This window comes from Sphaerodactylus townsendi, linkage group LG03 (assembly GCF_021028975.2).
Source record: "Sphaerodactylus townsendi isolate TG3544 linkage group LG03, MPM_Stown_v2.3, whole genome shotgun sequence".
NCBI classification, from domain to species: domain Eukaryota; kingdom Metazoa; phylum Chordata; class Lepidosauria; order Squamata; family Sphaerodactylidae; genus Sphaerodactylus; species Sphaerodactylus townsendi.
Genome location: NC_059427.1, coordinates 132,598,933 through 132,710,739, shown reverse-complemented (window position 1 = coordinate 132,710,739; position 111,807 = coordinate 132,598,933). Strand labels below are relative to the sequence as shown.

At 41.0% G+C, this 111,807-nt stretch overlaps 2 protein-coding genes and 1 long non-coding RNA gene across 4 annotated transcripts; 2 read left to right on the top strand and 1 right to left on the bottom strand.

The window, feature by feature from the left end:
* Positions 1–2,500: 2,500 nt before the first annotated feature.
* Positions 2,501–6,843, bottom strand: LOC125429624. The gene is made up of 4 exons (XR_007244015.1): positions 6,633–6,843; positions 3,302–3,382; positions 3,032–3,121; positions 2,501–2,695 (listed from the first exon to the last, which is right to left on the bottom strand). It is a non-coding gene; the product is annotated as an uncharacterized LOC125429624 (long non-coding RNA).
* A 194-nt stretch (positions 6,844–7,037) lies between these two features.
* KPNA2 (karyopherin subunit alpha 2) lies at positions 7,038–15,690 on the top strand. Of its 2 annotated transcripts, none has more exons than XM_048490900.1 (11): positions 7,038–7,168; positions 7,943–8,056; positions 8,139–8,276; positions 8,691–8,779; positions 10,687–10,955; positions 11,290–11,384; positions 11,481–11,744; positions 12,594–12,827; positions 14,163–14,345; positions 14,709–14,858; positions 15,230–15,690. In XM_048490900.1, exons 2-11 carry the CDS (start codon positions 7,979–7,981, stop codon positions 15,260–15,262), a joined length of 1,533 nt encoding a protein of 510 aa, XP_048346857.1. In that variant the 5' UTR covers positions 7,038–7,168; positions 7,943–7,978; the 3' UTR covers positions 15,263–15,690. The 2 variants fall into 2 exon arrangements, with proteins under 2 accessions (XP_048346857.1, XP_048346856.1); XM_048490899.1 differs by having other exon boundaries at positions 15,173–15,690.
* Positions 15,691–32,636: 16,946 nt separating this feature from the next.
* On the top strand, positions 32,637–108,205 carry SMURF2 (SMAD specific E3 ubiquitin protein ligase 2). Its single transcript, XM_048488630.1, has 19 exons — positions 32,637–32,974; positions 68,231–68,269; positions 70,926–71,034; positions 75,522–75,655; positions 75,904–75,969; positions 78,993–79,077; positions 79,947–80,030; positions 81,213–81,415; positions 82,547–82,631; positions 84,566–84,724; positions 94,496–94,700; positions 95,774–95,877; positions 97,964–98,078; positions 99,075–99,253; positions 99,998–100,135; positions 100,337–100,457; positions 101,569–101,770; positions 102,470–102,545; positions 104,410–108,205. The coding sequence occupies exons 1-19, from the start codon at positions 32,923–32,925 to the stop codon at positions 104,507–104,509; spliced, it is 2,256 nt and encodes a 751-aa protein (XP_048344587.1). The 5' UTR covers positions 32,637–32,922; the 3' UTR covers positions 104,510–108,205.
* Positions 108,206–111,807: the final 3,602 nt, after the last annotated feature.

Sequence of the window (111,807 nt, the reverse complement as noted above, 5' to 3'; positions counted from 1 at the left end):
CACAGGTTTAATCATCCTTGACATGTAATACTCTTTCTTCTTTCTCATTTGGTCTATTTCTCTGAAATAGGTTATACTCCTCAATTATTACATTCCAATCGTGAGACTCATTCACCCAGGTTTTAGTGTTGCCTATTATTTTATATTTACTTTGCTGTGTTATGAGTTCAAGTTCATCTTGTTTATTTCCCATGCTCTGTGTATTAAGGGGAGGGCAGCCAGATGCCATCTGCATTTTTAATGGGTTCTGTTTTATGAATATCGATGTTTTAAATTATGTTTTAGTGTAGTTTAGGGTGGTATATAAAATTAATAAAATAAAATAAATAATGTAGAGATATCTAAGACCATGGGTCATTCCCTCTGGCTGCTTAGTTAAGGTCCCCCCCGTTGGATTCTTGAACTATTTGCTCAGTTCTCTCTATAACATTTGGACTAATATCTCCAGCACTTGAACTCCTGCCCTTAAGAATACTATCTCCTTCCCTCATATAACTCAGTTTAAGCCCTCCTGATCAGGTTTGTGAGCCTCATAGCAAAAATGTTGTTGCCAACTGCCATGAGGTGAGATACAACCCATCATTTGCCAGAGGTCCATCTTTACTAAACCACAAACCATAGTCCAATAAGCCAAAACCTTCTTGGTGGCACCATGTGCAAAGCCAGTTCTTCACCTCCAGTATTTTCTCCTTCCCTGGGCCATGTTTTTCAACTGAGAGGTGAGGGGAAATGACAACCTGTGTATCAAGGCCCTTCAGCTTCCTACCTAGAACAGCATTTATTTATTTTCAGACTTATATACCGCCCTACTCCCTGAAAGCTGTGTTATGCTGTGTCATTGGTTCCCACATGATCCCCACATGGTCTTTTCAGCCACTGTATTACTTCATGGATTTTCACTCCAGGGAGACAGCACACCTCTTAAGATATTCTGTCAGTCCTGCAAATCACTGCTTCTGCTCTCCTCAGCAGGAAGTCGCCAACTACCACCACACATCTGTTCTGGGGATTTGCAGGGGCCATTCCATGTGCTGAGTCTTCCAAGGTTACCTGCACATTTTCTGAGAACTGATTCTGGTGTTGAATTTTCTGCTTCTTGTTAACACTAATAAGAGGAGAACTTGAAATCGATTTTGTGGCTTTAAGCTCACTGAATAATCCCTGGTCCTTCTACCTCTGTCACACTCTTCCAAATGTCTACCCCCTGTGTTAGGGAACTCCCTTCCTCTTCCCCTGTCTATTCCTCATCCAGGACAGTATGCTCCACTTTGTCCAAGAAATCCTCATGCTTCCTAATGTTCTGAAGAGTAGACACTGACATCTCAGACTGCTGGACCCTCTCATCCAAGAGAGCAACTGACTTGCACTTGCAGCAGGTGTAGCTCTGGAAAAAAATATACCACAGCTGTTGCAGGTGACTGCAGAACCTCCCTCACCATCCCTATTCAGCAGTCCTAAATAGGGTACTTTTCGGGAGTGTACTGGGCCCCTCCCAAAAAAGTCTCCCACTGAACTCCCCACAAATGCCTGTTGGGCTTGCCTGTTAGCCAAGTTTCTGTTTGGTGAGCTTCCATGAGTGGGGTTATAGCTATATAAAGAACTAGTGGCTGGAACGTCTGCCCCCAGCCAAGTCTCTTACTCACCTTTTACTCTTTTCTGAGAGACTGATTCTTATTGATAAAACTGGCTGACAGAACCCAATCTCAAAAGAGCCTGGTGGCAGTAGTGACTCACTAAAAGCCCTGTCCCTCAAAAGCCTCAGGGCCCCATGACCCCCCAAAAGAGAAAAAACCCACAAACCCTCCAAAAAACAAACAGTCAAATATTTAAGGATGCTCCTCCCAAACACAGCTCACTTTTTGCTCTTCTTGGCTTACCTTCTGCTTTCCTCCGCTGGTTCTCAGAGACCATCCTGCCAAGAAGTTAAGCCCTAATAAAACTGGGCTAAATTAATTTGTGTTAAAAGTGGTGGGTGGGCATAAGAACATACCAGTAAGTAGACACTCATGCTAACAAGTACTGTAAGAAAAATAAGAGTCTCAGTGAGAAAGGTGGACAGTAAATTAAGTAAATTACTTCAAAGCATTGAAAAACACCATTTCTGTAAGATTAATGTTTTCAAAATCCTTATGCATACAGCCATAAACTCCCTAGGGGAAAATTGTACTGTAAATAAGTCAGATTTCCTGTGATTAATTAATAGTTCATAGCAGTATAGTTTTGATTTTTTTTCACTGCAACTAAAATTATTGTGGCTTGCAATTTACAAATGGCCGAGCAGAGGAGTCCAGTTTTGATTTCATAAGGCCTGCCTCGCATTATACCTTGACGGCAAATTTTGCCTAGTCACATTTTCCACCTTTCTTGCTTAGCTAGGTGAAATCAGCTCTGATTGATTAAATCCAAGTCACCCCCAGAGGCCAGAACTTATAACAAATGAAGTGTGTAACTCCCCACCCCCTCTCCATCACCACAGAGAAAACACCATAATCCTGATTTAAAAGTAAACATATTTTATTAACCAAGGAAACAATGTAAGCTCAAAACACGATCAATATAAAACAATTTTCATTAAAAAGTATTTACAAGATTATTTACAGAATGTTGTGCTGGTCCAACCACTCCCTGCCCCTCCTTGGAGGTCGCCATCCGCCCCATGGCTCCATGGTCTCCAGACTTCTGTGGATAGTGTTTACTATGTGTTTGGAAGTGAGAAAACCAGTGGTCAGAGCTCTATACATGTGTGAACATACACGCATGTTTTTCATCAGATATACTCACTAGAAAAATAACAGTGTGCCTGAAAGGCAGTCAGCATTTCCTGAGGCTCTGTTTGAGGGAGAGGGGAAGGAGCACACTGTAGATATTGCCATGGGGATAGTGTCACAATGGCTATGTATGAGGTACCTCTTACTTCTTATTGGGATTGGGGAATGTTGTGTGTGTGTGTGTGGGGGGGGGTGAATAGCATAAATAATTTCATTGGATAACCAAGACCACAGATCTGCTGAGTACCACCAGGTATATTCACCTGCAACAAGCAGGCGTGTCTCCATCATCTCTATGGAGTGCTGGAGGTTGTCCAGCCTCTGTGCTATATCCAACTGACTGGCAGGAGGCCCTGTTGCATAGACAGAAAAGGCAGCACTGGGCACATGTTGGTGTTGTGTCACTAAAGAAGTCAGCTATGTGACTTTCACCCCAAAGCAGGATAGTCAGTGCTGACCTGGGAAATGGAAGGCTGTAGTTTCTGTTACCATTCTGTTACCATTTTGTGTCCTCTCCCATCTGGTGTACTCACTTTCAGAGGAAAGGCCCTCCATCCTGGTGTGCTCCAAGGTTTCCAGCCATTCTATCAACTCCTCCAGCTGTGCAGGAGAGCCTGTTCCAGGGAGAGAAAAGGCAAATTGAGACTGGGAATGGTAGCCATGAAGGAGCTAGAAAAAATTCTGAAGTGTAAGGATGTGCCACTGGCAACCATGATCAAGTTAATTCATACCACAGAATTATCATAACAGAAGAAGACCCAACTTGAAATATACTGACTCAATCAAGGAAGCCACAATCCTCAGTCTGCAAGACCTGAGCAAGGCTGTTAACAATGGGACATTCTGGAGGACAATAATTCATAGGGACACCATAAGTTGGAAGTGACTTGATGGTGTTAGAAACGTGGGTCCAAAGACCCTCAAAATAATCTGGACAAAGTTGGTGAAGCAGGTAACAAAGCTTTTATTGGTTCACGGTCTTGCAAGATCGGGTGTCCACCCAGTAGTAGGCACACCCTTCCTTTGTTCTACAACAGTTTATAATACTTTTTCAGGACCACCCAATCCCTCCCTCACTTCTCCATTGGCTAGGAGATGAGGGCCATAGCCTATTACAATTCATCTAGGCATACTATGTCATATACCAGGTGGTATCTCCTCCAATTAATACATCTCTATATGGTCATTTCCTGTAATTAATATTTGGTTCTTAGTTGTCAACCCTATACAAGTTGAAGTGTCTTCATGATATATATCCATGCACCTTGCCACGTCTTTGGTTCCTTTATCTTACTGTGAAGACAATTCATCATATTTTTACCCCCCTTCATCCAAAGGCCTTCTACCTTGGCACAGGATCTTAGCTGCCTATAAGCGGGTACCTCTTGGCACAAGAACCTAGGTCTTCCTGACCCACTCCCCTGCTTTGAAGACACTATCCCAAGCTTGCTAGGGGCCCTCTTATCAGCAGGTGTCTGTTTGGCACAAGAACTCATGGGGTTCTATTACTGTTTATGACTATTGAAACCAGGCTCTCAGAAGCATCTTAGAAAAGACTTTAGCTAGAGGCCCTTAAGAAGCTTCCTGAATGGAGTTTTCTGCTTAATAGCACCTACTGATTAGGGACTAGAGAAGCAAGCTGTTTTAGCTATTTTACACTTTAAACTGAGAGAATAACATTTATAGCAGGATTCATTACACATGAAGCATTAGGATACATATATTGAACATGAGTGATTAACATATTCTTTAAGTTTCATTATTTAGCTACAATGTAAAAGCATTCAAATATACAAACATGATTATAAACTACATCACCACATCACCTATTATTCCCCTCTAACCCTTGACCTTTCTTCTTCTGCAAGTTCATTTTAAAGCAGGTGTGCTTTTAATTGGGATATGATAAGAAATACACAAGTCAAATGGAATATACTAAGCATCATACTCCCATCTCTCTTTGAATTCCATCCAACTTAACAGGCTTTATTCAAGTGTAGATACTATACATGGACTTTATATTCAGAGTTCACCTACTAAATCTTGTGATTCTGTGAAGGGTATATTCTTTGTGACTTCTAAATCCAATATTTGTGCACTAAATATGTTTATGTGTGTAGATAACTCAATATAATCTTACACCTTATGAAAACACCTAAAGCTACCTTCTTTTATAACTTATAAGGCAATCATTGTCATTGTCCCGTGTATACTTTATAAAAGTAACACCTCTTTGGCATATGTAAAAGCAACATTTTCATCTATCACAATGGTACCTAACACACACAAGGTTGGATACATCTGTTGATTCACAGTCTTCCTTAGGATTCCTGTATACATGATGTGGAGAAATTGTATTTTTTACTTTAATTTTCTCCCAACTTGTTAGCTGCTGCTTCAGCTAAAGGTCACACCCCAGCTGTAGATTATTTCCTTTGCAATAAGGACTTTAACAATCTCTTTCAAACATTTGCACCTGATAGTAACAATGTCTTTACACGAAGCTGACTTTGCTAATTAGCGTGAGAGTAGGATTGGTCTGTTTATGACCAGTAATGTTGTATAATTGCCCTTCAACACTCTCACTATCTATCTTTACTTTCATTCTTATTACTCGCTATTCATCTGAGCATATCCTTGTTTTCCTGCCTGTTATCTTAGGTATTTTGAAGCTGTTAAACTCTGCCAGCCAGTTTTATTAGCAATGCTTTTTGTCTCACTCTTTGCTTGCTGCTTGCTTTAGAAGCTATGCTACCAATGTTTTATGCTGTTGTTTTAAGCTTTATCCTGTTTTTTTCCTGTTATCTTGTTAATTGAGTATAGGTTGTACTCAATAAACATTAAAAAAATTATTCAACGCTTTTGCCTCTGAGTTTTTATGTGCATCCCAACTCCTGACCCACATTATGAGAAGTGGCTAGTCAGCACTTTTTCAACACATGAGTTACAGAAAAGAGATCCTGAATGCTCCCTACAAGAATACTTAATATATTTTGAACAGGAACCACTTGCTGCCTCTGAAGAAATGGGCTCTACTCCACAAAACCTTATCCTGGAATAAAAATGTAATAGTCTTTAAGGTGTCACAAGACTCCTATTTATTTCTACTGCAACAGACTAGCATATCTCTGGCATCAATGTATTTTTCTCTCAAGTGTCTCTGATACTACCTTAAAGCAGAGTAAACCTGATTGGATGGAAGACCACTAAGTACCCTCTTGTGAGAATATTCAGGCAAATATAAGTATATACATTTAATAAATTAATATAGTAGGACATGTCAATATTCTCATTCAGTTTCTTTGGCAAGTGCTGGTGTGGAAAGAATTTTTAGTATTGTGGGTAGTCTATGGATTAATAAATGTAACAGATGAAATGTTCAGGTCATGAAGAAGTGAACTTTTAGAAGCAAAAGTTGAATTTTTGAAACAAAAAATAAAATACAAGATGAAATGTAGATTGTTGTGAATAAACTTCACACACACACACCTCTCTGACATGGACAGTCCAGGCTAGCTTGATCCAGTCAGATCTTATACCTGGGTTGTGACATGGAGGCAGGCAAAGGCAAACCACTTTGAACATCTCCTGCCTTGAAAACGCCAGCAGGGGTCACCATAAGTAAGATGTGACAGTAAAATGTGTGTGTATGTACACTTTTTTTAAAAAATCAAGTATGGACAGTATTTTGCTAAAATCATCTGGCAATCCTATGGACTTGGACAGTGTTTTAGTCATAAAGTTGCAATTCTCATCTTCAGCTTTGAATGCCATAGAAAAGGAAGTAACATTAAGAAATTAAAACTGCAACCCTAAACAGTTACACCGTTCTAAGCCAACTGGGTCTGGAAAGGTGTAACTCACCAATGGAGTTTCTTAAACACTCAACAGTTCGCCATGATTCACTAATAGGCGGTGTCCAGATGAGTGCACCACAAATTATCGAAGCCAGAGTTTAAATCCCATAATCATTTATAAGAGAAACAGCAACTACCAATCCTGGAATAACACTCTAATATAAAAAAAATGCAACCTCGAATGACAACTTTCTAAGGGATGCTGGGACATGTAGTTTTGCGACATTAGCCACCCAGCGGGCGCAGTGCATGATAGGCTCTAAGGCCGCGCCGCGCCGGACGTTAAAGCAGAACAGTCGCGAGATTCGAACATCCTTACGTCACTATCCCTCCACCGAGAGCGCGAGGCTGGAGCTTACTTTTTTCAAACTGGCCAATGGAGAGTTTGCTTTGACTCGAATTCACCAATGAGGGAGCGAAGGAGGTCGAAATTTAAATCGCGCCTCGAGGCGTGGACTAGTTCAAGAGTAGAAGTGTTGTGTGTAGCGGCGGCGGCGGCGTGGTTGCTGGTAAGAAGGGAGGCAACGGAGTGTGCTCTGTCCGGTGAGTAATTGCTGAAAGTGGGATGAGCGGAGGGAACTGGGAAAGTCTGGTGGGAAAGAAAAAATAACAACATAAAAGGGTTTTTGGGGGAGAAACAACGCAAATAAGGCAGCACTTAATGAAATGCAGGGTTGTTATTTTTAAAACGGGTTTTATTGCTTATGCCTTCCGCAAATCGTCTGGAGAAGCGACTTTGCTTGAGAATTTGGAGGGTGTTCATGCACGCCGTTGAGCTCCTTTAGAAAGCTGGCGAGGTAGACTAAATGCTTGGTGGGCTGATTTCTTCGCTTCCTGGCTACCAGGAAGCTATTATGGTTTACAAAAAAATTCCGGGAAGTGAAACTGGTGCGTGGGTGGTTTGGGTTTAAATCAGTGGGGAGTACGGAGTTCTTAACCGTAACCGGAGGAATGCCGTGAACTCGATTCGTTCCATTGTTAAAGCGGCAGTGATGGTCTTATTAGCTATTGCAGTCGGCTTTCTTTCGCTCGAGAACATACACGGTTAGTTGGTCGTCGAAAAGATAGTCAGAGCTTTTGATATATTAATGCATTTGGTAATCTCTTCAAAGAATTAAAGAAAGCAGTCTGGAATGAGATGATTTTTAATCCCAGAGTGATTATTGTTACACAAGGGGATTCACTGAATGAAATGTACTATCACCATTCTTAAAATAAGCCTTTAAAAGCTACCTTGATCTGCTTTATAAGTGTATGTTTCTGAGAAGTTGTAATCTTGAGTTAATACACAAAATTAATATTCTTTTTAACTTTTAGAAAAGATTTGTGAGTATCCTTCTGTAATCGACCACAATGTCTGCCAACGAGAACATGAGTGGAACTCCTGCTGCCCGTTTGAACAGATTCAAGAATAAGGGGAAGGACTCTACGGTGAGTAGATGGCCAGCTGAGGACAGTCCACAGCTTTCCTTGTTGTTGAAGATCAGTTTTAGAATGCTTTTGTCTTCCTCAGGAAATGAGGCGACGGAGGATGGAAGTCAGCGTAGAGCTGAGGAAAGCCAAAAAAGATGACCAACTGCTTAAAAGAAGGAATGTTGGCACTTTCCCTGATGAGGCCACTTCACCTCTGCAGGAAAACCGGAGCAATCAGGTAGCTGTCAGTATTGGTGGCGGTTTCTTTTCCCAGGGTTTTGTTTATGTAGTAGTAAGGCAATAGTTGGATACTCTCATGAATATGACAAAGTGAGCTCTAACTCACACAAACATTAAAGTGTTACTGTGTGGATATCACTTTAGCATGCTTGCTACTCCTGTACAGTGTCTGGACAGGAGCAGCAAAACTTGGCCTAAATTTCCACTTGAGGAAGAAATGAAGAGTATTCTCTTTAATGGAACTTTTGAAGAGTGTGGAAATAATTCTAATATTACTGCTGTGAGGAGAGCCATAATTCCAAGGGTTGTTAATGCACAAGTATTGTAGCTGTGACACTGTAGCTCAGTAGCTACTCTGAGCAGAATATTTGTTCTCAAAAATTTGATACCTCTGTCTCCGATTCTCTTGCAGGTCACTGCCCACTGGTCTGTTGAAGAAATTGTCAAAGGCATTTACAGTAATAATACAGAACTCCAATTGCAGGCTACCCAGGCTGCCAGGTAATAACGTGAGCCAAGGACTATTCCTTACAACTTAAGTATGACAACTAATAGCTAAGGTCAAGTGCTTCCCCAGGGGTGTTAAATATGCGGCCCAGGGACCTGATGTGGTCCCGTGAGGGGGCTTATCAGGTCTGTAAGCCAGCTGAGACAACCTCCACACTCCCTCTTGCTCCTGATCTGGCCTGGCAAGCTTGTGCTTGTCAGGCCAGATGAGGAGCAAGCAAGTGGGGAGGGGGGGGTTGCCTCAGCTAGCTTGCAGGCCTAATAAGCTCTCTCCAAGTTGCCACCTCACCCCACTATGGTTTCACCAGTCTGGGACCGCTCCTCCCCCCCCCCCCACTTCTGTTCTGGGGCCAGCCAACGCAGCCACCCCAGGGCCTGGCCAAGTCACATTTGTGTCACACCCAGCCCTTGTAACAACTGAGTTTGACACCCCTGGCTTAGACAGTGATAATGTTTGAGGCTTCCTTTACTGCAGCTTATGCATTAATGCTAAATTCTGTTACTGCATGTCTCAGAAAAGAATGAAACTTTTCTTTTTCCAACAGGCTTAATTTGTTATCTAAACATTTGGCCACCTGCCATGCCAAGTCCTAAACACTAAGTAACTTGTGCATTGGGGTACCTAAAATGTAACTGAAATGATAAAGCCTTACTTTTGTATAACACAAACCTAAGTGTGCTTTGAAAGATCACTGTCTAAACTTGTGCTTGCTGGCTGTCCTGAGTAGGCCACAATAGGACTGAACAATAAATATTTGAAGGTACTACTAGAGCATAAAGATCCCCTGAACTAGAGGACTGTTGCAGGCAAGCATCTGATGCTTCCGCAGTCTGGATTGGCACAAACAAATATGAAAAAGATACTGAGGGAGTGTCTACATTCTCATTAAGTAATTGGAACCTAGAATATCTGAACAAATATGTATTCAGTCACCTCATTTTAAGCAGTAGAAAGCTTCAGTCTTGTGAAAGTTTTGATTTTCTAGTGTTCATACTTTATTAAACGTCAGCAAGGAAGACAAGGTTCCTTCCGCATTACCCCTTAATAATAATGGTCTAGTGGCCCCTTCAGATTTTCATATTATCGAAGGGTCTTCATGGGAAGAATCAGCTGGGTGTTGTGGGTTTTCTAGGCTGTGTGGTCATGGTCTGGTAGTTTTTGTTCCTGAAATTTCACCTGCATCTGTGGCTGGCATCTTTAGAGGCATGTCAAGGTAAGGTCTGTTTCTCCATGGCACATCTTGCAGTGACATGCCTCTGAAGATGCCAGCCACAGATGCAAGCAAAATGTTAGGATCAAAAACTACTTGTCCACTCAGTCTGGAAAACCCACAACAGTCAGAGGAATTGCTATCCTCTCATTTTCAGTGAGGCTGTAAGACTTTCCATGTTTACATATGCTGAATATTGCACTTTTAATTCTTCAGTTCACTTTAGTGATAAGTTTGTGAGTGAATTTTGCCATTTCACATAGTAAAATCCCGTTGCAAAGTGCTTCAAATGTGGGTTTTAACTGTATTGTTTGCTGTGCGTTAAACAATTTATTCTAAAGCCCTGATATTCTATTAAATTTTTTTGCTTATTTGGCCTTTTGGGTTTGCAGGGAGAAATACTGTTAAAGACTTCACTTTGTTCTAATATGGGGTCCATCTGTCCCATTCATGCCTTCATACATATGCTTGGGGGTTGTAATTTCAGTCAGTCTGTCTTTCTCAGTGAGACTCATGGCAGATTACAACATTAAGAACAACATAACAAACTGTAGTACAATGTGCAATACTGTAATGTAATTTGCCTTAAAATTCCACACATTAGAACACCAGTCTATCTAAAATTTCCCTTTTAACTATTCTATTTTACAAGCCTTTAAGTAAGTAAATATTGTCTGTTATTGCTTATAGGAAACTGTTGTCCAGAGAGAAACAGCCCCCCATTGACCAGATAATCCAAGCTGGCTTGCTTCCAAAGCTTGTGTCCTTCTTGGGAAGAGTGGACTGTAGCCCTATTCAGTTTGAATCTGCTTGGGCCCTGACCAACATTGCCTCCGGCACATCTGATCAGACAAAAGCTGTGGTAGATGGTGGAGCAATACCTGCCTTCATTTCCCTGTTGGCTTCTCCCTACACTCACATCAGTGAACAAGCTGTGTGGGCTCTGGGAAACATTGCGGGTAAGCTAATGCAAGTGCACTATTGGCCTCTTACTGCAGATGCAAGGAGAAAATAACGCAATAATATTGTCAAAGTGTGCTGTCATCCTGTAGATACCCACTCTCTGTGACTTGGCTTCCCATCTGGAAGGACTATCATAGTACTTGCCACATTCCCCAGCTGATTCCCACTGGAAACAAATCAGATATCGGATTGGTGAAAAATCCTCAGTATGGGGTGGGGGAAGGGTTGTTTCTTTGGAAATTGCACTGTTTCTGCAGTGTTTGAATTGAGCTTAAGTCCTGTAGCGGCCAGACTGGGGAAGGAATTGATGAATTGACGATCTTATTTTAGGTGATGGTTCCTCCTACCGAGACTTGGTAATTAAATATGGGTCACTGGATCCACTGTTGGCGCTGCTTGCTGTTCCTGATCTCTCTTCTATACCTGTAAGTATCTGAGCATTGCTAAGATCACCAGACTACAAACTTTCATGTAATAAGCTATGGTGTAAATTCCTAAATTAATTTTTCGATCACTTGCAGCTTGGCTACTTGCGCAATATAACCTGGACCATATCAAACCTGTGTCGTAACAAGAACCCTGCACCACCACTAGATGCTGTTGAGCAGATCCTTCCTACATTGGTTCGGCTACTGCATCACCATGACCCAGAAGTTCTGGCAGATACGTGCTGGGCTGTTTCTTATTTGACTGACGGTTCAAACGACAGAATTGAAATGGTGGTAAAAACAGGACTGGTTCCACAGCTGGTGAAACTTCTAGGACGTGGAGAAATCCCAATAATGGTAAGATCATTATAAACTGACTGTGTATTGTTAATGTTTGATGAGAACTATTAGAAGTCTTGGCTTTTGTTTAAACATCACCATCTTTATTTTGTTCTTAGATAGTAGCGTGCTTTAAGTTCAGCAGCAGTACTTTGTGTTTGGCCTTTGTTAATATAGCTCTGATGATATGATCTGTCATGGACAGATGTAAGCCTCCTTTTTAATACAGAAGTGCCAAACCTGTCCCCTGCATTCATAAGTGACTGGTATGAACTGTGCCATTAGTTCTAGTATTGTCCAAGGGTTCGAGTCTGTTGTACTTTGACACTCGCCCTAGGTACAAGGAATGTAGATGGGAAAAGAGCAGTTGTATAATCCTAGCAGCTTGCTTTTAAGATCCATGAAGGGAGGAATCACCAAAAGCTGAAATCTCCCTGTAGTGTCATCTCTGAAGGTTCTCATGGTATTCTGTGCATTGATTAGCTTGTCACAGTATTGCTAGTTTGCAGTTGCATTGACACAGGCTCAGGAGTTTAGAAGCTAACTGTATGCTTAATATTCATGACTGAAACACCCTATTTTTCTTCCTTAGGTAAGTCAGTGCCATTCTGGGTTCCTTGATAGAATATGAGTTTAAACTTGTTGCCAACATGTGGGCAATTTATAGGGGTCTAAACATTTGGATACTTTGTCATAGGTAACTGGGTGTGGTGACAAGTTGTCGTGTAATTCTTCAGTGGTACCAAGTTCACTTATACATCTACAAAAATGCTGCAAAGGTTTATTAAATGCTAACTGTATTGAATCAATTAAATGTCTTGGTGGTTGCTTTGAGCTAAATAACGTCTCTCTCCCAAACTCTTCCAGACACCCTCCTTAAGAGCTATAGGAAACATTGTAACTGGTACTGATGAACAGACTCAGATTGTAATAAATTCTGGTGCACTTGCTGCGTTTCCTGGCCTTCTGACTCATCACAAAACAAACATCCAGAAAGAAGCAGCATGGACTGTGTCGAACATCACAGCTGGTCGCCAGGACCAAATCCAGATGGTTGTGGATAATGGACTTATCCCACATCTCATTGGTATACTGAAAAAGGTACTACTAACCAAAAATCCAACAGATGTTTTTCCATGCCGCTTCCTCCTATCAAACTTGATTGCATGCAGTCAAAAGTTACCAGTTTTATGTCTAGTATGTGTGCATTTGGGATGCTGCTAATAAAATCCCCTTGTTGAATCTGACAAAACTTATTTATTGGATTTAATACCTCACCTTCCTCAGTCAAAGCCGAGCTCAGGGCATCTAATGTATATACTTTAAAATACAGTCATAAAATCACATCACTAATTTAGCAATTTAAAACATTCCAAACAACAAACAATGGGAATTTAACAGTCTTAGTGCAGTAAACTTTCATTCATCCAGAGAAGGAACAGAACCAGATGCTGGCTTGGATCCCAGTAATTTTCTTCCAGTGCAAGGGATGTGTGTGACATTTGCCAGTTTCCTATAGCACCATTTCAAAGGGCATTTAGGAGTACAGGGGAGTATGTCCTTATTCCACTAATGAGTTATTTTGATTAGCAGAGATCTGTGAAATCCAATACAGATTTAGGCTATGGAAAACTATAGATTTGGGGGAAAGTATGCAATCTTAAGCCAAAACATCACTCCTAAGAAATATGAAACTTTTTGCATTAATGAGTATATGAAATAGAACTCATAGTATCTTTTACTGAAATGACAATGTAAACATAGTTGCTAGTTAGCACCTTCAAATATAGGAGGTTTTTTTTTGTTAACAGACAATACTAATAACAGTATTATGTACGTGCAAAGAGCTTGGAGTATTTAGGCTCAGAAATACTGGACAGGGATGGCAGATCTCTTGCATATAAACTCACAAGAGAGTTTTGGAACAAAAAATTTCAAGTATTTACTAATGGGATCTGAATTTGGTGAGTCAAGGAAGTTAAAATCATCTTTTTCCCTCCCCTTAACAGGTATGTTGTGAGGTAGATGAGGCAGAGGGAGTTCTGAGAGAACTGTGACTAGCCTAAGCTCACAGGGTTCATGTGGAGGAGTGGCTACCAATCTTGATCCTCCTTGATCTGAGATTGCAAATGCCTTAGCAGGCCAGGTCCTCAGGGGGAGCAGCAGAAGGCCATTGCTTTCACATCCTGCATGTGAGCTCCCAAAGGCACCTGGTGGGTCACTGCGAGTAGCAGAGTGCTGGACTAGATGGACTCTGGTCTGGTCCAGCAGGCTCGTTCTTATGAGTTGAAAATCAAATCTGGTTCTAATAAAGCACTGTCAGTTCCACTGGAATTCACAAGCACTTCCTCAGATGTTGTTTTCTCCAAATCAGGTGTCAAGTGTTTCTAAACTTTCCCATGCCATCTTCATAATCCTCTTTCTGTATTCAAACAGGGTGACTTCAAATCACAGAAGGAAGCTGTATGGGCTGTGACCAACTACACAAGTGGTGGAACAATTGGCCAGATCATATACCTTGTTCAGGCTGGTGTGCTTGAGCCGTTGTTAAATCTTTTGGTGGTTAAAGATGGCAAAACTGTGCTGGTCATTCTGGATGCCATCACTAACATTTTTATGGTAAGTCAGTAGAAGGACAAACTATAGGTGTTCCAATTCTAAATGATCAGTAGCAAATGCATCTTCCACATTCTTCTATTACAGCTGTTTAATCTGTCTTGAATTACAGCTTCTGGATAACAAGGGAACTTGGTATAACATCATACATATAGGAATATTTTCTGTGGATTTCAACATCTTTAAATTTTCAAAGCCCTGCTTACATTTTAAGCACATTGTTTGCTGCTTTCTTGGCAGCAAGTTCCAATAACGGGAGAAGGATCATAGACTGATTAAGGCTTAAGCTACTGTTTGCTTCTGAATGTATTTCCTGACACCCCCTCGTCAACCATAATATGAGTGCTGTTAATATTTTCACCATAGGCATCTGAGAAAATCAATGAAACTGAAAAGCTCTGCATCATGATTGAGGAGTGTGGTGGCCTGGACAGAATTGAAGCTTTGCAGTCTCATGAAAATGAAGATGTGTATAAAGCTGCTGCAAATCTGATTGAGAAGTATTTCTCATCAGAGGTAAGTAAACCAATACTCAAATGGTACCCATGTGCTCTACATTCAGTGGGTGGAAGCTTGGCAGCCTGCTAGCCATTCAGCTAGCCAAAGGTCATGCTGATGTAATATGTCTTCTCAACCCCTTGTTGATACATGCAGCAATATTTGGCTAATAGGAATGGAATGCTTGGCTGCCCCTTAAATGTTGGTCAGATGGCAGCTTACAGTTCAGTGGGATAGACTTGTTGCTAACTGTTAATTAGAAGTGTCTTGATTGCTACACCAGATTGTACAGCTGTAGTATTGGAGTAAGAATTTTAAGCTGCTCTTTGCAGGAAGAAGAGGATGGAAACATTGTCCCAGAGTCTAGTTCTGATGCTTATGCTTTCCAGATTCAAGATGGTACTGACACCTTCAATTTTTAAATGGTCTACGACAGATGAACAACCTCTACTCTGATCTTACTTCTTCCACTAATCTTGTGTACTGCCTTTTTAAATGTGAAGTAGCACTTTGTTACATCTGAAACTACTTGAAATGTTCACCGTACGGAGCTTCCTTTACCAACTGTTTGTCCTTTATATAAATGTATATTCTCTACCTCTTTCTGAATAACCTGTCGAAGGATTTTCTTGTGTTCTTCATATTGTGTTCGGGAGACTGGAAAAGCATGTAAGTCTCAATCTCCTGATGGTTGCCCACTCAACCCTTCATGCTGGTTTGTAGAATTGAAGTGGGCAGAGCAACATTTTGGCAAAATCTCCCTGAGAGCTTAGTCTGCTTTGGAGAGGACCCTTCAGCCTCTTTCATGAAAGTGTTTTAAAAATTGGAATAAAAATTGTGTATAACTCAACCTTTCTTGTCAAAACTTTTTCCCCTTGTGCATGGAGCTGAAATGAAACTTCATAAGAACTTCAAATTTCCAACTGTGAATAGGGTAATTAATAATCTAGACAAATCTTTGTAGTTGTCTGCCAGCGTTTGCTTGCTTTATATTTTTCAGAGGTGAAAAGAAGCAGTGTGTTTCTATTACCCATCTTCTCCCTAACTGAGAGCAGCAGTGGCGTAGTGGTTAAGAGCAGGTGTAGTCTAATCTGGAGGAACCGGGTTTGATTCCCTGTTCTGCCGCTTCAATTGTGGAGGCTTATCTGGAGAATTCAGATTAGCTTGTGCACTCCAACACACGCCAGCTAGGTGACCTTGGGCTAGTCACAGTTCTTCTGAGCTCTCTCAGCCCCACCTACCTCACAGAGTGTTTGTTGGGGGGGGGGAGAAAGAAGTTTGTCAGCCCCTCTGTGTCTCCTTACATGAAAGAAAGGGGGGATATAAATCCAACTCTTCTAACTGGCTTTCTGCAGGGAGGTCTAACTTGTTTACAGACTGGGTTTAGGGTTGTCATTGCTGAGCCTGCAGGCCTATCTACTAAGTTTTTATCATGTTACAATTGAGCACGTTAAAAACCTAAGCCACAACAATTTAAATTACCTGGATTTGGTGTTTCTGGTCTTCACGCTTGTGAATTTTTCAACTGGCATCTTTTAAGAGCAGCAGGATGTACTGACCACAGTGGGTGGCAATGTTTTTATGTTCGTTCTGTGACACGAGTTATATCAGTGTTTAGCTCTTCTCACCTGTTACAAAAGACTGGGACAGAAATCAGTTTCCACATGGAGTTGGATGCAAACATTATGACTCATGTTGCCCTTATTTATATTGAAAGCAAGAAATATGTGCTAGATATGAACTCATTCTGTTTGTACTTTCACTCATTATTCCTGTTTGTAGTAGGGAGTTAGAATGTGGAAGTTGTAGCAAGAAGAGAAATTGGTATAGTCCTGCTTTTCTTAATTTGAAGTAGCTCTGAAAAGGTGGTGGCAACACTTGCACAGGGAAAGGGGTAAAAATGCATTCCATCAGCAACTTCCAGTCATAGTTCATAGTATCCAACCGTATGTATTTTCATCAAGTACAGTCATTATGCAAGAGTGGACAAAGATGGGGGCAAGGGCTGAATTGCCTACTTTGAACCACACAGGAACCTCTTTCGATAAAGCTTTTATTTTCATGGCATGCTCCCACTAAGAAAGCTTGCCTACCTAATATGCATCTGCTAAAAGCAGTCCAAAGTCTGGCCCTGTTGCAAAATACTATCTGCTCTATTTTAAACCCAAAGTCTGAATTGAACAAGTTAACATTAATTGCATAGTTTGTCCAAATAAATTCTGATCATTTGGAAACTAAAAAATCTGCAAGGGTCATGTATCTGTGGGTAAGTTCAGACAGGTTTTTCCTATCCTTGCCAATAACAGCTAATGCAGAGAATGGGCACCCTAAGGGTTGGTAGGATAGGTAGAAGCACAAACTTTGAAAGCAGAAGTTCCACCCACCCAGTTGTGGCAAACCAGTAGCTATTTTTTAATCTAGTTTGCAGAACGGGTTGTTATCCCCCTCACCCCTCCCTTAAAAACCAGGCATTAAAAGGAAAGGATCTACCCTCATCCTTTCCCTCTAAGAGCTGGGTTTAAGGGAGGGTCGGAGGCCATGCTACAGATAACAACCGGTTCTGTAAACTAGATAAAAAAACAGCTTCCCTCTCCCCACCCACCCCAAAAAGCCAGGAGGGCCCTTGCCCCATCCATCCCAAAAGGCCAGCTGGGCCTTTGGGAACCCACCAGAGCCTTTCCTCTACCTCAAAAGACCAGGCGGACCCTTGGGGGTCTGGCAAAGGTTCTCCCCCATCCCAAAAGACCAGGTGGGACCTTTGGGCCCAGCAAAGGTCCTCTCTTTCTACCCCACACCCCCCAAAAGGCTAGGTGGGCCCTTGGGGATCCGACAGGCCCTGCCCATTGCCAAAAGGCCTGCTGGGCTCCCCCACCCACTCCAAAAGTCCAGGTGAGCCCAGCAGAGGCCTTCCCTATCCCCCTCCCAAACCAAAAGGCCAGCTGGACCCTTGGGGACCTGGCAGAGGTTTTCCCTCTCCCCCCCACCCCAAAAGGCCAGATGGGACTTCCCTCTTTCCCAGCAGAGGCCTTCCCTCCCCCCTGGCACCCCTTTCTATTTTGCCCACCCCTTGCCACCCCCGCCACTCCTTGCCACCTTCCCCCACCCCTTAGTGCAAAAATCATGAGGATCCATGTTTTCCAAGCATTTTTTGCATGGGGGTGCTGTGTGGTTTCCGGGCTGTATGGCTGTATTCTTGCATGTATGGCCGTGTTGCTAGAGCACGGCCATACAGCCCAGAAACCACACAGCACCTCAGTGATTCCGGCCGTGAAAGCCTTCGACAATACATTTTTTGCACCACCGTGGCGCCACGGAGCATGGGATGCGTGATTGTTGTTTTCAGACATGTGGAGAGGGGTTTGGCCTATGATTTGATGCTAATTTCGGGGTGACAGTGCCAAAATCATATGGATCCATTTTTTCCAAGCAGGTTTTTGTGCTACTGCGGCTCTACAGAGTGCAAAATATGTGATTGTTGTGTTCAGACATGTGGCCAGGGGCTTCAGCTGTGACATGCTGGTGATTTTTGGGTGACAAAGTGGAAAAATCATGAGGATCCACGAGGATCCATTTTTCAAGCAGGCTTTTGCGCCACTGTGGCACCACAAAGCATGGGATGTACGATTGTTGTGTTCAGACATATGGCTGGAGTTGTGATGTGCTGGTGATTTTGGGATAGTGCAAAAATATGAGGATATGTGTTTTTCAGGCAGGCTTTTCATTAATATTTTAAAACTCTTAACTAGTTTTGTGTACCTCTTTTATTCTTATTTAAGTATTAGCTGTATGAAATAATAAACTACCTTTCGGTGTATCTTTTTAATACTTAAAACAGTCACTAGGGCAGCAAACCGGTTGTTAAATTACTTGAATCCCACCACTGGAAGTTCGAAACCAGTTGTTAAAGTATTTGAACCCCACCACTGTACCCACCCACCATGGTTCGGTCTAGTAACTCATGGGCTACACATTCCAAATAAACATTAAGCATTGCTTTTTAAAAGAAATCAATGAAATTGCATGGGTCTTGTTCTTGGAGAAAATTTCTGCTGATGATGAATCTGTTTCTGTGGCAACCTCTATCCACCCAGGCTTGATATTACTCATATATGAGGCTTGATATTACTCATATATAATCTACGCTTGTTCATAGCATGTTGTGTTTTTTCCACCAGAGGGTGCTGTAAACTCAAAATATTGTTTTATTATCTTTATGAAAAGTAAGTAAAACTGCTCTATAAATATAAAGAAAACACTGATCCACAGGTTGTGCAAACGAGGGGACAAGGTAGTACAGGGAACAGAGGTCTTGAGGGGTTAAATGGCTGATGTGACCAAATTGGTGTTGGAAGGACATTGTACTTCTCACTTTTGATCCGGTACAGCTGACACTTGCTGGATTCAGCATTGCTTCTGGAGACTCAAGTTAGTGTAGCTGCAAAACCCTCTTTAACCTCAGGGAGGCTTGCAATTTACCCATTCCTCCTGTGGTAGTATTTTCAAGGTGGAAACTATTGGGAATTCAGAGATATTAGGACACTGTGGAGCACAATAAAGAATCCCTGAGACAATTACAATTGTTTATTTGCACAAAGAGGGTAACAAAATGTACCAGAGAAAACAGGAGGTAGGTTTCTATTTGGAGGTATTCCATTCCAGAGCTAGCAACCCAATGTGCGTGTGTGTGGGTGCGTGTGTGTGTGTGTGGATAGGGTGGAGAAAAGACAGGAAAAAATCCTATCATATAAAAGGTTAGCCATGGTGGCAACAATTCACTTCCAGCCAATCACCATGCACACATGGCTTGCCTGTCAAGGACAGAAAATAGATAAAATTTGTAAAGCATATTCTGTGGTATGGATTGCATAGTACTTGAATTGTGAATCTGATTTGGGAAGAGTTTTGGGGGTATCTCCCACAAGGACAGCACCCCTAACTCTGGATTGGGGAAGGCTCCCGTCAAAGCAGGTGGAAAGGTTTAAAGGTGTGGAATCTTGCTTTGTTCTTGGGTTCAAATACTTTGCCCAGATGCTGCAACTTTATGTTGGAACCGAAGCTCCTCTGCAAAAGGGGCCGTAGGGAGTTGGAGGATGTGTTTGCTCCACCAAAAGTGACTGTCTTGTATTCTAACTTACCTAGACCTATATTTTTATATTTATTTTCCTTAGATCTGTATTCACTAGGCATGACAGCTATTTTACATAGATGTGCTCTAGTAGTAATATGCAGTCTCTTTCCTGCTTAAGAAAGTAGACTGATTCAAATCTACCCATGCACCTAGGCTGCTCCTGTATGCTAAGAACATAACTGGAAACTCTGATTTTTGTACTTGCTCAGAGCCAGCCTTACAAGGGCACCCCAAGGCACTGGTTACAGCACTTGGGGTGCTGGCATGAAGAGGAACACACTATTATATGCAGGCATTCACACAACATGCATGTTGGAAAACACAGACCTGGGTAGGTTTGTGACAGAAGCCATCTGCGAACTTCATACTTTCTTGAAATAGGGGATAGGGGAAACGTTTAGGAAACAGTGCTCAAAAGAGCCATTGCGTACCACTGCTCTAATCACTGCACCACACTGATTCATATTGTGTGTGCCAAAGCATATGCAGTAATTATATATTGCACATTCCATATGCATTACGTGTACATTGCCATGATATTTCTTATAATTACCTTATTTTGTTCATCAGAATTGTTGTATAAAAATGATTGGGTGACAGCAAGAATGGGAAATGACGGTTCATCTAAAGTAAATGATTTTATGTTTGAGCTGCCATCTTCAAAATTCTCCTGCCTTTCCTCCCTCCTCAGTCCCATGTCACTAGCTCCTTCATCCTCTTCCCAAACACCTTCTCCTCCTCCCAGATGCCTGTATCGCCACGCAACAGTTAATGGCACAATTATGGCTGCCAGAAGTTGTGACCCTCCAATGTGGAGCAACTGATGCCTATTCCTGCTCTTCCCAAGGCAGCTGCAGATGGAACAGTGACTAATTATTTAGCAATGGGTGAAAAGGGCACGTGTACAAGAGAGTAATGGCCACATTATGCTGTTTCGTTGGTATTGGTTTTCACCTGTTCTGTGTAAGCCCCACCCCAAGCCATGTGTGCACAGCGATTGACTGGAAGTGAATTATTGCCACCATGAATAGTCTTTTATATGATAGGATTTTTCTGTCCTTCCTCCAAGGAGTTCAGAGATCATCTGTGGTCACCCTACCCACGAGTACACACGTTGGGTTGCCAAGGGAAACACCTGGACCTCAGTAGGGTATAATGCCATACAATCCACCTTCCAGTGCAGCCATTTTTTCCAGGGGAAACTGATCTCTATTGTCTGCAGATCAGTTGTAATAGTGAAAGATCATCAGGTGCCCCTGGAGACTTGTAACCTTACCCCCGTTTTATTCTGACAACAATTTTAGATGACAAATGTCATGGAAAGGGACAAGGCCACACAGGTTTTGCAACAGACAGTACATCCTTTCAGGAGATCTCTCATTCCCTATATACACCCTCTATTTTTTCCTGCCCTCCCCTTGGCCTGGAGCAGGCTAAGATCTTAACTAACTGCCACGACTCTGGTTCCAGGGCATTAGTAGAGAGGGCCCAGAGCACCCTCCTTGCCCTCTCCTGGGGGAAACCCAGGCAGCGAGAAAAAGGAAACACAAATACTATATAGTTACATAAATGGGAGAATAGTTACACAGAGGGGTAGAATTAAAACATGGACACTACAGCTATTTGGGTCAAAACTCTCATTCAAAAGAAGCCAACTGGAAAACAACAAAGCCCCTAACATGACTGCCTTACTAAGTGTGTATTTTTATCTCAGTACCTGAGCCCAATAGGCCAGACTCACCACACCATGGGTAAGGAATCAATTCCCTTCAAAAGCAGCCTTACCACCAGTCAGCAAACACCCTCCATCTCTGTCTAAGCTCTAGCTTGTCATTGTCTGGCTTCTGCTTTTTCTTTGAATATCCTCCAGCCCTATCATAAGACTTGGAGGGAGGCTGGGAACTGTAGACCTATTGGAAAACTGGAAGACAAGCTTCCTGAAACATACAGGAAACCTACCTCATTGCGCAGCTGGAGGTCTAGGATCATGGCAACAGGTTAGGTTCTTTGTGCACTTTCTGTCATGGCAAGGCTGTGTGCTTTTTTTCAGTGAGTTCTCCCCATACTTTTTATTTACACGTGAGGAGGTGCTTCGCTGTTCTCCCCAAGACTGTCATTTTTTCCAGCCCCTGCTTCGGGTCGTGAGGTTGTTTGCCATCTTCTTTTTAAAAAAGTTTTCATAATCTATCACTGCTTTTTTTTAAAAAGAAACCTCAGTGATAATCCCAAAATGCAGGATCAGTTCCACCCATGCCCCTCAGGGCAGGGGCATGGGTGGAACTGATCCTGCATGGGCAGGGAAAGTGGGGAAGAATGGAAAATCCAAAATGCATACTGGGTGCTTCACATTCCTTGTGCAGGAAGGGGTGGATCACACTTTGACTGCTTTCACAAACCACAGGGCTTCTCTGATCCACGGCGCAGTGAGTTCTGAATAGCCCAAAGGAACTGTACACTCTATGCAAAGTGCATAAATAACTTCAGAAAAAGTGACTGGCCCAAAGGTCACATAATGACCACCATAACTAAGCAGCTCTGTATTTTGTAGAGGAACTTCACATAAAGGAAAAGTCACTCTGTCTGGTTGCAGAACCTTTTCTGTCTACCTATCTCAGCTGGACTTCAAGGGAAAAGAATATTTTCTAAAAAGTCAGGAGGTTTTATGAAGAATTGCCTCCACTGGCCATTCAACAGTTCACACAGTGCCCTGAGAAAGGACAATTAAAAATATGGTGTGTGGGTTTTCTGGGAGCTTGAAAAAATGGAAGAAAAAGGGTAGAAAGAACATGTAGCTTTGCTGGTTTAACTGAATTCTCCAGTGCAACTTAAAATCTTACAGTAATCATTGATTAAAAAATAATATTTGGCCAAACAAAGAGATGCACATGCAAAAGAATGTTTGAAGGAAAGTTTAAGTATCAGTATTTTTGTTAAGGAGGAACCCTGATTTTAAGGGTACTTTCCTGGTAGCTTGCCTATGGTCTTATTAAGTGCAAACTCCATGGCCCTATCTCTTCTTGATGATAATAAAAGGTGGTTTGCCTTATTTTGTTGTCATCTACAAAATTCTGGCCAGACCTTGATTGTTTTGTGAGATATTTTCGACTTGCATAGCCTTTTCCTCAGGGCTGGATGCTCTGGTGTTAACCAGAAAACCCTGAAGAATCTGCAAGGTGTTCATCCATCATCCAAAACATTTCACCTTGACCCGCAATGCGAAGCAGATGTAAAATAGCTCTTTCATCACTGCATGGCCACACAATTTTGAGCCAAACGTTCAATTCCATTCGAAGCAATCATTCTCTTAGGCTTGTAGATTAATCAGAAGCAGTGATTTTACATTAAATTCCTCCCTCTGTTATGACTCTTCCCTTCCCCTCTTGGAGGAGGAACAATGCCTGGATCAGACTCAACAATTTTACTTTCTGAATAGACTCTCTAGGAATGGGGAGAGACTTGAATCACCACTGCATGCTGTTTCATTTCCTCTAAATGCTAGAAAAAGAACATTGTTTCAGCTCATAGAAGTTCCAAGAAGTGGATTACTGCAAAGAGGAATTTCATTCCCTAAACACAAACACAGTGTGGAATAGGTAAGGACTTTTAAAGCTTCACCCCTCAACGCTAGTGTTTATTATGAGTTGGTTAAACACAGTGATCTTCCATATGGGACCTCCAATGGCCTTCTAAAGTGTTACAGTTATTGTTTCAAGCATGGGAAAGACCTCATTGAACGAGCTGTCCATACTTCAGTCAAGGAAATACATATTCTGTACCAAGGGAATCAACACACCCCTTTTCAGAATTAAAAAAAAACCCAATAGATTTCTGCTTGCATGTTTTATTCAGAAAATATATTTCTTGTTTGCAAAATATGAAAATATTTTGCAGGGAGGAAGGTGATGTTACAAGGACAGGCCATGGGGTAACATAGGGACAGCAGGACGTGCAAGTAAAGGAACGTGTTTCAATGCCAGGAAGGAAGGATAAGTTTTGAACTTGAAACACTGTAGGCTGAATTATCAAGTCTTTCACTGAGAATTCAAGAGAACTCTGAGAAAGCAAGCCTCAGCAAGCCTATTTTTAATTGGGAAAGTGGGATATTATTTATTTTTATTATTATTATTGTTTCTTACTTGCTGAGACTCAAGGCAGATTATACATAAATTAGTTGCTGTGGAATGTGCGTTTAAAATGTTCGCCCCCGGTCATACTATGATCACATAATCACATACAAAGAAAAATTTAAAGCATAGTCAGAGGTAGATTGAGACATATTTTTACAACTATAAATGTATATTGAAAATAATATAAAACACACTTGATTCATACATGCAAGCCTGCACATGAAGGCATTTGCACAGGGTCAGCATGGAATGCCACCCCTCCCCAGTGTAGCTGAGAAAATGACAAACCACCCCCACCTTTTCTCAGGATGGCATTGCTGTGCTTAAAATTATCCTAGTTGACGAACTGCCAATGCAAATGCCCTACAAGATGGAAAAACTTCTACAGTGTTGCTTTTCTAGTTATAGTTGCTTGGATGTTTGAACTGATGTGATAGGACTTAAGATTCACAGTAGAGTCCACACATGATTTCATGATTACTGAGTGTGCAGGTCTCAGTTATTGTTTGCGCTGGATCACAAAAAGGCTCCCTTCAGCAGAGAAGCACAATTTTCGCAGATGTCATCTCTCCCATAACTAGTGCAAGGCCCCATGTTCAATCCCTGGCTCTCAGGCAACAAGCTTGGAGAAAGACTATTGGAGAACTGGTTCTTGAAAGAATAGACACCATTTGGTCTGACTTATTAGAAAACACCCCCTTCTGTCTTAAAGTAGTCTTGGTTTTGCAGGATGGGTAAAACATATTAGACAGCTGAGATCAATCAGATATGCCAGCAAAGTTTGAATTTAATTATAGGAGGGAAAGCAACAGATGGAGATAAGAAGACACTCTTACCTTGTGCAAACAGTTTTCCAAGCAAATAAATCATCCTACAAATCAAAGTTAAGAAAGGCCAGGGCTGGGCTGGTGGGGGAAGCACCCTGTCCATCCCCCCACCCCACTGCTAAAGCATATTTGTTCCCAATGGCATATTTTTCTCCCTGCACTTTGTCCAGACTAGTTTTGAAATACTTTCTGTCTGGTGTAACGAAGAACATACGTTGTACTTTAAACAAATGGGCAAGACTCAGTTTTGTGTGCTGCTGGACTCCGCTGTTTGATCAGTGAAATATAAGGGTCTTAAAGGGACCAGATTCCTTTGCTGGTGAAGCTACTTCTTTTCCTTGAGATGACACTTTATTCTGTCCAAAAGCAACTGGGAAAAGGAGAACTCCCTCTTTCCTCGTACCAACATTCTTCTTCTTCTTGATTTTTCAGATAAACGCTATGACAAATATCTTAACAAATAGTAATTTACCCAGTAACCTGTCACTCTCCTTGCACAACAGAAACAGACTTGTGCAATAATGGTCTGGCTCTAGAAGCTTAGTGTTTTATTATTTACCTTGTTTGCCATAATCTGGGTGATCATAAAGTACAATAAAAATTCTATGTCATGACAACATTTTTCATCCTTATGCTTTCTTTGTCTGTCAATGTCTTATTTGCTAAACCCACTTTTCAATTCTGCTTCTTTTCCTTCACTATGGAACTCCTTTGCTTTTGCAGTGTCAGGCACCAAACTGATGAAATGGGTTTCAAATCCCATTAGAACGGAACCCATGTTGCTGTTTGCCTAAGCTAACAACTGGAGAGAGAATAAGCATCAGCATTTACTTCCATATTCTTGAGAATGGGGGAGGGAAGGTGGCCTGGTATAACATGATCTCCAGCAGGTCTTGGAAGCTACGAAGGTTGGTACTTGGATAAGAGACCACCAAAGACTATTCTGCAGAGGTAGGCAACGGCAAACCTCCTCTACTTCTTGAAAACCCCTTCTTCTGAAACCTGATCCTGCCTTGAAAACCACTTGCTGAAGTTACCATAATTTGGTTGCAACTTAATGCATTTATGTACATATGTGATAGGAATTAACATCTCCTCTAGTTTATCAACTAGAACATAGGATTTCTTTCAAAATATTATTATTGATGAGTCCTGGAAAGATGGATAGTATTTTGTTGTATCTTTTACATTTTGAGCTTTGGGGACATTAATTAAACATGTTGCAGATTATTTTAGCAATCAGCATTACTGTTAGGCATACCTTTTTTACAATGAAAGCAACACTGAAAACTGAATCACCACACACCAGGAGTTAAGGAACAAAGTATCCCTACGTCATTCACAAATATGCCAAAGATGGACATGGAGAGATGACTAATGCCAGGAAAATCCAGTTGTATTGCAGCTGCACCCTTGGAGCCAGAGCTGAAGTCATTTCCCTTTTGGAAATGCATCATTTCCCCAAGACGCATACCTTCTTAAATGACAAGAATGTGTGTTTCTCCATGTTTTCCACTGTTCTTTTAGCAGCATTAGTTGGGTGAGGATATTATTCCCTTCTTCAGATGTGGCACTTGTTCTGCTCTTTATCTTAAGCTAATCTTGAGTGCTTTTACAAAAACATTGCTCTTTGCAGGACAGAAACAGTCTTACAACCTTCATTGCAGAACTGCTCTACCTATGAAGGACTTTGCTGCAACTTGCAGTATTGCTCTGGCTAGATTTACAAAAAGCTGCTATAACCTCAAGCATCCCCCCCCCCCCCAACAAAACCCTTAACAGTGTATTATGATGACATTTTAAAATTATCAACTCAACTGTCACCGTAAAAATGCCCTGTGGAGTTTCAGACATATGAATCTTGTCTCATGGTCTGAATGTGTGCTAAAATTCTATTCAGGCATGAGGGGGAATAGGAGAGAAAAATGTGAATCTTTGGTTGACAAGCAGTATGAAGCTCCTGGACTGGTTAGGATGGGAACAGAGAGCTTGGCCTTCTGTCCTTGCCTGATTAAAACAGCAGTACTTTTGGGAGGCTGATGTTCAGACTCCAGTTTGTCAGTTTCCATCCAACTGCCCTGAACTTTTAGAAAACACTTTCCAGGCCTTACAGTCTGTGGCCCCAACTAGCACTGACATTTAGTTGTGGAATAGGATATTGCAACAATCACATAACTCTTGATGATGTTCAAGCAGCAAGATTGACATAAGTAATTGGAAATACTGAAGACAAGTTCCCTGCAAGTTCCCTGTTTTCAAACACTCCAGCACCCTCTTCTTTCATTTCTATTTTAAAATAAAATATGACTTAAATAAATATATGTCCTTGTGCTTTCCAGTGTTAAGAGCAGTACTTCCAACAAATATTTGCACACATGAAGAATTTTTGCCTCATCTATTCTGGGACATTCAAGAGCAAAAGAACTGTTGTATGCATTTTTGTGATGCATTACTGTAATTTGCTTTCCCCCTACCTCCCCCGCCCCACCCACATCTTCATGTATTTCTTTTAGCATTTGTGAAGAATTAGCACTCTCTATGGAAGTGGTTCCCAACCATTTTTCACACACATATCCCTTGGCAATCCCTTTCCCTAAATTTGTACCTCCACATTAGCTAACCCATTGGGTAATTTTTTTCACACATGCCCAAATGATGAAGATGAAGATGAAGACTAGTCCAAGGTCACCCAGCTGGCGTGTGTGGGAGTGCACGGGCTAATCTGAATTCCCCAGATAAGCCTCCACAGCTCAGGCGGCAGAGCAGGGAATCAAACCCGGTTCCTCCAGATTAGAATGCACCTGCTCTTAACCACTATGCCACTGCTGCTCCTGGCACGTACCTCTAGGGAGGTTGGGAACCACTGCTCTATGGCAATACAACCCGTAATTTCGTAATGAGCTTTATACTTTGTTCCTTTTTCCTTACAATTATCCATATTCATGACAGCTCCCAAAGGATTCCTCAGTTTTCCCTGTCTTTTCACATTCCCTTCCCCTCCTGAGGCATGTACAAGCTCCTTCACCATCCTTTTGATGACTGAAGGATGGCTGGAAGAAACTCCATTTTGACCTTGTTGCTGTCATCCAAAAAGTGAGCTGTTGGGTGATGCAAGGCACTCCCTTCCCTCTGGGACTGTGCTCTTTACCTCATCCTGAAAGGATTTGTTGCTTGGTGATATCAGTCTAGAATCAAACACATACCATTTGACAGAATGTAATGTTAATGCTTGAAAAGATCCCAAAATCCCTTCCATAAAACAGGCAGCCTCTTTGCAAAACAACTTTGAATATCAAAATGTTCTTTATCTGTCTGTAGATGCAAAACGTAAAAAAATTTAAGGACTAATACCTGCATCAAAGGATGAAAGATAGCTGGGTCGAGTTGGAAGAACTATTAGAGGTGGACAGAAAACACTTTGCATTACCTGCCATTGAATTTCTGGTAAATTATTTTGTAGAGCAGGAAGATTACTGCTTTTTGGAAGTGTCAGAGGTTTCATCCACTATTGGTGGCATACTTCTTTCAGTTTCTTAAATTTATGCATCTGCCGCCTACCAACTCGATCCACTAGCAGCTCAAGGTAGTCTAGAGATCAGCTGTAATTCTGGGAGAACTGCAGGACTCTACCTGAAGGCTGACAACCTTAACCTCTATCCATCCAGGCACCAAAACAAATAACAGCCTTTACTTGTTCATTGTTTCAGGTCTCTTTATAAAATAGCATAGCAAATTCTGTTTGTCCAGTAGGACTTCCTGAACTCTGATGAGAGTATTTCCTTTTGTGAGAGTTCATTCACCATTTTGGATCCTTTGTCTTTAAATAATGAGAAATGGTGGTAAACTCTTCTTGAGAAGAAATTTCCAGGGGTATAAGTGTAGGCAGCCTGACCTGGGTGGCCCATGCTAGCCTGATCTCTCATCAGATCTCAGAAGCTAAGCAGAGTTGGGCCTGACTAGTGCTTGGGTGGGAGACCTCCAAGAAACACAAGGGCTGCTATGCAGAAGAGGGCCATTGCAAACCACCTGTTTGTATCTTGCATTGAAAACCCTATTGGGTTGCCATAAGTCAGCTGTGACTTGATGGCACTTTACACACACGAGAGCAGGCATGTGTGCCTTCCCATGCTGCTTTTGAAGAGATCTAGGACAGCTAGGAAGAAAGGATTATCTCATCTAGTTCCCTGTCGGGGGTAGCAGCTGGGTGAGTAGGGAGCAGGTTGGCCTCTGGTTGGCTGGGAGATTGCTACCCATCAAAATCCTCTTCCTGAGGCACTGCCTCTTTTGCTTTATTGTAGAATAGGCCTTGACCCCTTGGCATCATCATAGATAATAACTAACTGGTGTGTGAAGTCATAAGTACATAGGTAAAGTGGTGCATCCATTGTGAATCTGAACTGGCTTCTTTTAATTTGGACAAACGTGCTAAAACCAAATTGAGCCTCAAAGCAACTGGCTCTTCCTGTTCCCAGAGGAAGCTGGCTTGTGAAGAGTACTGATAGGCTGATTCTTACAGCATTCACAGAGCCACTTCCCCTCACATCCACAGTTAATTTTTAAAGTTTTCTTCAAATGCCCTTTTTTAAAAGCTGCAGAAACATGTCAGGCTCATAGAGGCAGAACATGCACTAGTTTCTTCTGCTTCCTTCTTCTAAAATTGAAATAGGTTCATAGTTTTGTCCTGTTAGCCTTGCATCTGGATTCCTAGCTAAAACGAAGGAAAAACAGTGTGAGTTTGGAGAGCTTGTTAGTGCAGTGTGGAACAATGACAGTAGCTGCTGTTATAAGAGAGGAATCAGATGTCCGTGTTTGCTTTGACAGAAACTGAGCAACAAGCAGAGCCTAGACAGTTCCTCAGAATTGGGTCAGTGCAACAAATGCCTATGATTGTGTTTCATCTGAGGAAGAGCTGTAAGCAGCTTGCAGCAAACTCTTACAACTTTTCTTGCCAAAGTTTATTTCTGTGGAAGAAAACAAAAGACTGAATGCTGGAAAGAGGAAAACAGGAGATTTCCTGCAAGATGATTAAAGATATTTGTCAGAGTTCATTTTGCATTTTATGCTGCTGAGAATGGAAGACACACAGCTAGCAGCACAAGACATCCAGATCGCTTAATTAGCTATCAGTGTATTCAGATGTCACTTTCAACCAGCATTAAACAGATATAAATGAACCTCGCTTGTTACCAAGCTGACAACGCAGCCTTCCTTCCTAATTTCTTTCCTCTCCATGTTAGAAACAAAGTCATTATTACCTATAATATTCAAATGCAGGTGCACAGGTGTCATGGGAGGATGATTTTTCATTGGAGGAAGACAATCTGTCCACACTTTGGCAGATCCTTCCTGTGAATCTGTCCTGTGGACTGTGACCTGTGAGCCCCCTGCTGTCAGACCCTGTGGTTTCTGGGACTTGCCTCTCATTGGGTGGCTAGGACAATGGGCTAACTGGAGTTTGTTGAATATTGTTTTGAGAGTGCCATCTATAGTAGCAGATTCCTACTGAGCACCCCTACACTACCCTTGACGGCTCTCCCGCCAAATCTCCAGGAGTCTTTCAACTGAAGCTGACAACTTTAGTGCACATCCTGGTTTAACATCATTTAGAAATAATGTTTGAACACAGTGTAAGTTTTGTTCAAATTCTGAAGCCCAAAGAATGCATTACATGCAAACAGGTTGTCGTGGTAGTCTGATGCTCTATTTAAAACGGGGAGGATCAGTGTCATGGACCAGCCAGGTCCATGAGTTATCAAAGACACCTCTGATGAAGAGTCAGCCAGCAGCCCTGGCTCCTATCCACAGCCAATAGCAGAAGTAGTTAAGGAAAAAGCACCTGCAGCCGGGAACTAATGCAGTGACTCCTCCAGTTAAAAGGACTAGACAGTAGGTAGTGAGAAAGATAACTGCCTGAGAAACAGGAGGGCAGTCTCAGTAGACAGAATTAGATTCAGTAAATGTGTTCACATGTTCATTCTGGCCCCAGGCTTAAGCCATCTAGTTCACTCAAAATTAACTTTAAAATCCCCTGTTGCTATAATCTGAATACATATTGTAGATTAGCTTTAATTTGCATAGGTAGTAGGGGCTTTTTAAAAAAATGAATGTGGTAAACTGTGCTGAGGACTTTTTAAATGGAAAGGTAGGAAATACATTTTAAAACGAATGAATACACAGGACAGACCTTCTGTTTTTTGCTGCTATTATGAGTAAGGATGGGGAGAAACATTTCCTTGGAGAGCTAAGGTAGCTTTGCATTCAGTTTTCTCCCTCACAAGCAACTTTTGATGTAAGAAATTAGATCCCAACTTCCAGTTTTATATATGAATGTGGCTGGTATGCATTCCTTGTTATGTCTACAAAATCAACTCCAAGATCTTAATACTGTACCGTTTTGAGGAGAGTCCTATGGCAGAGGGCTGTAGATCAAAAAGGGGGACCCTGAAAGCAAGAGCTGGGGCCTTAGTGATGGTACAGAATAGTGGAACCAAGTGAATATTGTACTGAGCCACACCACTGGCATATCTAACCACACACTGCTTGCTCCAAGGATCACACACAGAATAATCTCTAAACATCAGATGCTAAGGATTGAATCTGCAACTTTCTACATATCAATTTTGTATATTATGAATCCTTCTGCCCTGACCTGGATGGCCCAGGCTAGAATGGGCGCAGCAAAATGGCAGCCAGCCACAAACAATGATTGCCACAGTTTAATTTCAGAAACAGTGCCGATCCTTGTGTTGTGGTGACAGCTGCTGCCACGGTGGCATGTTTTAAAAATCCGTGCAGCCAATCAGAAGTTTTGCTGGGCAAAAGCCCTACCTAGCCCCACTCACTTTCTAAAAACACTTGTTGGGGATCAGAAAAGATGTTGCCAGGTGCCCTGGCACATGCAGGCACCACATTGGGGACCTCTGCTCTAACCATTGTTGAAGGCTTTCACAGGCGGATTCAACTGGTTGTGGTGGGCTTTCTGGGCTGTATGGCCGTGGTCTGGTAGATCTTGTTCCTAACGTTTTGCCTGCATCTGTGGCTGGTATCTTCCGAGGTGTATCACAGAGAGTGTATAACAGACTTCTCTCTGTGATACATCTCTGAAGATGCCAGTCACAGATGCAGGCAAAACGTTAGGAACAAGATCTACCAGACCACGGCCACACAGCCCGGAAACCCCACCACAACCAGTCTGCTCCATTTGCTGCCCAGGTTCTCCCTGTCTGGTTTATGGTGATCTTTTTGAACAGAACCCGTTCAGAGAGCACTAGTGTGCCCTCCGAACAGGAAAGTTAGCATTTTTGAAAGCGCCACCCACATGTGAATCTTTTTGCCTCGGCGGCTGTGCAGGTTCCAAAACAATAACACCATCTCTCCCATACAGTTATCTCAGCAACAACAACAAATGTTAAAAAAAGGGCTGAAACTTTAAACTTTCCGCAGATTGGACTAAATCCCATTGAATTCAGTGAATAATGCCTCAGATCAGGCCGCATGTTGGAACTGAGGCATGTTAGAGCAATAGCTATATAAGCTTAAGAAACGTGGATATGAACACAAGGGCACGTACACACTATTACAGGCTCACTTTAATATCAGGAGCATCCAGCAACCCTTGATGAGAGGGGCGTCTTCTATTGCCTTGAAGAGGCCTCCCCCCCCCCCCGGCAAGGCAAAGAAGGGTGCGAGAAAGACAGAGAAACTCATCGCAGAGACTGACGACGAGCCTCTGCAAGGGCGCCTGCTTGTTGTGCTCGCCGCCTTAGCCTCTCACAGGGGGCGGAAGGAAAGGCGGCGACGTCTCCTCCTCCTCGACGCTAGCCCGGCTTATGGCGACGCTGGGCACATCCGGGCTTTTCCTCCTTCGGCGGCCGGCGCCGACGCCGCTGCTGGTGCTCTGACCCGCATCCAGCCCGACTCCATTAGCGGCTGCTCCGCTGCCCACCCCATCCCCGTCCGGGAGGGCTGCGGGGAACGGAGCGCCGGTCTCCCGCGGGGACATGTCCAACCAAGGGGCCCGAAGGAACGGGCCCGTCAAGCTGCGCCTGACAGGTGAGGAGCGCGTCGAGGGACCCCTCCTGGCCCCCACGCGCGTGATGGGGGGACCCCACGGAAAGGGAGGCGCCGGGCGCGGCGGGGCCTTGCTCTCGGGGTGCTCTCGAACGAGACGGAAAAGAAAGAGGGAAAGCACCCCCCCCCCCTTATTTATTTATTTTTGAGGGAAACATGGACGTTGCGGTATCGGGGGAGGCGGGTGTTGAGGCGTTTGGGTCGGGGTGGCGGAGACGAAACGCTTTGGGTGGCGAGGCGCTGGAAGTTGTGGGGCAGAAAGGACTACATTTATATACGTTGATTGGCGAGGCGGGGCAGGGGGAGAGAGAGACCAGGCCCAGTTGTTGTGGCGGAGAATATAGGGTTTCTGAGCGGACTGTGGACGACTAATAAAAGAGGGAAATGGGAAGAGCCCAACTCTCGTGATCTCAGCTGGGTGGGAACAAAGTAAGCCTCCATCTGTATTTGAGATTGAACCTGTAGGCTGAAGGACTCTTGCAAAACCTTCCAGGCCTCAAGAGAAAAGTAAACTCTTCAACTCTGTTTCACCCCCCCCCCCCCGCTCTGAGATAAGGGAAAGGGGCTAGTTGCAAAGAAACCGCATGTGCACAGAAATAAATATTTCTCCTGGAACTTCAGGCGAAACGAGGAGATGATCCGAAAAGCTGCTTACAAAGAAACCCCAGCATTTCGAGCTTGAGCGTTGTGTTGGATCTGGGGCAAGTGCTTGCACAAATGCGTTGCTCTGTGAAATGTTTTGGGGTTTAAATAAATGTGTTGCATTTGGAAAAATCACATATTGTACTTCTGGGGAGCTGTGGGGAGGCAATTGAGGGCCGGTTAACCGAGCAGAGAGGTGCTACAGATAGTCTGACCTCTCCTCTCTTTGAGCGTAAACTTGAATCAGTGTCAGGCTCTTTGTACCCTTTGTTGTGATCTGTGCTGGACTCAACTTCTGTAGTGTGAAGTTATATAGTTCCTTGTGCTGTGCAGTAAAAGTATTATGTTAAGCTTTCTTGTATTATTACATGAACATTACAAACCAGGAAGACAAATAAGAATATGTGGTTAGATGCGGAAGAGAGCCACTGCAACTTCTCTCTTAACAAAAGAATGTTTACTGCCTATTTAGGTTTTAAATGGGTCGTTCTCCCAGGTTTGTAGCATTTTAGCATTAGAAGCAGTATGTAAAAACTGAAGAAAGACAAAAGCATTCTACATTGGAAAAGTTTTTAACTTTTAGGCAGATTTAAAAATCACTATTTTTGCATGTTAATTTCTGTTTCAGTATTGTCAATTTTAACTTTAAATAAGTGAACATGGCTCCTGAATTAACTGCTGCATTTTTGTAAATTCTATTTACTAGCAGGAAAGTAGCCTTAATTTTCACTTACACCAATCTTTCTAGTACATAGCATGTAGTTCTTAGGATTGTTTACGTTGGCCTGTTAAAATACAGTTGGATTGACCAAATGTGAGTGTGTTTATGGGATTCTTGTGTGGTAAACTCCAAAACAGGGTCTTAAAACAGGTGTGCTAGATTGGAATGTGGAATAGTTGTGGCTCAGTTTCTGATGCTAAGTAAGACTGAGCTGTGGTATTGCAGAGCAAAAACTTTGAAAATCTTTGAAAAAGTAGACAGTTGTTTTTATTTTGTGTTTCCCTTGTTCAATTTCTATTTATTGTTTTTGTAGGGTTTTCCTTTGACATCTTGTAATGCATCCAATCAGTGTGCTCTGATAAAAGGCAGAAAGGTGAAATAGCCTTATAATTGTCATTAGATTAGATACTAAAATTGAGTTAAATGATTGTGAAGGCTAGTTATTTTTCTGAGCAAGTTATTTTTTGGTATCAAATGTTGATTTGTGAAAAAAGAGTAACTTTGGCACTTTCGAGGACTGCTAAGATGTATTGCACTTTAACTACGAAACTGTTTGCTCAAGCATTTTAGGTTTTCTGTAGAATAAATGCTTTAAATAAAAAAAAGAATATTATTCAACTTGTTATCCTGTGCATATATGCTTGAGGGTATCCTGTACCGAAGGCAGTGAGACATCCCGATCTTATGCATGGATCATTGGAAGCAAGTGTGTTTCTTAATGTTTGCTTTAGAATACTTTAATCTCATTTACTTTGTGCTTTGATTATCTATTTTGATCTGAAACATACTTCAAGAACTGCTAAATGCTACAGTTATTTGGCGTTAAATGCAGTGTTATTTTACTATAGTGGCTAAAATGTTGGCCTAGGTGGGAGACCCAGGTTTGACTCTCCACTCTACCATGAGGTGACTTTGGACCAGTTATACACACTCTCAGCTTAATCTACCTCACGGATTGTTGTGAGGATAAAATTGGGAGGGGATAAGAACAATTTAAACTGCATTTGGGAGGAAGACAGGGTATAAATTATATTAACAAGTAAATAAATGTTCAAAAGTAGCTTATTTTCAGAATTTGTGGAACTAGTGGCCTCCTCTGCTTCGGTTTCAGCTTTTTTGAATTTGTTCTGCCATCAATTTGTAATATTTATTCCAAATTCATTATCTAATTATTTATTGGAATTGACTGTGAAAAATTGATTTAGAAACTGGATTCAATTAGCAGCATTTAGGAAAGAAAGATTACATGTTTAGATGGAAACATTGTTTTGACTGACTGGAGAAATGACAGAATAGTGTTTGGAACTGATGTGAAACTAATGTCCAACTTCCCTGCCCATCTTGAAGAGCCAGATAAAAGATTTAACCTAGGCTTGCTTTTGAAAAAAAAGTTGATTCTTCATAAAGTTGATTCATAAACGGATTCTTTTTTTAGAATGGTCAGAGAAATGGTCAAGCTGAAGTGGTTGAAACAGAGCTGGTTTAAGTTAAATCCACCTAAGACAGAGGTCCTATGCCTAAGATGGGGGGATGCGGATGGGAGTTGTCAATTGCCAACTCTTGACAGCATATAGTTAACCCTGTTACTAACGGTCTGCATGTTGGTATGATCCTTGATGCCTCCCTTTTTGTGGAGGCACAGGTAAAACACATTACTCGCTTCACTTTTCACCACCTCCACTGGGCAAGAGAATTGGCACCCTGTCTGTCCTATACTAACCTAGAGGTGCAACGCTCACCTCTAGACTTCAACTCACTCTACACAGGGCGATCATTGGGTCTGCTCTGGAAACTCCAGCTGGAACCCTGCACACATAACCTGTGCTCCGCCAACTACATTGGCTCCAGGTAGAGTGCTGAATCAGGTTCAAGGTTCTGGTGCTCACTTTTAAAGCCCTAAATTAAAGGTCTGGGACCATTGTATTTGCAGGACTGTCTTTCCCAGTAAGTTTTCTGAAGGATGCTGCATTCAGCGAATAATAAACTGCTGGCAATTCCAGGCCCAAAAAAGATCTGGCTAACTTTGATACTTGCCCTGGCTCCAACCTTGTGGAATGCTTTGTCCAGTGAGACCAGGGTCCTGTGAAACTTGATGCAGTTCTGCAGGGCTTGTAAGACAGAGCTGTTCCACCAGGCATATGGCCAAGGAAGCTACAGTTTTCTACCATCTAAAAGGCCTCCCTCTCCCCACAACCCTCCTTTTTTTCTGGTTTTTGAATGTTATACCTACAATCTGAGTTTTTAAATTGTAATATAATGTGTTTATTCTTTGTAGTATGTTGGAAGCTTCCCGAAATCTGTTAGGGGAAGGGTGGCATACAAATCAAATAAATAATAAAACCTGTACAGAAGGTGTGATTTTGGACTTTTATTGGTCAAGCTGAATTAATTAGTAAGGGCAGTTAAATCCTATGCAAAGTATGGAAGGTTACTCTTTCTTCCTGTTGTCTGACTGGAAGCTAAAGCAGACTGGTGATGGGTGTTTTTGTACTTTCCTCATCAGGCAGATCATGTGAAAAGCTGTACTGATTAGAGTATGTCTTTTAGGTTTTTTTTTTTTTAAAAAACATGACTTCCTTCAGGAGATTATACAGAATTAACTGTATGGAAATGAAAAATTGGAGGTGAGAAGATGGTAGAGAATAGAGTGCTGGACAAGATCCTGGGAAATCCAGGTTTGAATGCCTTCTGTGGAAGCTCACTGGGAGACCTTGGACGGGTCAGAAACTCTTAGTATGGCCTCAATAACAGGGTTGTTGTGAGAGAATGAAAGAGGGAAGAATGTTCCAACTGAGGAGAAAAGTGTGGTATAAATAAATGCAAATGCAGTGGATGAAAAAAATGTGAAAACCTCCCAAAGATTTGAACCTGAGTCTTTCAGATCGTGGTCTAACACTCCAACCATTGCAACTCCACTGGCTCTCCATTGAAGTATTTAGGATTGTACTTGATTATTATATCAGTTTTGTGCCATGAAATACTGTGTTGTGTAGTGGTGTGCAGTCAAGTATATCTGAGCCCCCAAAAATATTTTTTCAGTTAAATAAACATCGGATAATCTCCCTATCAGCTGGTTATTCTAATTTTTTTTAAAGTGGGAGGATTATTCAGGAAGGCCAAATAGCTACAATTAAAGGACTTGAAAGTTGTCCATTTCTTAATGTTGGAGGTTTCCAGGACAACAGGAGGGAGGACAGGGATTAGGCATTTATCTTAGACAAATAGGAGAGGTATGGGGTAGCTGTAGTACTGTTTGCCCAATCACAGCCGCTATTTTACAGGATTGTTTGGCTTCAAATGTGAAGTCCAACAGCCTTGTTCCTCCCTCCAGCAGGTTTCCCAGGGAGCAGGAGGAAGGGAGAAAAAGGCATTGGCAAATAGGGTTGTATATTAGAGGGAGCAGTTCTCCTTGCCCAATCACATGAGTTGTTTCATGACTGGTTAAAAGCACTTCTGCCCACAGAACACAATTTTCACACCTCCCTTGGCAGCCTGAAATGCCTACTGAAATCCTTTCTGCTATGCAAAGGAGCAGTAAGAAAGTTGCTTGCTATATGTGAACAGAACATATGTGGTGGTTGCTTGTTCTTAAGAATCTGTATAAATCCTTACTTTGATTTCTCATAGTCTTTAAAAAATGGAAAGAAATTCTTCTGTACCTTAGAATTTAACCTTTCTTAAGATCAAGGCAAACATTACTTCTTTAGATTAAGACCTATGTATATTTTTATTAAGAACAGTTATCAAATTCCCTACTGTTTTGCATAACAGCAGCCTCCAGAATCTTTAGCTTTGGCAGCTCCCAATATCATACAATAATATTTCTTGCCCATACCTTAATTCAGCAATAATTTGGAGCAATATATTAGCAGTGCATTCTGTGTCTGCTAACAAATCCAATACTTCATACAAAGGAAGAAATGTATACATATACCCATGCCCTTCAATAAACTTCAAGTGGCATACCTCTATACTAAATATGAATACATGTCTAAGACATGCTGGTCATTCCCTCAGTTAAAGATGACAAGTTCAAGAATTAATACTTAAGGGTGAGGTAGGTATCAGGCTACTTCATCCTAACTAATAGCTTCTAAAATTCTATTAGTAACAACACCACTGGTTCTACCTGTTTTCCTGAATATAAGACATCCCTTGAAAATAAGACGTAGTAGAGGTTTTGCTGAAGTGCGAAATATAAGGCATCCTCGAAGTAAAGAGGCGTGGCTAAGTTTTTTGTTGTCGGAGAAGCATGCCCCTGTGACTTAGACACAGAAAAAAAAATAAGAGGCGTCCCCTAGAGAAATAAGACATAGCGCATCTTTGGGAGCAAAAATTAATATAAGACACTGTCTTATTTTTGGGTAAACAAGGTAGCAGACAACTGTAGTGTGGGACTACAGTTGTATTATAATACTGGGTGATGATACTTCAGAGTATACCAGCTGTTTTTCTTCTCACTAAAGCTAATGTCAAGTGGTGAAAATACCTGTTGAACTTCTTGTTTGATAAGTTTTCTTGGTCACTGCCATCCAGTACACAAAATTAATTCTCAAGTTGTTCTCTCTTAAAATGATAAAATTGGTTCTGTCATATCTTGTTCAGTATTGGTTGGTACTAATTCTGTTAGAAATGGATTAAACAGTTTTTAATCTTAAATACTGAGTGAAAGACTAGATCAGGGTTCGCCAAACTTGCTTAATGTAACAGCGACGTAGAATAAACTTCAGATGTTTGGGAGTTGCAATATGTGAACAAATATTACACACACATTTTTATTATTACATGCTCATTTTGTGACAAATGTTTAATATAAATATTAAGAAATGCACATAAGCAATAATAATTATACATGTGTGTAATTGTTACTAATTTTATTAACATTAAATGAGGCTTCCAAAAAAAGAAAAAGAAGAAGAGATATTGCTTATGATATTTCTTTGGCTAAGATTCTAAATATCAGGTCAAAACATGAAGAAAAATATATAAATTAGAGACAGTTGCTGGCTATTCCTGCTCGTTGCAATATTGTGACTCTCCATCTTTGTTGTGAGTTGTTTAAAACCTGGCTGATAGGTTGTCAATGCTGTATGCATACAATGCTGTATGTAATGCTGCAGCGGTTTGGGCACTTCTCCCTCTAACCCCTGCACACAGACTCTTTGCTGCCCTGTCCACATTCCATGCCCCATAGCAAAGCACGACAGCACTGCTGGGTGCAAGGACACACACAGTAGGAGACAGGCCAGGAGAGTGGGAGACCCACTCCACCGACCAGCCTTTCCAGCCACGAGCCGCACATTATGTGGCAGAGATCCACATGTGGGTCAAAGGCCGCAGTTTGACCACCCTTGGATTAGATTGTGCATTAATTTCCTATTGCTTGTAAAACCTTAGCAAGTACGTCCAAGTATGACTGCTATTCCATAGCTGGGCAGTAGCGACGACAATATAGCTGGTTCAATTTTTTTTTCACTTTTGAAAGTGAAAAAATAAACTTTGTGCAAGTTTACACAAGGCAACACATTTTGTCTATTAAGGATCCCTTGGTGAGTCATAATCAACAAACATTTTTTTCCCAGGAGATCAATTTTACTGGCTATTTGTGCAACATATTACATTTTATCAGTGACTAAGACAGGGTCGGCAACCTTTAACACCCCGACCCGTTTTCTATGGAAAAGAAAACACTTGGAGCCGCAAATACTTTTTGACATAAAAAATGAAGATAACACTGTATATATTCTCATGCAGAGAGAAGTTCCCTTCTTTGGGGCCCATATTTACCCATCAAAGCAAAAGTGGGGTGGGGGTGGGGGTAAAAAGCCTGTTGATTTGTACATGATTCAAATGACCAGCAATAGAACCCCCGTTTCACACATTTCTCTTTTCTTGTATTGAAAGACACTGATTATGCCCACCCCCAAAAGAACCCCCTCAAATTCCACTTGGATGGTGGATCAAAATTGGTGCCTTTAATGGGGTTGTCAACTTCCGGGGCGGGGGCTGAACTTCTCCCCCCCCCCCGAGAAAATGTCTGCCATGGAGGGTGGACTCAACGGCCATATTCCTCACTGCGAATGACCCCCACCCTGGTCCTAAAAGCCACAGCTTCTGAGAATCTACCCCCAAATGTCCTGGGATTTGCCTGCCAGGAGTTGGCAACCCATGACAATCATGGCTGAGGATGATCCCTGCCTTCCTCCCTTCCACGATCTACAAGCTTACCCTCCACTGGCTTACTCTGAAGTAAACCTTTCAAGATCCACGTGCAAGGCTTTCCCCATGCACTCCTGCCCTTCTTGGCAATGCAGAAGCAAACAACTCCCACCCACCCCACCTCCCCATCAAACAGACCCGAAGAGTGCAATCTTTAACTCCTTTAAAACCTGACATTGTCTTTCCCACCTGGACTCAGCCAGGTTGCCATCTGCCAGGAAAGCCCCTGGAACTCAATGGGGCTGCTGGGGGGGTCTGCAACCCAAGGTGGCACTGCTGGGGTCCCCCATGTGGTCTCTCTCCCCAAGAAGGACCTGGGGGAGGAGGAAATGAGGCCCCCAAAAGCAGGGTTGACCCCTGACCCCCCATTCAAGAGGGGTGGACTGAGGTTAGGATTGCGCTGAAAATCTGCGTTCCTGCAACTTCCTCCCATTTCCTGCCCTTTGCCGCTCACCTGTTTAAGAGGATCCACCAGCGGTGCTCCGCCCCTGCCCCACACCGTCATCACCAGCATCAGCCAACCAGGCAGCTGGGATAGGGAAGCTGGAAGTAGCTTGGGATAGCCATCTCGGGCTGTGCCTCTTTAGGAATGGGGACTCTTTCCCATTAACCCTTAGGGCAACTCTCTGAAGGAGGCTGAGAGGACTCAAGCCACATGGAGCCGCAGTGCAAGGACGAAAGAGCCGCATACGGCTCTGGAGCCGCAGGTTGCAGACCCCTGGACTAAGACAATCAATAGCTGTGTGAACAAGAGTGGATAGTGGCTAATGCAAGTCAGCACCTCTTTCAATTAGGGCAGTTATTAGGACACAAACATATGTTTTGCTCAGAAACAGCCCATTCACAACTACGAAGCAAAAGCTGAGTTTATCATCTAACGTTGCTTAGTGGATTTCTAATACGTGCAGATAGACTAATGCTGTTTAGAGCATACGGTATGTTTTGGCAACAAATTGGAATGTTATCAGTGATCATACACATGCTACAGTAAAATATAATTCAGAGAAGAGTCATGGATTACATGGTTTTTTTCATTACCCCCAATGGTATTTTGTTGGTATTCTTAGTTCAGGGGTCAAAATATATGGAATGTTGTGTTTATACATTTTTCTTTTCACTTTTAACATTCATGTTAAGTCAGAGTTGAAGGTTAAATTAGCTGAATGTGACAGGTGAAACTAATGTAGTGTCGAAGGCTTTCACGGCTGGATTCAACTGGTTGTGGTGGGTTTTTCGGGCTGTGTGGCCATGGTCTGGTGGATCTTGTTCCTAACGTTTTGCTTGCATCTGTGGCTGGCATCTTCAGAGGTGTATCACAGAGGGAAGTCTGTTACGCACTGTGTCTAGTGAGAAGAGAACGTTTAGTGGGGTATATATTGTCCATGTCCCAGGGTGGGGAACCAATCAGTAAGTTCCACAACAAGTTCCACCCAAAGATGGGAAGCCCCAAGGGTATGGGTGGAAAAATGGAAACACTAAGGGGAAAATGGTATTTTCTTGTCTTTCCCCCTTTTTGTTTTCCGATGGAAAAAATTGAAAGCACTGAAGAAACCTATGAAATAACTGGCTGTTGTGTGTTTTTCAGGCTGTGTGGGCATGATTTGGTAGTTTTTGTATCTAATATCTTGCCCTCATCTATGGCTAACATGTCACGATAAGATGTATTGCTCTTTGTGGTACAGTGGGGAATCAAACCAAGAGAGAAACACATCTTACCATGACATGCCTCTGAAGATGCCAGCCATAAATGTGGGGAAATTGTTAGTAGCAAAAATTACTAACCACAGTGATATAGCCTGGCAAACACGTAACAGCCAAATCTATTAAACACATTCTCTTTTTGATTCAAGTGGGTTAGCTGTGTTGATCAGTAGCAGCAGAAAAATATTTGAGTCCAGTGGCATCTTTAAGACCAAAGAATGAAACTTTATTGATCTTAAAGGTGCCACAGGACTCAAACTTTTTTCTCCTTTTGAATTAATAAAATGCTTTTTTAAGATAAGGTTTTTGTAGAATGAAGATTGTCTTACATAAAAAAATCTACAACATTAAATAATTTCAATGTTGTGCCTCCACAACATAGTGGAGGAATGTTGTTTCCTCGAGAAGTCATCCCAGTATTTCATTCATTGTGATCGTGCTTTGTTTGTAAGGGTTGGAACCTGGCTGCAAACTAGTAGCTGACAGGAAGGAGGTGGTAAGGGGATGAGTCATCAAGCTCCAGGCGCAGAGTGTCTTACAGCTTACATATGCTAACAGCTGTGGTGAAAGTAAGGCAATGGTTTGTCATCTCACACCTTGCTAGAATGTTGCACCTAAAGGGACAGAGATTGCTAAGAGCCAAATGGCTAGACAGTAAACTCTTCCTCTTGAAGCAGAAAGGACAAAAGGACTAGGGGGCAAATCTCTTGTCTGGGTGTGTATTTGGGGATTCTTTGAATAGCTGGAAAAAGCTCTCTTCCATTTTTCTCTTCTCTGTGGATATACTGCAAGCCATGAAGGACTAAACTTTTACCAGGGGATGTCATCTTGTTCTTGTGCAAGTGACAATAGAATGAAGATGAGAAGTAAGGTAAGGCAGAACTTAAACTACTGCAACTTTAAAAAATACTTGTGTGTCTTATTTAAACCTCGTTTAGGAGAATTACTGTGTGTTTCATCTTCTCTTTGAATGCTAGAGCAGGAAATGTATTGTTTTTATTGTCAATGATGTATATTATTTCAAAGATGTAATTTGCTACTTTGTTTCCTTTAGTGGTTTCTTCTGGGTGAATGAATGGCAAACATCTTTCCTTCACATTGATTTTTTAAGGAGAGAAAATAATTATTTCATTGTGTTCCTTTAAAAGTTTCTGTTTTATGTTATCATGCCTCAGAGGTAATCAGGCATCCTATATATGTATGTACTTAAAGTTCATCACGTAAAAATGTTCTCAGTAGTATTTATGACCTATTCTGGGCAAATGTATACATAACTGAGATTGTAGCAGACTAAGATCTGAAAATCCTAGTACTGTTGGTTTTTGTTGATAAATGTTACGGAATGTTGAAGTTTTGGTGGTCTAGTTTTGGATTGAACTGATGGAGAGCATAATAGCTAATCTCATGGTGTGTGTATATTACTGAGAACATGTCACTAATTGTCCTTTGACTTTCTTGTATTGAGTACAAGTCACTGAGCTGGCTTTGATTTATAGTACCACAAATGAGTCCAGTATATCTTCATTGCCTGTACTGCAAAATTATTTCATATGACTGAAACTTTCTTTCCTTGAGGTTTTTGTTTTTGTGTCCAGTGAGGAGAGCAAGGACATATGCGGGGCAGGCCCTCATTAACTGCCTCGTGATTTTACATTTATTTCTGCAGCATTCCTCTCCATTGCATACTAACCAATGTTCAACTTGATTGTCTTTTAAAAGTATTGCAGAAATTCTTAAAGAGATTTTAAATCTTACCAGTACTGCAGACTTAAACCTAGCCACCAAAAGGTAACTGAAATGTTTAAAAAGTCTCAAGTATTGGTCAGATTTTAAAAGTTCATTAATATTCATGTTATGTGAAACTGTGTGAGCTTTGGGTGAACTGGCCCGGTTGGATCCTGGACCTGCCCTGGAGTTCTGTTTAGTTTTCATTTTGTTGCTGGTTGTTTTGTCTAATTATATATTTGTGTGTGTGTTTTTGTAGGCCATTTTTGAGTTTTCAGTAAAGAGTCAAAATGGATATAAATACTTAAATAGAGAAGAGACTCTGGATCAAGCTGGACTGGTAGATGGTAGACATAATTGTGCTAAGCAGTTTGTATTTGGGCATGGTAAAATATTTTGAGAAACATAAATATTATATGAGGCAAGAAACTGAAACTGACAGCCAAATGTTGTGTTTTCCCCACATAAACATATCATGTCCATCCTTACATAAAAGATTTGTACATTTGACAAATGAGTTCTAATAATGATTTAAACTCCCTTCCCCATATTTGTTAGCTCATAATTTAGGAATTATTAGAAGTATTCAGTTAAATAAATATAAGCCTAGTGGTTTAAAATAGTGGCTTTCCCTTTCAATGTGAGTTGAAATTATGTAGTGAATCAACAACAGCTTGCAATGCTAATGTCTCAGAGCAGTGATAATGTTGCAAGTGTCTGTTTTCATTTGGCAGTAAGACCCATCTTGTTAATCGATTGGTAGGAGTCATCCATGCTAAAATCTCTTCCCTTCCTCAGATTAGTCCAGTATAACATGCCATTGAGAAGAAAGGCAATTACGATAAGGGTTCCTTCTACTCTTGAGGAAGGGAGCTTTGTTAAGAATAAGTTACTATCCAGACTAAGCACAAACCAGTTGAATGGACATGCTGAACCAGCAAAAGTTGGGACTCAACTGTAGGACATCATAGGGAACTGAGAGCCCCCCCCCCCCTTTCCTATAGCCTGGGCTACATCCTTCATCCTGCCAATATCTGCAGAAATGCATCTTCTTTCTGAGAAGAAGAAGGAAAAGAAGAAGAGTTGGATTTATATCCCCCCCCCTTTCTCTCCTGTAAGGATACTCAAAGGGGCTAACAAACTCCTTTTCCTCCCCCCCCCTCACAACAAACACCCTGTCAGATAGGAGGGACTGAGAGAGCACCAAAGTCACGCAGCTGGCATGTGTTGGAGTTCACAGGCTAATCTGAATTCCCCAGATAAGCCTCCACAGCTCAAGCGGCAGAGCGGGGAATCAAACCTGGTTCCTCCAGATTAGAGTTCACCTGCTCTTAACCACTACGTCACTGCTGCTTAGTGGTTACAGTTGGGCTTCCAAGCATATGCTCCTCTGTACGTTCCAGGCTTTGGCTGTGGCCCTTTACTATCTCTGCTCCTGGAGTTCTCGGGAAGACTCTGGAGTTGTAGGAGATAGGCAGTTTCATTTAGGGGATTCCTGATCTAGTGGTTCCAAGGGAGCTTGAACAGGTGCCTGCTGTTAGAGAGAGGAAGCTAGTCTGCCCCAGAGCTTCTGCAGTCTTGGCCATAGTGGGGAGCATGGAGAGCTTTTTGTCTTTTGAGTAGTCTTTTTTTGCAGGTAGAAGACTAGGTATGGGCAGGCCTTGTCACTATGTTTTGTTTTTAGAATATTTAAAAGGCTCCCTTGTCCAGACCATGAAACCCAGACACGAAACCCAGATGGCATATTGTGGAGCTGAGGACAATGAAGAGGGAAGAGCGACTGTTAGAGTGCAGCTTGAGGAAATCAGACTAAACAAGAAGACTTTCTTCTCTGCAATCGTTGCATCTGCGAGTAGCTGTTTAGTGGAGTTGTTCCGAGTGTAAATGGGCTGTTTCTCTCCATTGGGAAAGTGGCGACAACGTCTTCCATGAGACCCAGCTGTGAAGCATTTGCTAGGCACTTCCAGGATAAAATTGCTAACATTTGCTGAGAGATGGACGCCAGCAGAATGAGTGGTCCCATGGAGATGTCCAGAGCACCACCTAGTCGGTTTTCCCAGGACCAGTTTCAATTATTGATACCTGAGAATGTGGTTGCTTGTTGGAATCCCGCCCATCCTTGCCCATTGTGGCTAATTAAAGCTAACTGAGGGGGGAGGGGTTGGGTCCATGTATGTCCACAAGGTGGTTAATGCCTTGCTGAGAAGCGATGCTGTCAGTTTTGAAAGAGGCTGTGATCCATCCCCAACTGAAACTGCCTTCCTTTGGACTCAGAGGCAATGTCAAATTATAGGCCAGTGGCTAATATCCCCTTTTTGGGCAAGATCCTGGATTAGGTAGTAATGGGTCAACACACTTGGAAGAAATGAATTATCTAGATTCCTGTCCATCAAGATTCAGGTGGGAGTTCATCACTGAAACTACCTTGGCTACCCTGATAGATGTCAGGGAGAGAGCCAGGGGTCATGCATCTCTGTTGGTTCTCCTTGACTTCTCAGCAGCCTTCGATACCACCGATCATGGTATCTTGCTGGACCATATGCAGCTAATGGAAGTGGGAGCCACTGTTTTACACTGGTTCTTCTACCAATGAGTGGCTGCAGAGGGTAGTTGCGGGGGATGTGAGTTCAGAACCCTGGGAGCTGTTCTGTGGAGTCCCAACTGTTTGGTGCTGTCTCCTACACTATTTAACATCTATGAAGATGCTGGGGGAAGTATCAGGAGGTTCAGTGTGGAGTGCCATCAATATGCTGATGAGACCTAGCTAATCTCTAGATTCCATCCTCATCAGGTGAGGCAGTGCAGGTGCTGGAACACTGCCTGGAGGTGGTCATGAACTGGATGGGGGTGAATGATTGAATCTGAATCCTGACAAGACGGAGGTGCTGTTTGTGCTGGGTTCTAAAGTCCAACCCATAGTGTGTCACCTTTGCCTGAACTGGGGATTTTTTGCCCCAGAAGGGTGAGAGATTTAGTGGTTCTCCTGGATATGCAGCTGTCTATGGAGCCACCGATGGTGGTGATGGGGCTACTAATATCTTCAGCTGGTTTGCCAGCTCCACCCATTTCTGGACCAAAATGACCGGGCCACAGTTGTCCAAACTCTGATAATCTTCTGGTTGGACTGCAATGCACTTAATGTGGGGCTACCCTTGAAAGCTGTCCAAAAGGTGCAGCTGGTGTACCATGGTGCATCTCGGCTTCAAACTAACACCTCAGGCCATGCGCATATTACGCCAGTACTGAAGGATCTTCCCTGGCTCCCAGTTTGCTACCATGCTCAATTTAAGGTTTTGGTTATGACCTATATCCTAAACAACCTGGGACCACGGTATTTGTGCGAGAGCCTTCTGCCGTACAGACTGGTCTAGGTTATGAGGTCATGGGGTGTCCTTTTGGCAGTCCCTTACCCTTCTGAGGTGAGGGGGGTGGGGGCTGCCCAGAGGGGTTTCTCTGTAATAGCCCCCACTTTATGGAATGCCCTCCCACTAGACGTCTGACAAGCACCAACACTATATACCTTTTGGTGCCTGGTTAAGACCATCATTTTTGCCTGGGCATTTGAATGACAGATGCCATCTACCCCCAGTCCATGGGGCTTTTTTGGCACCTGGGAGAGTTAGGGCGGGGGTGGGTATGTTCATGTATTTTTTAGTTTTAAGTATGTTTTTAGGAATTTTTATCTGTATGTGATGCTGTTTTGTTGTAATGTGGGCAGCATTTTTAGATTGTTGTAACCCACTCTGGAATGTATTTGAAGGGCAGAATAGAAATCAACTAATAAACAAACAAACAAACAAACACGACATTAAAAAAGGAACAATAAGGATTGAAATTCAGGAAAAAACCCCATAATTTAAAGACAGTCCCAGTGTATAGACCCCAGCATGTTTTGAGGGGTAACCGGGGTAAGCCCTGGTTAGTACTTGGATGAGAGACCACCAAGGAAGTCCATGGTTGTTATGCAGAAGACGGCATTGGCAAACAACATCTGTTAATCTCTTGCCATGAAAACGCTACTGGGTCTCATGGAAAAGTTGGCTGTGTCTGATTGGAACTTCCCCCAAACATCTATTAGATGCTTGTGGCTTTCCAGTGTTCTAGTGGCATCCTTGTAGTGTTTTATTTTGTCTGGCCCGCTTTATTCAGTTCAGTCAAACCTTATGATCGGTCTTTACTCTGTGCAGCCAAACTCAGAGATGAATAATAGAGGGAAGGTTCCCAGTCTGTTAATCAAACAGTCCAAGCTGTTTAATTTGGTGGGTTTTTAAAGTGTCTCTCCGAGGGAACATTGAGTAGCTTACAAAAATGCAATTTTAATGAACACATAGAAAAAAACAAAATAAAAGGGGACTGGCTCTTGGCTTGGTCAGCCTTAAATACCTGCAAGCGGGAAGGAAGATTAATGCTCAACCTGGCTGTTGTGCAGTTGGTAGAGCAGGTTGTAAAATTTAAGCCCGGCTTCATCTTTTGCATGAGAAGCAGTGGAAGCAAATTTTTTTCTTCTTATGCTCAGGCTAACCTAGCAGGAATTTGGGCATGAATTCCAAAGTGGGCCACAATCGTAATAGACTTGCCAGGTATTTGGTATTGACCTGGACAAACTGGTATTTTTACTGACTGCCTGCGGGAAAAATTGGGAAAATGTTGGGCGTCTAAATCAGGGGTTGTGAATTTGTAAGGCCTGGGTAGCATTGGCACTCTAGTGCTGGTCCAACCAGAGGAGAACATAGTTGGGCTGAGGGTAATTGCTGGAAGGTTGGCAGTGTGGCTGAACTTGCTGCAGCTGCCCTTGCTATCAAAAGTTATCTGCAAGCCCTGGAATGGAGGCTGGTGGATGAAGGGGGCATTGGGGCAGAAACATGGGCTGAATCAGTGGTGGCTGCAAAACGGCAGTTATCCAGGAGGATGTCTTTCATTGTGCTTCTGGGTCCAAGCCATTCTGCAGCCTTGGCAGTGGCTTTATTGCATCTGTGTTGTTCTGTGCTTGGGAGGTGCTTCTTCCAGCATAAACAGTGGCACTGTTTGAGCTGGGAGGAAGTGGCGTTGAGCCCAAGAACAAAGCAGCAGCCTCTGTTGCTATGTGTTTGCGGCATGCTCCTCCAAGAATAAACATCATGCTTTGCACTTGAGCTCTGAGTGTCCAGTATTTTTTTTTTAGGTATCTGATAACACTGATTCACACACATGGTCCTTGTCTTTAAACACAGATGGCAAATTGAATACCATACTATCAAACAAACCAAAACCTTTAAATACTTAGGTCTGGTCTTCCAGTCAACTGGTTATTGGAGAGCCCAAGCACAGCATGCTACAGAACCTGCTCATAAATCTTCCTCTGCGGTGTCAACATTTTACTTCACAAAAGGAGCTTCCTTTATCCTTGAAGTCTTCTATGGGAAGATTGTATCTCAGCTTTTATATGGTTCTTAGCTCTGCATGTGTAAAGAAAAGCCTTTGTTGAAAGGTAAACCCAAGAAGCATCGCCAAGGAAAATTAGCAGAAGCATAGCTTCTATGTGTTCCTATTGCAATCTCATCCTTGTTACAATTATTGCCATGCTAATGCTGAGCATTTTTACTGTATTTATTCAAGTACAAGACTTGTTCCCCCAAGTATGCCTTAATAGGGGGTCACCTTAAATTTGTATGCAAATTACTGTCATGTCCAATAATAAAAATATTTTTGTATATAACATATGTCTTATTTTTCATTCAGGGTTCTAGTCCTTTCATTTAATTTCACTTCCTTTCAGTCAATTACATATCTCTGTTGTGCCATTTTGCTCTATGAACTAAAATGGTTAATGTTACAAATTCTACTGGTACTTTAGTAACATTTGGACACAAAATAGCCTTCCCTCTTGTTTTGAAAGTTTGGTATCACAACTAAAAGACTCTGTATTCTTAGCACTTGTAGTTCATACCTGCAAAGTATGTCTCCTGCCAGTTATTTCCAGGTTGAAACTACATTGAAGCAGGTTTCTTGTGGAAAGATATGTGTGTATCTTATCAAATTTCATTAATTTTAACTGTACTATTGGATCAGGATTATGAGCTAAAATAAGTCTGAAGGCAATAGCAGCCTGATCTTAACAGTGATACAAAAACATTATCAACTTCAATTATAGCATAATGAAATCATATCAATTTGCTCCATTTTAAAACAATCTAATACTAATAACATAAGCTGCTTCAGAGCTAAAGGAGGATTTGGCTGTTTCATGCCCACATTAAATCTAGTAAATTATTTTAGTACCTTATATGCACCCCCCATGAGTCTTCTGACAAAAGAAAAGGAATGAATTAGAGCCTATAAAGGAAGCATCAATCTTTCACAAAAATTAGGCACAAATGTCTTCATAGCAGAATGGTGAAACAGGAGGCTAAAGTACCATATACTCTGAGAATCAATGCATCCAAACAGGATTTCAGAAATGGGGCTCAAAGAATGATGTTGTCCTCAGTTTACACTCAATGAGCATAAAGAGATTAATCCTAAATTACATTGAAGCAGCACAGCATGAGGTTGTGCTGGAAAGCATTAGAGGCATAGAATACCCCTGTATTGATGGAACTCTAATGGTCCCTCAGCAATCAGTCCTGTTAATACAGCCATATCATTACATATACAAAAAAGTAACATAACTCTAAATATTTTCCTCAATCAGGAAAGAGCCACTAAAGCTGGTCCCCTGCCTCTGTCAAATCTTAGTAGCCACATGATGTGGTCCTCTGAGGTAAAACAGGGAGAGAGAGAGAGAGTGATGGGAAGGGGGGGTCACCTCAGTTTCCTAAGATGGTTCAGTTAAGCATTTATTTTGAAGTGCAATAGGGTGGGACAACTAAAGAGAACCACCTTAAAGGTAGGTAGGTTGGTAGATAGAATATTCATTGCCTAGAGGGAGGTGGGAGAATTTTTCCCTTCACCCCTCCCCCCTTCTGCCCTGGAAACTTGTCAGGTGACCTTAAACGAGTGACATATTTTCAGCCTAACTTACCACTAGGATAACTTACCACTAGGATAAAGTGGAGGAGAATAATGTAAGATGCTTTGGGTCTCCAATTAAGGATAGAGGCAAGGTATAAAAGAAGCATATAAATAAAAATAAAAGGAAATTCTGCTATGCTACTTCTCTTCCAGAAATATAGAATTGATAATTAAATTCTTCTTTCCTTTTTTTTGTTAAATTGGAAGTGTAGATTCTATAAGTTGGCACAGATTAATATGGGGAAAAATGCCTACTTCTTCGGCTAGCAAACTTCTAGCTACTAATTCACCCATTGGAGATGATTTAAAATAAACTGTAGTGGTCAGTTATATATTTTAATTGGAAGCATTTTTTCTGTCATAGAATTCTGAAATGGCTATATGTTTAAGTGTAAAAGTGGATGAGATTTGATTCTTTGGTGGGAATAATGGTCGAGTACGCACAAGGCATTTGCTGCTCAATGGGGACAAATGTGCGTCACTGGAAGATTTCTTGTACTGATGGACTTCCTCAGTCCCCACTTTCACTTTCTATTCTCCCACTGTGCAGAGGACATCTTGTGGGTGTTTCTCACCATCCAATTGAGGAGGCAGGAAATAACTTTTTTCTCCTTCCTGGTTGGGGTGAGACTACCCATCTTCTCCAGTTCTTTTCTTGCCTAGCTAGGGGAGAGCAATTGTAGGTTGACTCTACTTCTCTGCATGCCTTTTTATAGGTTACTTTCCCTTTCCACTTTACCATTGATTTTATTTTGCTTCTTATTATTTAATTCTCCTGCTTCCACTCTCCTCCACCCTCTCTGATCCTCTGATCTTCTACTTCTCACCTTCATATCCATCCCTCTTTCTCTTGGGTGAGAAGTTCAGGAGAAGAGAAAGAGAGACCTCACTGGAGCCAGCTCGTAAGATGCTCTGGTTGGGAACCCGAGCATGCAGACTTCAGGCAGTGAGATCCTGCTGCCTGAGAATGATTTGGAGGTTGCCTTAACAGCTAAGGATGATGCCAACCCAGGGAGCAAGCCTTCTCAGGCTGCTCTCCTCACAGTCTCAGGAAAAGGTAGCAAGCCGGCTCTCACGGCAGGTCTGACAAAAAAGTGTGCCAAAACCTTGCACCCTGAAAAAATGGCTGCCGCTACTTCGCACACTGCTGCAACAGCCTCTGCGGACCCCAGCAATAGTTGGGCAACCATGCTTCTCCCTGAGGTGTTGGCAGATTGACCCTTGGGAGTAAGTGCTGCCAATCAGGAAGATGGTAATGTACTGGCATCTGGTTCCTTCTCTTTACTCCCTGAATTCTACTCTTTTGTTAACGATACTCTGCAGGAGCAGATCCTGCCTCTCATCCAGCAGGGTGAGTCCATAGGTGAATATGTTTGCTTTGGCATCCAATCAACAAGTACCAATATTCTCCAGATACCATCACCCTCTGTCAGAACAAGCAAATTATCGAACCTCTCCTTTGCCCAAGAACCTACTGTATGCCTTCTTACCCCTCCTAGTGATCACAAGAGCTCTCCAGAAGATTCAACAGGAGGAGGCAGAGGTGATCTTTTTATCTCTAGATTGGCCTTACAAACCAGGGTTTCCTTCTTTAGTGGAGCTTTCAGTGAAGTCCCCTTGGAAGATTCCAGTGAATCCTGACTTGTTGCAACAGTGCCCCATTTGGCACCCAGCAGGGCCCAATTTGGCACCCATGGTTTTATATCTTGGGGGTGGTGGTAGGAAGAGGAAACATATTTTTACATACAGTCAAACACATAACACATATGTGAGAGCACATAGACTCGGTGTAGGAATGTGATAGTGGATACCATCATGATCTACAGGAAGGCCTCCACAAGGTGCACATAGAATAGGTCATGAGACATTTTCATGAGGGTATGTCAACTGAAGTATGCCAGTCTCCTAGATTCTGGCCTGGGTCAACTATTTGTCCTCCTACAAGATGATGTCTGTCACAAGCTAAAATTTTTAATCTTTCATTGCCAGGTAGCTGTTTTCACCACAATCCTGCCATATGTAGCTGGTGTCCATATATCTGGACATTCTCAGAACACGGCCATACAGCCCGGAAACCACACAGCACCCCAGTGATTCCGGCTGTGAAAGCCTTCGACAGTACATTCTCATATTGTTCGCTTCCTCAAAGGGGTCATGCAGATCAGCCCTCCTACAGTCCACTGACTCTATATAGTATTTTTGCCTCTCGATAAGCCTCTTTTCATACCCCTGAGGGAGGTTCCCCTTAAATGGTTGGCTATGAAAACTCTCTTTCCTGGGGGTGACTTCAGCTAGAATACTGTTGGAATGGGGAGCCTTGTCAGCCAGAAAGATTCTATGTGTCCTCCATAAGGACAAGGTGTTGCTCAGGCTGGATCCTACCTTCTTTCACAGGAATCATGAGATCTGTATTTCATCCTTCTGCCTGCACTCCAGCAATCCCAAGGACAGAGAGCAGTATGGCACCTGCCCTGGGTGTCACCTGAAGGGGAGTGACATCTCTGCTGCAGCTGTGATGTCCATGCGCCTTGCCTCATTCCACCTGCCGTCTGGCCCCACCGTACCACTCAGCCACTGGCAGTGCCACATCCACCCCAAGTCAGGGAGAGGATCCTGCTGCCCTGAGCCAGAAAAAAGGCACATGGCCAGCCAGCAGGATGACAATTCTTGCTATAGGAGCTATTTTTCATAGATTTGCCTCTGTGAGAGAGTGTCACTCGTTAGACCTCCAGAGCACCCTCAGAATCTCTGGTGTCCTGAGTCCATCAGGAAAGTGGACTCTTCATTTCTTTAACAATGCTTAATAAAGGGCAGTTTCTACTAATATCTCATTTTTCTGGACATCTGGCCTTATCAAAATGAGTGTTTTCCTTGAAAATGTATAATTAAACTGTAAAGCAAACTGATAATGAAGCCTTGACCTCCCCCCCTTCCCACAAATCTCCTCACTCTGCAATATCACCATCATGAATAACCAAAATTAATCAAGGGCCTGTTCAAGTATTTCTCCCTGGGACTGCACTCCAGGGAGTGACCAGGAACCATTCTCATGCTTTTAGCCTTTACCCACTCTCTTTCTCCACAGGTAGAAGTTAATTACCAACAAGAAATACTGCACTTATTGTATGGTGGAATCCTCTCTGATAGAAGTAGAACAAACTTTCTTAACAGTTTATGCTCTCATTTGTGCACAAAATATGTCTGACCTCAGAGGAAAATTCAAACATTTGATCCTGTGCATCAGAATTTAGGTCAACAGATACTACTTTGAGTCTAAGATTTTTATTCTCGTAATTCCTGCCGCTTCATATTCTTTAGCCTTCACTACATATATAATATACGAAAGGCCACAGGTGTCAGAAAATATATATTGCACACACAAGTAGCACTCATTTCTTTGTCATGTTTCCTCAGTCCTATAATACTGGCTTCTCCAGCATTTCTCTTGTCATCCTACATTAAGATAACAAATATGCAATACGATGCGACGGTTATGAACATATCGGTTACAATTTAAATGTACAAAAATCAAACAAACTTTCCTGATTATTATGACCACAGACTACTATATTTTGGCCCTGAAGAACTTTGTGCTGAGATGTAGGGCAAGGGTGATCACTGGTGGTTTATGAGCCAAATAAGTCTGATATTTAAGCTGCTTCTGCTCAGTGCTCATCTCATTCGGAGACAGTGAATCATTTCCCATTTGGCAGCCTTTCTGCCTACAAAGCTGTCTTTGTGAGGCTTTTCCCTTGCTATACATTCAGTCGGCATACCTGACTTTAAGCAAAAACACCACCAATTTTCAGACTAGACTGTAGCAAAGCAGAAATTCGAGGGATCCTTAGGAGGGGATCTTGGAATGGGTGATTCCCATCAAGTGCTCAGGGAGGCAGGAACCATTTCTTCAACTTCCTATCTATCGGGTGGGAGTCACCCAGGTTCAGTTTGGTTGCTTTATGAGCTAATAAACCCAAGGACCACAAAGGAATAGAAAAGTAGTAATGACCCAAACAACTAAGTCATGGCTAGAAGCACATAATAACCGAAGGTCCCCGATCCTTAAAGCCAAAACTAATCTGCCTGTGGCATATGTAGTGAATTATTTATTAAATGATGCATCTTCCGAGATAACTTCTAAGCTTGCAATATATTCAGCTGATTTAATATCTCAAAGACGATATTAAAATGTGATTTTTGATCTATTCAGATATTTAACCACATTGATGTAATTTCTGAGGCTTAAATCATTGTGACAAATGTGAGAAGTTACTTAAACCGACTTTAACATCTGGATATAAAATAGGTCTACCGAAAGTCTGTATATATAGTTTATCTTAATTTTGTGTCTTGGGACTGTTATAGCTGTATTGTGTTTATGATACGAACATACTGTATGCAGAACTATTTATGCCTAATAAAGGTTTACTGTTTACTGTAATAACCGAAGGAGCAAAATGAGCAGTATTTGTGACTACGCTTCTTATGGAATAAGCCGTTATCAATGCTAGAACCAGGATATTGCTTGCCTTGTAGGCATGGGAGATTAATTAGTTAATGGTGTAGCTGATATCTGAGCTGGATAGTTTCTTACTTGTTAATGTAATTGTTAATAGTTTTACTCAGTTTTCAAACAGTCATAACATGGAAAAATCAGTAGTTGTACATACTTGGGAAGTTTTTTCCAGCTGATAATTACTAATATAGTCACATTTAAATGATAATCATATCCTTGAAAATGTTGTATATGCCAATATGTACCTAGGAATTATCATTATCTAATGATGTAGATTGTCCTGAAATATATTTTTCAGGCTGCAAATTTGGATAGTCTTATCTTAAAAACAATTTCATTCATTTCAAAAGGAAATATTTTAGAAGAATTTTTTGTGCTTTTCCAAATTTTCAGATTTTTCCACTGGAAAAAGTTGAACAAAAGCCTGGCTTTTGTGGGGTTTCTGGGCTGTATGGCCATGGTCTAGTAGTTTTAGCTCCTAATATTTTGTCTGCATCTATGGCTGGCATCTTCAGAGGGATGTCACAGTGAGATATGTTTATCTCTGTAGCACAGTGTGCAGTGATTGTGCCATGGAGAGAAACATATCTGACCATGAGATGCCTCTGAAGATGCCAGCCACAGATGTGGGCAAAACATTAGGAGCTAAAACTACCAGACTACAACCATACAGCCTGGAAAACCCACAACCGCCAATTGATTGTGACTGTAAAAGCCTTCAACAATAGATTGAATAAAAGTATTTGGTAAAGCTGCTTTGAAGTTCTTTGATGCAGATAAAAACTGAATATGAATATTTTAAACATATAAGTCTTCTCCTATGTCAGGGTTGAGATTTTGAGGAAGACAAGGCTTAGGAGTACCAGCCTTTTTGCCAGGCGAAGGGAAAGGAAATGCTGGAACAGCAGCAATGAGACTAAACTACATCTTCACCAAAAGCATTCCTGTCAACTCCCTAGGCACCCATGTGTTAGTCAGGACCCTTGGGTTTGGATCTCACTATGAAAATGTGTGATAAGAAGGCCAGCAGTAGATCAAACAACCACAGAACTGAAGGCACAGCCTGGACTAGAAGACTGTGTGTTCTAGGTCCCAGAACTGGTACCATCCAATCTCCAGGCTCCTGAAACAGAAGGTGCAGAGGAAGATGGCATGGTAGTTAGGATGATCTCCTGTGTAAGTCTTAAACCCATGGTTTCAGCACTCAATGTGGGGTAATTAAGATCACCCTGACTTCATCTATGACCCTCTGAATGATTCTTAGAATGAGCTTCATGGTTGGAAACGCATGAGCAAGTTGGCCAGTTGTGTGATTGTCCCATACTTTACTTAAAAAACAACAACAACAACTTGTTTACTCTCTTACTCTCTGTTTTAATGTGAGCACCAGTACCTGTGAGATACTTCACATTTAGTTTTTGCGATTGCAGACTTCATTGTTACTTTTGATGGAGAAGCTTGATATCTGGAAGAACCCTTTGAGATGGACAGTCCACCTATTTCACAAGTTCTCATAGAGGCTGTTTGCTACTTGAATTTACTCCTGTGTTCTCTTCACAGTTAGTTCTCTACATTACTTTTTGACAACCATAATATTAAGCATGAGCAGAGCTAGTGTAGTAATTATGTGAGCACCACTGAAATGTGACTTTATTATACCCTTCTGTGGATAATTCTGCTTGTTTAATTTTGGCAGAATTGAGAAAATGGGAGTGTGGTGGAAAAGGAAACTTTCTGTTTACTGTAAAACAATACTGTGGAGGAGATGTGATGTTTAAAACAGGAGGCTAAACATGGCAGTTGTAGGCATGTGTCTCTCTGCGTCTATAATCTCTTAGGAGTCTGAAGCACAGATTACAGGGGTCTGATTTGTGGTGTTGACTATAAACTCTGTGAAAGCTTTTGGCCAGCGGTTCCTCCTCTATTTTCCTACAGAAAACCTGAACTGTTGTAGTTTATTAATGTTAGAAGCTTAACAAGACAGCAGTTTTGTAAAAGAAAAATCTCATGCCTGCGATTTTGTTTCCTTGTTAAAAATGTCGTTGATTTGTTTGAGTGCTGTTAAGTGGGTAATGGATCAAGCTGCTTCGTGTCCAATAGAACCAAATTCTACTTCATTTAGACATTTGTATATGTATCCTTCATTTTAAAAAATAAAACAATTTTATGATTTATTTAAAAATAGGAGTCTTTTACATTGAACGTGACACTCAAAATAAGCATATTATACAATCCTATGCAGAGTTACTGCAGTCTCAGCCCACTGAAATGAAGGGACTTAGACTGGAGTAACTCTCCTTAGGTCTGCACTGTTAGTGCAAGTAGAAGTTCTGATTGAAAACATATCTGATTGTAGTAGTTGACTGATTTTGCATTACAGAACATTTTAAATGCTGTCATAGGTCACTTTCGCACTTGCAGAATAATGCACATTCAATCCACTTTCACAGTTGTTTACAAGTGGATTTTGCTAATGCACGGTAAAATCCAGCTTGAAAGTGAACTGAAAGTGCATGTGCAAAAGTTCCCATAGTTATTTTAAATTTCATTCTCTTTACATAATTGTGCTCCTGTGTGGGCTGAAGAACTTATGCTAATAATGGAGTCAAGATAGAATATCTTCCAGATGAGATTTATATATCATTAAAGCTATCAGTGAATGGAAAGGCATGAATTACAGTTAAGATGTGGTTTCCTTTTTATATTTAGAGTTATCTGATTTAAATTAGTGACCTCATACTAGGGCTGGTTGCTGTCTTCATGCGTGGTGCTTTATTTTACATGAAGGGCTTAAAAAAGTTTTCAAGGCCTTGCTGCCCTATGTGTTGATCTTTATCGCCTAGTTTCTATCTGGTTTTGTTGGAATTTCCTTTCTCCTTTTGGAAGCAGGAAGGCAGTTTGCATGGGAAGCTGGTTTTTCTGGGAGGCAGCTTCTGTCAGATGGCTACATGAGGGAGGAGGAGACTTTCCCTCTTCAGTGCACTTCTGCTATCTCCAGCTGTGAGCAGTCTGATAGCTTGTCTTTAAAGTTGTAAATCTTTTGTTTGTACTTATCTTAGAAAAGTGTGTATGTGATAAAGATACGGAAATGTTGAATACTATACATTATTTTTTTCTCCAGCAGTTCACTTCAAATGTGTCCCTCAGGCCCAACCACACATGTCTTTTCCAGGTCTGCACAATCCAAACAGTATTCTGAATTATTTTCTGGACAATTCAGGCTCAATTCAGATTGGGATTGCATTGGGCAGGGTAAGAGGATGTCTTCCTTTCCACCATACTGTTTTTCCAACATAAAGTGGACCAGGAGCTTCTATTTGCCCCATTGTGGGACTCCACATGCACTGATTAGGGATACGTAAGTTTCCCCAATGGGGCAAATTGTGCCCCCAATCCAGTGGTGGGATTCAGCAGGTTTGCACCACTTTGGCAGAACTGGTTGTTAAAATGCCTCTTGTAAACAACCACTCGTTAAATTATTTAAATCCCACTATCGGAACCGGTTGTTAAACTATTTGAATCCCATCACTGCCCCAGTCCATTTCAGATTCACTGTGTGTGGGGTTTAGCCCTCTTTTCCTCACACACTATAGTACTGATCCATAGTTTGTAGTTGTAAACTGAGTAGTGAATGCCATAAAATTAGTGTGCTCCCCCAAAAAACTGATGGAAGAACCACAAATTGAATAGAGCAGCAGTGTGAAGATGCCATTTTCAAGGCTGGAAAACATTTCAGTCAGTAGTAGACACTAGCATCATATTTCTAGGGCTAAATTCAGATACCACAGATAGATGATTAAGGGGTGTGTGTGTGAATAAGCATGGCTTGTTGGTGGGCTTTGCATGTACTTTGCTTCTCTTGGAGGCGGACATCTTGGTGGGTTATTTGTGGCGCCCCCTGGTGGGGTTTTCAAAGGGAGAGATGTTCAGAGGTGGTTTGCCATTGCCTGCCTCCACGTTATGCTCCCGGTAGTCCATGGTGGTCTCTCATCCAAATACTGGCTAGGGTAGACCCTGCTTAGCTTCTGAGATCTGACAAGATTAGGCTAGCCTGGACTTTCCAGGTCAGGATCTGACATACTTACCTTCTAAAAATTAATCAAATACACTGTTAAAAATGGCATTTCTTTTCAAAGAATAATGGGAATGCAGATAAATTGTATTAGTTAGAAGTATGTCCTGGAATAAAAGCTCTATTTAGTTGTAAATCAGCATGTTAAATGTTATGAGTATGCATACTTTTTAAAATGCTATCTGAAGTACAAATGGAAATACTGATTTAAATCAGTGGTTCAAAGGTGGTCTTCTCTGAGTGATGTAAATAATTTGAATCACTTATTTAAATCATTGCACTCAAATTTGTACTTCGCACAGATTCAGCCAAAGCAAAGCATGTTTATTTTCTTTGGTTTAACTGGAGAAATGTAAATGTTCTTCATTCTCCCATTTCTCTCTTTTGTTCCTAAATGGATTTTGCTGTTATCTCCATGAGAATGTTTAAAACTATCTACACTTAGTTTACTAAATTCAGAACTACTAATGGTCATGCTTGGGTAAGAGTATCTACCCTGATAGTTCCGTACTAAGTTATTCCATCTACACATGTCTTGATTGTATTGTCTTTTCAGTGCTGGGGTGCCCAGCGTGGCACAAGAGGTTGTCCTGGTATCTGCTGACATCTTTGCTGGCATCCACCAGGTGTTTTTAGAATGTGGATGGGGCCAGGGGGGCAATTACTGTTGCAACTGGCTATGCAGATTCAAATAATATTTTAGCAGCGGCAACCACCACAGTGTTGTATTTATTCTCTCATTCCTCTTTCCCAGTGTATTTTTTAATCAACCCTCTTATTCTCTGTACTTGGGCTTCTTCTCTCTCTGGGAACAAAAGCTTCATGTATAGCCGCAAATGTGTGGTTACATGGTGCTTGAACCACCCTGTGCTAGATTTCTAGCAGTACCCATGGGCTCAAAAAGGTTGGGGACCCCTGCTTTAGTGCATATGATCTCAAACATGGTAAACTGAGCACATGTGGCATGTACTGTGCTCCATGTACTCCCTGAATTTCAGTGTCTTTTATCTTGATTGTCCACATGTCAGAGCCTCCTGTACCATATTACTAACGGCTCCCTTGGCTTTTGAAACTAATCTGATGTGCAGTGTGTGGTTGTCTCTTATTAGAGGGGGGGGAAATGAACATTTTAGAGCAGGAGCGGCTGTGTGTGTTTCCCAGTATTCACAGCCGTTGTCTTGGAAGATGCTCCTAACAAATCTAATGGGTGATAATGGAAGGTGACATCAAGTTACAACTGACATTGCAACCCCTTAGAGCATAGGTGTCAAACTCGTGACCCTCCAGATGTTGTGGACTACAGTTCCCATCATCCCCTGCCAGCATCGTGCTGGCAGGGGATTATGGGAACTGTAGTCCATAACATCTGGAGGGCCACGAGTTTGACACCTGTGCTTTAGAGTTTTCAAGGCAAGAGACAGTGGTCACTAACCAGGGCTCACCCTACTTAGCTTTTGAAATCTGACAGATCGGGCTAGTCTGGGCCATCCAGGTCAGAATAGTTACATGCTTTTTACACACTTTTTATTCTGCCTTGTGTCCCAGCTTGCTTGAGCGAAAGTATTCTAAATAACAAACTTCCACTGTGTCACAGTGGAAAGTGCGTCATAATTTTAGGAATGTCTGCTATTTCAGTGTAAGCAGTTGTGTCGATACTATACAGCTGGAAAAATAAATGTATTATGAAACAAGTTCTTAAGTAAATGAACATTATCTAAAAAAATGTTGCATTTGGGAGATGCAAGATTGATCACTTCAGGTTTGCCTTATATTATTATACTGAAAGTTTTACTGACGGGTGTTTTTAGTAAGCTACAACTAACAGATCAGGAATCTTGATTCATGTTTTCTCTGGAATTGTCATATGCTCTGAAAGTCAAGTCACAAAAAAAGTAAGGGGCTATGTAGTATGCCAGCAGTTCTGCAAAAACACAGGAATTTGATTAGAAGAACTGAAAGTATCTAGAGTATTCTGTCCAAACCTATGTGTTCTGTTCTTTTCCTAACTTTGGGTTCCAAAAAACCGTCTGTAAAGGCTGATAAAATTTCACCAAATGTTTAAAGAATGATCACCGCATTTAAACTGTCATTACTGCTCTTGTATGTAAGAAATAGTATTTAAACGTTTTTTAATTTTTTTTAATTTTCCCCCTTTTGAATAGTTTCATTCCGATCAGCAGTGTAATTGGAATGCAGCCATCGTCTGGAGAAGGAAGGAGAATTTTTGGCAAGAGGTAGCAGAGCAGTTGGGACATTTACTCAGATTAAAGTATAAGTCTATTCATTATCAGTACAGCCCATATTACCAGCAATGTAGCATTGTGTTTCTACAGCTGGGACCTATTTTTAATGATCATATTCCTTGTATAATGCATACAAACAGCTGAGAACTAATCATGGAAGGGTATGTTAATGACTTTCTGTTAAAAATTATTTTAGGTATCGGAGGGATTTCCCCCCCTCCAAGTTGGGTTGTTGTATGAACTGTAAAGGTACTTTTTTTTCCTATACCACTCTTTTCTCACCTGTCCAAAAATGATATTTTCAGTAAAAAGAACACTGTCTTGGCTTTATAGGACTTCATGTTGAAGCAACTGTTTGGCTTCATAAAGTTTTCATTGTTTTTCTGTGGCAATGTCACCAGAAAGCCAGAGGATTAAAAAATGTAATCTTAGTTTTGGACAAAACTTTCTCCTAAAAAATTGCTATTTGTTGCCAGAGCATTTATTGTTTTTGGCAATAAAATAAGCAATTTTTCTTATAATAGCGTTTGTATTGCAAGTAGGGGTAAATACCATGGGAAAAAACCTAACTTTTTTTGCATCTAGATATCAAGGAGCTGGAAAATATCAGTATTTCTAGTTACCTGGGCTACTACTGGTTCTGTTTATTTCAACTAGAGATTCTGATTTTATTCAGCTTCATCCAGGGGTCTGCAACCTGCGGCTCTCCAGATGTTCATGGACTACAGTCCCCAATTAGTCATGCTGGCAGGGGCTGATGGGATTTGTAGTCCATGAACATCTGGAGAGCCGCAGGTTGCAGACCCCTAGGGGAATCTTTTAATGGGGCTTGAAGGGCATATAGCTCCAGAGGAGATGCTGTTGACTGCGCACTAAATCATCCCCATGTTTCAAGTGAATTGGATCAAGTAGTTCAATTCTGTGGGCCCCTCAACAAAGTTCTCGCAGCCATCCACCATTGTTTCCTATGAGGGGAGAGATTCCAAGCTTTCTCCAGGGCAAACAATAACCAAACACACAAGAACAAGCAAAGCAACAACTGGCCAAAAACCTCCCAGTGCAAACAGAACCAAGAAGCCCAAAGAACCAATGCAGAACCAGGGAATCCCAGCAGAAAACTCGGGGCAATGTGGCAAGCCCAACACAACCATGTCAAGCCAGGGAATCCAAGCCAAACGGATTTAACAAGGAATGCAGTTGCCAGCCCAACAAATGTCATAGCAATGTCAAACCAGAAAATTCAAGCCAACGTTGGACTCGAGAATCCAGTGCAAACCAACTTGGACAAAGAATTCAACGTTGTAACCTGCAAGACCAACAGAACTAATTTCAAAGTACACAATCCATGCCAAACCAGCCTAGCAAGCTGATACCAAGCCTTGGCAAAAAGACACTGAAACAGACTCAGGCCAAGCAGGGAAATTGGGTTAGTCTGACTGTAAGGTGCTTAAAAGGCAATCCGTTATAAGCATCAGCAATTTAAATGAAACAGTGGTAAAGATATATTTAATAGGATATTGCTTCAGAAACATTAATTCAGAACTTAATACCTGCGAGACCGTCTTACCCCATATGCCCCTATACCAGTGATGGCGAACCTATGGCACGGGTGCCAGAGGTGGCACTCAGAGCCCTCTCTGTGGGCACACGCAAACAGAGTCACCCCCCACACACACACACACATCTAGGCTTGCCTGGGCCACTGGGCTCTATTATTAGCTTTAAACCTAAGACCTAGTTTTGGGGAAGCAGTGTAGGTACTTTTCATGCAAAGTACCAAAACACGATACTTTATCTGGGAGTAAGCTCGATTGGTGGCAATGGGGCTTGCTTCTGAGTAAACCCTCCTAGGGTTGTGATTCACCCGTTGGAAGAGTTGCTTCAAAGCAAAGCCACCGACTACCACCAAGCTGGCTCCTGAGTAAGGCATGCCTTGGAGCCAACCGTTTTTCTAAACTGAAACCTCAGTATTCAGGTTAAATTGCCTTGTTGGCACTTTGCAATACATAAATGGGTTTTGGGTTGCAATTTGGGCACTCGGTCTCGAAAAGGTTCGCCATCACTGCCCTATACTTACTGGTGGTTTCCCACCCCTCAATGATGCGACTGGCCTCCACCAGGGCCAGGGTTTTTACCGCCCACGCCCCAGCCTGGTGGAACGCTCTTCCTCCAGCTATTTGGGCCCTGCAGTACCTACACGAGTTCCGCAGGGCTTGTAAAACAGAGCTGTTCCACTGATCCTTTGGGGGAGCCAGTTGCTGATTGGCTGCTCCCCTGCTTCCCCCGCTGTAACATCTTTTTATGCCATCCAGGCGACTGTGATATCTGTGTCAGCCTCCCGGCAGGAGGCAGAAAGGCTCTGGGACACCACATATAATTGAGGGTTTATCTGTATTAGATTTTAATGTATTTATCTAAATTATGTGTTGGTTTTATTGTATTAGTTTTGTTGTTTTGTTGTAAACCGCCCAGAGCCCTTCGGGGAAAGGGCGGTATACTAAATTTAAATAACAATAACAATAGCAAACAACAACAACAACAACAACAACAACAACTTTTACTGGAAACAAATAAAGATCTGCTTTAGCCACTGCTTGGGCCTTTAAGCAAAAAGGTGGTAAAATCTTTAGGGATGTGATTGCAAATGAGTTACATTCCAGATCTCCGCTTTGTTGTTACGTTTCTGCCAGATGTTAGGAGGATTATTTTATGGCCTTATTTCCCACATCATCTGCTTATAGTCATAAAGTTCAAGCATTGCTTTCCCCAGATATAGTGAAATGGCCTCCAGTTGCAATATCAGGAGTTAAATCAGGAGAGCCAGCGTGGTGTAGTTGTTAAGAGCAGGTGCACTCTAATCTGGGGAACTGGGTTTGATTCGCCACTTTGCCTTTTTAGCTGTGGAAGCTTATCTGATGAACTAGATTATCTTGTGCACTCCCAGCACATGCCAGCTGGGTGACCTTGGGCTAGTCACAGCTCTTTGGAGCTCTCTCAGCCCCACCTACCTCACAAGGTGTTTGTTGTGAGTGGGGAAGGGAAAGAAGATTGTAAGCCCCTTTGAGTCTCTTTCAGGAGAGAAAGATGGGATATAAATCCAAACTCCTCTTCTTCTTAAATCTCCCATTTCTCAAATGAAATATGGTAAGGCACCAGGACCTGATCAGATGCTTCTGGAGTTATTTAAAGTGAATGATGACTTGTGGGCCAAGATTTTGGCACCTATTTTTACTCAGATCCATTTACAAAAAAGGTGATCCATCAGATCCATGTAACTATTGTTCAGTAATTCTGCTTGTCAGTAGTAGGCATGTTATATGCTTCAAAGTTATGGCTGATTTTATTTGGAGGTCTTGCATAGACGGATCTTGCTGTCTGGCATTATCTAAGGATGCCAATTTGACAGCAGTGCTAGTAATAAGACTGGAATTGGTATTTCCTGGTTGGTGCATCTGATTCAGGTGGTAGAATAAAACAAAAGTCCAGTGACACCTTAAAGTCTAAAAACATGTATTCAGTATGGACTTCCGTGACTCACATCTCAGACATGTATAGGAAACTCCAACAACATTCTGCATAGGTGTCAAACTTGTGGCCCTCCAGATGTTATGGACTACAGTGCATGATGCTGGCAGGGGATGATGGGAACTGAAGTCCATAACATCTGGAGGGCTGCGGGTTTGACACCTGTGTGTTAAAGGAATGATTCTGGGTGAAGGGGGAGATGAGAAGCAGAGTGGGTGTGAATTCCATTCCGAGTAGTTCAAGTGTAAATTCTATGCAGAAATAACTAGGCTAGGATAAGCAGTTGCAAACATTATTGCATCAGACTACTTCTCCCTGGACTCTGAGTAAACTTTGTCACCTTGCTTATTATTTGTAGTTGCTGATTATGCTTCAGTAATGCACACAGAGAATTCATACTTGAAAGAGGATGGAATTTGCATCCCAATCAGGGTGGAATTTGCATCCCACTGAAATAAACGTTGGTAGCCTTTAAGGTATCATTGGACTTCTGTTTTATTTTGCTGTAACTGACTACCAAAGCTTCCTCTTTGCAGGCAGATTGCAGAGCCTTTCTGTTTCTCAGCAGCTGCCAACTGCTTCCCCAGCCCACGGGGGCAGACAAGAGGTGAGACCCGACAGAGAGGTGACAGATGTTTTGACTTAGTCACCAACAAGGCTTCGGGGTGAAATCGGGCACAGCAGCAGTGCAAGGAATAAGAGGAAGTTGGAACTGGAAACTCTTTGGGCAATCCAGTGCACTTGGCCAAGAATCCTGGGACAGAAGTTTCAGCTGAGCCCCTGCTTGGCTGAGGCTTTAGGACATATTTTTGGTTCTGGTGGGCTACTGTACTTGGACACAGAGGTTGTCAAAGGTGTTTTCCCCCTAGCAATCAATTGTAGCTTTTATTCAATAAATGTTATGCTTTTTTCTTCAGTATTTCAAAAAGATTTTGAAAATGGGTTAACTTTATGTAACTGGTTGACTGCTAGTTGGTTGGTGGTTTCAATTTTCTTCTAGCAAATTTTCAGACTACAATCCTTGTGAGTGAGGAGGAAAGTTTTTTTTTTTAAACCCCCCCCCCCCCCGGCCTATATGTTACATTTCACTACAAGGATGAAACCTTTTTAATTAACTTCCCTTGAACAGTTACAGTACCACAAATTTTGTCTTTAAGACAGACCTGAATATTAAAAGTATTTGATGTGATTTGTGTCAAGAGCATGAACTTGTGAACTATGATCTTAGTGGCATACACTGCCCAGCTGAACTTATTTTTAATCTGAACTGATGCCTCAGGTGTGCCAGGATCAACCCACTTTATGTTGGAACACTCTGATTCCTCCTGAGATATTGAGGTATTGGAGATTCCCACAGCTCTAGGTAAAGTGTTGGACAGTGTGCACTTGTGTAAAATTCCTGTTGGTAAGACTTTCTAGGCCGTGAACATGAGCAGAAATGCGAGGGCCATGTCTGAAATCAGGAAATGTTGCTTTCCCAGATGAAATTGCATAGTGTCTTGAGGGAGGGTAGTTTGCTGTTAGACTTGGGAAAGAAGGGGGAAATCAATACATCCAGGATAATGAAGAGGTGTTTTGAGAAGTGATTCTGAAAATCAGGACCCCTAGTATTCTAAAGACGGTTCTGCTTGTTATTTTTTAGAGTGGTTATAGAAGAAAGGGAGGTTGATGTGTACAGGTTTCAGATCTTTAGAAAAAGTGAATCCCAAAGGCTTGGTGTATGTTGTAATTTCTATAACACTGTTTGGTTAGTGAGTCTGTCTAATTATTATAGTTTGCAAAAAGAAGTTTCCTTGTAGCACTATTTATTAAAATGTTATCTAGTTGTCTTCATAGTGGTTTATTTTCATGGCTGGTGCCTATGAATGTTCTATTAAGAACTACCGGTATATAGGATTATGTCACAATGACCAGAGCATCTGACTTACAGTGATGGCATGCTTACAACAGGCTTAAGAGGCAGTACATTGTAGTGTTTAGAGTGTTGGACTAGGACAGTGGTGGCGAACCTATGGCACTCCAGATGTTCATGGACTACCAATTCCCATCAGCCCCTGCCATGAACATCTGGAGTGCCATAGGTTCGCCACCACTGTCCTAGGATGTTGGAGATCTAGGTTCAAAACACCATTCTACAATGAAAGCTTGATGGCTGAGCTTGGTCTGGTCATGCATTGTCAGCCTAACCTTCCAAGGCAGAGGGGGAATTCAAACATGGTTCTCCCAGACTCTATTTGGGTACTAACCATTACATTGCACCAACTTTGTGTAGCCACTGGGGAGAAGGAGTATTAATGAAGTAAACAACTATAAGTTCTTTTCAGTTTTTGTGCCCATGAATATTCCTACACTTTCTCATACCTGTCTTTCTCTCACCTTCCACAATTCCCTTGGCCAACAGAAACCCTCCATTCTCTCCCACTTGAGAGAGGCAGCCAAATAAAGTACATTATTCTTGAATAGCTATTGAAATATCAAGGGATATGAGGATTGACAAATCATGCTGCTAGATAATTTTCACCGTGAATAGTGTTATCTTTTCTTCTGCCGGCTATAATCATCTGCCCTATTTTACATCTTTTCATTGAGTAGAATGGATGGCTATGGAGGCTTCAATTAGCTCATTCTTCTACCTCCAGTGGAACTGAGAAAGGAGCGAATCTGAGTGAATTCCGTAGTGCCTGAAGATTTATGAGATAGTCATCTTTTTGTCCGCATTGACTGGCAGTGCTGGAAGAGAGTGGGGTGCATGGCAGAGTATTCATCTCAGAATGCTGTAGTTGATATGTTGTGCCCATTGGCCATAGCTTGTGATCTGTTTGTGGAGATTAAAAGTTAAAGAAACTCAGCTTCATGACATGTCTTCTTTTGTTCTTCTTTATAGTTCTCTGTGCAAAAAACTTGGTGAAAAAGGATTTTTTCCGTAAGTAAAGACTTCTTATACCTGCATTGTATGAAGTGTAATGTTTGATTGTCCTCTGCTGTGTTTCTTACCATAAACAAAGCACTGAGTTGGATGCTGTGATCCACTGATGCAAAGTCTGATGATCTTTCCCACATTCTCTTCCCTGCAGCAGTTCTTTCTGAAACCAGGAAAATTTATTCTTGGGGTCATGGGACTCACATGATCTAGTAAACTACACAGCTTGGGAGGATGCAGTGGGAAGGGAAGAGGCGATCAAATCACCCTTTTCTCTTTCTTCCATCAGTGGAGCTGTGCTGATTGAAGAGGCAGGATGGCCTTTTGTCCTGCAGCATCCTAATACACATACTTTTCACAAAAACCGGTCATGTAATCTTGAAAATAAACTTTCCCAGGATCAGAAAGTAGCCCCTGTGGGGAAGGGAGAGTGGGGAAGATCCATCACCTTCTGCCCAAGGGACTGTGGGATCCAATCTATTGTCAGGGAGCCCTGTTATAATAATTTGATAGTCACTGTTGACAAGGGCTCTGATCTGTGCATTTTGCTGATACTGATCTGATTGTGTTACTGCACTTATAATATAGTTTTTCTGTTGCGTCGAATTGTGCAGAATTATGATGGAAGCATTTTGTAATGAATAATTCACTTGATGTTGTGTAACTCTTGTTTACAGAATTAGAATATAGAAGAGGATCACTAATATATTATAACTGTACTTAAAATCTCATGCAACAATGAAAAGGTCTGCACATGTGTACTTCTCTGAGTGTATGTGGAGATGGATTTATCTCATCTTCCTAGTCTTCTACAGCTGATCATACTGCTTGAAAAACTGCTCTAAAGGATTGAAAGTCCCTTGGGAAATCTGCAGATATTTCTGTCCTTGTGTGTGCAGAAATACTTTTTGATCATGCCAGGGCACCTTTGCATCCAACCCTACCTTAATCACTGGCTTGTTTTTGAAACCCCTATCTCCAGAAGAGGCTCACGTCAGTACAGAAAAGCAAGGTCTGCCCTGAAGTTTGCAATAAGCAGCCCCATCCACGGCTCTCACCAGCAGCACATGGTGCTGTTAAGGCACAGGGTGGCACGGGGAGTGAAAAATAATAATAATAAAAAGCCCATCCCCAGAAAGCCCTCCTTCGGGTTTGGTGTAAGTCTGAGGGGCAGGGTGCCATGCTCCTGGCCCTAACCCCTGGGAGGAAGCTAATGTCGGCTTCACCCCTGGGAACATTCCCTCCCTCCCAACACTGGCATCTGATTAGGATGCCAGCACAGCCCTGCAGTGATCCAGACTATGGCGCTTTGCCATTGTGGAGCTGGGGAGTGGCCACATGCTGGCACATCTGTTCCTCTGCTGGGATAAGTGCCCCAGAAAGGGCAAATGAGCAGGCAGAAGACAGTGCTGCGCTCCAAACCCTTTCACCCCTCCCCCCGACGTTGATATGACTAAAGACAAAAGGCAGAGGAGTGGAAGAAAACAATAGCATTCAAAAACAACCTGAGAATTTGGTATGCATTGAAAATGGAAGTGTCATCTGGTTCAAGCAGTGTTTTCCATCTGGAGAATTCAGTGTGAAATTATTAAAATCCCCGGCTTTGGCTTTTGTGTACAAAAGCATATTGATACATACATTAATAATTACTATATGCATTCCTGAATCTTTAACCGATCTAGGCATCTCTAGATATCTTTGACATTTCTTAATCTTTGACATGTCTAGAAGCAGCAGTGGTGTAGTGGTTAAGAGCAGGTGCACTCTGATCTGGAGATCTGGGTTTGATTCCCCACTTTGCCACTTGAGCTGTGGAGGTTTATCTGGGGAATTCAGATTAACCTGTGCACTTCCAACACACGCCAGCTGGGTGAACTTGGGCTAGTCACATCTTTCTGGAGCTCTCTCAGCCCCACCTACCTCACAGGATGTTTGTTGGGGGGGGGGAGTGAAAGGAGATTGTAGACTCCCTTTGAGTCTCCTACAGGAGAGAAAGGGGGGATATAAATCCAAACTCCTCCTCCTCCTCCTCCACTTCTACTTCTACTTCTACTTCTACTACTACTACTACTACTACTACTACTACTACTACTACTACTACTACTACTACTACTACTACTACTACTACTACTAAATCTTTCAAAGAGTGCTGGGGGTGTTGATTTGGGAGCATTCTTAGTATTCGATCTGTGTAAACAATTGTAAACAGCCACGTTTCTTTTGGTATTTATGACAGCAGCCCACTTTGTCTTGAGCTTCTAATACCCAAATAAACAAACTATGAATTACATGTGTGGTAAAATCAACTATGGACCTCCTTTGTACATATAGGAAAGGGAAGTCAATCCTGTCTATTTGTTTTGAAATGCCACTTTTAAAGTAAAAGTGTTTGAGAGGTTTGATGCTTTCCGGGTTGGAGATGATCAAGGGGAAAAACAGGGAGGCAAATATGCTTTATGTACAGTTTGAGATGCATAAAGGTTTCTCAAAACAAAGCTCATAGGCTATTGTAACAGGAGTACTGTTGAGTGAGAAGAATGATAACTTGGCAGATTCAAAACTTTTGTTATGGAAAGCCAACTAGCCGCAATTAATCATGGTAAAGATATACAATGTTATGTCATGTTTACATATTATGTGTTTTCCTTACTTTCAACAGGGCTTCCTGATCCATTTGCTAAAGTTGTGGTTGATGGATCTGGCCAGTGCCATTCTACAGATACTGTGAAGAATACCCTCGATCCAAAGTGGAATCAGCATTATGACTTGTAGGTGTCAACGTGGATGATCCAAATGTAATCAGACTTTGAGCTGAGTTGTTAAGAATATTACTTTGAACTGAGAAAAGAAGTTGTTGGAACCAAGTAGTTCCTGACAAGTACTCTGAGGCTTGGTAAAGATGAAAAAGTTTATTGATTTTTATTAGCAGTTTCATTTTTTAAAACTTAGGGACTGTTAACAGTACCAATAGTGTGCTTTTCATCTGTAGCTATCAAAGTGAGTTGAGTGTTCTTAGTCATTCTTGTGATGACTGATGAATACAGGCTTGGATGAATATCTGCACTCCACCCTACTCCTCAACCTTTTTGTCTTTTCACTTTATTTCTCTGTCTTCTTTTTGCATAATATCAGTTGGGTTGTTTATAACAAATCTGAGACATTTTTGTGTTGTTTCTTATCTTTGACATTCTAGATCTGTTGCATTACTTATTAGAACTCTGATGCTGTTGGACTGCATTGCTTGTAACGCATGATCTGCCTCGAGTCTCAGCAAAACATGCAAGCTATAAATAAAATACATAAATAATTCTAGTTAAGCAATTGTATTGTAACATTTTAAAGAAAAAGAGGAGAGCTATTATTCTTGCAGCTGTTAACTTTGGAAGGTCACAGAATTTCAGTGCCTGAATAACTAGAACTATGCAGTCAGTCAGAAGTTTCCAGCTGCTACCTAAGTATTCCATAGCCAATGTTCCTTACTGCTGCTTATACAAGTAGAAAATTTTGCAACTGTTTTCTTTCAGTTGTTATTAATTATTTTAAGCCATTATTAGTATTAAAATCTTATAGGACTTTTAAAGAGAATAGGGAAAGTTTAGATGAAAAGAAAAAAAATGCAGGACCGAAGCTTTGCTTCTATTTCTGTATATAAGCAGATGTTTCCAAAAGTGGGGAAAATATTCCAAATCACATTCAGTCTTGTCTGGGGGTTGCCGTTATTAGAATTCAGTAAGTGCACTATAATCAACGGAATACATGCTTGTTGTGTCACTTCCTTCAAAGTAGAAGAGAAATCTACATGCATGTGCACTTTTAGATTAGGGCAGGGGACATGGTACTACAGAATGATAAATGGGATTATCTTCCAGTTAGCGTTTGGCTAATAAATCATGGGCTGCCTACAGACGCATTAATCCTTCAAAAATGCAAGAGATGGAAAGGCAATTGCTGTCCCTTGTCTAAAAGTATTAGATTTTTTGTTGTTGAGATGAACAATGTCCTTATTGTTCTGTCAATCTAGAAGTGCTTGTATTTCAATTCTGGTAATTAAGGGACTTCACATGAACTACTATTTGTGTAAGCTTGTAGTATTCAAAGCAGGGAGCTTTATGTTTACTTTATCCATGGGATTTAAATGTTGTAAATGTTTAGCATGAATCACACAAGTCTTTTGCTATCTGTGATATGCTGATGTTAAGTAATCCTTTTGCAGAAGGTTATAAATGCCATAGTAAAGATAGTGTGAAGTTTTCTGCCAGATGTTGGTAATTAATCTGAAAGTCTGAGATTATTTGCCGTCCTCTGCTGAAAACAGTCATATAGTGGATGCTGAAGGCGTTATGTTTGCTGTAACAATACAATATTGATTGGGAACACTTGATGACACATTAGTTATGGGAAATAACTTGTGCATCAAGGATAGTAATGTCTCAATGGCAAACTGCCCACGTCATCACCTCTGTGGCTGCTGAATTCTGGTGTTCAACGAGAGGAAGGGGCAACTGTATGGAATTCTTTGAATTGGTATTACAAAACCCTTTTACCAACAACAACAAGAAGCCTTTATTGGCATTTAGACAAAACCCTTTTAATTTCCTTTCACCTATTTATGGAGGACAAATGTTGAAGGTGTGTTTCAAGTAGTATTGATAGGTAGGGGAGAACAATCTGTTTTGGCTTTACGGTACTTAAAGGACCTAATTGACATGCAACAGTCCCTTCCTTTCTCTTAAGGAAGCTGCATCTGAATGTCTAGTAAACTTGTTGTGGTGTATTTGTAAAACAGTATTTAAATTATATTAAAGTATATGAAGATCAACATGCTTCTGACATGGTTTTGTAGCATTACTTGGGGCACAACAATTCACAATGATTTCTAATTGAAGGTTTAATGGAAGATGATAGGGATAAGACACTGGAATTTATCCACAGATTTTCAGTCTGGTTGGGGTATGAACTGAGAGAAACCTGCAACATCCCTGAACTGAAATTGTCAAATAAATATTAATATTAATTTGCTTGTCAACCAAACTGCATGCAATGCATTTTTCTTATTTTCCAGTGCAACATTTACAGTACATAATGTGTCAACAGTTTTAAAACATAGCATGACACGGTCTAGATCAATTTGAAGATAAATGGAGGAGTTAAAGGTAGCAAACAAACTTGTCAGAAAGAAAAGATTTAAAATTCAAGTGTTATTGACTTCCTGCTCTTTGTTCTGGAGGCACTGTGCTTAACCTGTTCAACAAAGTAGGTTTTTTCAGCAGAGATTTATTTTACCTAGTCTCTTCAAATTCCACCCCTCCAGTTGGTTTTTAATATTAGAGTTTTGTATTGCAGTTGGTCATGAATTTTTGACTGGGGGTAGTACAGAATTATTATACTGATTCTGGTTGAAAATCAAAACTCTTTGATTTTATTTATATTACTTGTTTTTTGCATTACATTTCCCCTTCTCTAGTCCTGTGAGAGGTTCAGTGTGGCAAATAAGGTTATCTCCTCCTCACAGCAACTTGGTGGGGGGTAGGTAGGACTGGTGGTTCTCACCTTTTTTGGTATGGTGACTCACAAGTCCCAATTTACTTGGTATGGTGAACCATCCAGGGCCAGCCCAAGGTTTTTTGGTCTCCTGGGCAAACTATGACCAGCCAGTAGTTTTGTCTCCTGGGCAAACTACAGCAGCCAATCAAATGTGAGAGACCAACAAAATACTTCTCAAAAGGCATAGACATTATGAACCCCAAGCAGAATATGAAACACAGACTTCTATTATTTAACTTTAACACTTTTTGTTATGGTTGTACACTATTAAATTGACATTGTCAATGAAGAAGAAGAACAGTTGGATTTATATCCTCCTTTCTCTCCTGCAAGGTGATTCAAAGGGGCTTATTAACTCCTTTCCCTTGCCCCCCTCACAACAAACACCCTGTGAGGTGGATGGAGCTGAGAGAGCTCTGAAGAACTGTGACAAGCCCAAGGTCACCCAGCTAGCGTGTGTTGGAGTGCACAGGCTCATCTGAATTCCCCAGATAAGCCTCCACAGCTCAAGTGCCAGAGTGGGGAATCAAACCTGATTCCTCCAGATTGGAGTACACCTGCTCTTAACCACTATTCCACGGCTGCTCCTTAGACCAATGCTGATAGACCAAACTATGACTTGCCTTAAAACTACATATGTATTTCCATGGCGCTGACAATTCATTAAACAGCTCAAAACTCTCTTTGTTTTTAATCTAAATGTAGGCCATCATGTTTCTCTCTCTCCATAATGGCCAGTGTGCCTGTAGAGTAATGCTGGTCCCTGCTCTGCTTGTCTGTTCTATTCTGGTATGCACGCCATAAAGCGAAATCTTCCAATATCCTGCTATTTGAAGGCCTGCATACAAGAGAGAATGGGGGTGACAAATGCTTCAATGGTAGCATAAAAAGGCCTATATTTCTAAGTCTCAGAAGTTTTGGTCTGCCAAATTTCACATCTACATTTTTGGTTAGCCATCTGAAGAGACATTAAAGTTTTTTGGGGGGAAGTAGATAATTTAAAAGCATGACTATGAGAATATATGTTTTGTCTTGACCTGGATAGCCCGATCTGGTCATATCTCAGAAGCTAAGCAGGGACAGCCCTGGTTCGTGTTTGGATGGGAGTCAACCAAAAAAGTCGAGGGTCACTATGCAAAGGCAGGCCATGGCAGATCACCTCTGAACATCTCTTGCCTTGAAAACCTTATGTGGTTGGCACAAGTCAGCTGTAACTTGATGGCACTTTCTACAATCAGGGGGATATGTTTAGTAAGTGGAATATTTGGTTGCTTGTGCGCCCAGGGAAAGCATTTATGTAATGGAAGAAGACTGGGCTAAACATCTGTTGGAGACATCCATAATTCTTGAATTTTACATCCTCCAGGGTTAAACACCCAATGATATACCAGTCATTTTAACTTAGACATTCTGTCATTTGTCTGGCCAAAGAATGTCAGCGATATTTGATTTATGCAAAACATTTTGAAAAAAGTCTTTGAAATTCCTTTGTGTAAAATGAGTTTGACTAATATATTTACTTGAAAGTCTGTTGCCTACCTATTACATTCAGTTCTTATGAATGTGATCACTTCTGCTATAGGATGTCATATTTTAATGTATTTTTAGCCTCAAAAACACCAATTAAGAGTCAGAAAGAAACTGTATTACATGTTGTCCAAAGTATATAATCTACAACATTTGTATTTTTCTGCTTCTTGTCACTTTTCAGATACATTGGAAAGTCAGACTCTATAACAATCAGCGTATGGAACCATAAGAAAATCCATAAAAAACAGGGAGCTGGTTTTCTGGGTTGCGTGAGACTTCTTTCCAATGCTATCAGCCGCCTTAAAGACACTGGTTGTGAGTAGATAAACAAGCACTTACTTTCTTTGGAACAAGTTTTTTAGAGAGAAATTTTTTTGGTGTTATTGAAGTGTCTTTCTTTATTGGGGGTGTCTCTTAAGAATGAAAATAAAATGTTATTTGCCTGTATTTAGCAGCTTCTAGAAATGTTTAAGTAGGTATAATGTTTTATGGTATATCAGAGCATGCTGTTACATATCAGGTGATCATTGTGTATGGTGAAAAAAAATGTTCTGTTTTTATAGATCAGAGGTTGGATCTATGCAAGCTTGGACCAAATGACAATGATACTGTTAGAGGACAGATAGTAGGTGAGTGTTGGCTTGGTAATAACTTAAATATGCAAAAGTTTGGCTGTGCTGTTGCTCTTACTAGGTTCCTCCTTTTATTTCCTCGTGCCCTTTCTTGCATATAACAAGTGAAGGAGTACAGTCTTCTGGAGGCTTCTGCTGTATATATGGTTGGTTTGGATCTGGTTGACCATTTCATGAGCAGAAGGATTTTCAGTCTCAGACTTTGACTTTTTTGCTTGCTCCAAGTGCATGCAGGAACACAAAGTGGAGCGAAGAGAGTGACAGTTTACAGATGGAATTCCTTCCATTTGCAGAAACACTCAGCTGAACCAAAGCCAAAGTGTTCATTTTGTTCCCACTTCATTTTGGAGGTCTGTTGTACACATTCAAATAAAGCAGTGTCTACCTTATCTTCATAAAATACTTTGTTGCTGTTACTGTTGTCTTTTAAAAATACTTTTTGTTGTTTAGTGTTAACTGTAATCTTGAGTTTTTCCTTGCAGAAACCTTGTTTAATGGAAGTTCATGATTAACTTTTTCTGATTTCCTCAGTTTTATTAAGTAATTGGAGATTTACTAAACAGATACTAAATGTAATTCAAGTGATTGTCAAGCCAGTTAATTCCTTTAAAATGTTGTGGTCTGGTGTGAGAGATCTTAATTCTTCCATTGAAATCAGCAGGGTTATAATTGCTTAACTTTGGCTGGATCACGTCCATTATGTGACAGCCTTTACAGAACTACCTATTCATGTGCTTCCAGGTCATGTGCTACCTGCATGACAAAATCCCTGTGAAAAACAACATACGTTATACTACAGTTTGTATGTTTGATTGTTTTTAGTTGTAGAGCCAATATCTTCACTTTGTAATTAGAACTACTTCATTTTTTGAACTATTACATTTAAGAATCCACTTCCCTGAGTTTTAGATTTATATTTATATTGGGATGAAATGCCTTTGAGCTAAACAATGGAAGAAAGCAGACTGCTGGAGTACTGTTGACAACTTTCTGATTTAATCACATACTTCGTAGTTACTTATTTTTTAAAAAATTATCAGCATTGACTGAAAATGTTGACTGTCCAAATAGTTGTCGAGTTCTACTTGCAGTCTCTACCCACATTCTGAATCTGGGTCTGTTTTTGGCTGGGTCTGGTTTCTGTATTATCTTTTGCTGGATAGATGCTCATTTTGGTCTAGACATGAGCTTTCATTTCCAATATAAACAGGATTAGGAAAAGCACATTAATCTTTATGCCACTGAACCCACATATAAAGCCACGTATTCAACTTCATTCTCAACTAACCTGTTTTTGAAGTAAACAGAACTACTTCGCTTTCACATCCAGCTTTTATTTTGCAATTTACATTTCAGATATAGAATTGCCATTTTATTGTTTTGTTGGGAAGATGGTTCATGCTTGAGAAATACACTACCATGTATAAACATTGTGTCATTTTTTTAAGCTTTGTATATTTTTATTGGAAATGCGAACACGTTTGTCTCACTTAAATTCTGCCAATTCTGCCATGTGACTGTGTTTTATGCACAACACGTTAATGCATTATTAAAAACAAGTACTATTCATCTTCCTATTTTAAGGGTTGCTGAAACCCTGTGCTTTAGCACCCTTTTCTGTTAATCAGTGAACTGTTTTTACATAGGGTCATATTTCCTCCCATGGCATCCCTATCAGCCCCTGGCAGTTGAGAGTGAGCAACTTTGGACCCCACCCCGGTGTGTTATACACAAGCACAGTGGTTTAATTTTCTCTGAAAGGAGTTAGTGGTAGTCCTTCATCTGTGGGAAAGGCAGTAAAGGGGAACACCATTGAAGTGGAGGACTAGGCAAGAGGTTCACATTGTGGCTCCTTTCAGTTGTGTCCTATATTATAACTGAAACCACCTCACCTCTGTCTCATTCTTTGCCCTGTTCCCCATGCTGCCACCATTCTTCTCATTGCTATTCTTCTCCTCACTGCTATTATTATTCATACTTGCTAGAAATTTTTTTAGAACTGTGTTCAGGTATTTAGAGAGGCTGCTTTGTTTACCCTGGGGCAGAACCATCCAAAATAAGAATGCTGCCACTTTTATAAAGTCATCCACATTTCTGTTGCTTTATTTTCCTGTTGAGAGGGCCCTGCAGCGGAAGTGGAAAACTGAGGGACAGTGATGAAAGGTGGAGGTGGCCCCCCAGACGGAAGGGAAGATAGGAGTAGCCCTCCAAACACAAGTGTCCTTAGCAAAGCAGTGGGTTTTCTCCCTTCTTCAGTTCCCCCACTCTTTTTCACTCATGACAGCGCTGAATGTGACAGGGAGAAAGTTTGGAACTAGCTGTTGTATACTGAGTAGCAGGGGACTCACGAATAAAACTTGCGAAAGTGGGAATCTTACCCAGTTTTTCCACCCCGCCCCCGGCTGGCTCCTTCCCCTCTTATCCGAGAGTTCTGCTTCTCTCTGCTGCCTCTTTATACCTCTTCAGCCTTCCCACTGGCTCCTCATCCCTTTCTCTGCCACCATGTTCTTCTCCATATTGTCACTGCTTCTGTTTCTGTCTCTTGTCCTCTCGTGCCACTCATTTGCCTTTCAACGCCCTGCAGCCACTGCTGTCTCTGGTTTTGTGTACTGCGTTTGCTATGCAGCCTTCTAAACAGTGGCTGAGATCTCATGATGCCATGTTGTGAGAGCATTATTCTTTCACTTGTGGAATTTTTAAATCTCCCCCATCATTTTTTTTATTTTTCAGATTTTTTTTCTTTCTTTGTAGAAAAATTATCCCTTGTTGGTATAGAGCCATATTGGGTGGATTTCTGATCCACTGTCTGAAGCTGTGTTCTTAATTAGATAGATATAAAGTTATATCTTTATATTAACATAATGCTGCTTGAGAATATAGACTTTCTAATTTAGCCTCTGTATACAAGTAGGAAACTGACGAAATTGTAGTTTTGAAAAGGAGTCATATTGCTCCTTTTCAAACACAGTTGTTCTTTGAGCTGTATTGCAGTATCTTTAATTTGACTTTTGTTTTAATAGTAAGTCTCCAGTCAAGAGACCGGATAGGCACAGGAGGTCAAGTTGTGGACTGCAGTAGGCTATTTGATAATGATTTGCCTGATGGGTAAGTAAACACTCTAAAGGCAGGAATACATTGCATGTCATGTCAGTGATTTTAATTTTTATCAGAAATTTGTGGTGTTGCAAAACAAAAAGAACACTTGTTTGTTTAAAATTCATTTTTGGATAAATTTATTTTACAGTATGAAGGGGCGTTCAACAGTATAGTTTTCTGAGAGCATAATAAGTGCCAGTTGCACATAGTCTTACTGGACATTTCTGAGGGGAAAAACATCATTGTGATATGAAAATCTTGACATTCTGAATTGATGTAAAATAGCTTCTGCAAGTATAATTTTTTAAAATGCTGAATATTTAAGACCAGGTGCACCAGGTGATTCTCCGCTCTGCCACTTGAGCTGTGGAGGCTTATCTGGTGAACTAGATTATCTTGTGTACTTGTGCATTTACTGTTTATATGAATGATGATCACTGCCCCGAGCCCAGAAGGGGAGAGGCGACATATTAAATTTAATTTTTTTAAAAACCCATAAAAATAATAAAAGCATTCACTTGCTTTTCCCCCTACCTTGTACCTGTGAACAGTCTACATGTAATCTAGGCAAATTCCGCATGGGCCAAAAACAGTGGTGTGAAAACGGTGTAAACTCTTTTACACCATTTTAAACCATTTTACACCCTTTTCACACCATTTTCACACTGCTGTCTTTGGCCCATGCGGAATCTGCCCTAGAGACAGTTATGTCTAGCAGGATGCATGTTAGAGGGAAATGGTGTAATGAAAAAGAAAATGCCCTTGTATGTATGTGTGATGGGGGAGATAAAAAATCATGAATAATATTGTTCATATGATGTTGTCTGCTGGAAAAATCTTATTATTAATACTGTATATTTAATTTTAATGAATTCTAGTTGGGAAGAAAGGCGGACGGCCTCTGGAAGGATTCAGTATTTAAATCACATTACCCGAACAACACAGTGGGAGCGACCAACACGGTAAGAATCCCTAAGAGGAGAGCACTTTTAAAAATGTGTTAATGAATGGTTCTGAGCACCCACACCTCTTATGGTGTCCTGTGATAGGAGCTCATAATTCGTAAAAATTGAACTACAAACTGTTTCTCCTCCCCTCTTCCTACTGGAACCTCCTCACTGTTTCCTTTTTGGTCACGAATGTCTTGATTTAACTAACACGATCTAATCTCTTCCCACATCATTGTTATCATGTAAGACACGCAGTTTTAATATGCACATTCTACTGTTCAAATAGACATGAAAACTGTACAAAGAAGATGGAAATATTTTGTTAGTTGTATTTATTGGTTTAAATTACACTTGTGTGTAATCCCAGACAGCATGGTGGGGATCGTAGAAATTGATGCTGCAACATGAAAGAGGGGCTAGATCAGGGGTCTGCAACCTGTGGCTCTCCAGATGTTCCTTGACTACAAATCCCATCAGCCCCTGCCAGCATGGCCAATTGGCAGGGGCTGATGGGAATTGTAGTCCATGGACATCTGAAGAACCGTAGGTTGCAGACCCCTGGGCTAGATGTTCTGGCACTTTTGGGAGTGGTGGTCCCTGTATCATGATGTCATATTTCAGTAATGATCAGCATATATGTTAATGATAGGGTAACCAACTTCAGGCTGGGAATTTCCTGTAGATTTGTGGGTGGAGCCTCGAGAGGACAGGTACCTAACCTGCAATTTGATGCCCAGAGTCCACCCCCTGAAGCTGCAGTTTTTCTTCAGGGAAACTGATCTCTGTAATCTAGAGATCATTATAATTCCAGGAATCTTCAGGCCCCACTGGCAGGTTGGCAGTCCTAACAGGTGATCATAGGCCTAAAACCATTGTTTCTGTTGAGTGTTGTGTGTTAGATACTAGATTATCGGTAAATGTAGTAAGATAAAGAGATAATTAGAACCATCGGGGGCAGTCAGACCCTTTATTCCATCAGTAGGGTAGAAACAGTATATAACTCTGTGTAAAACAGCATTTTGTAGCCAGATTTACAAACTAGCTTCTGTCACCATTCTCATAAATATGATTCATTTGGTCATGAAACTGTTGGCACATATATTACGACAATAATTCATAATATTCAGTGAAAGTTATATAAAGTGTTAGGAACCTTTTTTTTTCATAGGAAAAAATCATATTATTTTTCTGCAGGCCAGCATCAGAATATTCCAGTCCAGGTCGACCTCTGAGCTGCTTTGTAGACGAGAACACTCCCATTACAGCTATAAATGGTGCAACATGTGGACAGGCATCTGATCCCAGGCTAGCAGAGAGAAGAGTGAGATCTCAGAGGCACAGGAATTATATGAGCAGGACACATCTACATACTCCTCCAGATTTACCTGAAGGATATGGTATGCAATTTCAAAACTGTAACTGCCTGGTATTTTCGGGGTTCTACTGACGATGATTTCTGAATATTTTTGTGGAAAAGTAGCTGGAAAATTGTTAAGGAAGAATTAAATGGGGTAAAACTTTCTGGTAGAAGTTCCAAATTTGAGAAGAGGACTTTTTCTCTTTCCATGAAACTGAGATGGAAAGCTAGCCTTGCCAATGTGTGTTTATTTTCATTAAAATACAAAGGCTTTTCCTTTCATGTTCTTAAAAGAATAAGTTGAAATATGTCTAAAATTGCTTTACGTAGAGGGGGGTTGTGTTACTTTTGCAATAGTCCTACTACCCAGTATTTGGCAGCATTAATTGTGTTTTTAGAACTAGCTGCAGCTTTTCTCAGGCACTTCTTGAGGTACCACGGAAATCTATATCGATTACATTATTACCTCACCCTTCTTCCAAGAGCTCAGGATGGCATATATGGATTTAATCTCATAACAGCTCTATACGAATTATATGATTGGCTCCAGATCACTCAGGAAGCATCATGGCAGAATGGAGATTTGCAAAGCACAAAGTTATATCCTACTAATACATAAGCCTCAATATAAAGTGCACAGTGTGATTATTGTGCTAGTGTGATCCAAACATCCACTTATAACTATACCTAACAGAATACCATTATTTACTCTATTGCCTAATTCCAACACATAACAAATACTTATTACCAAACACACAACTCTTACTCATAATATACAATTAGACATACAGTTGAACATACAAAAAATCTTGAAGGATATAGAAGTTGGTACAGCCCTGATTTCCAATTTTACTCCTGTCTGCTGTTCAGGGTTTTAGACAGATAATCATTTAACTGTTTTTATTGTATTACGTGTGTTAAAAGTAGTTGAAAAATATGTTCTATAAAAAGCCAGGATAACCCATCTTTAAACTTTTGTCCAAGTGCAGCAGTCTTAATAACTCGTCTGAAAAACATTCAGGGCTTGGACAAACCTTAGAGCAAGAGAACTCTTTTACTTCTTTGGTGTGCTTGTTTCTAATAAACAAAAGTGTTGCATGGGATTTTTGTGCTTTTCCTTCAATATCTTTTGTGTGCTCTTATTTGTTTTCTTGTTATTTCTCAATAACAGAGCAAAGGACAACTCAACAAGGGCAAGTGTATTTCTTACATACGCAGACTGGTGTGAGCACGTGGCATGATCCACGAGTACCCAGGTAAGAGAATAATTTAAACTAAGCTTCTGTACATATTGCATGTTAATATTCTGTATTTTGTGGTGCACAAGGAGATTACTGAGATAGCTGATTCTAGATTAATGTATAAACAACTAAGAAGATTTATTTATTTACAGATTGGTTTTAAAAGAACAAACCAGCAGCACAGGTCTCCAAGTAGCCAAAGTAGAAATCTGGCTGAGTCACAAAAACGTAAACTAGTTGTGACTTCAGAAAGTAACTAGACTTTTCCACAATGCTTTCAGACACAGACTTTTATTGACTAGCCACTAGCTTGGGTCCTCTCTCACACACAGGATTCCACCCACACCAGCCTGCCCTTCCCTCAGAGTCTTACTAAATTGTACAAGGTCTCCTCATCACCAGTGACAGCAGAGCAATTGAGCACTCGCTTCGTTCCCAGAGATAGAGCCAATGCTCTGCTACACTCAATGGCAGAGCTACTGTTCACTCTGTCTGCTCTTTTTCCTGAGCCAGACCTGAGCTGTCACTGTTCTCCCCCTGAGGCAGACCTCAGCTACTTCTTCTTCTGTATTCCCTCCAACATCCTATTCCCCTTCCCGGAGGTGATTGGGTGCTGAAGCAGCACTCCTATGGGCTCACCTGAGTGGTTGATTTCCCCTTCAGAGGCAGGACAGCCTCCTATCCCTTCAACTTTGGACAAAAATGAATGGGTGACATGTAGTTTGCCGATTCGGAATTCTTAGAAGCCTGGAAACAACAAGTATAGTAAGATTTTTTTTTTAATGATCAGGAATGAGGCTTTGGTCTCTTATATAGTTCAGTTTAGTTTTTATTATGGCCCACAGTCCATTCAGAATCAAAAAGAAACACTTTTACAAATTAATTACCTATGTGATATCTTCGCATACATTCATCTCAAAATAACTGATAGGTTTAGGGTTAGAACCTGAGCAGATTATACACATGATATTAATTCAGCTTGTATTTTAATCAGTCTCTTGTGTAGTTTTCTTCATCTCTCCATGTCCAGCAGTTTTAAACTGAATGAATCAAGCAAACATGTGCAAATGTGTATATTTTATCTGCAGGTCTCAGAATTCTGCTTGGCTCAGAATTCAAGTTTCCTTGTCCACAGAGTTTTAGTAGTTGTTGAGTACAAAATGTACTCAGCATTGCCTGTTGACTAAAATGTTCTTAACATGTGAATGGAGATTTATTTCAGTGCATCAACCACTACTAATAATCTGTTCCTGTGCAGAACTAGTCTGCTACTGGATAGGTATTAATGGAAGTATGTGTGCTTTCAATATCATACAAAGATATTTTAGTCATAAAGTGCTGATCTCATCAAATTCTAATACGGGCTTGCCATTTTAAGTTATTTTATTTCTTTACAAAGATCCATTACATTCTGTGGCAGCTGAAACTTTTCTTTGTGATTATGAATTTTTATTGCATCTAGTGGTTAGTCTTCACAGTTTGCTCAAAATTGTCTGAGACATTGCATACATAAATCTTCATAGACCATAAAAGTATTTACAAATGTGGTTTTGTTGAACTTTTAAAGATCTAGTTCAGATGACCTTAAAAGACTTATTTCATCTTTTAAGAATGTTTGTCTTATAGTTCCAGTGGGCATGGTTCACAAATTATTTTATCTGTGTTTTAAATCTGTATTATAGCAATTGTCTGTAAAATTGTTTTGCAACAAAAAAATACATTATGAGATAACAGCTTTTTCAAGGCATGTGCAGTGGGTGATTTTGTGTGCGTGTTTTTTTTTTCCTGTGGTGGGCTTGTTCTTGGGAGTAGAGATCCCAGCTGAACAGATCATGTTTCTGAAACAATACATACTCTCAGGCTTCATGGAATTGTTATGTTACATTTACACTTTTCTGACTCACAGGCCAAATGCTGAGGTAGTTTTCATTTTATGTTTGTTTTTGCAGGGATCTTAGCAACATCAATTGCGAAGAGCTTGGTCCTTTGCCTCCTGGATGGGAGATCCGCAATACAGCAACAGGCAGAGTTTATTTTGTAGACCATAACAACAGAACCACGCAGTTCACAGATCCACGGCTGTCAGCCAACTTGCACCTGGTTCTAAAGTAAGTTCAAGATGTCACCTGCACTGTGCTGATTAACAGTTCAAGCAATGAAGTGGTTCTCTGAAGATGCACAATACATTGATTCTTCCTCTGTGAATTATGTAATTTCCCTCTGGTAACTCTGAATTTTTACAGTTTACTATCATTGGAGATAAAGGTACTGCAGTGCTGTTAAAAAAAGATCTAAAATGAGGCAATGGGAGGATGAAGCTGTACAGCAGCATAATGGCATGCTGTTAATGTTTTAAGCCAGAACATAGTAAATTGTATTGTTTGTTATTGCAGGGGTACTCTAAAAGCCCAATGATGGGCCACTTCATGGGCATATTTTCTGTGTAGGTCTTGTGACTGTTGCAAATGCAGATGTGGCAACCACATGAATGTTACCTTCACTTTCCTGGCCTCATTCCTCTGTCAATGCCATTCCCACCCCCACTCCTGGCCATTAGAGGGTTTTTGTTTTCAGGTTTTTATAAGTCAGTAACATCTACAGCATTAGAACAGGGATCCCCAACCTTTTTGAGCCTGCAATCATTTTTGGAATTCTGACACAGCATAGGGAAGAAGAGCCAGCCACAAGATGTGTGCCAAACCTTACCACCAGTTACATAGCGAAGCCTATTGTATTGCGGTGGCAGCTGTTTCTAAAACAAAGTTTTAAAAAATCTGCACAGTCAGTCACAAGTTGTGCTGGTCGAAAGCCCTGCTTGGCCTCATCCACTTTGTGAAACCATTTGATGGGTGCCAGGAAAAGTGTTGGAGCGTGCCATTCTGCCCATGGACATCACATTATAGAATCATAGAGTTGGAAGAGACCCCAAGGGCCATCAAGTCCAATGCAGGAACACACAGTCAAAGCTCTCCTGACAGATGGCCTTCCAGCCTCTCTTTAAAAACCTCCAAAGAAGGAGACTCCACCACACTCTGAGGTATTGCCTTCCACTGTCGAACAGCCCTTACTGTCAGGAAGTTTTTCCTGATGTTTAGGTGGAATCTCTTTTCCTTCACTTTGAACCCATTACTCCTGGTCCTAGTCTCTCGGGCCAGAAAAAACAAGCTTGCTCCCTCCCCAACATGACATCCCTTCAAATATCTAAACATGGCTATCATGTCACCTCTTAACCTTCTCTTCACCAAAGTAAACATACCCAGCTCCCTAAGTCTCTCCTCGTAGTGCATGGATTCCAGACCTTTTACCATTTTGGTTGCCCTCCTCTGTTCCTGTTCCAGCTTGTCAATATCCTCTTGAATTGCAGTGCCCAGAACTGTATACAATATTCCAGGTGAAGTCTAACCAGTGCAGAATAAAGAGCAAATTACATCCCTCGATCTAGACACTTTATTGATACAGCCCAGAATCATATTGGCTTTCCTGGCTGCCGCATCACACTGCTGACTCATGTTCAGTTTGTGGTCTACTAAGACTCCCAGATCCCTTTCACAAGTAGTGTTGTCAAGCCAAGTATCACCCATCCTATATCTGTGCATCTCATTTTTCTCTGTCTAAGTGTAATATCTTACATTTATCTCTGTTGAAATTCATTTTGTTTGTTTGGCCCAGCTCTCTAATCTGTCCAGGTCATTTTGAATTCTCTGTTCTCTGGGGTATTAGCTACCTTCCTATTTTGGTGTCATCTGCAAATTTGGGGGCCTTCAAACTCAGGCCCTCCAGATGTTCATGGACTATGATTCCCAGCAGCCCCTGCTAGCATGGCCAATTGGCCCTGCTGGCATGGGCTGATGGGAATCATAGTCCATGAACACCTGAAGGGCCTCAGTTTGACATCTGTGCATTAGAACACTGTATGTTGCCATAGCATAATAGTTTCAAGATTGTTTTTTTAAGCTGGGACTTCCAGTCTAGCCATGACATAAAATGGTCATTCTCGAACATGCCCTGGAATCCGAAGCTCCAGTCAGCTGTTCTAAGGGAGCCACATGCCTCCACAGTCAGAGTCAGAGGAAGCCACATTGATTCCTAAGACAGCCTCCCTTGGTTGGGATCACACAAGAGGGGAAAGCTTACCATAATGACTTGCTGGGGTAGGGAAGTTGAGTCCGTGGCACCACCATCATTCCCTACTGGAGTCTTCACTTTTCCTAAGGAGACTACCTCCAAGTCATGCTCCTTTCATTGAAGAAATGAAGACAAAAACAGAGAACAATTAAAAAAGTCCAAAACCTGTTCGCAATGAGCCCAACAAAAATATTTCTCTAAAAGGTACAAAGGTACGACTTATAGTAAAGTAAAAGTTTACAAAAGAAAAAAATGAAACTGTTTTAAGGGAGATTCTCGGAAGTGAAGATGTTAGAGAGTAACAGCTTTATCGCTATAGAAATAAGAGTGAGGTGGTTGTTCTTTGGAGCTGGTGGAATGCTGATTAAGATTGGAAAAGAAATGCTATGGAGCCATGGTGACGAACCTATGGCACTCCAGATGTTCATGGACTACAATTCCCATCAGCCCCTGCCAGCATGGCCAATTTGCCATGCTGGCAGGGGTTGATGGGAATTGTAGTCCATGAACATTTGGAGTGCCATAGGTTCGCCACCACTGCTATAGAGAAATTTTTACTGAACCACAGAGAATGGCAGAGATGGAAAGAACAGTTCCAGTTCCAGTTTATTGCTAACATGGGTGCCTGTTGCACAGTGACATCTAGTGGTAGTTCTAGATAATGGCTGTGACAAGAAAGGAGTTGGTGTCCCTGGAGATTCTGGAGCTGTCAAACAATGTTTAAAGCATGGCTACAAGTATACAAAGTCTACAGTTGGAAATGAACTCTACAAAAAATAGCATTGAAAGAAACATACTAGCAACAGTGGCTGAATTATTGAAAGAATTTAAAGAAATAAAGAATGATCTCAAGAAAATTGGTCAGTTGGAGAAAGTCTTAAAAGTGACAAAGGAAAAAATTAAAGATTTGAAAAATGGAGTTCTCATTTCAAATGTGATTGAAAACACATGACCAAGCTATACTCCAATTGGATTATCAGACTAGAGAGAAGGCCTTAAGACTGAGGAAAATTGCACAGGAACAAGAACCTTCAAAAGAGAATCTCAGAAAGAAAATGTTCTCTACTTTGGCCAAATTCATGATGATACAAGATGAAGAGATGGCTGTGAAGGCTGAAAAAGTATACAGAGTAAACTCCAAAAATTCAAAATCAGAGGAACTGGGTAGAGGTATTGTTGTCCTCTATGCAAAAGACTCTGCAGATCAAATTATCGAGGCCCATTGAAAATCAGTGTTTACGATGGATGACAAAAACATCACCAGTATGAAGGAAAGTCCATTGAGAATTCTGCCAAAACAAAAGGACCAAACTTTTCTAGTGGATGCTCTTAAGGAAGAAACGGATAAGATTCACTTGGCCTAAATGGGAAGGACTCCTCTTCATATATAAAGGACAGCTATAGAGAATCACTTCTTCAGCAAGTGCCAATTTTTACATTTAATTTTATTAGAAAAATTAAAGAATTTGCTTAAAAACATCTAGTGGAACAGTTGAGTGTAGATAAAAGTTACTAAAACAGACTAGAAGGCTAGATATTATCAATAAGGTGATTGTCAGATAATAGTCTTAAGCATTTATTTTGTGCGTTTGAAGTATTAGGAAGAATTGGAGAATTTTTATGTAAATTGCCTTTTAATCTGAAAAATAAGTTAGAGAGATAAGGTTACATTATGTTTGTTCTTTATGAAATGGAATAACAATTAAATAGCTTTTTTCTTTAGATATTAATGGTAATAATGCATTAAAATAAATTTAGCAATGGGTTTTGGGCAGGAAGTCAAATAGTTATTTGTCATCCTTTGTTATTTTTGTAGTTTTAATGTTTGACTGATTCACTGTAGAGCTCTGTAGTGTACTGTTTTAGTTGTGGTGTGTAGCTAAAATGTAGTAAAATTGTTATTTAAAAAATCTGTTTTGAAGTTAGTCTCTTGCATTTTTGGTTGCAGAGTTTGAAGGAGAAATGTGTAGCCAGTATCTTTCTTTTTAACTAGTACATTGTTGCAAAGTCATTAACTAGTACAAGTTTATTACGGTATAATAATATAGTAATATTATTATTATATTACTATTATTACTATAATTACTATAATATAGTAATATTATTACTGAGCCCTTAGGGGGAGGGCGGGTTATAAATTTAATATAATAATAATAATTATAATAATATTTAATAATAATATAGCTAATACTGATTTTTATGGAGAAGGGAAGCAGCCACTGCTGGGATTGAGGTAAGAATCCATGTTGTTAGGACCTGAAAAGCTTGTATCTTCTATTGCAGATGACATTTAAAGTTGCTTTGGCTGTAGTCTTTCCAAAAATATCATATCAAATTAGGGCTCCTTCCGCACACCAAAATAATGTGTTTTCAAACCACTTTCACAACTGTTTGCAAGTGGATTTTGCCATTCCGCACAGCTTCAAAGGGCACTGAAAGCAGTTTGAAAGTGCATTATTCTGCATGTGCGGAATGAGTCTAGGTTTGGGAAAACAGTAAAGTGGGGAAGACATAGAAATGGGATGAATGAAAGATGATGCCATGTGGATGTTCTCAGAACACCACTGGGGAATGCAGGAAACTTTTTGGGAACCTATGGTCAGTTTCTCAAGCTATATCTCGAGGCCTATGAGAACATCTCTTACAATTGAGGCACATCTGTACTGACAATGAGATATGCTACAGTTAGATTGGAGGAGAGGCCTTTTGAAGTGTTCTGTACTGCAGTATCCTACTTACCTTATGATCGTGCTTTTTGAAATGCTGAGAAGCACACTTCTGCTTTTGTCATAGAAGCGAATGGCTAGAAATAGGATGAGGCTGGCCGTGCTGTGTATTTATTTTAACATATTGGTGTAAGGATACAGGAACCTACCATCACAGTATGCTAAGTATCAAGGAGGCCATTGGGACTGTCAAAAATGCTGGAAATGTTTTTTTTAATAACTTCATTGATTTTCAAAGATAACAATTCATAAAAAGAGAAACAGATATAATCTTATAGTCTTCATCACAATGGTGTTTCTTACAACAATCTTTATCATCTCTTCTATATCCCCATTTATATCCCAAATCCTGAAAATACAAAATTCCCTTTTTACCTTACCCTCACCCTTCTTGCTCCCCTCCTGCCCTCTCCCCTTAACTTCTTGTGTTGTATGGTATACAATACTAAATCTAAAATTCTGTTAACTATAACAATTAACATGTTATATCTAGTTAATACACCCATAACAATATTTAATAACAAAATAACAAACAACAAAATAAGCTATAAATAGATAATTTTATCTTTGTAATGTTAATGTAGTTCTATTAGAATAAATTTTATGTATATTATATCTTAAAAATGCTTATCCTGTTTGTTCAAATATTTTACAAGTAGACTCCATGTTTTGTTGAATTTCTCAGGGTTTCCTTTCAGTCTCCATGTTGGTTTATCAGTTGTCATGATATTTGTTATGTTTCTTTCCCAGTTTTCTAATGTCAATAGTTCTTTAGTTTTCAAGAGTTTTGCTATTTCTATTTTGGCTATTGTTATCAAGTCAGTGCTGGAAATGTTGAGTGCTTGAAAGTACTGCTAATGTAATAGCCAGAAAAATGTGTGGTGGTAGCATTAGAAAAAGGAGGCATCATCAGATTTATGCAGAGTTGTATTTTCATAAGAAGCCTGGGCCAAATGTTTAAAACACACACATATTGCTTCCCTTCTTTTATCATGTTTTCAAATGCAGTGGATATTATATGTGTTTTTTAAAGTTTGTGTTTTTTAAAGTTTTTTAAAGTTTGCTCTTGTCTAGACACAACTATTTTTAGACTCTCCAGGAATTTTATTCTTTCTCACACAAATGCTTTTTAAATGGGATTGTTGAGAAACACCTGCATAGCATTAACTAGGTAATTTACAAAGTCTGGAAGGTACACTGGTGATAGGATTATAGAAGAGGAATCTTCTCAGGGAGAAATTGTGGCAGGTACAGTAGTAAAATCCGATCTTCAAGCTGTCCAGGAATACTTGATAGAGCTTTTTGTGCCATTGTCTGTAATATAATTTGAAAAATCAGATGGCTTTAAACAGCCCCTTAATTCTTATATTGGTCTGTGTATGTTGGCTGGAAAGCCAATTAATATACCTGCTGTGTTTGTGGAGTGTGCAGATGTTTACAGGAGGAGAATTCAATTTTAAAAGTTTTCTGTATGTCACAAGAAACAGTTTCTAAACTGCTTTTTTGGGGGGGGCTACACTTAGTTTTTATCTAAGAAATCCTGTCCCTTGTAGAGTTCCAAAGTAGCTGTAACCATTCAGATTATCTTTCAACAAGAAAATGTTATCTGTCTTTCAGCCTCTGAAACTATGCAGCCCTTTTGCACTTGTTTTGCTGTAACTGTTTGCTTAAGTTTTTTTTTCATTTATACATCTGTCTTTCGTTACAAAAGGATTTCAGAAAATCAGCCAACAGTGTCATCTTTAAAGTCTGCAGTCAGATAAATGTTCTTTAGTTGTCCTTGAATTATACCAGACAGGTTATTTTTATTTATTTATTTGCACTATTTATACTCCTCCTTTCTCTCTGGAATTCAGGGCAAAATACACAGAGGGAGTCAATACAGTCAATAGGGTGGGACACTCAATAAACAATGCAATAGAATAAGTGTTGAAGAACCAACCAGAGGTCAGGTCTGTCATATTTTGAAAGAGTGGTCCTTGAAATCTTAAAGCCCCAAGGCAGCAACTGCAGAAGAGCAGAAAGTTCTCCCAGCCAGATTCCATGTATTTTTGTTATTTACAGGGAGTGAAATACTGGAATCAGGCTATATTGTGAATGTCTTTTGTGGTATTGGGTATTGCTGATCAGTACTAGAAGTATTTGATATTTTATCTGACTGTACACCCCTACTAACCATATTGGTTGCTTGTAAAAATATGTCATTCCCCTGACTACTAAGGGTTGCGAAACAAGTTTTTAAATGTTGTTTTTTGTTTTGAACATAATGTTCTGACAGACAATTCTGGGGCACTTGAAAGCTTTTCATTTTTTAGTGACCTTTAGTTCTTCCTAATAGAAGGTGCTACATGGCTGTTCTTGGATTTATTATTTAAAGCAGTTCAGGTATCAGTCTAAATACGTTTAACTTTTGCAACCGATATATTGGTCTATGAATTTGGGAAAATGATTAACGTGTTGCTTCATTCAGTGCTGTAAAGCAGCCAGTGAGAACACTGTATGTATACAGTGCTAACAAATGTTCTTCACCAAGGTATTCCAAATTTTGCATTGGGTGTACATTTATGAAAATTAAACCAATTTGCATACATTCCTTGGCTTGCATAAATTTATGAAAATTAAACTGACTTTCATAATTTATCTCATAATAATGTGAAGGCAACGCAGTATGTTGGGACTACTGGGGATCCTACACACTTTGGAGGATTCAAGACATTTCCATCACAATTTATCCACTTAGATGCAGAGCTAGAAATGTCTTTTAAAACTCCAGAGTTAAAAACAGGCTGAATTTTTCCACTGCTTATAAATTCCAAGCCTTTTCTCCTTTTTCATGGAATCCCTGATGGACCTGAACATGCATAGAATAATTTTGCAAGGTTGCAGAATAATTAGGATCCCCCAGACCCAAACTTCGTGGTTCATTTAACTCCCCCAGAACCCAAACTTCGTGGTTCATTTAACACCCGATCCCCATGGTGATTCACATCAAGACACCAGCTGCAAGATCTCTGTGGGAACACAGTTCTAAAGCGATGCAGGTGCCCAGTTCATATCAGGATTGTAATTGGGTGAGGGGCTGTAGTCTCTTCCCAGGACTGTTGTCCTGACTCACAAGAGCCCTGTGACTTTATTTGGCCCTGTTCATTCAATCATTTGTTACATGTGCAACCCTCAATAGAGCAAATTATGTCTCCCCAAGCCCTTTTTTAGTGAGGAAAATATTATGGGAGGATGGTGAAATCTGGGGCTATGCACCATTATTTGATCATTTTTGGGTCTGATCCAGAAATGTGGCTTCTTCAAAGTTTTTGGGTTTTTAAAACCAAACTCCAAAAAGACTGAGCCGCTTTGCTACATGCAGGAATCAGCTGAGCTAATCCTTGCATGCAGCTCTGTCCTGCTGCCTCTGCAGCCCAACCAGGCTTTAAATGCAGTAGGGTTGCTGGTAGTTGGCTGCCTCACACCCGAAAAGTAGAAAAACTGAAATCCTCCTTGGCTTTCTTTTGGCTTGGGCTATTTGACCAAAAATCCCTGAAGAAAGCCTGGGGGTGGGGGTTTGGCTTGGTTTTACCCAGATGCACAGTCCCCCCCGCTCCCTTCCTCCGCCCCAGTGTCACAATCTTGTTACAGATTGGGATGCTGCAGGATTTAGAACTGAGTTTGTGTTGGGAACTTTCAACTGCTGAATGGCTTCAGGTGCCTTTGGCAATCACACATTAAGTGGAACATGTAGTTTGGAACTTAGTGTAGTTGATTTTGTAGTGTGGTGTTTTTGTGTATCCCTGTATACAATGCTATACACCAGTGGTTCTCAACCTGTGGGTCGTGACCAGTGGTGGGATTCAAATAATTTAACAACCGGTTCCGGTGGTGGGATTCAAATAATTTAACAACTGGTTGTTTACAAGCACCATTTTAACAACCGGTTCTGCCAAAGTGGTGCGAACCTGCTGAATCCCACCTCTGGTCGCGACCCCTTTGGGGGTCGAACAACCCTTTTACAGGGGTCGCCTAAGATTCTCTGCATCAGTGTTCTCCATCTGTAAAATGGATAAATGTTAGGGTTGGGGGTCACCACAACATGAGGAACTGTATTAAAGGGTCGTGGAATTAGGAAGCTATAGAACCACTGCTATACACTGTCTTTCTTGTGTACACACAGCAGTTAAGAATGCATAATTTTTAGGGGAATTGTGGCTATTTTTCAGTCTTATCTTTGGGCATTGGTCTCTATGAATTATGTTCTAATAGTGATGGCCTTTATATAGGCTTAAACAATATGCAGTGTAACAAGAATATAACTTAAAAATACTAGCTCTTTTGTTAGTCTTGATCAAAATTGCACTTTTTGTACAAGAGTTTTTTCAACCTGTTCTCTCATAGCTGTGAGGAAATATTCATGGGAAATGGCAAAAGCTGTAACTGAAAACAATTCTGTGTAGCTACTGGCAATGTGAATGTATAGAACAAACTGGGAATTGTTAGCCGAGAATTTTTTTTAAGCTTTCAGAAATGTTGAGAATAGCTAGTAAAAATGCTCACTAATCTGTGCCAGTTGGTTGTATGCAAGTTCCATACATTCCTGTGGTCCAGACTGCTCCAGGTACAAGGGACACCATCCTTGCCAAACTGCCTGAGCAAACATTTTTGTAAGCTAATTCTTCTTCAGGCAAGCCATTTAAAACAGAATGCGGTATCCACTTTTGGATTAGTGGTGTTGTGTTCTGGCATAACCTTCAGTAATAGCATGAAGGATGATAAAACGTTAACAATTAATGTCAATGTAGAGCTGTAATCTGTTTAATAGGGGAAAAAATTAAGCTAGTCGAGAGTTACCAAGACAGATAGAGGTATGTGGCTTAAATTTCTGGAAGGATTTTTTTAATGGTGGTAGTGGATTTGGTAACTATAGTAACTGGTATTTTTATTTGCCTCAATTTTTGGTGCAAGTGCATATTAATCTTATGTAAAAGGGGAAACAATTGTAATGCTTGAATTGCTCAAAGCAGCTGTGCCTCTTTCCAGCCGTCAGAACCAACTCAAAGACCAACAGCAGCAGCAGCAAGTGGTATCCCTGTGCCAGCTTCCAGATGAGGCAGAGTGTTTGACTGTGCCAAGGTACAAGCGTGACCTTGTTCAGAAACTCAAGATTCTAAGGCAAGAGTTATCCCAGCAGCAGCCCCAAGCTGGACATTGTCGCATTGAAGTCTCCAGGGAGGAAATTTTTGAGGTAACTCAAGACTAGTTTTTGTAAATCCTGCTTGGAGGGGAGAAGGAGGGGGGTTCTCACTGGTTGGTTCTTTCTTTGGAGAATAGAGGAAAGTCTACATAGAAGTCGGAGAGGCAACATAATTTGAGATGTGGTCGTATGTGATGATATAAATTGATACATGTGTATGTGCCATTTTTATTTTTGTAATTCTTTATTGATATTGTAAACTGATTTGGGTTCCACGAAGGAGAAAGGCAGCCAATAAATGTTTTAGTAAATAAAACTAAGAAAATATATGCTCCTAAAAATTAAGATCCCTTGCAGACTTTCACGGAGGAATGCATGAACTATCTCCTTTTGTTTATTGCCCCAAGAGGGGGAACATGTCACCTAATTTCTGTGAGTTCCCCCATACAGCTGAGGCCAGTATGATCTTGCAGATGTTACACTGACCCAGAGAGACAACCTGCAAGGGGACACAGGGGCTGTGATACTCCAGGGGGAAGTAAACAAGCTGTCCTTTGCAAAGAGGAGTCCTCTCATAGTTATCTGTATTCCATCATCCATCAGGTTGGATGGTCCTTGTTCTAGAAGGGATAGTGAGTATTTACTAGTCCAGTATCAGGTCACCATGAGTTATATCTGGCATATAATATCTGTTGGGTATACAGGGCTGCTCTTCAGTTCATATTTCACTCACATAGTTCACATATTTCACTCTTCTCATATAAGCTCTTCACATTCACTGGCAAGAAGACATGTTATTTATGAAATCTGTACTGGGGGAAGAGACTCCCTCTGCATGTCGCAGGCACAGTCAGTGCCTCTGGCACTCTTAACCTGTCCTCCTTCACAGGGTTGTTGTGAAGATAATAAGAGTGAGAAGAGAACAATATAAGGTGCTTTGAGTCCCCGTTGGGGAGAAAGGCTGGGTATAAATGAAGTAAAAGAAAAACAAATAATCAGAGCTGCTTATTTGTAGTACTGATGCTGCATGGTTTAAATTTGGATCGTCCAGTTGCTGAGGCCTTGAGCGGAATGAGCTCTAGTGTAAGGATTATGACAATACTCATGAATGTGTGTGATTCCAGGAATCCTACAGGCAAGTCATGAAAATGAGGCCTAAAGACCTATGGAAGAGATTAATGATAAAATTTCGTGGGGAAGAAGGTCTCGATTATGGAGGAGTTGCCAGGTAAATAGAATCTTTCCTCTGTCTCAGATGTTGATAATGATCAAGTAATCTCTAGAGTGATTAGCTCTGGAAATCAAAGATCCCTGGTACTTGGGGTGGGTAGCGGATCCTATAACAGTGGATTTAAGTGCAAAAATTGTTGATTTATCTGACATTCACAGGTAAAGGCAGAGTTGCTCCTTGCTTTTCTGACAGCGAACTTACCAGCAAAAGAACAATGCCATTTTTTCCCGGTTTGTTGGCAACCTTAGCAAAACTGGATATGTAAAACATATACTTTTAATAGCAGAATGCACTAACAAAGTTCATCTTTTAGAAGGTGAATCCCTGTCAGCTTAGGTTGCATCCACATAGCTGTTTTGTTATGTATCTTCCCCCAACACCCCTCCCCACCCTATTCTGTGTTGTTTTTTACTAGGAGACTTCCGTTGACAATTATTATACAGGTGTCCGGATTTAGAGTTTTCCCCTGAATCACTGTGTTCCTCTTTGACCTTCTACAAAGTCCCATCCTGGGGAGGTTGTTTGGCTAAAAACCCACCAGGGGGCTCTGTGCATCAGAGCTGCAACGAACTGTTCCTGCCTAATTGGTCAGATGTTCTGATGTGATTATTAGTTGGCGAAATACTTGTAATTCAGTTATTCGTCCATGTTTCAAAAACACAAATAGGACAGGATTCTCTCTGTTGATATGGGCATGTGCTAGTGCTTTCTGTCTTAATCTGAGGTGGCATAACCTAGCCTGGGCTTTACAATCCTGAGCCAGGGAAGTAAATCTCATCAGCATTATGAAGTTTGTCCTTCAGTGCATTCCAGCATACTGTCATTTCATTATTTAGTGTAGCAAATTAACTTAATGTTATCTGACTGTATGTACTGAACTAAACAGAAAAAAAATATGTGCCAAACTACCAGTTCACATGTTTACAATATGTCCCTATGTATCTTCTATGAGTCTTAGTGCTTGAAACTTAATTCTGAGGCATTCATGGGCCGGATTGGATTGAAAAAAAAGAAAATGGGGAGAGTGGACGTAAGCCTTCCTCCTGTGCCATTTTCCCCAAATACCCCTGAAAGTGACTCTCCATCCAGTTGACAAAACTGGCACAAATTGATGGGACAGATGACTGTCCCCGTAGCCATTTCAGGTAGAAAAGGCTTTAAGCTCCATGCTTGCTGTGCAGCATGGCGCCAGCCAGTCCAATTCAGACCTGCACATGCCTGGGAATTAAATCCCAAGTACAGAATTCCCAGATCAAATTTGTCAATTTCTCAACATAATTGCCCTTCTTTCTTTAAATGTTGTAAACACATTTTGCCAAACAAGCAAAGTGATGTTTATTCTGGGAACAATATAAAACACTTTGCTGAATTTTCAGATTGTTCCCCTTATTTGAAAGCAAACAAGCCTATCATTTTATATATCTGCCATTTTAAAAAGAGTAACACCTTTCTAAACCCATTTACTTCAGTAGACTTGGAATGGTGTAACTGTGCTTAAGAGGACACTGCAGATCTCTCACACACTTTCCATATTTAGGAAAGTTAAAAGGAGCCACTTCAGATTGCTACTGGCCAGTCTGGGAAACAATGCTTGGATTACACTTTAGACAGCTACTGGTTCTGTTTTTATTTTTTCCACCATAACTGGCTCTGCTTTGACTTTGCCTGTGGAAGAGACCTGCAGCTGTTTAAACCCCTAGTTCTGTTTCCTGCAAATTGGGTTTGTCTCCTTCATTCTGTCTGCCAGACTAGGCATTTCCCATACATTTTCAATTGTGATCATTCAGCAGCATTTACAGGATGTTGACTTTCACACAAATTTTGCATATGTACCATAGTTAGAGAAAACACACTGTTCTTGTCATTAAACCCCACATGGTATGACTGAAGACATCAGGTAAGGCAGCAAGATGCTTTTTTTAAATAGAGAACTTCAGACATTTTTATACTTTTGCTTTAAGTATAAATGTTTAGTACTCATTCTTGATTAAAATTAGACATGTGGTGTTAAAAAATCTTCTTATGTATCTTAATTCGAGATGTTTGTTTCAGATTATTGTTAAAATGCACTGTTTTTATTCAGGGAATGGCTGTATTTGCTGTCTCATGAAATGCTGAATCCATACTATGGCCTGTTCCAATATTCACGTGATGACATCTATACGCTACAGATAAATCCAGATTCTGCTGTTAATCCGGTATGTAGGAGAAAGGATGTTCTTTCTGGCTAGCAAGTTTCTTTTCAAACCTTTAATGTTGTAAAATCTGAATGTCTTCAGTGATGATGTGCTTTCTATTTTGTCCTGATAGAATCTAAATACCACATTTCTCCCTTTGGTCTTGGAATTCTAATTAACCTTAATTTGTTATTTTAGTAAATATATTCAGTCAAAAATTGTTCCCAAAATTCTTATAAAAACCCAAAACCTAAAACTGACCATAGCCGTATTTAGGACTGAATAAATTAAATAAAAATAATAAGTTAGGGTTAGGGTTAAGGCATTTAATTTTTAAATTTTTAATTTAATTATTTAATTTAATTATTTAATTTATTCAGTCATAAATTGTTCCCAAAATTGTAACAAAACCCCAAAACCTGAAACTGACCATAGCCCTCTTCTCGGACTCCATCCTAGAACTCAACACAACACTAAGGCAAGCCTGAGCCCCTGCTCTTGCCTTAACCCTAACCCTAACTTATTATTTTTATTTAATTTATTCAGTCATAAATTGTCCCCAAAATTGTAACAAAAACCCGAAACCTAAAACTGACCATAGCCCTATTCTCGGACTGCGCCCTTGAACTCAACGTAACACTAAGGCAAGCCTGAGCCCCTGCCCTTGCCTTAACCCTAACCCTAACCTATTATTTTCATTTAATTAATTTTTTGTAACAATTTTGTGTTGCCTTAGTGTTCCTTTGAGTTCTAGGGCACAGTCCGAGAATAGGGCTGTGGTCTGTTTCAGGTTTCGGGTTTCTATTAAAATTTTGGGATTAATTTATGACTGAATAAATTAAATGAAAATAAAAAGTTTGGGTTAGCGTTCAGGAAAGGGCAAGGGTTAAGACAAAACCCCCAACCCTGAAACTGACCATGCTTAGAAAATGTTCCAACATAAAAATTTGAATAATGCAGAAGGTTTGAAATGAGACGGGGGTCCTGATTTGAGTACATTTGTTCTTTCTATTCCAGGAACACTTATCCTACTTCCACTTTGTTGGTCGGATCATGGGCATGGCGGTGTTTCATGGACATTACATTGATGGAGGCTTCACGTTGCCCTTTTATAAGCAATTGTTAGGGAAACCAATTACGCTGGATGACATGGAATTGGTAGATCCAGATCTTCACAACAGCTTGGTGTGGATACTGTAAGTACTGATCCCTTCAAAACAGCGATTAAATGGTTTGTAATGTCCATATTCCATTTATTTATGCTTGTAGCCTGCCTTCAGGGCTATAAGTTGGGCTGAGAGTGCATTACAGTCATTTCTCAAAAAACAAATAGGGTTGGGAGAAACACAGCTTTCTCCTGTTTGTGGTCTGTCCTGTGGTCTAGGCACTTGGTAGTTCTCATGTGGATGGCTGCTGGCCTTATGATAATTTTGCAGGGCGGTTCGGGGCGTGGGGGGACACCTTAGCATGTGGCTGAGGATAAGAGTGGTGGCTATATGACAGATGAGGACTTCTATGTTGGGTGTGATGTGGCAGGGTTTTTATACAGTATGTTCATTTTAACGTTTGTACTAACAGCTATTATATTCAAAAGGTCTCTTGAACATTCTGCAAGGTTTTTCAGTTGGAATGTTCTCGTACTCTCAAAAAAGGGTGGCTTGTTCATCCACTCCCTTTCTGGAGAAACCTCTTTCCAGGAAACAATGTTGTGAGCCTGACGTGTGCCTGCCTCATTGCTCCTTAGGCTATAACGAAGCCTGTGATAATATTTGTGATCTCAACATAGAGTGCTTGCCAGATATAAGCAAGCCATTTTATTTCGTATCTTTGTTTAGCAGAATATTGTGTGTGTGTGCACACGCACAGGTGGGTAGATATAGATATATATGCTTAGCCACGTCCAGGATATTCAGAGGTAAATATTTGGTTCTCCATTTCAGGGAGAATGATATTACAGGAGTGTTGGACCATACATTCTGTGTGGAACATAATGCATATGGCGAAATCATACAGCATGAACTGAAACCCAATGGGAAAAGTATTCCTGTCACAGAAGAGAATAAAAAAGAATATGTCAGGTATTAAAAACGATGCCATCTTTTTGTCATGTTGTCCAGAGAATCTTATTACTTGCTTGCACTAACAGTGTGAATTGTGTAGAGAGCAAGTAAAGTGGATGGTTGCACTATGTTTCTGATGCTGTAGTTTTCCAAGGGTTTTTTTAAAAGGAAGGTGTCAACTGTGAAGCTCTTTCAAATTGAACCTCGACTTTGTTGCAGGCTTTATGTGAACTGGCGATTTTTACGAGGGATTGAAGCCCAGTTTCTGGCTCTGCAGAAGGGGTTTAATGAAGTAATCCCACAACATCTGCTGAAGACATTTGATGAAAAGGAATTAGAGGTCAGTATGTTCACGGTACCTCATGTCATTAAGTGTAACAATAAAATAAAGTGTTATTCTTAAGCTAAGTAATATACAAACACTTGATCCCCATTGTTTCTAGGGTCAAAGGGTTTGCAGATTCTGGGTGAAAAGGAAGACCCAGGGCTAAACTGAGAAATCATCAAGGCCTTGGAGTTTCTGATTATTATTTTGCGGCTTGTTTTCAATATACATCCACTCTCATTCTCTGCATTTATTGAGCATGGTGCCATGTTAGTTTATCTCAGTTTCACAGAATATATGATGCATTTATTTTTAAACTTCAGTTAACAGTTTAGACTGTTTCAGGAGTTTCATTCATGGAAATAGATCTACAGCCCCATGCACTACCCACAAAACTGTTCCTTGAGGGTTAGGGGTCCCTCAGGAACAGAGTGGGATGCATCTCAGGTGGCTGTATTTTGGGTGAAGAGACTGTAAGGAATCCAACAAGGGTCTGCAACCTGTGGCTCTCCAGATGTTCATGGACTACAAATTGTAGTCCATGAACATCTGGAGAGTCGCAGGTTGCAGATCCTGAATCTAGCCTAAGAAATGGATCTAGAAAGCTGAAATAGTATACATTGTATAGACTCTTCAGAAATTTCTAGCTTTTGCTGTTTGAGAAATTTCTAGCTTTCTTTGTGAATCAAATGTGCAGTCTGTGACTTGGACAAAAAAGAAGCCTGTGTAGGCCTTTGGAATTCAATCAAAGCGTATCCAGTGCAAATTCTTTACCACTTTTAAAATGTTTCTGAGAATCTGATTGGAGGAAAGAGTTGATCCCATCCCTCTTATATATTCAGATTTCTAGATTTGTTCTTTAGAATATAAAGAATAATCTCCTTATATTCTTTGCCATACAACATTCAGAATCAGGATTGTACAGTTGAAATAAAACTGTATTTTGAAACGTTATAACGAGTTCTGATTTTCTAGCGGCTATTATTTAATATAACATCAATCCTCCCTTTAGTGTTCCATGTCATCCAGAGCCTACAAGTTCCTACTCCTCACAGAAATCTTAGTGATTCTGAATGTATGTAGCCTTTGCTACTAACCTTTAACTCTCTGTATAATTTCTGAGCAGCTCATAATTTGTGGCCTTGGGAAGATAGATGTTAATGACTGGAAGGCCAACACCAGGTTAAAACACTGCACGCCAGAAAGTAACATCGTGAAGTGGTTTTGGAAAGCTGTGGAGCTGTTTGATGAAGAGAGAAGAGCCCGATTGCTGCAGTTTGTGACTGGCTCATCCAGAGTGCCACTGCAGGGTTTCAAAGCATTACAAGGTAGCAAATGCATTAAAAACAACCCCATTTTGGAGCAGTCTCTGGGCAAAATACGATTTTTTTAAAATTGCCTTTTTAGAACTGTACACTCAGCTTTGTATCAGTGTACATGATGAAACTTTTGCACAATTATAATAGACGTATTTATCTTTGTATTTGTGCAGTTATCATGAGCAAACTGATGGCCGTTGTTACATTCATCTGTCAATTGAAACGTATTGGTAGCAGTTAGCCTTAATTGTATGTGATGTCTCTGCCCAGTTGGAACTTTGATGTATACAAGACCTCTGTGTGTGTATACAAATAAAAATGTGGTCTGTTAAGGTCTGAGTTTTAAAAGCTGGAGTCACATGGGAAGAAGAGGGGTTCTGGTTTTTAGGAGTCATTCTGCTTATGTATCCTAGAAAGCCTCAGGTGAACAATTTGCAAATTGGGAGCTGTCCAAAAGAAATGCTTCTTTGTATTGTCGAAGACTTTCACGGCTGGAATCACTGGGGTGCAGTGTGGTTTCCACAGATGCAGGCGAAACATCAGGAAAGAATGCTGCTAGAACACAGCCATACAGCCCGGAAACCACACAGCACCCCAAATGCTTCTTTGTTATTACACTGTGTTTATTCTCCTTTCTCTATGGCACTTTTCATTATTTACTTCTCTAATTCTCTGGCTAGCAGTTTCACTGTATGTTGATTTTTTTAGGTGCTGCTGGTCCAAGACTATTTACAATTCACCAGATTGATGCTTGCACAAATAATCTGCCAAAAGCTCACACATGGTAAGTCAGACACAGCAATGTGTTGCTTCTGTTCTATGGGGAGAAAGTGGAATTTGGCTAAAAGTTTGATCTATTTAACAAAATTAAAGATCGAAGTGATTTTTCAAACTTTAAAAACAATGTATTCGTCTGTATTGTCGAAAGCTTTCACGCCCAGAATCACTGGGGTGCTGTGTGGTTTCCAGGCTGCATGGCCGTGTTCTAGCAGCATTCCCTCCTGATGTTTCGCCTGCATCTGTGGCTGGCATCTTCAGAGGATCTGATCCTCTGAAGATGCCAGCCAGATGCAGGCCAAACGTCAGGAGAGAATGCTGCTAGAACACGGCCATGCAGCTTGGAAACCACACAGCACTCCAATGTATTCGTCTGTTACAAACTAATTGTGTAAGAGCTCCTTTTTTTGCAAAAGCTATCCAGGTTTATAAGTGGAACATAAGTCGGTCCATTTTGCTGTTCTGCCCTTTGTGTAGCATTCTGCAATGAAGTGTTCAAAAACCTAATTTTGGAATAGTTAGCACCACTTCAGTCTTCACTGGGGGCCGTGTCTGTGTGGCCTTCATGGTGCCTTGAATCCTACGTTTTGCATGCTGTCGCACTCCTCTAATTAGCTAGAAGCCAGATTTTAATCTTCAGTGAACCCTTGAGTTGATCTCAACAATTAATTAAAATTTGCAGCAATGGCAAATGATTTCCAGTTGTCATTCATTTTCCCCCTCTCAGGTAGTACTTTCGTCATTAGTGCACTCTACACATATTTTTGTGGTACTTTTCAACAGTCTATTGGGGTCTCAAAATGCCATTTCATTCACACTGCATTTTTAAATACTGTGTCAAAATTGATGGGGTAGGTAGAAGGATCCTCAAATGAAGTAAAAGCCCTTTTTCATTTTGCATGCCCCTTCTTGATTTTTTTTTTTTTTGGACACTCTGGCTTCGTCAACATGGATTCCTAAGACTGTTTTCAGAAACTTTCTTTAGGATGCAGTCTTGAATTAGCAACCTTGCCTACATGAGTAAAGGCTTCTAAGGGCTGACATGCTGTCTCAGATAATTCAGAGGCCACTGGCTTCACATGCAAGCTGAGAGCGCCTGTGAAGTCAATGTAATTTGTGAGCAGAAGGTGCACTTGGTTACATTTGAAGACCCATGGAGTTTTCACTGTTTATGAATTCCCAGTTCATGTTACATGTGTCTCTCATGCTAAATTTACTGATGGAAGTAGATGATTTTTTTGTCAGCACCTGTTTGTCTCTACCCCGCTGCTCACACAGTGATGTCTGTGGGTTAAATAAATGACCAAAGGGGAGGAGCTGGGTGCTCGCATGCTAGAAACAAGCATATCCTATATTTTACTGGGTAGCTTATTCCAAGATGAATGTAAAGCCCCTATTTTTAACTGGTACATGTTTTCCAATTTCTCCCCCCACTTTACATGAAACTGGATTTTTAAAAAATCGATTACTTGAGTATATGGAACTTCACAAGAAAAGGCCAATATGTTTCCTCTTCATATGTTGAGATTCGGTCCCTGTTTTCTCTGGATTGAATTGTACTAAAATAAGACAAGGTTCTGTTCTATATCTGCATTAGGCTATTAACCGGTTGAAAGTTTTTTAAAGTGTTAGTTCTCTCTTTGTTTTTGTTTGCTGCTTTTGGCAATGAATCGTACTTGATTGCTTTTGATTTTTTGTGTTGTTGCATTTTATGGTTTCAATGCTGTCAAACCTCTTTTGAATACTGATATAAACTTCTTAATAAGTTTCTACTTAGTGGTCTCTCATTGCCATAGTGTAACAGGGTGTAGCTGTCTAGGTTTTGTCACAGTTGGAAGTGTATTAAAACCTTTTGTTCTCTTTGCTTACAGCTTCAATCGAATAGACATTCCTCCTTATGAAAGCTATGAGAAACTTTATGAAAAGCTGCTAACCGCCATTGAAGAAACATGTGGGTTTGCTGTGGAATGAACATTTTATAGGCTTACCTGGGACTGTATTTATATTCCGTCAAGCAGAAAACCCTCCCTTCAGCCATGACACAGTAAATGCTTGAAATATAGGAAGTCCCCCTCTCCCCTCTTTTCTACTTTTATGACATTACTGAGGGAAAGGACAGTTTTTGGAATTCTTCATTCAAGAAAATGTCCTGTGGTTCCTACCAAGGAATTGTTCAGCTGCTATGGAAAACTAGTACTTTGAACATACAGAATGCTGACTTTCCCTTCATTTCAACAGTTAAACAGTATTCTTCTCTTTAAAAGACGACTACTATTTTTGTAAAAGGGGATTTGATCTGTTTGCCTACCTGGTTTCTGTTCTCACATGTCCAAGATATAGTTGTTGGTACAAATAATGTTCCAGCCTACAAGCAAACATGTGGAACTGAACAGCGCTTATACCTGCTATTTTTTTAAACAAAATATTTTGATGACTCTACTTTTTGCATAAAATTGGCTAAAAACATCATTAACCTTTTAAATCAAGGCCATTTTACAAGTAAACTGTGTTTTATTATAGTGAGTGATTTTTCTCTGTTCAATTTCAGTGTGTTTGTGTAAGAAATTTTATATTTCTCAAGCATGAATTACAGGTTTTGGATCCTGTTTTTCTCTTGTTGGATTCTTAAGCATAAATAACTTGCACTGCATTTGGTACAGTACTTGTGGTAAATGTGGAAACCCCTTTTTAAAAAGCATTCTAGGCATTTAGCATTTTTAAATGAGCATTTTTGTAAAAAAAAAGAAAGTTAATACTTGAGTTTTTTTTAATTTGCTTTCCATTTTAAATGGAATTGCTGCATTTTTTAAAATTCCTAAATGTATGTTGATGATATCAACAGCCTTCTACAGGATCATCAGTTCATCTTTCAAAACAACTCTGTGGACATCATACCAACCAAAGCTTTTGTGTGCAGCGCAGCCAGTCTGCATTGCATTTTAGTGGCTAAATAAATCTTATCAGGTTAACAAGCTTTTTTCTTTTTTTAAATTCTGGGTATATGTTGGTTACACAACTAAGGGGGAAAGGTGATGCCGTGGACTCAGACATTGCAGAAACTCTGCTTTTATAGAAAATGTAAACATGGTGTGATGCTCCAGTAAATGTTGGCTGGGTTATGTCAGAAGTGGTCATACTGTGCTAAAGATAGATATATACAGTTGAAACATATTCAGAGCAAATGTATTGGATTGTTAATGGGGTCTATGTGGGAAATCCTCCTACTTTTCAATATGGGATTTTTGCTGCAAGCCTCCTCTTGCTTTTCCCCTTCCAATTGTATATGGTACCTGAAACAGGTGCTAGTGCAAAAGGGCTAGTTCCACACATGCAAAACTGTGTTTGTTTTCCTTAATCGCGTATGGAGGTGTAAAAATGTGAATGGTGCACTGCTGACAGTGGTTTCTGTAATAGCCATATGCAATCACAAGGAGAGCTTGCATGTGTGAACTAGACTTTGCTCAGCTGTGTTGAAACCTAGGGAATGGTCAGTATAGCACAGCCGCTCACTTTTTTGTCTAGATACAAGAGGCAGTAAATGTTTCCAGGATATGGTAATCATAATTAAACCATCTAAACTCACCACTTTTCTCATGCTGATAAATAGTACTGGTCCTGGAGACTCACTGGTCGTATGGTAACTACCACTTCCATTGGATTAGCAAGATTAAGAGGATAAATTTAATGGTTTTGATTTGCAACACAGGTTATAATGAATTCTCTGCTCCTGTATTAGACAAAACAAAGGCTGGTTTCTAATGTGATTTTGCTCAAATTAGAATGTTGTAGCAAACCAGATGGTGGTGGAAGATGACTGTATGGTAGAGGAGTAGGAATAACTTGTTGCTGTTTCTGATGTATCAGGTATCCATTTCTCCTGCTCAAGAGCTGCAATAAAGCTGTTACTCTAAAGGTAATATTTTGACTTGAGGCTGATTTGAAAACTTGGCCCTGGTTGATAGGTTTATTTCAGTGTGATGTGGTTGGATGCTGTCTTTCTGGAGCGGCTCTGGGCTTTGTTTCAGCTTCTCATTCAGGCCTCAGGAGTAGCACTGACTTTTTTTTCTGTCAAAAGTAGTAGGATGGGAAGTTTACTGGTTTTCATGCCTTTTGTTATGTGCAAACTGTAAGGTTCCCTATGAATCCTTCCAATGGGCCCTAGCATAGTGTAGATTATGATTTGGATCTTTCAGAAGCTGTCATTTTGCTGCTCTCTGTGTGTTCAATGAGGGGAACTTCTTGGAGAACCAGCTTTTGTACAAAGCATTCTTTGCTGCTTGCTCTGTAGGAAAGGTCATATGTATTCTTCCTTCTCTGCAGACTTAACATTTGATTCACAATAAATAGCCTAGCCCTTATGTCATGTAAAAATGCATTTGTTATACCACATTATATTGTACATGATCGTCTCCACTGATTGCCTCTGCTCATCTTACAGCAATTATATATCGATAAAACAGTAACTCATTGCTAAAAGATCAGGTTTATAGCCCTAATATAAAATCCATGGGGAAACAAATGGGATGCCATCTCATACCAAAACTTGAGTTTTGAGAGTCACTCCATTATCCTCCTGTTTTAAAATGTTTTGGGTGCAGAGATCCTTTTATCATTACAGGGCTAACTTAGTGAATGCTCAATGTTACCATCTAAATAAAAGCATTACTTTGACATACATGGAGCAGCCTGATGCAAACTGAATGTTGGGTCTTCTGAGTGCCTTTATCTGTATAACCATGAAAAGCACACCATCTATCAGAAGTTTCTCTGAAGTGTCATACCACAACCATGCCACTTTTCCTACTAAACCCAATATGGTGTTGGATCTCGGATTTTTACCCCAGATATAAATGTGAATATTTATTTCCATCATGTCCTTCTTCCTATATTGTTTGTTCATCTATTCTGAATATGCATAAGATGACTAAGAGAAAAGCCCCTTCCATTTCCATATGTTGTTTCTTTTCATTATGAATGTTTAAATATGGATAGTGACTATTTTGATAGGATTCAAATATGCAGTACTCAGTTGCATTTCAGATTTAATTTTTAGGTGTAAAGTTTTGTAAATGGTGCTTTGTACAGTATATTCTATTTTTTGCACATAGCTTCAGTTTCCCTAAACTGACTTATTTTTTACCAAAATTGTGTTGTATCAGAGTCCAGAGCACACAAGGTTGTTGTTTGTTCACAACACTACATTTGTTAACCTACTGGTGCTTTTAAGCTGGCTGAATTATAGAAGTACAAGCTTTGCTTCTATAACATACATCACAATGTAGCATTGACCCCATTGCTTCAGACTTTAAACTGTACCACATAGTTAACAGGTGCAATTTGATGTACTTAAGACACACTCTTTTTATTAATAGGTTTTTCCAACTCTGCCAAATTCTAAGAGCTTTGTCTATAGCGAAAATTAGTTTATACTTGGTATGATTCTTACTTATTCCACAGACTGACAGGTGGTTTTAGTTGCATTTTTATTGTATTTATTGCAGGATGTTTTTAGCATTGATATTCATTGTATTTTCACCCAAGTTGTTACATGAGCTTTAACAAAACATCTGTATAAAATGTTTTTTTCTAAAAGTATGTACCCATGCAGAAATTGAGCAATAAAACTGTATGCTGTTTGCACTTCCACAGCATCAATGGTTTTTAAAATGTTTGGTGGTGGTTGTTTTTTTTAGAAAGAAATATTTGTATCTTAAAAGTTGCACACAGTAGCCAGAGAACAGGGCTGGCAAGTAGTTGTTGAAGCTGTGTAACTTCCTGCACAGTTGCCTTATCTTTTAAATGCAAGTGGGAAAATGGGTGAAGAAATAACCTTACTGTATTGCAGGATGGGTAGGTGGTATAAGCAAACACTGTTACTCTTAGTAGAGAAAGTTCCTAATAGTAGGCTTTTGATCCCTTCCAGTCTGGCTTCCGTGCTGGGCATGGGATGGAGCTTGACCATACAACACTACATTTGTAGTATTATTAGATCTTACCAGATCTTACTGCAGCGTTCTTTTGGCCCACCGCCTGGCCGCTTCCGGGGTGGATTGCCTTGTTTCTCCGGGACCGGAGTCAGCAAGTGTGGTACGGGGATCAGGCCTCCCAGAGGTGCCTGCTTCATTGCGGTGTGCCTCAGGGAGCGCTATTATCCCAGCTGTTATTTAACATCTATATGCGACCCCTTTCTCAGTTGGTATGGAGCTTTGGGCTGATCTGTCATCAGTATGCGGATGACACTCAGCTCATTCTGTTGATGGAGGGGGGAGCAGTCACCGCCCCTGCGGCTCTACAGCATTGTCTGGAGGCGGTTGCTGGTTGGTTGCAATAGAGCAGGTTAAAACTGAATCCATCGAATATGGAGATCCTTTGGCTGGGGTGTGAAGGAGGGGTTGGGGATTTTCAGCTGCCGGTGTGGGAGGGGGCCTCATTGGCACCGGCCTCCTCTGTTCGCAGCCTGGGGCTCGTCTCTTTCAGTGGAGACCCAGGTGGCCCATATAACCCAAGTTGCGTTTTTCCATCTTTGTCAGGCCCGGCGGCTGGCCCCCTTCCTCTCCCAAGCAGACTTGGCCACTGTGATCCATGCAACGGTCACCTCCAGGTTAGACCATTGTAACTCGCTCTATGTGGGCCTGCCCTTGCATCTGATCTGGAGGCTAAAGCTGGTCCAGCATTCAGTGGCTCATTTGCTCACACGGGGTGCCTATTGTGATCATATTCAGTCTGTTTTGCGCCATCTGCATTGGCTTCCAGTGGAATTCTGAATCATTCACAAGTTTTTGTCCTTTCATCTTGGGACTTTTAACATCAATGCAACCCACCATTCTTCCCCCTCTTTGGGAGGGTTTTTACTGAAAGTATTTAATGTCGGATGCCGAGAAGTCTGTGTGAAATGCTGTATTCAATAGGTTTTAGTGATTCAATGGTTCATGGAGCCTATATTATTTATTTACAATTTATAAGTTTTTTGCTCCATTTGCTTGTTGTTTTATATTGATGTTCACCACCCAGAGCCCTTCGGGGAAGGGGCGGTATATAAATTTGATGATAAATAAATAAAATAAATACAGTTCAGCTGAAAAAGCAAGGTTTTTGACATCAGGCCATGTGTTAATTATGCTTATCCTTCAGTTTATTTGCACCAAGATATGCTCCTGTATCACCTAAGGAAACATCTTCCATGGTGCTGAGTGAATACCACTGCATGTAGTATGCCTCCTATATCATAAGATTTTTCCTTGTGCTTAGCATAGCAACAATACTAGTAACAGCATGTTTCAAATACCAGTTATATCACAGCAACTGTTCCTTAATGTACAGTATATTGATAGCACTTCTGAGAGACTTGAGGTCAGACAAGATAGCTACAATGCTTCCTTTGTTCTCTAAATTCTGTTATTAAAGTTGCCCTAGAAACACACATACAGGCTCTACTAAAAGGTTATTATAATGATGCTGTACTGATCATAGTAATTTCCTAACAAGAGTTTAGCAAGTTTTTAAAAAAGTCTTCTAAATGGATATTACTAAAAATTCCCAAGTCCATCCTCTGAAAAATTGGCTTATAGCCCAATCCAAAGGTGAGGGTGTGAATGGAGTTATGGAGCCAGTATAAGCTTTCACCAGCGCATTTGTCCACCTCACTGGAACATTTGGCAAATATGCTGACAGGGTGGGCAAACTGGGAGGTGGGCAGGCACCGCAGACCTTGGCAGCACCCAACCCAGAAGTGAAGTCTATCCTCAGAGCTACATTGGTATCCAGCCGGATACCACTGGGGCTTGGCATGTTTCTGGCAGTGGAGAAGTCAGCTTCCACTTGAAGAAGAAGAGTTTGGATTTATATCCCCCCTTTCTCTCCTTCAGGAGACTCAAAGGGGCTTACAATCTCCTTGCCCTTCCCCCCTCACAACAAACACCCTGTGAGGTGGGTGGGGCTGAGAGAGCTCAGAAGAGCTGTGACTAGCCCAAGGTCACCCAGCTGGCATGTGTGGGAGATAAGCCTCCACAGCTCAGGCGGCAGAGCTGGGAATCAAACCCGGTTCCTCCAGATTAGATACATGAGCTCTTAACCTCTTACGCCACTGCCACTTGGCCTTTCAACCTCCTACGCCGCCACCACTTGGCCTTTCAAGCTGAGAATGCTGACCCTGGGACAGAGGCGTACTTAGGTAAACTGGAGCCTGGGGGGGGAATCAGAGTCCACCCCAGTATGGGTGGCCACCCTCCCCCACCACGACCAAACAATGATTTTTTGCACCAATTCACAAAACACCTCCCACCCTGTCCAGGAGCGGGGGTAGCCCCCCCTCCCCGGACTTGTGCCCCGTGCCGCGGCTGGTGGGCGGGGCAAGGCAGGAGCCTGGAGGGGAGGCCCGAGGCCGGCGGGGAGGACGAGAGTGACGGCGGCAGGAAAAGAGAAGTTGTTCCTTGGGCACAGGAACGAGACACCCAGGAGCCTCGTTGCCACGGCCACCGGCTAAGGGGCCAGCCGGAAGAGGACGCACAGCTGGGCCCTGTTGGGCTGAAGAGGGGAGCGCGTGCTCTGACGGGGGCGGGGTTTTCAACCCCTCGGCAGGCACAGGAGGGGATAAAAGGGGGAACACCCAGGAAGAACGGGGAGAGAGACGGGAAGGAGGGAGAGTGCGTATGTGGAGGGGGAAGGTGAAAGGGACGGAGAGCAGCAGGGAAAGGACCACCAAAAGGGGTGTGGGCAAAGAGGAGAGGAGGGGGGAAAGGGGGTAACTGTCCTGGGGAGCCAGACAGACGGGGAACCAGCAGAGGGGGCAGGTACCGTGGGGAAGGGAGAAGCCACAATTCCAGGGGCTAACGGGGAGGCTTTCCTACTCTCCCTCCCAAGTGTTCTGCGGGCCTTAGGGCAGTGGTGGGCAGTCGGGCCAACCTGTGGCTAAAGCGGCTGTCCCACTTAGTCCACTCCCCGGAGAACGGGGGTGAGGCCGGCGAGTCCAGGAGCCGGGCAGGGGAAGGTGAGTTGGCAACAGGGGTCCCGGAGGGGACCCTGCCCCGGGCGCAGGACACACCCCCAGCAAAATATTCATGGCTCTCTCCTCACCAACTCTCTTTCCTAATGGTTGTGATGAGTTTTCCGAGCTGTGTGGCCGTGGTCTGGTGGATCTTGTTCCTAACGTTTTGCCTGCATCTGTGGCTGGCATCTTCAGAGGTGTATCACAGAGGGAAGTCTGTTACACACTGCGTCCAGACCAAATGGGTGGCGCCTGGGCAAAGGCATAGTTTTGCCCCCCCATGTTC

What these genes read in the sequence shown, in the direction of transcription:
- KPNA2 (XM_048490899.1), top strand. Translation starts at nt 7,979, where the DNA reads ATGTCTGCCAACGAGAACATGAGTGGAACTCCTGCTGCCCGTTTGAAC. An exon ending in AGGAAAACCGGAGCAATCAG is followed by an intron (nt 8,277 to 8,690) that starts GTAGCTGTCAGT and finishes ATTCTCTTGCAG; the next exon opens with GTCACTGCCCACTGGTCTGT. An exon ending in CAGGCTACCCAGGCTGCCAG is followed by an intron (nt 8,780 to 10,686) that starts GTAATAACGTGA and finishes TATTGCTTATAG; the next exon opens with GAAACTGTTGTCCAGAGAGA.
- SMURF2 (XM_048488630.1), top strand. Translation starts at nt 32,923, where the DNA reads ATGTCCAACCAAGGGGCCCGAAGGAACGGGCCCGTCAAGCTGCGCCTG. An exon ending in CGTCAAGCTGCGCCTGACAG is followed by an intron (nt 32,975 to 68,230) that starts GTGAGGAGCGCG and finishes TCTTCTTTATAG; the next exon opens with TTCTCTGTGCAAAAAACTTG. An exon ending in CAGATTCTGCTGTTAATCCG is followed by an intron (nt 98,079 to 99,074) that starts GTATGTAGGAGA and finishes TTTCTATTCCAG; the next exon opens with GAACACTTATCCTACTTCCA.